Genomic DNA, 144,179 nt, shown 5'->3' with positions numbered 1-144,179 from the left:
TGAACAAAGGAACTTCTGTCCTCATGGAGCTTGGGACTGTCTCCGTGATACCTGGGAGCACTCTGGTTCCCTAAGAACAGATGCTTAACAAAAACGACCAAAAAGCTGTCTTCTTGGTCTTTTTACAGAGGCTTTTTACATAGTCACATTTGACTAAGTCATTGGCCATTGGATGATTCAACTCTAACCTCCCCCTCTCCTCTCCCAAGAGGTCAGGGGCAAGACTCAAAGTTCCAACCCTTTAATCACATGGTTGGTCTTCCTGGCAACCAGGCCTTGCCCTTGGGTGGGGTCCCAAAAGTCACCTCCATGTGTAATAAGACACCTCTTGCACTTTGTGGCTCTGAAGCATCTCCAGGAACTGAGGATGAAGAGGAAACGTATCTGAATGACCAAATGCATGTTTCGTATACATTATATCACAGGGTTTGTTGTTGCGAATCGAGATTCCAAAACCTGCTCTATCAGCCAGTACAGTTGGTATAAAACCTCAAAATGATTGCGTGTGCCTCAGGGCTACACAAAGCAGTTCACTAATGCAAGGCTGCTGTATCTCCTAGCCTCCTTCCCTCCCACTGCCCCCTGCCCACACATTTGGCTTTGATTAATCAGCCCAGATGCTGAGACAAGGAGGGTGCTTGCCAGCCTGACACTCTTCTCTTCAGCCTGAGCCACTTATTGCTGAAGAGGAGACGATGCCCCACGTGACATGAGGAAGAGAAGGTGTCTGCACTCGCCTGCTACCTGCTTCTGCCGGGGCTGCTGCCAAATGCCCGTGGGGAGCTGCAATCAATTGTCGTACAACATGCCAACGTAACAGCTGGTGACCAGTCATTAGGGTAATCCACCAAGCAAGGGAATTTCAAGAACCCCCTCAGCACACACAGAAAATGAGAGTTATTGCAAAACCAGGTGTTCCAGTCTAATTGCACGAACCAGTTTGAAATGTTAATCTGCTCCCTCAAACTACATTCTGTATGTGAGGAGTGGGGAAGAGAGACTCCCAGCCAAGCTTAATAGGGGGGAGCATATACTTTGTTCCCTCATTTATTTATTCCTGCAAGGTTGTTCTCAAGTCTTGGAGCAACAGAAGCACAGAGGAACGCGGCGGAGACCGACCTTGAGGGCACTGGCTCGGTGTCCTGCAATTGCACAGCAGCCGTCAACTGTGCCAGCCTGGCCCTTAGCAAAACAAGCGTGCACTTCCAACAAGCCTCCCCAGTCCTGCCTCTGGAAGATCCAGCAGCCAGGCCTGCCTCCAGCTCAGCCAGGGACTCCCACTCTCACAGCACCAAGCCAGATGCACCTGTTCCGGGAGGCAATAAAACCTGGCTGTTGAGAGAACCTCAGGGGCAGACATGCCTTGATTCAATCCCCTGCCCAGCTGTGTGATCTGGGCCAAGTTTCTAAACCTCTCTGTTTCTTGGAGCCTCTATTGCCTCCTCTCTAGAAAAAGGGATAATGATGTCTACCTCACAAACTTGGAGATTAGCCCAGTTGATGTATGTAAAGGTCTTGGCAAAATCTATGACTCATGATGAGGACTCTATAAAATAACTATTATTATCAATTCATTAAATTAGATGATTTTATATCTGAGAATCAGAAATCAAAGTATCTCCATCACAGCTCATTTCAAAGACAAAACAACTCCCACTTCCACGGATTCCTTCATCCTTTTCTCCCGGGTCTCTCTGATGTTGAGGGCTTGCCCTAACATGGCCTTTGCTGCTTCCTCAAGTTGACCTGCTCCCATTTTCAACACTCATTCCTTACTCCCACCTTCATGATACGGTCTATCCTGTCTCTCGTGACCCAGACAGCACTTTCTGCCTCCCCCCTCCCACATCTATTGTTTTTCAAAGCGTGGATCAAATCCTGCCTTTCCCAAGAAATTCCTCTAACTGCTCTAGCTCACACCGTCAACAGCATCAGCACTAGGATGGGCCCTGGACCTCCCTAAGGCTGGGGTGGAGTGTGGACAAGGCAGACTCATCCCTGCCCTCCCATCACTCCTTCCCTGGACCACAACTGCACTTGAAGTGTGCATTACCACCAGTGTTCACGGCTGAGCTGCGCGTCATTCTTGCCCTTTGACGCTAACTTTTTAAGGAAATGATACAAGACTATGTTGTGGAAGAAAGACTGTGTTGTGAGGTCAAAGAGTCCCGGGTTCAAATCCCAGCCCTGCCTCTTGCTGGCTTTGGGATCCTGAGCATGTATTTAACCTCACTCTAAGGCAAGATGTGGTCCCCAGGAAGAGCCAATGCTCTGTCACAGTGTGAGGACTACTGGCTTCTGCTGGAACAAGATACTGATGCTATGTGATGTCTTAGGATCACTGTCCCCTAGCTTGTCAGGATGGAGTGTGAGGGATAGTCTAGGCAGGTGTCACGTAGCCATTCTCTGAATGCCACGTAATGATTTCTACTCTCTCCTCAAAATTTGTGCACAACACAAGAGCCAGCTTTTTTACAGTGTTCTTTCTTCTCATTCTCCGTAAAGTTGTTTATGAGTGTATTTTTGAATTGTCCTGGGAAACATATATATCTTGTTAATCTAGAGCTAGGTTACCATAACTCTGACTTCTACCATAATTCTGATTCTTCTGGGAAGAATCTAGGAGAGAGTGAAATAGATTCTGGATGCCCTTTCAAACGAATTCTGCCAGTTCTACACAATATTATTTGACCATCCTTACAGCAGTGAGGATGTGACAGAGCCCAGCAAATCTCCTGGGGGGCCACAGGTGTGCTCTCACGGGGTCTGCTGTTTAGCCCTGCTAAACGGTAAAGAGCAATGCCTCTTTATCTTGGGTCCTCTGTCTCTTTGTGGCTTATAGTGTGCTTTGGGGTGATGGCAGTAAAGCGTAAAATTGAGCTGATTTGCTTTTGGTCACAGACCCTTTGTTCTAACTACCTCAGTCCTAAGCCTAACAAAAAAGCACTGGAGTCCATTAAAACGTGGTCGAAAAAGCAGATCACTCCAAGATCCAACCAAAATGACAATTTATAAAAGTACAAAAGGCAATCAATTCATAAAATTACTCAGACCAAAAGACAGGGTGGGAAAAGATCAAAGAAGTCACAAGGTGAAATAATTCCCACTGGTTGCAAACAACAGTGATAGAGGGCTACCACGAGACAAGAACCACTCTTCAAGGCAGGGGACCCTCCTCACCATCCCCCACCCAATAATCAGCAGTGGGAGGGGGAACGTGAGAAGTCCCCGGCTAAAGTGAGGGCCTCGGGGATCGGTCTCCCCAGCACTTTGCCCCCACCCAGACTGAAACTGAAAAGTCAGAAGAAATTGGGAATTATTCCTGGAAATAGGTAGGATATCACCGTGGAACTGGCATTTCAAAACAGGGCCATCCCAATTTTGCTCACTGCTCCCCACTCAGACACCCTAACATGCAGCGTGCTGGTGGAGATGGTGCACCCGCCACCTGTAGCCCTCTCCTTCAGCAGAAGGGAAATGGCCAGGAAATCTACAGACAGCTACCTACCTTAATCAACCTGGTTTTGTCCTCATAAATATGCAAGGACAGTCAAGGATCAGCAGACCCTTAAGGAGAACGCAAAGGAACAAACAGCTTGAAGGCGCAAACAGGCCCCTGGAGAAACAAAATAGAGGAAATACCACGAACTCAAAAAACTCAACTCAGTAACTCCAAAGAGATTCTGAGAAGAAACTGCATCCACAAAGAACAGGGTGCTGTGAAAATAAAACTGTTAAAGTGGAAACACAAGCAAATACACTAACACGGAAAGCAAAAAGACAAAAAGACAGATGGAATATGAGAGAAAAATTGAAAGATGTAGAAGATTAATAGTAACAGCCAATATCCATCTCATGGAAATCCAGAGAGAGAACAAAAAGAGGAAAAAAGAAAAAAGAAAGGGAGGAAAGAAGGAAATAAATATTTCTGAGGTCTTTACTGCTGAAAAGCCCACCAAGTACTAAGAAAGGTGATTGTTAAATAAAGACCAATTCCTAGGTTTATCTCCATGTGTTTTCAGAACATGGATTAAGTAAAATTTCTAAAACCACTTGGGAAAGAGTTTAGCTACAAAGGATTAATAATCCTCTCAACAATGTGTCTGGATAATAGAAGACAGTGGGGTAACTCCTCTGAAATTTTGAGTAGAGTTATTTTGATCCCAGAAGCCAGCCAAGAAAAAGGACAAAATAAAGATATTTTCAGACCTGCAAAGAGCCAGACATTTTACTTAAAAAAAAATTACCTGGGGATATACTCCAGAAAAGCAAACAAACAAAAAAGGAATCTGTAGAAATAAACAAAGACCAGCCAAATGGGAACAGGCAAAGGTTATTTATGCAGAGCTCACAAGGGAGTCAGCCACCATCGCTTGGTCCTGGTGGAGACTCAAAGGCAGGTAGAGGAGTGAGAATGCTCTATTATGGAAAAAGGGAAGGCGTCAGGTGCCCTGCTTGGAGGCTGTCAGTGTGGGGAAGACGTGAGCAGGCTAACTAGAAGTGGGGCGTCCCGTGTGACTGCTTAGGGGTACATGTTTGGCTTTTTCTGGTAGATCTTAAATTAGAAGAAGGGCAAACATTAGGGAAATTGTCAGCTATCCATCAAGTCCTGCCCATTTGGGACCTGCTATTACAGAGGTTACCATTTGGCTTCCTGGGCTGGTTGCTAGAGATAGTGGCTTGACTTCCTACAAGTCTGACTCAGAGACAGCAGGCTGGCTCCCTGGGCTGGTTGCTGTAGAGAGTGGGTTGGTGTCTTACACTGATTGCTGCAGATTACGGGTCAGAGTTCTACTTCTTTTGGTATCATCTGGCCATTGTATATTTTGCAGTCTCTCAAACGTAAAAGACTGCATGAGATCCAACAAATGGTGAAACTAAGTCAGGAGTGCTCAGGGTGACACAGAAAAAAGTCTGTTCCAGAATTAGCCATTCTACAAATAGAATGATTAAGAATTTGGACATTCTTAATAGTATGGTGAAGATGGTATGTGTTACCTCAGCCAACAAGAAACACATGCAATTAGAAATTCCAGGATGAGAGCCATGTTCAGGATACGAAATAAATTTTAAAATGGGTTATTACTTTGGAGAACTGAGAGAATACAGAAAGAATCCATTTGACCTTGAGGCTTGCAACAACCTCCTCTGAGCAGCCAAAATTGAGTGAAACAGGATTAAATCTCCTCTCTAGATCCAAGCACTCCACGGATTCTACGGTAAATAATAATTGCAAAATCAGCGTTATTAAAGCTGTATGTTGATTTTCATTGGTCAACATCAACTGGTATGTAAACAAAGTGTGAAAGGACTAATCATGGTTACTGTGTCAAATATAAATGTTCCAAACTTTGATGAAGTAAAAGTACAGTTAGTATTGACGGATACTGGGTGGAGGAGGAGGAAGGAAATGGGGAACTAATTTCCTCATGCTACACGGCAGAGACACAAGAGATACAGAGTTAATGAATTAAGGAATAAAGTTGAAGTACGTTATTTTAAATCATAGAGGAAATAAATAGAAGAATAAAATTAAACAAAAATTGGCAGGAAGACATTAGGGAAAGATGTGTGCCTCATTTATCATAGTGGGGAGTCAATAGTCATCATATTGATGCCTGCAGGAATAGAAATGTAAGCACATTATTTGAGTTATGGACAAAACCATCACGACCACCAAAACCACCCCGAAAAGTAAAGTGAAGAACGGGATCAGCAGTGGAGGGGCAGGGAAAGACTGACTTTTCGTGTCATACCCTTCTGCACTATTTTACTTGTTATTTCCCTGGACATGTGTGGTTAATATTCCTTTCTTTCTTTTCAATTTAAAAGAAATCAGGATTCAGAGACAACATTGGAGCACTCCCACAGAGCTAACTTCTTTTTCTCTGTCCCCCAAAACAACCCTGGTCTTTCTATTAGGCCTGGCCTTACCAAGGTCGTACTTCAGCTACACTTTCTCAAACTTACCTTCCTGGAAGCCTAGAAGGGACATTTAATCCTAGTTTAAATGTCTTCTTATCTTTATAAGATAAGAAGGTTCAGGAGTGAACAAAAGGAAATCCCCACCCTCAGGGAAATTATTTAAATTCTCAGGGGCAAGACAGATACCAAACAAGGAAAACCTGCCTCTCCTTCACCTGAAAGAAAAGAACACCCCCTTCAGAGCTAGAGAAACCTGTCAGCATCTCTGTTCAAAACTGTGAGACCTGAGCTAATGACTAAACCTTTGAGCCTCAGCCACCTGGTCTATAAAATAGGGATGCTACCTTTCACAGTTGTTGGAAGAGTAAGAATGTATCCAGACTCCCACACAGATGCAAAGTGGCATTTTTTTTATCTTTTTTTTTTTTCTAAATAGAATACAAAATCAATTAAAGTCTCCAAAACCCTTTGGGACGAACTGATAACAATATAAATGTTACTTCTGCTTTAATATGAGCCAAATAAGTGTGTGGGGGGGTGGGGGGAATCCAGAATGAAATAACCACAGCATATTATAGCCCTCTCTTGGGAAGTCATAAGGCATGATAGTGCAACAGATGCCCTGAGAAGTCCTGCAGCAAACAGACCTAGTCAACCCACCATTTCCCAACTTACGTCATCATGGAAATCTTCCACCCACTCCTGGCCCTGGCCTGCCTGAGCATCCCCCAACTACCACGATTCTACTGAGCTAGTGCTTAGCAGAACACACTTGAGAAAACAATGAAGTAGGGGCGCCTTGGTGGCTCAGTCTGCCTTTGACTCAGGTCATGATCCCGGGAGTCCTGGGATGGAGCCTAGCAGGGAGCCTGCTTCCCTTCCTCTCTCTCTCTGCCTGCTTCTCTGCCTACTTATGATCTCTGTCAAATAAACAAACAAAATCTTAAAAAAACAACAACAACAAGAAAAAAACAAAAACGACGTGGAGGGCTTGTTAATTCTGTTGCTCAAGTTAATAGTCTTCATGACCTCCCTCACACTAAAAATAGCTTCGACATGAGCAAGGCCATGTGGCCAACTGTATACCTCACTGTGAACAACCAGATTCTCTCCTAAGAGCCCTGACCATTGGGTTGGTGGCACACAAGTGGCCTCTGCATCTGAGCCCATTTCTGCAGCCTTTGCAACCCTACCGAGGGAGCAGCACAGGCAGGGTCCCTCTTGGCCCCTGCTATCATGTGGGGCTCAACAATGCATCTGAACCACCAGGTGTCGGGTCTAACCAGAGCTAGAAAATTCACCCCAAGGACACGTGCTCCCACGTAGCTGACCAGCTAATGCTACAAGCGTCCTAGAGCCCCCCCCCCCAGGGAGGTGCACGGCAGCAGCTTCTAAAGGTGACAGCAGATTCGCTCAGCGTCACGTGCCCTCAGCCACTTCACTCCGCTCCCTATCCGCCCACATCACACACACCACGCACACGCTGAGCTACCTGTTGGCTCCTCACACATGCCAGGAAAGCTGTTCTTGGGACATACTGGCTTGCCAAAATAGACTTTTGGAGACAAAACCGCTGCTGCTAGAGAAAACTAGCAAATCAAAGGGCACGACTAACATCTCCTCCTGTCTCTATGCCATCTCCATTCTGAGCAGAAAGTAGAACCAGGATAACACTGACAGCTGTTGGTCTTCCTGCAGGAGGCCCGAGGCCCACAGTCCTTCCAAATGGCAGGTTCTGCTGCTCCCTCCTCCCCCCTGGCAGCGTGCAGGCTGTCACCTGAAGCCCTGCCTGGCTTTGTTCCCCAGGACAGCCACTCACTAGCAGACAGGCTGGTGTTCTGCCTGACATTCACTCCCCACACTGTTCAAACCACATCCAGCATTTGGAAAAGCAATACAAAGCGGGACTTAGAGAAATCAGCAACTGCCCACTGGGGGTGACCGGCGTGTGAGAAGTTCTGTTCCTTCCAGAACATTCTCTCCCACCAGCTGTAAATGCCTAAAATATTAGAGTTAGGGTGTCACTCCTTTGGCTGAAGGCAGGGACATCAAGGGGGAGGTACATGGCACGTCCTCCTGCTCCCTCCTCTGCATTGCCGCAGGCCTCCTCCGCAGCCCGTGCAAACGCTCCTTCACAACCCAGGCAGCCGCAGCCCCAGTGAATCTCCCGTGGGGTTTTCATCCCATTCAGCATACCTTCCCTTCCCGTACTTGTGGGTTCCATGAAAAGATTTGAAATAATTAAGAGTCATGCGGAACAGAAAGTATGCTAAGGGAAAACAGACAATGTAGTTGGAAACAAAAGTAACCGATTGCCAAAAAATGCTGAAGCAGGTCGGTATGTGTGGGTTCCTTAAACTTCCCTCTCTACTTTTGTGTGGTTGAAAATATAATAAAATTTTGGGTGCCTGCATGGCTCAGTGGGTTAAGCCTCTGCCTTGCCTGCCCATGCTCAGGTCATGACCCCAGGGTCCTAGGATAGAGCCCTGTGTTGGGTGCTCTGCTCAGCAGGGAGCCTGCTTCCCTCCCTCTCTCTCTCTCTGCCTGCCTCTCTGCCTACTTGTGATCTCTGCCTGTCAAATAAATAAATAAATAATCTTTAAAAAGAAAATTTTAATGAAAATATGTGTGTACACACACACACTCACACACAAACACCCCTTCTCACTGTCCCTCCCTACATGGTATCACTTCCATTATCAACAATTTAAATTATAATATGAATGATTTTTGGTTCCGGTAATTTTTTTTTTTTTTGAGAGCAGATTTTGATAGTAAAAGAATAGGAAGGCAGCTGAATTCTCAGTGGGCAGAAGGCTTAGAGCTGTGGAGGTAGACAGGGAAGAGGGGCAAACATACTTGGGAGGCTGGGTTCCCCAAACACAGGGAAGGGTGCCCACTTTGCAGACTGCAGGAGCTCCTCCTGTCTAGCAACAGTCACGTGGGGATGGCGGTTCAGTGGAGGTCCTGATCGGCCACTTGCTCTCTGCACTGGGGACTTCTGAAGCGGTCTCACCTTTGCTGTCACCAACCTCTGCTTTTTCCACAAACCTACTTGAGAGTTAGAGGCCCAGGTTTGGCTTTGAGATATGAACTTGAGAAGTTTGTGGGCTAGCCCACTTGCTGTTTCGGTGGCCCCAGTCTTTAAGTCAATGACTCTGTTCTATTCTCTGACCCCAAGGATCTGCTCTCAGCCTCCTATAGATTTAGGAGACTTCAATTCTTGTCCATAATTTACTGAACCATCAAGCTTCTCAAATGAGGCCATCCTTCAAAATACTGTAAAAAGGGAGAAGTTGGTCTTTTCAACCCCTAGCCCAATAGTTCCTTTTCCTATCAAGTCCCCCTCTAAACTCGGGCTGTTTCCTGGCCCAAAAACTATCAATAAAAAAGCAATTCTGGTGCAAAAGCATCAATTCTTAAGGTACTCAACAATAAGAATACGGTTAACTAACTACCATTACCCCAACTGTGGATGGAGTATCTAGGCAATTGTTGAAAAGGATGAACTAGATCCACAGGGGCTGATAAGAAAGATCTCTAGGGCGCCTGGGTGGCTCAGTGGGTTGGGCCGCTGCCTTCGGCTCGGGTCATGATCTCAGGGTCTTGGGATCGAGCCCCGCATCGGGCTCTCTGCTTGACAGGGAGCCTGCTTCCTCCTCTCTCTCTCTGCCTGCCTCTCTGCCTATTTGTGATCTCTCTCTGTCAAATAAATAAAAATTATTTAAAAAAAAAAAAAAGAAAGAAAGATCTCTAGAAGATATGTGAGGTCAGGTGTGCTGAAAGTCTGGTCCAATGGTCCTAAAGGGACAAATTCGTTCCCTGCATAGACAGGAAGAATCTTACCTGGTAGTTACTAGAAGTGACCACTGACAAAGCCTGCCTCTCAGCAGAAAGCCAGACCTAAATGGTTGAACATGGGGGATGGTGGAGCTTGGAAATGGTCTTGTGCCTTATTCCAGGAAAAAGTAAAGCTATTCTCCTCTGTGTGGAGACCTGACAGCAACTGAAAGGAACAAAGTCAGGCACAATTTTGGCTTATTTATGTCTGCCTTTTGGGGATGGAAAGAAGTTAACTTAAGCTCCAAACTTCTAAGTTTCTAAGCAAAGCATCCAGCATTCTTTATTTTCTTCATTCACATATGAGCACTTCAAAGATCTTTGCAATTGCTGAGAGACCCCCTTCACGCCAGGGACAAAAGAACGAAAGGAGGTCTGGTGTATCCCGGGTCTAAATTCCAAAGAGGAAGATCTGTGCTCTCGGGTGGGGCAAATGACTAAGTATGACAGCATGGAATGGGAGACGAACCTCCAAGGGTCAAGTTCTGCCCTTTGCACTCCCGTCTAGATATCCTTTTTGTAGCTTTTCTCTACCAGAAGTTTGAGGTTGCCTTCGCAGGATGTGGCAGAGATTACCACATCTCCCCTCATACCAGACATACTCTCCGATCTTCTGCTGGGCAAATGGCCATGTAGGATAAAGACTACACTCCCCAAACTCTCTTGCCAACTGTGGCCACTCACCTAAGTCCTGGCCAAATAAAAAGTAAGAGGATATGGTCAGTACAATGGCAAGTGGGATTTCTGGGCAGAGCTCTTAAAGAGAAAAATTCTGATTCCTCCTTCCTTTTTTCTGCTGCCTGGAATGAAACATAATGTCTGGAGCGAGAACAACAATTTTGGACTTTCCACTAGGTGCAAACTTCATGTTGAAGATGGGAAAACAGACAAGGATCCTGACTGTAGATCTACTATACCAGTTCAGGACAGCCTATATGCACTGGAGGAATAAACTTCAATTATGTTTAAGCCACTGTTATACTGGATTTTCTATCACCCACAGTCAAGCTTAAATGTGGTTAATAGAGATAGAAAATATTCTGAGACCTACTGCCTTAAAAGAATTCAAGACCTTTATCAGAGATATGAGGGTATAAATCTTGCCAGAGTCCTAATAGAGCTCTGCAGTCATTTCATGCTGCATGGAACTGAGAATAAGGTTACCAAAGAGGGTTCCAGAAATGGGTCATGTGCCTCTTCCTCTATTTCCCTGGAAAAACCTCATTCCGATAGCTGTCCTAGAGACTCCATTCCCTCCATTCCTTTCTTCTCCAGCCCATCCTGGGATCACCTGCCAGGCTGCAGAATCTGCGGGCAGTAGGTAAGAAGAGGGCTTTCTCAGAGTCTCTGCTTTATTTTAGAGCAACTTCAGCCAATTCCTTCAACAATGCAAGTGGCTAGGTCAGAATATCCAATGACAGTGACCAGTGATCAGGGCTCCTGTGAGTCTTCAGATAGGAACTAATTGTGATACTGGACTCCTTCTACTTCTTTCCTCCTGTAACCCAGGTTTAACCCAGCATAAGTCAAATTGAAGCAAAATTTAATTAGAACTGATTCTTCCTTTCCAATTCAACTATCTTACATAGAACCACTGCCAGGACACAGATTTTCATGAAAAGCCCCAACAGGAAAGACCATCATTCTCAAGGTTGAACCCATGGGTACAATTAAAAAATGTGAAAGCCAAGATTCCTCCCAGTCAGGAGGGACTCATTTTGCTGAGAGAGCAATGGGAAGATGGATACACCAATGTCTGATTGCAACATTCAAAAAGAGACCACTTCTGCTGTTGAGACTTCTTGGTGCTATTAAGAAAATAAGTCATCCCACATACTCCCAAGAAGGATAAGCATTCAGAAAAAGATGTTTGCTCTGAAATACTGTGAGGTTGATGAGATTGGCAAAGTTGGTCGCCCTCCAGAATCATATTTCTGGTGGCTTCTTTGTGGCGAGCCCCCTTGACCCGCATGACTAGCAAGGGTTGTCCACACCTTGCTTCGACCAACCAGAAGACAAGCAAACATGTGTGTGTAAATACAAGACCAGAACGACTTTGAATACTCAACTGAATTTCAATGTTTTAAATACAAAGATCTTATTTTCAAAAAGATAAAACTATAGCCATGGAGAACAGATCAGTGGTCGTCAGGGGTTACGAGTGGGAAGAGCATGTGATTGCTAAGAGGCAGCAGGAGGGAGCTGGCTAAGGTGATGACAGTTTTGTATCTTGGTTTGTGTTGGTGGTGGGTCTACAAATTTATATGTGTCTTAAAACTCATAGAACTACACACATCAAAAAAAATTCAAATTCACTGAATGATAGCCTTTAAATTAAATTAAAATTTAAAAAGTATTTTCTAAGTAGTTAAAAAAAATATAAACAGACCCACAGGCTAGTTCATTAAGAAACTAACAGTGCATGTGTCTAGACTGCCAGCATCCAGGTCCCAGTCTTGCGCTGTACTTCACACCCAGAGGTCATGTGTCACATGGAAATGGCTGCAGGGATGAGCTCTGAGGCCACAAGGAACAAGCCACTGGTGGAAAGACAGTCGGACAATAACGATGCACAAAAGCTATTACATCTTCTTACAGAGAGGCATTTTCAGGGCACGGTGATTCACAGGAAACCTCCAAAGTGTGCAAAATAAAGCAGCTTGCAAAAGAGATAAAGAAAATACTCAGCTAGCTCTGCCTAACTAGTTAACCAGAAAAGTTATAACCACAAAAAAAGAAAAAACAATCATAAAAACCCTATGCATGATGTAATCGTCACAATCTATTCTCAGTGGGTGCCTGCACAAGCACACAGCTTCCTGCCTGGAGGCTTCCAGTGGCTCAGGGAAACTTGGAACCAACCACGGAGCTGGTAAGGAGGCTGGCACATGGGGGAGGCGAGTTCCGGAATGAGATTGAGTTTCCCACCAGCAGAGTATAATGAGAACACAGAGTCAAGAGTAGGTTAATTTATGGACAAGTACGGAATCTGAGATTTCTTACCTCTCTGAGCTTGGAGCTAAGATAGGTGCCTGCCACGCAAATGAAACTCACACACTGGTCAGTGTCAATGACTAAGTAGTATTCCTTCCTCCCTTCCCCACTCCCTTTCTGTACACGGGAGGGGGACGCTGTCTGTGGCCGGCACGGTTTCCTTCAGCCCACCTGGGAGAGCAGGGACAGAGGGTTCCCATGCATAGTCCAGGGAACAAACTCAAGCACGTTCCTTGACTCTCCGCTTGTCTGCCTCAGGGCCTTTTCCCTCTAAATCCCAGCCCCTTAAGAGCAGCCTGAAGGTTAAGGGATTAACACCCCCAAGGGCATCCTTCAATCAGTGGGTTTGGACGTCTAAATAAATACATCCCAGGGACAATTCCAGCAGGTCGTGGTCAGGATTGAGCCCAGCTGCTGATTGTGGCCACTGGCTCACTACTGGTTTTCTCTCCTTGTGTGTCTTCCTCGCCCCTTTTCCTTGGATCACTGACAAATAAACCAACTCCTTCCCAGTCTCTGTTTCAAGCTCATCTTTTAGGAATGCCCAAATTGCCTAGATTATCTCTCTCTGCTCCATCTCACTCTTTCTGTGATGTCCTCCTAAAGCCAGCTCCCAGAACATAACTGTACTTTTCCATCAAATATCAATGGTTGGGACAACCCAAATCTTTTAATGTCAGTAAATGGACTATGAAGTCTGGCTGTTGCTAAGGAGGACACTGCAGCCACCTCCCCCGTCCCTCTGTTGCCTTTAACCATTTCGGGAAGCTGCCTGTGCCTGGTGCCCCCAGTCCAGGTTCCCTGCGGCCCCCAGGCTGTAAGCAACAGACCCTGGTCAGTTTGGTCTTCTGCCTCCGTTTGTGTAATGAGCCCCAGGAGGCTGGTGTTCTGGGCATTTAGGTGCCTGCCAGAGGGCTTGCAATTTCTTTAACTAATTAGGGAGGTGAAAGGGCCATTCAGGGAAGACTTTACTCCGGCACCAGAGTCACACCAGGTGGCATATCCTTCTCCCCCTTCCCACATCTGTCTCTTCAAGCCCACTGTCTTCCAGACACAACTGCTCAGGTTAAGACGCATCAAGATGGAAAGTTGCCACTTGATTAAGATAAAAATACAATAATCAAAATACGTAACACATTCCTCTTTTGAACAGATGGCCGGGGAGCTTGCCTCATAACACTGAACATCAAAAATGAATCAGAGGCTCATCTTGCTGCATAATCAAGAATTTGCTCACTGTTAGTACTACAGCCAGGAGGGAGTTGGAGATGCCATCGACAGCGGTGGAGAAACAAAAAGAAACCATCGATTCCATCTGAGCCGCTCCCAAGCCTTGTTCTCCGCACGTCAGGTAACGCGGGTCTCCATTAGACACCGTGTCACGGCGCGCATGGCAGGGGGGTGGGGATAAGAGGGTATAAAACAAATGGAAAATGTGTCAGTTTACCCTTTCAGGAAGGCCTACAGCTACCTTTTATCAGACTGCAACTGCTGACATTTTTTCCTAAAGAAAAAAGCATTCCAGCCACCTCGTGTTTTTTATCTCATGGAGCCATCCCAGTCCAGACATTTGTCACTTTACTCCAGTTACAACATTGTAGCATATTGCGTTATGATTTATTTGTTTACTCAACTCCCTTGGGCTCTTTGAAGGCAAGGATAATTTCAAGGATAATGTGACTTAATATCACAGAGCCCAGCAAAGACTTCAAATAAACGTTTGATGAATGAATGAACAAAAATAATCGGAATTATTGGAGGAGCCTCTCAGTTGATCTAGCTTCTTCCATTCTCTTTTCTCCCTTCCACATGACCACCAGTTTCAATCCCTCTAAAACTTTCAATGAGACAGACCTATAGGTGCTATGAAATTATCTCCATGGTGAAGTGAAAAAAGACAGACTCAAAACAATGCATGTGTAATACATGCATAACTGATTTAAAAGGAGAGGAGGAATATGTACATATATGGTTTATATATTCCTAAATATTCCCACCAGAGACAAGAATATTAAAAAACAGTTGACTCTAGGGAGGAACAACTAGAAGCTGGGGAAAAAATGGGTTTCATACGCAAACACTGATTCATGGAATACTACATCAAAAACTGATGATGTAGTATGATGACTAACATAATAAAAATAAATAAATAAATAAAAATAAATAAAAAACATCTGGTTTTAAAAAAAACTTTTTTTTCTTACATATTCCTCTGAATTTTTACTGACTCTGAATTCTGACTCTGAATTTTTACCCTTGTGCATGTATTTCTACTTTTGTCAGTTTAAGAAGTCAGCAAATAATCATTTTAAGCATCACTGGTTAAATTACTCTCCTACTCAAAAACACTGACTACCTGTTTCCTACAAGTCAGGTAATCTCATACCCCAGCCTGACTTTCTAACCTGTCCCTGACCAAAGCCCTCTGCAGAACCTCTCACTAGTGACCTAGTCTCTACATGATGGGATCGTTTCTGTTAGTTGTCAGAGCTGTTCACAAACATGCTAGTTCTCCTTCCAGGCACATGGTAAGACTGTATTTCCCTGCCCTCCCCTAAATTAGGGGTTGTCATGTGTCATGCCCCTAATGGGCAGGGAGGAAAGATGGAAGTGTTAGGAACTCATGGGAGTCATGTTCTAAAATGGCTCCCAATGACCCTCGCTTCCTGGGATTTACCCACTTGTATTGTCCCCTCCCCTTGAGCGTAGGCTGGACCCAAAGACTTGCTTCTGATAAACAGAATATAGCTAAAATAATGGGATATCACCTCTAAGATTAGGTAATAAAGGTTGTGGCTTGGGTGATGAGCATTAAGGAGGGCACGTGATAGAATGAGCACGGGGTGTTATATGCAACTGATGAATCACTGAATTCTATCTCTGAAACTAATAATATACTCTATGTTAATTAATAAAATAAATGCAATACAATACAATGGACTGTGGCTTCTGTCTTGCTGGCAGGCTCCCTCTCCCTGGCTCGTTTCATGTGCTTGCCCTGATAGAGTAGGATATCTAGCAAGAAACTAAAGATGACCTCTGGCTCTCAGTCCAATGGTCCTCAAGGAAACCACATCCTGAGAACAACCATGTGAGCGAGGCTGGAAGTGGATCCTGGCCCTGATAAACCCTGAGATGACTGCAGCCCCAGCTGACACCTTGGCTGCAGTGTTAGGAGAGACTGAGCCAAAAAAACAGCTAAAACCTACAGAAACAGTAACATAAAAAATGCATATTGTTTTACATTGCTAAGTTTTAGGATAATTTGTCATGCAGCAATGGATAACCAATATAGAGCCACGGACCATTCCTTTCCCCTGCGGGGGTGGATCCTGAAAGCACAGGTTGAGATGGACCTTAATCCATAAGTGGCTATGATGAGCAGAGCCTCCAACCAACCCCCGCTGGAGAAGGAGGGTGAACAAGATATAAACATTGCCTATTTGGGTCGTTTGTTACTGCAGCAAAACTTAGTCCATCCTGACAAATGCGTGACATCTGTGAAAGCACTGTGGAATTTTAAAGTATAATCCAAATGTAAAGTATTACCATTACTACCTGAAGGTTCATTGTTCCTACATCCTGACCTGTGACCCCCATCTCTCTTCTCCAGCTACTCACATCAGCTCTTCTTCATTCCAACCCCTGCCACACACTACTAACAACCCCAGCCCTATAGCAGTCAGTCCCCATTCCCTGAGCTCTAATGCCCCCATATTCTCTTTCACATCACTTACTACAACTTTAACTCATTATGTGTGTATCTATTTGTTCATCGTCTATCATCCTCATTAGAATACAAACTCCATGAGAAGAGGGTCCTTTTGATTTCATTCATCATTGAGCTCCCAGCTCCTGGCACGCTACCTACAACAAACATTTAATATTCAAATGAAGGAATAAATGAATGGTAAACACTCTTATCCTCTGAAGAAGACTGATTTTGACACAGTCATAGAATGTTTTTGGTTACTTCCCTATCTGACACGTTTCTGGATTGCGTCTCCCAAGGACAGTATGAGTCCCTTGGGCATAAATTATACCCTTCACGTGGCCAGCACCCTGGCAGCCATAACACAATACACCTTCCAATGCTTAGTACAATGCCTTGTTCGTGGTTGGAACACAGCTGCTAAATTAATAATATAACAAGTGCTCAACAAATTATTGAAGAATAAACTAATAAAAACCAAGTATATACATATGGTATGTATACACTGTATATACATACAATGGTATGAATAAAATTCTTAAGGAGATAATAGAGCAAATGAATGAGGAGTAAAAGTTTAGAGCAGACAAACAAAGGCTTTCTGCAGAAGAGCTTGGGCATGAATTGGCAAGGAGGCAGAGAAATGACCTTGCATTTAAGGGTACTATGCCAGGCACCAGGCTAAATGCTGTGCATGAGTTATTTTGTTTAATTCAAATCAGCCCTACATGGCAGGTGCTGTTATCCCCACTTTACACATGAGTAAACGGGCTCAGAGAGGTTAAGTGACTTGCTCAAGTTCACACAGCTAACAAATGATAGGGCCAAAAACAAACCCAGATCTGCCCCTCTCAAAATCCCACCTCTTTCCACCATGCCAGAACATAAACGTGGATTTATTCTCAGCTGCACCATTTATTGACTATATGGCTTAGACAATTTGCTTACCCTCTCTTGCCTCAGTTTCCAAGTTGAGATTAATCATAGCACCTACATCACAGGGTTGTATGTAGGATAACATGTAAAGTGCTTAGAATAGTTCCTGGGCCATGGTAGGTACACAATAGCCATTGTTAAAATTTTTTAAATGGATTTAAGGGGAAAAAATATATTTTTCCCCTCCAAAAAAAAAAATTCTAGTAATATCTCTTTCACTGACACCTACTTTTATCTGGTATTCCTACAGCCTGAGCTTTAGGACTGCAAGAAGGGAGTTTCAGTGACATGAAAAGCCATGTGGGAAACCCAAGGGCATCTCACATGTACCCCCATACTCCATTCTTGACCACTCCACACAGTGCCCTTCTCAGCCTAGAGTCTGAAGCACTAACTCAAGAAGAGGCTAATTTGACAGATCCTTAAACAGGACTGGCTACACAATTTGCAGGGCTCAGTGCAAAATGAAAACGTGGGGGGCCCCTTTTACAAAAAATTAAGATTTTCAAGACCGTGCTGGCATTACATTAAACCAAGCACAGGGATCTTCTGAGCGTGGGGTGTACCTCATACATCATATACCCGTGACACTGTCCCAGTTCTCCAACCTCTTCAGAGGGAGCCAAAAACAATTGGGAGAGTCAGACGGAAATGAGTCAAGCCCACGCTGGCTTCCCCATCCAGGCAAACTGTGATGTCCAAAACTCGCTCCTGCAAATTAACTCAGTATTTTGATTAAAAATCATGATAAACTTGTGAGTGCAACAAAAGAAGAATTTGATGTTTTAATACAACTCATTAGAGCACCTTTATTAGCTCCAGAAATAGAAAGAGGATATAAAATAGAAAGATTAGTTTAAAATCAACAGTGCAATGGTAAGGGCGGCTGTGATTCGAGGAACATTAATTGCTGGGTCGTCTCATTACTGATTAAATAAGAAATCTCAAATACCATTAGACAATTGTGATTAAATCTATGTCATTCTAATTGAATGTGTGGTTTATTGCCTTCCACCGAATCGGCAGGTCACCTTCCTGTTTTGAATATTTGGAAAGGGCACATCTATGCGGTGTGACAGCACACGGAGCCATTATTTCTCAGACAGCCCTGAAACCCTCAGAGTTGTATCCTAAAATATGGCTGTGTTTGCAGGTGGGGAAGGAGCGTGCCATACAATAGGGAACCCGAGATGAGGAAAATAAATCCCACTTAATGTCACAGCTAGGCACTTTTTCCTCGCACCTCATTACTGGGCTCTGGCTTGTCTGACGCTGGTGTCCTTCGCCGTGCCTCCAGTTTGGGAGTCATTTGAGGACCGGGGGGACTGGGGTATCTTCTTGGCTCAGAGAGGAAGCTCTGAGTCCTTGAAACTGGATCTGGTGAGGATCACAGGGAAATGAGAAACCTAGTCAAACCCAGTCTTTCCCGCACTTCTGCTAATGAGCCTGGTCAGAAGAGTCTTCTATGGCCTGTTCTTTTTTATTTCCCAAGGACAGGATACAAAATTAATTCTGTCACTGCTTTGACTGGTTTTTGCTCCCACCTATCCCTTGGGACATGGGCTATAATCTCCCCACCCGGCTCTTACTTTGCCTGGATTAAGAGCCAAGGTGAAGTGGGAAAGCATCTGGCTGTGTGCCTGTGAGGGATATGGCCCCACACGACCCATCAATCAGTGAGGGGACAGGACAGCACTGGCCCCAGGCCACCCTGGGGGGCTTATGCAGTAGGTTAGGTTATTCTTAGTAGCCATTTACTGCACACAGACCCACACAGATTCCCCCCCACACACACACATACACAGACCCACACAGATGTCCCCCCCACCGGCCCTCACACACACACAGAGACACCCCCCTCCCCGTGCTCCCACACACACATGTATGTATACACAGATCTTTCTAAACTCCAGAGCTGGTAACATCACTACTCTGCTTCTGGTGAAAGCTGGTTTTTTCCCCTACTTGCGGGGCCTTCAAGGCCCCTCACCACCTAGCCCTAACTCTATCCCCCACCCCCGCTCTCCTACTGACATCCCAAGCCATGGTGCACACCCTCAGTAGACTCAACACAACAGCCCCTCTGTGTCTTCGCTCACGGCGCCTGCTCTGCCTGGAGTGCTCTGTAACTGTTATCAGGATACTCGATGGTCATGCTACTCCCGAGTCCCTGGAGAGGAAGAATTTCTCCCCCTCTGACAGGTAAGCCATCATTCCTAAATTTTAGGGCTGCCCTACCACCAGGGGGCAGTCAAAACAGTTTTAAGGCGACAGGAGGGTTTGGCTCAGTGGCAGTCTGTTGCTGAGGACTGAGATTTGGCCGCTGGTTGGGGGTCGTGTGGTGCCAGGGGGAAATTCAGGCACCAAGCTGCCGCCATGGGAGCCACAGTGTGTGACAAGACTGTTGCCACCTGCAACACTGCTTGTCCTCCAAAGGACCAGACTGGCCTTCCCAGGAAGCTGGGCCAGTGTCCCACTGATGGTGGAAGGCAGGCTGTGAGAGCAGCCTCCGGTCCCTGCAGACCAGAAACCACAGACTGACACCCAAATCAGTTCCGAGGGTCCTGAAAGGCCATCAGCTAGGGAGTGTTGTCTCAAATGATGACTGGCTTTTAGATATCTGGTCAACCCTGGCTGCAAGGTACTCAGAAGTAGAAGTGACATGATTAGACACTTGTACTCGGTGCCATTGAGCAGCTCACACCAGATCTGCCTGTCCCCCTGACCCACACAACGTGCTCCCCGTCCCTCCACAAAGTCTTCTCCCATTGCTCCTGCCGAAGCCTCATGTCTGTCCCCTTCAGGAAGGGCACCGGCCAAGCTGTGTGCTAGCATAGCCCCAGCTAGACTAGGCCATCGTCGTACCCCCAGTACCTAGCACAATGCCTGGCACACAGTACTTGCTACTGAATGTGGAAGGCAGAAAAAAAGGAGGCAGGGAAGGAACCAAAGGCTGCCCAGATCCCTAAACTACCTCCTCCACATCACCACACCAAGTCCTATCCCAGCCCTCCTCTCCTGCCACCTCCACTGGCCTGGCCATTGTGCCTACAACACTCAGAGATGCCACTACCACACTTGACTCACAGAGAAGCAATGAAATACAGTAGTCACAACCCTACCTCTGAAGCCAGTGCCTCTGAATTCAAACCCTGGCTCTGCCACTCAGTAACTGTGTGACCTTAGGTAAGTTATTTAACCTCTCTGTGCTTCATCTACCATAAAAGGGATATAAACCGCACTTACTCTACAGGGTTGTTACAAGGGTTCAATGAGTGGAACGTGTAAAGTATTGAGAAGGATACATGTGTAAAGTATTGAGAAGGATACATGGCAGGTAGTAAATTGTAACCTACTTAAAAAACTTCTCTCCCCACCAAACCAGGAGCTCCCTGAGGTTAAGAACTATGTTTAATTTATTGTTATATACCCAGTACTTAGCACAACTCCTGGCCTGGCTTAGCAGAGACATCAATAAATAACTGAGGGACGGATGCATGAGTGCTACAGATTGTAAGTCGGAGTGCGTGTTCTGGAAGCTTGTGGAAGAGAGGGCCCCGAGGGCTTGGGGCGGGGTGGGGGGGGTGGCAGCTTTAACACTGCTTGGTAAGGGACAACAGAGTGAGCAGTGGGCTGGGAGAGGTGGGGTGCCCAGGCTTCGCTGGAGGCATTATAGGCCAAAAGGTCTCAGGATGAAGACGACAGGCCACTGGGAGCGGGTAGAGACGGGAAGAGCTGCCTTCCCCTTCCCTCCTGCTCTGCAGTCATGTCCCTCTCCTCTCCTTCCCCTTTCTCCAGCTACTTGCCTCCCCCTCCCCTCCCTTCCTCAGGAAGAGCAAGACAGAGGGAGGCTAACGGGGAAAGCAGGCTGGGTCCCCACTACTGCGTGGCTCGATCACAGACAGAAAGGGCGCACGCTAAGCCATTTCTGCGCCTGCGCTCCGCCGCCCCTCCCGACAGCCAGCCGGCATTTCCGTGCGCAGAAAAGGCATCAGCACTTCTGTGCAGCCTGAAATAAATGATGAGGGAAGTACAATCACCCGATTGACAGCCTGCCTGCGAGGTGCGCATACAGGAAGGCTTTCTTTTCTATTTCATCAGTCTCTCTCTGGTACAAAACAAAAATCAATAACTCACTTCAAATTTACAACTTTCCCAATTTAGAAGTTCAACTATTAAGCCTCCTTTAAATATGCCATCCTAACTCAGGCCTCAGGTCTGGAACACAGAACCCTTCCACATGGTCTGTCAGCGCAGCCGAGAGAGGCTGTGTCGGAAGCCAGAGCCACAGCCACCGGAGAGGAGTCTGTCTGCACGACAATTTGTAGTCCGAGGCCCCAGCCCATTCCGGTTCTGGAATCTCATTTCATTTCTGCTGTGCACTTGGTAGGCCGGTAGGTATGACAAATGGTCTTATCTTTGTCTAACCTTTCTTGGACCCATGGCTGGCTTCGGGGTTTAACTTTAATATATGGCGTCAGTTTAATAGCAAAGAGTTTCTCTTAAAATGTCAGATTGTAAAATGCTGAGTCATTCACCAGGAAAAGGCTGGTCCTGAGTAGAAATTAAAATCACTGGGGCACACAGAATAATACCACATATCTTCAGTCTAAATAGAGGGAGACAGAGCTTAAGTTCGGATCAAATTTAGAAGGCAGCGCTGAGCTCCAAAGGACTGTTTGCTCTGAAACACAAGAATGAATCAGATAGGAGGAAGGAAGCCTCCGCTGAAATACCATGACTCTTAAAAGCAAACAGGGTGGTGCAGATGTGACATTCGACATTTTATGTACCTAACATATGCTAAATGAGACAAAACTATGGAGACAAGCAAGCAAACAGAGATGTGGAAGAAGTGATCGAGTCCTCCCCGTGTGCCTAGAAGGATCTTTTATTTTTGCTTTGTAATTGTACTGTCTTGACATTTGTAAGTGAATTAAACTCCCCAGCAATAATTGTTTCAGGCGGGATCATGACCGAATCCCAAAATCAGTGGGCCAAGACACTATGAGAAACAGGATGATTTAAAGAATCTCTCCCACAAAATACTTATTCATTGCAAAGGTAAAAATTCATTCAGAGGTAACTTCACAGCCGAGAAACCTGGCCGTCGCCACCCAGCATGAGAGATCGCAGTTCACACCACGGGTTGGAGCAGGAGGTGTCCCGACCACAGAGAGGTCGCACCCCTCCTGGGCTGAGAAGGACACAACATCACATCCATGGTATTTCTGCCAGAAAATTCAAAGCTTGGATTCAAATCACAAGGAAACATCATATAAGCCCAAATTAAGAACATTCTAGAAGATAACTAGCAAGTACTTTTCAACAGGGAAAAGGTCATGAGAGACAAATTAAAACTGAAGAGCTGTCCCAGATGAAAGGAGATTAAGGAGACAGGACAGTAAATGCAGCGTGTGGCTCTGGATTGGAGCTTGGGCCCAACGAAGGGCATGACTGGGAAAACTGGCAAAATTTGAATTAAGTTTGTAGATTACAGTATTGTATCAATGTTAATTTCCTACTTTTGATCATTGTACTCCAAGTTATATATATTAATATTTGGGGAAATCTGGGTGAGGGGGTGTATGGGAGTTTTCTACTGCTATTGCAACTTTTTTCTTAAGTCTGAAATCAGTTAAAAATGAAATTATAAGCAATGATAAAGATGGACAAAGGGAACCTTGTTCTGCAAAGCCCCCTCCCCCAGTCTCAAAGAAAAAGAGCAAAAAGAATGTTGGTACCTGTTGAAAACTTGATAGTACTACACAAAATCCACAAAACCAGCTGTATAAACAATGCAGCATATGTCGCACATGTCATGGGTTTCTTTTTCCCTGTAACTATGTAAAATCTGCAAATTTCCCATCAGGATGGACAACGTGAGGCTGAAGCTAGAACAGCCCATGCGAAGTGAGGTGGGGTCGCTCTGCGTGTTCCCACAGAGCAAAATAAAGCTGGCCAACACCGCCGCATGGAGACCAGGGACTTTGGCAGACTTTTCTTGGCTCCATCTCCTCCACCAGAAAAAGGATCTATCTTAGTGCCCGTGCTGAGAGATACGGAAGGGTACAAACTGAGCGTCACTGTCTCCTGCAGAGCATGGCGGTGCCACTACCCTGGGAACATCCTGACTGGAAGCAACCGTGGCCTAAGCAGCTAGTCCCATGCTAGAACAGCTGTATTTAAAGTTTCCAGCCTTGGGGGGCCTGGGTGGCTCAGTCGGTTCAACATCTGACTCTTGAGTTCAGCTCAGATCGTGATCAGGGTCATGGATTGGAGCCCCGCGTCAGGCTCCTTGCTCAGCAGGGAGTCTGCTAGAGGTTCTCTCTCCCTCTGCCCCTCCCACATCCCCCTCCCCCATGCAAATCAATCAATCAATCAATCAATCAATCAATCTTTTAAATAGATAAATAAAATCTATGGCCTCAGTCTACACACCTCCTGTAGGGTTTCCTCACCCTGCTAAGCAAGGCCTGGCATGGCGAAGGTCCTCAGCAAGGGAGGGGACAAGCCCCACACTCATGTCAACACCACAGCAGTGTCATTTGGCACTTCGAGCTAGCTCCTTGCAGCACCCAGTCCAACCCCCCTTTCTCATCAGCATGCTCCCCATTGCCAGGCTGCTGTATTAAAGGCAAGATTTACATTTTACCTTAATGACCTGGAGCCACATGGGGCAAAGGCAGAGAGATGTGTGGCAGGTGGCTGCCTGGGTCTGGCAGGAGACAAGGAGCCTGGTGGGCTTGGGTCTTACCAAGTATTTTTTCATGGAGACTGGGGAGGGACCTCCCATTCCACCCCCACCCGTGAAGAGATCTCACTCATTCCCCAACCCCTGTATTCATACCTGCCTCGGCCAGCTCATTCTCAACCCCTAGAGCACACACAAAAAACTGCTTTTCACTCTTGAGGGGGGCATAGAAGCCTACACTTCTCTAGACCCTGCATTGCCTGCTTCTCAAGGCAGAGGATAGGCAAGCAGCACTTGGTAGTGTCTGCGCATCAAAGTCAACTTTGTGACTTGGCCATTCTATCTCTTAACCCCTGCTCCCACCCCTGCCTGTTCTCCGAGGGCAAATGGAGAGTTGGAGCACTCTCCCCCAAATAGATACATCAAAAGGGTCTGTGGAGCCCCTCCTCTCCCTCTTCTGTCAGAAGCATCTACATGAGACTTCAATGTGAGACAAATCAGGATGCAAGTTCTGACCTCAGAACTGTCAGCTGTGCATCCTTGGCTGAGTCACGACCCTTTCTGATTTCAATTACCTCACCTGTACAATAGAGAACATGGTATGTACCTTACAGGGTTGTTCTGAGGTTCAAACAAGAGAATGTCTACAAAACACCTCGTGTAAGGTATGGCACACGCCAAACAATAAATGTTTAGTTCCGGGGTGCCTGGGTGGCTCAGTGGGTTAAAGCTTCTGCCTTCAGCTCAGGTCATGATCCCAGGGTCCTGGGATCGAGCCCCGAATCAGGCTCTCTGCTCAGCAGGGAGCCTGCTTCCCCCTCTCTCTCTGCCTGCCTCTCTGCCTACTTGTGATCTCTGTCAAATAAATAAATAAAATCTTTAAAGAAAAATGTTTAGTTCCAGCCTCTTTAATAATATAATCATTGTTAATCAGACTGACAGAGTTTCATACCAGCTTAGTTGGGGGGCAGAGGGGGCCGACAGGGGCAGCACATCCGTCAGCTGACTGAGCACTGCTAGGGAACCTGAGTCAGAGGCGCTTGCAGCACTGCGTCATCGGGATGAGGGAGTTACGCTGCTCCGCTACCTGGCTATTCAAAGTGAGGTCTGGGACCAGCAGACCACTGGGAGCTTGTTAGAAATGCAGAACCTCAGGCTCTCCTAAACCTCCCAAATCAGATGTTGAACAATATTCACAAGTGTTTCTTATGCACATTAAAAGTCTGAGAAGCATGGGGTCAGAAGGAGTCTGGTCCTTAGCCACTAAATTGGGGAAAACATACAGCAGTGGTTCTCAACCTTGGCTGGACATAGATTCTAAAAATCCCAATGCCAGGGCCAATTCCACTTCCCTTACATCAGGTTCTGTTAGGACAGGATGTAGGTATCAGTGTTCTAAAACTCCCCGGGGAAGGCATGAGAATGTGCTTGTTTTGTTTTGTTTTGTTTTTTTTAGAGAAAGAGAGAACACAGGCAGGGAGGGGCAGAGGGCGGAGAGAGAGAATGTCAAGCAGCCTCCACACTCGGCATGGAGCCCAGTTCAGGGCTTAATCTCATGACCCTGAGATCAGGACCTGAGCCAAAATCAAAAGTCAGACACTTAACCGAATGAGCTACCCAGGCTCCCTGAGAATGTGCTTGTTAAGAGGAAGAAATCTGGAGTCAGTTTCAAATTCTGACTCTGTTTACTAACCATGTCACCATGTCACCTCAGGCTCATGTCGCTGAGCTCTGGACCCCTCAACTGTATAGCGGTGACAATAACAACATCCAGCCTACAGGGTTGCTTGTAAGGATCCGTGACCCAGGAACCACGAATGCTCTTGCTAACTGTAAAGTGCTATAATGTTGGTACCTACACTTTTGCTTTTCATGTCACAATCCCTCTGCAGCACAAAACCAAAGAAAGGAAGAAAGGCCTTGTTTCCTTTGGTTTTGTCATTTAATTTAACCATAATTCATCCTCACAAAGTCCCTGGAAGGCACAGAGAGAGAAAATCACCCACTGGATTTGCCTTGCTTAACGTTTACTGAGTCCCCTCCCTACCCTGGTCCCCATGTTCTTTGCAACGCCCCATGGTATATGCACCTGAAGGAAGAGAAAGAGCAGCTGGGCCTGACCTCTGGGCCGTCTGACAAACCCACTAGCCCTTCTAGCTCCGAAGTCTTATCCAGGATGTGCACAGACATGTGTCCTGTAGGCTGGGGTCCGGAGGCCTAATACAGTCTCCCATCAGGGCGGGTCAACTGCAAGCTAGGACAGGAGGGTCTGCTAGGAAGAATAGGGACATGGAGAACATCTGCATTCGTGTGTGGGCCTTCAGGTGGGGGAGGGCCAGGTCTAGAACATTATGCTGAACTCCGGTGCTACCTCCAATTTACCTGTGCCATCAGATGAATTGTTCAACTGCTCTTTCTAACAGCCCACCTCTCCTCCTGAGGTTGTGCTACAAATCTCTATTAACCACCGGAATATTGTTGGAAAGTTATGAATAGTCCACACAATGTTAATTCATAAAGAATGCCTTATGATTAGAGATAGTTGATCATATTTAAAGCACTTGCTAGATGGTAAACAAAGTATTATTATCCCCATTTTAAAAACTTTAAAAAGTGAGATTTGGGTCCATTGATAAGACTGCCCAAAGTCTTGAAGTTTTATGTACAAGGTGGTGTTCAGAAATAAAACCCAGGACTTCTGACTCTCACTTAGCCCAGCGCTCTCCTGCACTGCTCACTGTGGCTGGATTCCACTGAGTGCATCTCTGAGAAACCAATTTCCACTTATACCGCCACAGAAAAAGCAATGGTGGCAGGTGTGGCCGTGCCCAGTTGTGACTGGTCCTGCCTTCTCACTAAAGAGAGAATCTAGTTTCCAAATAAAGTCACTGCTAGAAAAAAAGTTGGCAAAATGTGGGTTTCATAGGAAAGAGTCTTTCTGATTGGTGGGGAGTGGGAACAATGCCAGGGAAAATGTAATGGGAGACAGCTGGAGATGCAGGTGTGCAGCCTTATAAATGACTCAACCCTTCACAGGAACCCCAAGACCCACAGCTCAATGGGAAGACTAGTGCTCCATTCCACCCAAGTAACTGAGAGGAGGCCTGAGAGGAGGTTCATGGCTGGGCATTCCAGCTCCCCGCAGGACAGGATCTAACGGGCTTTATTCCCAACACCAAGAGTGGTAGGCACCTTCAGAGAATCTGCCCAGATATCAAAGAGCCTCTTTCTCTAGGAACTGCCTCCCATCCTTGGGTGGAGCCAGCAGTTGCACCTGTAACTTCACATACATACGCACTTGCATTCACATACCCGACCACTGTTGATTGGACCATTGTGGTCACCTGACCCAGGCCACACCCATGAAATTCTCTCTGTCCCTGGAGTCTGGAATTAGGGCAGGCTCCAGGGAGAGGCACCCACCCATCTGAGCTGGGTTACGTGAATGGAGAAGAGGAAAACTCAAGAGCTATAAGGCATCCACTTCATTCCAAGCATGCGGAGAAGCAAAGACACAGGTACATCCTGAACGGGACTTTATTTACAATTAATGTTTCTTTTGGAGGGAAGCAGAGGAAAAGAGTGATGGCTCTAGGTTCCTAACAGTTTCAAGCGCTCCTGATCCTAAATCTTAAAAGGCCCAACTGTGCTGAGATTCTGTAAGATCCTGCTGCAACCCAATATACTCAATTTTTCTTTTCTTTTCTTTCTGCCTTCTCCCCCATCATCTCACAATTGGCTGTAACTGGCTTTTGTTCTTAACAGCCAAAAGAACTTTGAATAAGACCCCAGGTCAGAGAAATAACCCGCCCTTTGATGACCACTGGACATGGGTACATGCTGCCAAAGAAGTGCACCCCTGCCTCCTCCAAAGGCCCATGGGACAGAATTTAGAAAAATATCTGAAGACAACTTTGGACCCATGAAGGGATTTAAGGCAATTGGAACATTATGTATTTTTTTAAAGATTTTATTTATTTGACAGATACAGATCACAAGTAGGCAGAGAGAGAGAGAGACAGGAGGAAGCAGGCTCCCCGCCGGGCAGAGAGCCTGGTGTGGGTATCGATCCCAGGACCCTGGAATCATGGCCCAAGCCGAAGGCAGAGGCTTTAACCCACTGAGCCACCCAGGAGCCCCCAAATGGAACATTATAAATAAGTGAACTGGACTAATCTCTAGACCTAATTTTTAAAAATAAAATAAATTCAGGTCCACTTAAGACTTTAAAATGGCATCTGGCTAGACACTCCTGTTGAAGTGTCTCTAAACTTCTCTGTAATTACTTACGACACAGAAAAAAGACAAAATTCACAACATTGAAAATAAAGACAAATCAACGATCTGTTACCAGCATCCAGAAGGAAATTCTATTAACTAAATAAAGGTAATGAAGCTGAGCTGCACTGAGACATACAATCTATTTTTCACCTTGTAAACAGAGTAGCCTCATCCATCTGAAAAATGATGGAAGATTTCACCTTTCTCATACTTTCCACCCCAGCTTGGAGACTCAGGACCAGAGCAAACAAAAATCTGACTCTTTACTGTGGGTGCTACTTTGGGGATGGACCAGAGAACAACTGCCTCTTCCCCAACATACCCCCATCCTTTCACAGAATACAATTCCTTGGAAGGCATGGAGCAGGAAGTAGAAGACTGGTAAAGGCACTTCACATTTTGGAAGGTACTTTTTCCACATATGATGCTTTGTAGGCAGGATGAAGGCAGTATGTGCTGGCAAGTAAGACTTTTCATACTCCACCAGTTCCGAATGTTATAGGCAGAAGTTGGAGGGAGAGCCCACATCAGGTCAGCGGGGCTATTCAAGCTGAATCCTATCATCTCTGGGAACTACAAAGGAGCCATGCACCACAACTGGCCCTCCAGCTACAGACCTAAAAATTAGGGTTGTAAGCAAAGCTAAGAACAACCTACATCTCTCTCTGTTAGCAACCACCGAGTCTTAATAGAGCTCTGCTTGCTTAAAGATAAGTAAAGTGAAGAGGGGAAGGGCGGAAGGGGGACCCTCATGGGGCCTATAGAGAAACAATGCCACATTCGGGAACGAGAGCATCACCCAGAAGACTAAGAAAAAGAACACAACTCAGAAGATGATTTGCTATAGAAACCAGACAAAAATTTTAGGAAATTGGCATCTATAATATGAGAAACATAACATGGCCCTGTGAAGTTGAAACCAAAGAATCATATGGAAAACAAGCTGAAATAAACAGGTAAGTTTTAAAGACTGCCACCAAAGATGACATTTTAGTTCTTACAAAAATGTAGTGGCAGGGGAATTCTCCTTTGGTTGTGCTAAGCCTAGTAGTCATTCTTTTAAAATAAACAATGGGGGCGCCTGGGTGGCTCAGTGGGTTAAGCCTCTGCCTTCGGCTCAGGTCATGATCCCGGGATCCTGGGATCAAGCCCCGCATTGGGCTCTCTGCTCAGCGGGGAGCCTGCTTCCCCTCTCTCTCTGCCTGTCTCTCTGCCTACTTGTGATCTATCTCTCTCTGTCAAATAAATAAATAAAATCTTTTTAAAAAATAAAATAAAACAAAATAAACAATGAGACAGAACTTTTAGAACACAAGAAACAGCCAACTGCTGTTAAAATTTTAAGAGTGGAGTTTTTAAAATAGTTCATCCAAAACAATATTAAGCAACATTCCATTATTATCCACCTAAGTTTCAGGCCCTTGCTTGTGAGAGTTCTTCCTTTTTATCAAAAAGTCAAATCAGAACACCATACACCCATGGGAAAGACTGTGCTCTGAAACGTCTTTTTGGCAGAATTGATGGGAGTGTTAAAATCCGATAATAACTTCATTACCTCGTTTGAGATAGTTTCATTGTCTAAGTTACTCTTCTTCCTGCAGCAGCAGTAAATAATTAAGAAAGCACAATTCAGAGCAGTTCTTATAGAAATCTTTGAGAAAAGATACCTGATGGTTTCAGAATATGTCTTATCACAGTAACTTCAGCTGCTGTATAAACACATTCAATATTTGTATACTGGATAAAATATAATAAAAGTAGTTCAGTCACTTACAGAACAGCCCAAGGCAAATGTTTCCAGTTTTCAAGAGCAGCTCTCCACCCCTGGGCACCCAGGCTAACAAAAGTTCTGCTGTCTTCATCATGTGGCCTCCAAGGTTGTCCTTCCAATTTCCTGGCACTCAGCTGGAATGGGGGGAGTGGGGGGAAGCATGGAAGAAAGCTCACTGAACATTCTTATGGGGAAGTCCTATAAATCATACACATCCCTTGGGTTCACATTCTATTGTCTAGAACTCAGTTGCATGGTAAATATCAAGGAGCTTCAAGCCTATAAAGACGAATTTGACCAATGGTCTCCCAAGAACAGATAGAAAAGAAGCTGTTTTTGACTTTAAAAACTTCCAAGAAAATAGAATATTAAATAACAATTAAACACCATATATAAAGCAGTAAATGAGTGAAATTCACATGGCAGAAAGTCAAATAAGTAATATGGATGGCAAACTCGAGAAACACTTTCAAAATGCAGAGAAGGGAACAAAAAATTGAACTACCCTGTTTCACTGATTCTAAGACATCCATTTTTCCACACTTTGGAAATCAGGTGAAGTCTTACAGTCAGTGGCGTCTTACATTCATTTGGACTAGAGAGCTGTCATGGTGAGGTTGGCAACTCCTGGCCATGGGCAAACTTGGTCTCAGCTGTTCATGGTGTAAGCACTTTAATTGAGTTATGTACATCCTTGTGATTACATGTGAGTTTAATTGCTATTTGAAATGTCTTTAAAAGATTACACTATGATTTGGCATTGAAACAAGAAGTTATTGTGTATGCAGAAAGGCATGGGATTAGAGCAGCAGGAGGTAATTTGATATTACTGAAGCAAATACTGGAGCAATGACTACAATTGCTCTTTTTTCTTTCTTTCTTATTTTAAAGAAAAACCAAATACTTTGCAGGACCTAAGGAAAAGAAACGTTCTCTTGAAGTGATGTGAACTCTGTGATGTTTTGTAAGAGAGATGCATGCAAAATGGACAACCTGCCACATGCCAGCAATGCAGTTGAAGGGAGGAGAAACTGCCAAATTCCCCAAAATAGATGAAATAGATGGAACATTTCAAAACCGAAAAGGGCCTGGTGCAATCAATTTACCAATTTCGGGGCGCCTGGGTGGCTCAGTGGGTTAAGCCGCTGCCTTCGGCTCGGGTTGTGATCCCAGGGTCCTGGGATCGAGTCCCGCATCGGGCTCTCTGCTCAGCGGGGAGCCTGCTTCCTCCTCTCTCTCTCTGCCTGCCTCTCTGCCTACTTGTAATCTCTCTCTGTCAAATAAATAAATAAATAATCTTTAAAAAAAAATTTACCAATTTCACAGGGTGGTAATTACAGCACTATGTCATATTTTTAATTGGCCGTATTTTTTTCTTCCTCAGTTGCACATAAAATATTAGTGCTTCTTGCAATCAGTACTATCTTAGATTCAAAAAAATACAGATATTTAAAAGGAAAGTGATAGCTATGGAAGACCACGAATAGAGATTCAGCCTAAGAATTACATTGCCAAAGAAAAACCCAAAGCAGTCAAAAAAGAAGCAATCATCGAAGATATAATTAAAGAAAACTTTTCAAACAAGGATGGGAACAGGGGAACCTGGGAAGAATAAATGGGTTCACGAGGTTCCAGGTAAAAGTAACCAAGAGAGACTCTACCCAGAAATATCCTGACAAGCTTTTAAATTAGAAACAAACAATGTTTTTCCATATACATCCAAACTCCCCTCCCCCAAAAAAGGAGATATCTATAAAAGAATAAAAATCATGCTGGTCTTCGTTCTCTCTTCCACAATGACAGAGCAATGTCTACAGTTCTGACAAGAAGAATATTTAGACTCAAGAGTTTTACTCACAGATAAATTTTAGTTTTTGAGAGGAGACAACAAAAAGATGTTAATAAGAGCTCAAAATGGCTGTCACTCACATATTCTTCTTTAAATCACTGGAAAATATATTCTACCTGCACAAGCGATGAATTAATATTAGAAATCCAAAAATGGGAAAATCAGAATATAAAAGGACTAGCAGTGAGTGGTGAAACCAACTAAACACAGAGATGGGTCTAAAATAATTGTTTAAATACAGTTACAAGAAAGACTATGTGTCAAAAATACTCTGGAACTAGGGTGCCTGGGTGCCTCAGTTGGTTAAGCATTTATCTTTGGCTCGGGTCATGATCCCAGGGTCCTAGGATCAAGTCCCACATCAGGTTCCCTGCTCTGCAGAGAGTCAGCTTCTCCTCCTATTCCTCCCCCAAATCTTTCTCTTAATCTCTCAAATAAATATTTAAATTCTTAAAAAAATATATTCTTAAAAAATAAATATTTAAATTCTTAAAAAAAAATACTCTGGAACCAGGGGACATAAAACAAAAAATATTCAATAATAACCCAGATTTTCCAAACCCATATTTAATAAACTTTCAGGAATCTGAAAGGTAAATCTTCAGATAAAATTTATTTATCTGAAATAAATTTTCAGAAGGAAATAAAAATATGCAAAAGTCTATATCCTTCACAGTTGTGAGCCTAAAAATACCATTTTATTCTTGACTAAACAATCAGAGAAATTTTGGTTGGTGTTCACATACATTTTTAGAAACACATTACATAGGAGAGTAGGAGACTTTCCTTAAAAAGACAAAACTTCACCCCCGCCTCAAGATATCTGGTCTGAAGACCTCTAGATCACAGGCAGGACGCATTTTAATTTGTTATGAAAGTAAACAAATATTAAATTATTTGAAAAAGCCTATGGAGAACCAGTCTTCGAATGATGTTCGTACCTTACTGCCTACCGATATTTTCTATTTCTTCTGGTAAAAGATTCCTAAAGTCTGGCATGAAAGGATGCAGAATTCTGCATCAAGGTGGTACCCTCTTTACTGGAGGTCAGTGTAGCAGCACGCTGTCTTGTGTCATTGTAAGATGGGACGGTCCTCAGTCTGGACCACCCTGTTCAACAGTGGCTCACACCCAGAAATACCTAAACATTCCACCGGGGGAAGCTCTCCAAGGTCCCCAAGGAGCTGCTACACACACAGAACCCAGGCCTGGAGTCAATGCTGCACCAAGTGTTTCCCATCCACTGTCTAAATGGAGGCTTACAACATCGATCCATAGGCACAATTTTGCCATTGTTACAGATAAGAACACTGAGGCTTGTTTTTCCAGAATTCAGACTGTTTCCCAGAATTACACAGCCCAGGTAAGCGGGTGGTAGAGAGGGATCTCAAGCCAGGAATTTCTGGCTTAAAGTTCATCATGCCATACCACACTGTTTCAATTCAAAGAGAAAAGGAGGAAAGGGAGTGGAGAGATTGAGTTCCTAATGTATCAAAGTATTAGTACAAATGTTTTTCCCTTTTACAAAATAATAATAATGATAGTAATGCAATGCATTGGATCAATCACACTGTGTTAGTCCCTCATTAATCCACTCTAAAACATCTACAAAATGGATATGGGGAGGGCTGCTTTTCCTCCAACATCAATGGTTCTGAGATACTCCCAGAGCCTGCCCTGGCCTCCGAGGCTTGATTAGCAAGTACCACCGGGTCCTCTTTGTTTCTGCAGTGCTCTGAGCTAACCCTTCTCTTGCCGGGGAAGATGGGATATCAAGTCACTGATGTAGCCTCAAGACTTCAAGGTCTAATGCACTGCTCCTTCCCAGAGCTTTGAAGAGAACAATACTTAAGAGAATGCACCTGTAATAGTGAAATCTTAGATACCAGCAAGGGAGTTATTTTTAAAACACCCTCCCCCACCACCGCTGCCACCAAAAAAAAAAAAAAAAAAAATTTCTTCACATCACACCATATTGCGCCCGGGGTTCATCCTCATTTGTGTACCGAGGGCCTTGGCTCATCTCGGTGCTACCTAACTCCACCTCTTGCTCCCCCACAAATCGTGTGTAGAGACCAAGCCAGGGAAAACATAACACCAAGCCTCCGCCTGGAGCACCCCGGGTCTGTCTCCGCTCTCCGTGGCTCCTCCTCTCCCGGGTCCCCGGAGCCGCCCGCTCGCCCGAGCCACCGCGTTCCCGAACCGCCCGCGCGTCCCCGAGCCACTCCCGCATCCCCCAAGCCTCCGGCACGTCCCAGAACCGCCCGCGCGTCCCCCAACCACCCACGTCTCCCCCGAGCCGTCCGCGCAACCCCGAACCACCCGCAAGTCCCCGAGCCAGCCGCGCGTTCCCGAACCACCCCTGCATCCCCCGAGCCGCCCGCACGTCCCCGAACCACCCCCTCACCCCGTGAGCCGCCCGCGCGTCCCCAAACCACCCGCACGTTCCCGAGGCGCCCGCGCGTCCCCGATCCACCGGCGCGTCCGCGCCCGCGCCCGCGCCCGCGCCCGGGTGGGAGGCTCCGCGTGGCGGCAGCGGCGGGCGGACAACTGCTGCCACCTCTTGGCCGCCGCTTTCCCAGCCGCGCCCAACCGTCCCCCACCCTGCCCTCCTACCCCGCCCCAAAACCCTCCCCTGGCGTCCCGGGTCTAGTGGGCGCTCGGCCAGGGGAGGTGTGTCATCAGTGGGCCTGAGAGGTCGAAGACATTCCCCACAGGGACTTTCTATGGATGCAGTGTCTTCCTTTCGGGTCACTGCCGCTGTGCACCCAGGAGGGATGTGGGGATTGGTGCCGCCAGCAACCCGCCCCCCTCGCCTAGGGTTCGGGGAGGCACATGCACGCACCCCTTCCCAGCCAGGAGATCTGGAAAGGCCACACAGTTGCCCCAGGCCACAGCCTGGCCCCCAGGTACACCGGATAACAACCAAGACCCCTAAATCTGAGCTATCCTGGCTGCCTAAAGGAATGCCGATTAGACACAGGTTTTTAAACTCAGACTCCTCTGTGAGACACAATAAATTATAATATGGAGAGCTGAGGACAGTGAACGCTTATTTTACAAATTTCCCCAGGTGATCCTAATGGTCCCATAGGCCCAGAACGCACTGAGTGAGAAAACCTACAGGACCTTTTCCAGTTACCTGCGCACACACACACACACACACACACATTCCTGACTCTGTGCAAAGACAAACACCTAATATCAGGCCCCAGGCTTAAAATGAGAAAGATTTCCCTGAGCGTGCTTCCCTAGCCTAGTTTCCAACCTTCTCTGTTCGTAGTGTCCTTTTTGGCTCAGTAATTATTTTCACAGTCCCCTTGGGTGAGAAGAAACACCTAAGGGTCTGTTCATTAAATAGGCCCAAACAATGTAATAAGTATTTGTATTCTAATAACCGAATAGCCATTAGAAAGAATAATAGATAACAATTGGGGGAGAAGGAAATGATGTTTTTATTGCCTTCTTAAATAACCAACTACTTAAGAATGGGAGTGTGTGCTAGTTGAGTACTACACAGCACCTCAAACAGAATCAGATTAGACACAGCCACCCTTATTTCCTGTCCTATACTGATTTTTCCCATGGTTCTTGCTTTTTATCACAACAACCACTAAAAAGCCAGCTTCATGAAGAAATGCTCTCACAAAAAGCATACAAAGCAATCTAACAGTGAAACCATGAACCGTCCTGACTAGTTGGTAGTTACACGGAGTCCAGCAGATGTCAGGTGTCGACTTAACCATTCAGGCTACCCTGTGGAGCCCCTGCGAACTGACTGCAGGGCCCTGGGACACCCCGGCACAGTGTCGGGGGCGCGCACGGACCTCCCTCCAGCTCACTGGCTCATCTCGTGCTGCACTCCTCAGGGTTCACAACGTTTGGCAACAAGAACTTCTCTCTTCCCTGCCTGTCCCAGGCACGCTCCCTCCTCAACACATGTCTTTCTTGCTGTTTCTCTGCCTGGAATGCTCTTCCCCAGGTCCTGGCAAAAGGCAGACTCTTTCTCAGCCCTCATATCTCGCTTTAAATATCAGCCATTCCCTGAAGCCTGCTGAGGCCTCCCACCAAATCCCTCTCTGCTATGCCAGCCTGTTTCCTTGTCTTTGCAGCTCTTATCATTAACTGAAATTACCCTATTTATTTATTGGTTTACTTACTTATTTCGTAGCTTCCTTATCAGAATAAAGTGAGCTTTATGAAAGCAGGGTATGCTTTTTACTGTTTCCCCAGAACCCAGAACAATGCTTAGCAGAATGCGGACCATCAATGAATTTAATGAATGAATACAGCCACTACACCCAGCCCGGAGAGATAAAGGTTTGAAGAATGTGCTTTAGATTTGCTATCCTGTGATCTTCACAACAACCATTAAAAAAAACCGATGTGATTAACCCCACTTTATGGATGAAAAAAATCAAGATTCAGAGACGTGACATGTACAAGGATGCACAGCTTCAGTGGCAAGTTAAAATGCAAATTCAGGTCCAGCTGTCTCCAGGGCTGCTTTTCGTAAAGTCACACTGCCTCCCATGGACTTCCCATGATCTGCCCCAAAAGCTGGGACCAGCCCCGCACAGGAAGGAAATGGACCCTCGGGGCTAGTCCCTAGAGTGCTGGGAAACAGAATCTGGCCCAGGTGGGAATTCTCCCTGTAGAGGCTCCAGCTCCCCCATCCCCAGTAGAGACCAGCAGAGATGTCCCTTCCCAGGAAGGGCTTGCCTCTGGCTCCTCCGCGGGCAGCTGGCCCAGGGAGGCCTCTTGCAGCCTTATCTCTTGGCCTGGCCCATGTTCTGCTGGAAACGTAATGACACGTGTAAGGTGGCTGCCGCTGACTGCCGAGTTCCCGACCACCCTGACAGGTAGGGGCTAACACACGGCCGTAGGAAAGAATTTGATGAGCACACCCCGTGCTCTCTGAGCTGCGCTGGGTACCAAGGGACCCATATTTTAGACAGTCCCTGAGTGAGGTGAGGACTAGTGGGACACATTCATCTACGGTCTCAGGAATTTCAGGTTCCCATGACTGCTGGGAGAAGCTATGAAGCAGACGCACAGGTAGACAGACACACACTGGGCAGCTGAACACTGAGTATGAGACCCTTGTACAAAGGAGAGGAGATTAAGCTTGGGTCTGTAAAGCTGAAAGGCCTGAACTTTTTCATTTTCCGTTCTTCATATGACTTGCTTGTACTGCATTATTTTTAAATGGAGTGGTGCAGGCAGGAAAACAATTCACCTTTCCTCTCCTCACCTTTATACTCCCCTGTACCTGGCCAAGCCAACACCTGCTTGTTCTTTTAGACTCAGTTCTCTTGGTTCCTCCTCCAGGAAGACCGCCCTGGCTCTCATGGAGCTAAGTACCTCTCCTCTGTGCTCAGACTGCCCCTTGTGTATCTGGGGCTTACCACATGTGTGTGGGTCTAATTGCATGCATGTGAGTCCGTCGCCCCAGCCACACTGGGGGTTGTTGTGAGGTGGGAGCTGTGACAGGCTCATGGTTGTGTCCCCAGCCCTTAGCACCATGCCGGGAGGTTAGTGAGTATTTGTGATGACTGAATTACTGAATCCCCCTCCCATGTGTTCTGACATGTGGTTGGGAAGATGTGACAGGTCTGTGCTAGTCTCTGGGCTGCCAGTATCCAAAGGGTCTTGGGAAAGACCTAGGGGTCAGCTGGTCCAACACACGGTGCCTGCCTCCTGGGGCCCCTCCCTGGAAAGGCGATTTGCTTAAAACACACACACCAAGAGGATGCCCCCAGGAAAGGCTTGGCCACAGGCTGCTGTCATTTCTTAAGCCTGACTGCTTAAAACAGACCCTTGTGACTCAACGTCATTATCTGCTAGCCTGCATACAGCCTCCCAGGCTCTGCATTGGGTCGCCCTGATTGCACCCTCTGGGGCTCGTGAGAGCACCTTCACAGGCCTCAGCAACCCCAGGCTCCTGTACAGCAAAAATAGCTTGCCAGAAAGACTGTCTGAAAAGCAATGAACACAGACTGGCTAACAAGAGAGCAGCAATATGTAGGAACAAAGGAGATGGCTCTGAATATGGAGGTTTCCAATTGCTGGCCCAGGGGCACCAGCGCTGGAGACCCTGGGCTTCAGGCCTTAGTCATCAGGCTCTGCCCCGATGCATTAGCTCAGAAGAGCAGAGCACCCCCTTTTCATCATGAGCCAGAAGCTTGTCTGGTGGGGGGCCTGCAGAGACCTCCTGAAGCCAGCGACAAGAGGAAAAGGCAGACAGACAGTCTCCCGGCTGCCTGAGGAGAAATAATGCCTGGTTCGTAGCAGAGCCCCGAGAGGCCAGAGAGAGGGTAGAAGCATGAGGCGGCTGACCGTCTGCCCACGGGCAAGGTGATGAGGAGAAATGAGATAGAAACAGAGACACGGAGAGAACAAGCAGGGAGGAAGAGACAAAGAGACACAGACTGAGAAACACAAATGGAGGATTTTTTACAGTCCACGAGAGGCATGAGGGCGTGAGGGGGAGCAGGCTGTGAAAGTACAACCAGCATGTTCTAGACCTCGTCACCAGTAACTGCAAAGCCAGATCACATTTATTTTCAATTCCCAAACTGTGACCACCTGAGGCTTAGGTTCTAAGCCCCCACCGATCAACCCGTCTGCACGCCCTGCAGGGGTCACTGAGCAGGACTGAGGATGGGCAGTTCCTTTAGAAGGGTTCAGCTGTACCACACCATAGGGCTGTCCCAGTTGGAAACTCCCCCATGGCTGCTGTGAGTGGAGCCCTGGTCTGGGCACTGAGTGATCTGGTCTGCTTGCAGGGCGGTGAAAGCTCCCACGGGATGGAAGTTTCAGGATCTCTCTTGGAGGGATTCATCTCCCCATTTGTCCGGCTCCGTTTCCCACCCTCATTGTGTGGTCAGTGTCACGGAGGAGCTCAGAGAATGGCTTGTGTGTCCCTGAGACAGTCATCATCATGACACACCTTGTGGGCAGGTGGTGGGGTTGGCCGCTGAGGGGCCATGTGCCATGGGGGCAGAGGAGGCAGGGAATGGGGATGGCCCCCTGCTGAAGGTTGATAGGGTAGAGTTGTTCAGATGGAGAAGAGGATATGTTTCCTCAGGACACTTCCCTGACACCTTCCAGAAACCTGCTGCAGTAACCAGTCAATGCCATGAGGAGGAGCCCAGGGTGCAAGGGGTCCTCTGGAGTTGTGCAGTGCAAAACTCGGTCCACTGTTCATGGCTGCCTTGCTGTGGCCACACGTAGCATCACCTGCATCTCGGCCTGCCTTGCATCTACAGGTACCCTGGCATGGATTTCGTGTGACTGTGGAATAAGGGTCCCTAAAGAGGAAGGCCTTCCACTCTGGCCTCTACACCAGGCCTCCACATCAGGCCCCTGAGCTCACTGCTCTGCAAAGCACAGTGGCCCCCCAACCAGGGCCACCACCACAACTACCACTGCAGCTGCGAGGGAAAGGGCCCTGCTCAAACACGTCCTCCTCTGTCCTTACTATGGGATCCACCCTTCTCCAATATCTCCAATATCTCCAATATCACACAGCACACCTGAGACCAGCTACATTTATCATGAATTTCCCAGAAGACTGGAGGAACAGAAGGGAACTATGCAGACCCCAGTACAACCAAAGGCTCCTTACCCACCTGCCTCCCACATCATGCCTACCCACCTTCATGACCAGGTGCCTCTCAACTCCCATCACCAGAAATATGCCATTCACCTCCATGCCCTGAGCTGAGTCAGCAATGGTACCTCCCATAGGAGGTCTAAGGCTACCTCCCACACCCCTTCCCTTCCAGGGGACACTGCTTCCCCTGTGCTCTCGTCCAGATGGGCTCAAACAAAACCACCTCGTAATATCATACAATGGCATGTTTCCCAAGGCCTGGCTGATTCCGTTCTTAAACCCAGACCAGGTTAGTCTAGGGAACCATCAGAAGCTCAGCTCAAGTGAGCTAAAAAGCCCAGCCCAGATTCTTTTTTTTTTTTTTAAGATTTTATTTATTTATTTGACAGAGAGAGATCACAAGTAGGCAGAGGCAGGCAGAGAGAGAGAGAGGAGGAAGCAGGCTCCCTGCTGAGCAGAGAGCCCGACGTGGGGCTCGATCCCAGGACCCTGAGATCATGACCTGAGCCAAAGGCAGAGGCTTAACCCACTGAGCCACCCAGGCGCCCCACCCAGCCCAGATTCTTCTTACTCTCTTTCAATATAGGTTAGAATCTGGGGGCCAAATCCTGCCAAAGTTCCTGTTCACATGGAGATGCCTCTTTTGCACAGGACCTCAGGACCCCCTGAGGGTCTGCACAGTCTGGCTTTCTCTTCTCACTAGCCCATCTCCACCATTTGTCACACCACCATCAAGCCTTTGCACGGCTGTGTCTTCTGCCTGGTGTGTCCTACTCATCTTTAAAACTCAGTCCAGACATTGCTGCCCATGGGGAGTGTTCCCTGATGGAAAACATCTAACCTAGACTCCCCAAACTCCTTTCCTCTTCTCCCTCTCCCATACCTGCCTGACTCATTCAAAAATGTTTCTTGACTGGAAGAGTTGTTGCAAAGGGCTCCAGGAATAAACTCCCTTGAGGGCTGCCATGGAGACATGTCTTAGTCACCCAAATCTGCCTTCTCCTTTCATAGAAATAGATTTATAGTTGGGCACTGGATACCAAGAAGGGACTACATTTCCCCATGCCCCCTGCTTCTATGAGACTAAGTTCTTAGCCCTGGAAAATGAACAAAAGTGACACGTGTCCCTTAAAAGTCCCTGCAGGTGCTCCTCTGTGTTCTTTTTGGAACCCAGAAGAGCCTGCACCCAGCATCAGTCAGCAGAGCGAATGCCCCGGGGCGATGGGTGGTCCGCAGCGCCCTGGTGGGATAAAGGAACCCATCTACTCACCAAGACTGTTGAATGTGAGAGCAATAAATCTTTATATTCTTCCAGCCACCATATTCCTGGGCGTTTTTCTTACAATGGCTTTGTCTTTCAGCCTCACGACTACCAAGAGCAGGCCCTTTCCTGGCAAGGGTCACATGTGGTTTCAGCTCACAACAGTGACAAAGCCCCGGGGGCTCAGCCTCATCATCCAAGGTGGCGGTCAGGAGGGGGAACGGAGGTTCCTGGTGAGCAACTGAGTGCCTCCCAGCACCACCCCCGCTAAGAGACAAGTACGGCCTCTCCTTTCTTCCAACAGGCCAGCTGCCACTTTCCTGCTCCCTTGTGCCCACCCCCTTCCCGGCCTCTGTGGGGCACACAGCAGAGGATCCCACAGGAACAGCCACACACTCACCGCCTGAGCAGACCAAGCAAGTACCTGGCTTCTCGGGCACCTGTCCTCTCCTTCTCTGTGACAGAGGGCTGGACTCGACAGGTGCTTCTCAACCCTGGCCACTCATTGGAACCCACCCGGGAGCCTTTCAAGACTGAGGTGCTCAGTTCCATGCCAGGCCAATTAAAACCACAGTTCTATGAGACAGAGAACCTCTAACTCGGAACTCAACCCAGTTTTCAGATCGGCGTCATCACACCCTAGAGCCGTGTTGTTCTGGGCCCGATCGAGCCCAGCGCGGGCTCCGGTGGACTCCGTGTCTTGATGAGGACCCCGCACCAAGGCGTCCCGCATAGATGCTCGCTGTTCTTTCTGAGGTTGCTGTTGTTCTGGATAAAATTCCACATTTCCAGCATTTGATTTCAGAATATATGAGTAGAACTTTTCCCAAGGAGGGAGAGAAAACTAAATTCAGTTGCTTTTTACTCCTATGGGATCTCTGGACAGAAAGACTAGAGGTTTTGTGGTCATTCGGACCTGGGTTGGAATCTGGCTCTGCCCCTCCCTCACTGTGCGGCTTGGGCAAATGATTTATGAGACCTGCCTCTACCCCGCGATGTGACTCTAATGGCAGAGTGAAGAGCATCCCGGGAAGCACAAACACAGAACTCGCAGCAGCCCTGGCTGAGCCTGACCCCCAGCTTCCTTCACTGTGAGACAGGAGCCATGACGGTCACAACACGGGTCTGATGCAAATGAACAATGATGTAACACAGCATCGCACCTAACACGAGAAGTGCTCAATCGATGTTCATTTTCTCCTGCTTTCCCCCCAAAAGTTTTCTATATCACAAAACCTGAGAATCTGTGTTCTCTGCATGTTGGGGGCCCCTATTCCATAGCCACGTGAAATCGTCACCAGGGTACCTCTAGTCACAAGGCAGGCCGAGATGCAGGTGATGCTACGTGTGGCCACAGCAAGGCAGCCATGAACAGTGGACCGAGTTTTGCACTGCACAACTCCAGAGGACCCCTTGCACCCTGGGCTCCTCCTCATGGCATTGACTGGTTACTGCAGCAGGTTTCTGGAAGGTGTCAGGGAAGTGTCCTGAGGAAACATATCCTCTTCTCCATCTGAACAACTCTACCCTATCAACCTTCAGCAGGGGGCCATCCCCATTCCCAGACTCCTCTGCCCCCATGGCACATGGCCCCTCAGCGGCCAACCCCACCACCTGCCCACAAGGTGTGTCACGATGATGACTGTCTCAGGGACACACAAGCCATTCTCTGAGCTCCTCCGCGACACTGACCACACAATGAGGATGGGAAACGGAGCCGGACAAATGGGGAGATGAATCCCCCCAAGAGAGATCCTGAAACTTCCATCCCGTGGGAGCTCTCACCCCCCTGCAGACCAGATCACTCAGTGCCCAGACCAGGGCTCCACTCACAGCAGCCATGGAGGAATTTCCGACTGGGACAGCCCTATGGTGTGGCACAGCCAACCCCTTCCAAAGGAGATGCCTGTGCTCAGCCCCTGCTACAAAGGTGTCCCCCAGCCAGTTCTGTTCTGTACCATGTGCTCCCTTGCCCAGCTGATTGCAAAGGAAACGGACTCCCAAGGGCCAATTTGCGAGCTGGCCAGAGACCTTTGATGTGCCCGAGCACCAAAAAGCGGGGTGGTAACATCAGTTAGATTTCTGTCTCAGGAAACAGAACTGGGAAATGCCCAGAAGGTAAGTCAGCTGGTGGCACATGCTAAGACTGAAATGCCATGAGATAGAGTGAGTGGAGAGGTGCCAGGGGGATCACGATGAGCTCGGGATAAACCACAGCTCCGAATAAGCAGAAATTAGGATACTTATTATTATAAGCAGAGAAAGGCAAGGGGGGACCGCAGGGCAGGGCAGCACCAAAGAGAAAGTGAGAGAACACAGGCCACCTGCCTAGGGAGAACCAGGATGAGGCCTAGCCTCCTGCTCCAGCGTGACCTTACAAGTCAGATCACAGGCTCTAAGGACAACTACCCCCTCCCTCGCTCCACCGACCTTTCAACCTCATCCCCAGCTTCCCATCAGATGGTGGGAACTTACAGCAACTGAAAGAACTCAGCTAAACCACTTAGCAAGTAGAGATGGATGGAGAAAACCATGAAATGGGCCACTGAATAAGGAAAAACAACTGTTCTGGAGTTTCTGGGAAAAATACTAATCAACACGTAGAACCATTTGCAGATTTGGGCTGGGAAAAATTTTGAGAAACTTGGAAACTGAAGGGGAGCTCGCACTCATCAGTCACTACCGAATCCATTCGTTTTAGTCACCAGGCAGATGGAGGGCTTTGTAATCTATGCTCTCCCACCCACAAGTTGATGGATCTTCTAGAGCTGTAAGGAACACGCCCCCTTCCACCCTTCCGCACCCCCGACCAAGAGCAAAGAACTACGGGAGGAAAGTGTCTTGTAATACACGCGTGCGGCCACTAGAGGGAGACGCTTCCTTATGAAACCCGTCCTAGCCAGTCACCTATGGGAGATTGGGGGTTGGGGGGAGTCTTAACAACCTTGAAGATGAAAGAGAACCAGGTCCCCTTCTTCCTCTTTTAGGCAGCATCCTCTCAGGGGCCAAATGGGTCCTTTTCCTGCCTTGGTCAACAACACCAAAAGAAGAACTAAAGGTGCTCCTCTGCTTCAAGTCAACTTTGGGTGGGGTCCGTTCCCCCCCCCCCCGTCGAGAAAGAAGGCTGGAGACTGCCAAGTGCAGTCTGGGGTGCCAGCGTGCTCAGAGCAGTGGGCCTGGGCAGCTAAAGGACATAACATTCCTTCCAAGACTCGGGCGGGGCTGCCCACTGTGCTATCCCTACTATTTCCATTCACCTGCCACCAGAAGGAGGACTGTTTTGGGACCAGAGTTTCAGGAGGCCAAGAGGAAGCTATAATACCTCTAGACCTGGAGGTGAACACATAGAAAGAGGAAAAAATCCGAAAGCTTCCCCTTCCAAATGAGCATGCAAATCCAAAATTACAAAACACACGCAGGAATCAAACGCTAAGCTTAACAGCCATACAAACATAAACCAGTCCACGTGAAATCAGTCTTAGGAAACAGAATAAAAGGCACACATCAGTATGCGGGGGAGGTTGGGACACAAATGAAGACATAATGTCAGCCACTGAAAAGGGCAAATGGCCAAACAGCACACACAGGGGGCCCTCTGGGGCCGCGCTCACTGGGGGCGACTCCAAGAGGAGCAGCAGTGCATGTGCAGGTCCCTGTAGCCTTTTTCTCCTCTGGCAGCACACAGAGGTCTAACATGGCCAGACACCAGACTCTAGGAGAGGGAGCCCGACTCTTAGACCAAGGGACTTTGAAGATGTTGATAGCATCAGCCCCTTCTTGGAGCAATCAGAGCCTGGGCTGTGTTCTCAGTGGGGACTCACACCAGCAGTCCCCCAGATGATTGACATGGAGGTCCAAGCCCAGTGCTTGTAGCTCTATGACCTAGCCACCTGTGGCAGGACTCACAGATGGGGAAGTGCCAGTCCCCCCTCTTTTGGCACATTGAGGAATGAGGGTACAGGGCTGGTCCCCAGTCCTTGCAGTGGTCAGAATTGGCTGATGTATCCACTGGGCCAGTTCCTGTGGCTCCCCACAGAGAACCTACAGGGAGCAGACCCAGACACACCTACCTTTACCTCTCAAGATCTACTGATGGGAACTTCCCTTTCTCCCTAAATACCCCACTCTGTCCCCATCGTTGGCATTACAGATTCGTAGAGATAGAATGGCCTCTTCAGTACATGGTGTTGGTGTATTCGGTTACCCATATGCAAAAAAGGGGGGATTTTTTAGTTCCCACAGTCACAAAAATTAATTAGCAATAAATTCAAACCCCAAATTTGACATGCAAAACTTCCAAATATCAAGAAAATACAGGGGGGTATCTTTTTAAAAATCTCATGAAAGGAAAGGATTTTTTAAAAAAAACAAAAAAACCACACTGCCTTCGTGATGCCCACTGCTCAGTCAGTTATGTGTCTAACTCTTGATCTCAGTTCAGGTCTTGATCTCAGGGTTGTGAGCTCCAGCCCCGTGTTCCGTGTTGTGCTCCATGCTAGGTATGGGGCCTGCTTAAAAACAAAACAAAAACCCAGGTGCCTAGGTGGTTCAGTGAGTTAAGCATCTGCCTTCAGATCAGGTCATGATCCCAAGGTCCTGGGATCGAGCACCACACCAGGCTCTCTGCTCAGCAGGGGAGTCTGCATCTCTGTCTCTCTCTGCCTGCATCTCTGGCTACTTGTGCTCTCTCTATCTCTCTGTCAAATAAATGAATAAAATCTTTAAAACAAAACACTGCCTATAAAAGACTGTAAATGTGACTATTTTCAAATTAAAAACGTGTGTTCAGTAAAAGACACCACAAAGAAAGATAAAGGACAGGCCATATTTTGAAGGAAGATATAACACATAGAACCAACAAATGTTTAGTATCTACTATTATTAAAAAAAAAGAAGTCCTACAAATCAATAAGAAAATGACAACCAAACAGAGAACTGAGCAGAGAATATGAAGAGGCACTTCAGGCAATGGACAACCAAAATGGCTGAACTGTAAACGTGAGAAAGAACACATTAAAAGCTTATATTCACCAACATAAAGGAAATACACCTGAAGCAATGAGATACTGATTCACACCAGATTTGCAAAAATCAAATCTTGACAATTTGAACAGTTGACCCTTGAACAATGTGGCGGGGACCAGGTAGGGGAGCCAACCCCCTGTGCAGTCAAAAATCCAAATAACTTTGACTCCCCAAAAACGTAACTACTAATAGCCTACTGTTGACAAGTCTTACCAATAATACAAAGTTGATTAACACCCATTTTGTAGGTTATACATATCGTCTACTGTATTCTCACAAAAAAGTAAACAAGAGAAAATTAAGTGTTATTAAGAAAATCATGAGGAAGACATTTACAGAACTGTGTTGGTCAGGAAAAATGCATGCATAAGTAGAGCCACACAGCTGAAACCCATGTTCCTCAAGGGTCCACCGTGTGGCACCACCAGCCCTGGGGAGTGAAAAGGATGTCTCGGGAGGCTGCTCTGCGGGCTGCTCTGACTCTGATCCCTCTGGGCTCTACATGTGGAAGTCAAGTCCTTCCAGGCCCACAGCAGCCTCCCTTCCTCTTGTGTCCACCGTCATCCTTCCCTCTTCCGAGAGGGCTCAACCCCCCCTGCACATCTGCTGGGCCTTTACCCAGAAATTTCCGCCAGAATATCCAAGAGGAAATACTCTTCCTCTTTTCCACGTGTCCAAATCTTAACACTGCCCCCAAGGTCCAGATAAAATGCCTCCTGCTCTCTCCCACCAAGCTCCCACTAGAAATACCTTCTCCTTTATCTCAAAGCCCAGTATCTCTTCTTCGCTTATGGTGAAGTAAGGGGTTAGCTCCTTGAGGACAGGCCTGATTCATGGCCACATTTCCTCCCTCCCACGTGCTATCTGGATGGAGAGCACTCAGCCCAGTGCTGACCGAGTGAGGTAGGCTGCCATCTGTGAGACTTAATAGCTAGTCAATGAGGGGTCTAGAAGGAGGAGGTGTGGAGAAAGTCATCCTGGATTCGGGGTCTGCCGTTTCCTAAGGCACAGTACAGGAGCAGAAGCGGATTTGGGAAGGAAGACAGTAATTCCATTTTAGGCACAAGGTGCTGGATATGCCCGCGGGTCAGGCACGTGAGGATGACTAGATGGGCGTCGCACCCGGGGGAGAGGTCTAGGCTGGAAACCACACCAAGCTTCCCAGAGGCATCACGGTCTCCACTTAATGAAGAAAAGAATGACACTTGGAGAAGGGGCTTGTTCAAACTTGTCAGGGAGAAATAAAACAGATTGCAGTAGGACAGGTTGGCCGACACTCTGCTGCCCAGGAAGAGGCAAGGACATAAAAGGCTTTCCCCGGAGATTCAGTAAGAGGACTCAGGATTCCACCGCGGACACCAATGGTTTGCAGATAACCAGGCCTAAACCAGCGCCTCTCTTGAGCCCCATGTCCTCACAGACAGACTAGTGTAGTTTAAAAAGGTCTAGCTCAGGAAATGCAAAACCCGCTATGAAGCCATGTACTTGCTCGAGAGAATCCCTTCCCCTCTCCGTGTTTCCTCCACTCTCAAATGCAGGGAAACAAACGTTCCCAGGTCTCTTGTAATCCTAACACAGACGGAGCAGTAATGCATCTCTTTAACTCTTTAATTTGTTTTTAATACAAGCCCAGGACCATTTCTTTTCTGAGTCCTTCGCTTCTAATTACAATGTTAATGTAATTCCTATAGTGCTCACTGTAGAGAATTTGGCAAAGAGGAAAAGCCTAAAGAAAAAAGGAAAAATCAGTACAATGTTGCCAGTTGGAGACAGCACTGCTACCACTTCACTGGAAGTCACTTCGGCTGGCCTTTCTTCTGTGGAAAGACACAATTTCTTTTCTTTTTTTCTTTTTTACAAAAATTGGGTAATAAGATCCACTCCTAATTGACCATCTGACTGATACACGGACTCAGAAACAACACACACGCACCAGCAAGTCTTACAGCAACCTTACGGGGCAGATAGCAATGTCCCCATTTTACAGAAAAGAAGACTGAGCACAAAAAGGTCAAGTGACCTGCCTAAAGCCATATAACTTGAAAAAAAAACCCCAGTATTCCCGAAATCCTACTATACTAGCTTTCCGAGCTGTTTGGGTGTGTGTGTGATTTTTTTCTTTTTTCTTAATTCTGCTTTAACATGCTCTCATCTCATTTTTCAAGTACTTCCGTGACACATTGTTAGAAGTTCCTTCCAGGCACAAATCGCACAGTCCCTCACCAGTTAGCCTCTCAGATGTTTTCAGTGTTCACCCTCACGAACAAGGCTATGATTATCTTCTTTCCACTCAGTGGTAATTAATCTCCTTAGGGTTAATCCGTAGAGGCTGAACATCTACATCGAGGGATATCTGCCTTAAAGCTATTGACAAGTAGTGTCAATTTGTCTCCCCGCAAAACTGAACAACTGTTCTCCCTGTAACAATTTATAAAAGTGCCGTCTGCCTGTGACCTCATTAATGTGGAAAATTATCTTATTTTTATCAATCTCTACTGGTGCAATAAATGAAATTTCTTACCAGTGAAGGTGAACTTCTAATGTCATTGACAATTTCGTGATTCATTTTAATAAGCATTTATTACATAAACTCTTGGGAGATGGGAGAGAAGTGAAGGACTATGAGGAAAGACAGGGAAAATTAATTTCAGTCATTAAACAAAAACCACGTACCTAACCAATCCAGAGCAAGTTGTAAACTCTGCAGGTGTTACAATGAGTAAGAGTGAGCAGGTATTGAGCACCAAGGCATACAGAGTGTGGTGGCAAACACAAAAGATGATACAGTATTTATCCTCCCAAAATTTGCAACCTAGTTGGGGAGGGAGAAAACCAACACAAGCTGTTTGGGCTTAATGCCTCCCTGCGCTGTTCCTCCAGGGGCTGCCTCCCCACATCCAGTATGGCTTTGGGGGTCAGTCTTAAACGATTGTTACTTGTCCAGAAGCCTTATATCCTGATCACATGAGAGCCCCGGAGGGCAGGGATGGTGTCTTACTCATACACCTGTCACATCACGTCAGTGAAGGGATTGCTTAATTCCTTCACAATTACTCAGTGTTATAAAATAGCAGCAGGCAGCCAAGCGCTCTACCCACTGCCCACAGTGGCACATTAGTCCACTGCCCACCGGAGAGCATCAGAAACACAGGCAGGCCCTCATGTACCAGGCTCTAGCACTAGACGTTAAATTAACATTCATAGTATTAACTTACGGGTTTGATTAAATAAACCCCCAGACCACCTCCAGCTGTCAGAAGCCTAGGCTGGTCACCTGCCAGTTCATCGACATGGCCCAGCACGTAGGGAGGTTCAAGGGTTGGGGGTTTGTTTTTCACTTTCTCATACCTTACTGATGCTCACAACCCCTTCCTGCCCTTCCAGGGCCCCGCAAACCTCATGATCCTCTCCAGCCACCCCCACCGATGGCGCAGGGTCTGGCTCAGGAGCCCACGGAAGCTGAACGAGACTCAGATCCCCTCCCACTGGCTAAGCCTTTCCTGGCTCCCCCGGGCTCTCCTTCCCAGCGCTCCCCTCTCTGCAGGGGACATCTCTCTCTAAGGCACATCTCACCACACCATGACCATAGCCCAAGTTTCCCCTTTACTGTGCACTCGTGACTTTTATCTGTGTTGCCCAAATCACCTAAGTCCAGCTCAGCTATATAAACATTTGCTTCCCTGAATTAACTCCAGTTGTAATTCAGGAGTGTTCCAGATTAACGAGGGCTGGAGGGGTGGAAAGGGGTGGCTGCCGTACTGGGGCTGGGACCAGCCTAAATGTAAGCTTCAGGTGACAAGGTGGCCAGGGGTCTTGGTCCCCTTGCACCTTTCTTTCCTCTTCCCTTCTACCCACTTCCTTTTTCTTTTTCTTTCTTTCTTTCTTTCTTTCTTTTTTTTTTTTTTTTTAAGATTTTGTTTGTTTGTTTGACACAGAGAGAGAGCACAACCTGGGGGAGTGGCAGACAGAGGGAGAAGCAGGCTCCCCGCTGAGCGATGAGCCGGATTCAGGACTTGATCCCAGCACCTCTGGATCATGACCTGAGCTGACGGCAGATCTGAACCGACTGGGCGACCAGGAACTGCTCCTCCATCCGCTTGTCAGGAGGCTTCGGCCGTGCGGACAGGAGACGTAGACTGTTGGCAAAACAGACTTGGAGAAAGTGAGGGGAGGCCGTCAGCATGGCCTTTCTGTCCATCGTCCACACACCAGACTGCAGGCCAGTGCTGGTCCTCGGACACAGGACAGGGCCCGGAGGGAGGGGCTGACAGGAAAGAATAAGACGTCCGTGGACGAGGAAAGGAGGAGACCAGGACAAGAAGGGGTGAGTTCCCTGAAGTGTGACTGAGAGCTACTAGAAGGGAAAAGTGAAGCCACATTTACCTCCCACCCCATGCTTCCTGGCATGTGTATCAGCCGATAATAAAACTCTCGGTGCCCACACACTCTGCCAGAGGTCACCAAGAGAATCAAGGGGTCACAGCGTATGTAAGATCATTGACCAGACAGGTCCTGTGTTTGATGCCCGAATCTCTAAGACCTCATTGAGTGCCACCAGGCAGGCATTCTGCACCTAAGACCACCAAAACTCCCCACCAGGGGTCTTCTAACTGGAGGGAGCTGCAGAGAAACCATGAGCTGAGTACAACGGCAGGAACATGCATTTTTATAAGCATCCTGTGACAGTTACACTGATGTCCAAGGACCACAGGAGCATATCCAGATAGGATCACTGTGGAGCTCCAGTCTGGCCCCGGGAGGCTAGTGGCTTCCCTTTGAACGCTTGGAATCACCATCCGTCAATGCCTCAGAGCCAGCCACCCAGTCACTGTCCGCCGTGAAAGCCCTTCCAGTCATGCCCTCTCCTCAGGACCCCTCTGCACTCCTCTACCGTCTCTCTCCCTGCTGTCTCCCTCTCTCAGCAACACCTCCTCTGTGCCACTCAAAGCCCCCAAGGACTTTCCCTGTGCTCTTACCCTGTGATCCCAGAAGAAACCTAGTTCTGTTGGGGACACCATCTCCCAGGGCCACCAGTAGCCTCTATGGTGCCTTAGGTTAATCAGAAAGAGGAAGTCCTTCTGGGGGTGGCAGGGCCACTGGTTAAAAGAGCTTCCCTCTCTCTCCAGGACCTAAAGTATACTGAAAGCTCAGATTTCATCCCCACCCCTCCTATACAGCACAGATTATGTCAACTCCAGCCTGACCACTTCCCTATAACCTTCCATGGAGATGGCTCAACCTCCCACTCCCCACAGACACCAAGATCAAGAAGGGATTGCTGTCTTCACTCCCCAGTGCCATTTCCAAACCTTTACTCTTCCTCTTCCTGTAGAATCTCTGCCATTTGAGACTCGGCCCCATGGTCACATCAGCCTCCAACCTCACCACTGAAGGCTGATAGCTTCCTTCTGTCCCTTACACATGCCACCTTACTATGCAACTTGGATGTCCATGACTTGTCCCACACTAGAGTCACAGCTCACAAACCTCCTCATTTCTATTGCCCTTGGATTCCCCATACCCAGGAACCTTGTCAGAACTGCCCCTCATCAGAAATCTCAAAATCTAATTGTCCAGCCCCAAACAGCCATCCATTTCCTATGTGGCTCTTGCCTGTTCTCACTCCCACTCCATCTGTTCCTTAGCATCAGGACACCCTGGTCCCCTGAGTCCTTCATTTGCTGCCTGCCCAGCTGAGACCTCATAGTTGACACTTGAACCATACTCTCACAAACATCGACCTTCAATTTCATTTTTCTAGAAAAACCCACCCCTAATGAATCCCACAATCTACTTTCTGTCCTCCTCTGCCCAAGCCAAGGGCTGCTGAAGAAAAGCACACAATTCTACCACAGCACCATGATCTCCAAACTCAGCTGGGTTCTGAGCGCTGCGGATTGAGGACACTTGAACTCATGCTTTGTAGGCCATCTGTCCCTCTCTCCTCGGGAACTATTCTGATCTCTAGAGCCCTCTTCAAGTCCCTCCCATCCAACCCCAAAGTCCCTCTGCCTGCCAAGACACCATCTCTTCTTATCTTGATGAGAAACTTGAGGTCATAAAATGAGAGCTGCCTTAACTCTCCTGTCCCCACTACATCCTTAACAGCCTCTGCACTCCTCTTCCTCCTCTCCAGTCTCCCAGGATGAAAGATCTTCCTCCTGCCCCAGGCCAGGCCCTCCATCCGTGTTCCCCACCCTTGGCACCTGTCCCCCTCAGCTTTTACCCCTTAGCTTCCAAACCCTCCTTCTCTTGTGTTTCCTTCCCCTTAGCCTATAAATATGTTCCAGTTTTGCAACATTGAAAAACAAACAGAAACCTTCCTCCCCCTGGATCTCCCAGCCCCATCTATCTCCTTCTTGTCTTCTCTACCGAAACCTGGACTTGCTCTCCCTACCACCTCTCCTCCTCGCCCTAACTCATTCCATTACTGCTTCTGATCTCCTATCTACAACCCTTCAGGAAAAAATCAATACCTTCCCATTGCCAAATCCTGGGGATAATTTCTATATTTTCTCACTGTTGCACTTGACCCTAGTGCTTACTCTTTCTTCAAACTGTCTACTCCCTTGTGACTGCAATACTGCTCTCCGTCAGCATGGGTCTCCACCTTGGCTTCCTCTTCCACCCACCACTTACTCACTGGGATTCCCTGTCACTCAATCCTTAAACAACTGCTTTTCGCACTCCACACAGCGCTCCTGGACAAAAGCTTCCCTTGCTGGCGTTTTGCTATCATCGATATTCCGGTAAGTCGCAAGTCTCTACCATATGTAGGTTTTCTTCCTGAACGTCAGGAATAGAAAGATGCTAGACATCTTCGTTGAGCTACTCCGCAGGCATCTCAAACGAGACATAACTCACCATCTCTACCCTTGCCCCAAAACTGCTCCTCCCGTGATCCCCATCTTAGTCAACGGGACCATCATCCTGCCATCCCATAAAGCCAGACATCTGGAGTCATCCTAACTCCACTCTCTCCTCAGCAACTATCTCTAAATCTGCCTTCTGTACTGCCTTAATATTTAAATTCTGTCCCTTCTACATCCTACACCCCATGACTCTTTTGTGACAGCTCATCACCACTCACCGGGACGATTACAACAGCCTCCTACCTGGACTGATTCCAGATTGTTTGCCTCACATGTACTCCCCACATATTCACTGAAGTGACGGAACCAAACTCCCATCTGGCCCTGTCACTCTCCTGCGTTAAAACCCTGTTGCCTGTAGGACAGAGTCTTAAATTCTTGACACGACCTATGAGGCCGTGGTGACTCAGCTCGTGTTCACTCCCCAGCAGCAGCTGCATCACCCCGGTCCTGAACACTATGTTGTAGTAACGCCCTGCTCCCACCATGCTGTTTCCTACCTCCACACGCCTCTCATCCAGAAACAGCCGCTCCCAACCAACCCTCATCCTTTAAAACAGTTCATCCCCCATTTACTCCAAATGGCACTCTTGCCTTTCTTTGGTATTCCTAAGGCATACCTGAGCTTACCTCTGTCTTAGCATTTGCGCACTGTTTTGAAATCATCTGTTTACGGGCCTACCTGTCAACACGAAACCAAATTCAGAAACAGGGATCACGTACTGGGTAGTGGTCTTTGCGCCCCCAGCCCCCAGGACTGAGCACATGGCCTGATACTTAGTAAGTTCTCAGAAAATAATCACTGAATTGATTGCCACCACAGGGCAATGAGGCAGGCATTACAAGTTATAAGTTATACAGTAGGAGATGGGGGAGCACCAATTTCAAATCAATTCTAAGCACTGTGCTCTTTGAAACACAACCTGGAAAACAGAAGCTAAGCACAGAAACAGAAAGGAGAGTGACATGTCAGCACATCACCCACGGGTGAGGGTGTATGTGAACAACCTCAGGAAATGAAGGCAGGCAGGATTTTGCGGGGCTGAAGAGTATGGACTTAGAGCCTAGCCTTGCTGGTTCTAAGTGGAGTCCTGATACTATAAACTGCAGGCAGGGCCGGGCCTGAGCAGCCCACTAGCTACCTACATGCTGGGCCTGAGGCAGCTGATGTCTCCACAAATATTCCCAATGATGCTTTGTGACCATTTTCTCAGTCCTCTCTCAGAAATAAGCTCCATTCTTGGAAACAGCCTCCAGGAAGTTCTAGTATAGATTAAGACATGGGATATCCAAAGGATATTACAAGACCAATAAATATGGATCTGTGTAACAAAGAGCCGTCATGTCCCTCCAGCCTCTACTGTGAGGTCCCTAGTCTCACCCACCTACTTTCCAGCAGCCTTCTCCTTCAACCTGAAACATAGAAGGCAGCCAACAAAGGGAGTCAAGAGAGACATGAGACAAACCAAGAAAAGCTCAAGCCCAGGCACCCACAGAATCACTCAACAGCAAAAGAGGGGTCATTAGATGCAACTAATGACCCCACACCTGCACACATCAAACAGGTTCGTCCCCGCACACCTCCCTCTGGAACTCCTCATCTAGAAGATGATTGCTGTGGACCAGGAAGGCACGAGGACACAGGGTTGCAATGATAGCAACAAAAGAAAACTAAAAATACCATCCTATGTTGACAAAACACAGGAAAAGGCAGCAAGGGTGTGGATAACAACGGATAAAGATAGGGTGCCCTTCTCTGGTAAATCCCACGTCAAACAAAGGGGAAGAGCCAGGATGACCTCACTAGTAGAGAATCTGACAGGTGTCTGGGGCAAGAATTCTCCCACTCTCCGTCTTCACCCTAATCTCTGGGGGCCAAGCCAAGGCCTCAGCTCTAAATCATAGTTTTCATTCACAAATGGAGACATTCACACACCTGCTCCCTACTCTGCTGCTCCTCTGCGGACTGAGAGATAAAGGCCTTCAGTTTGCAAAGTTTCACCAAAAAAAAAAAAAAGGATCTGTTGTCCTCCTTTCTTGCTTCCCCTTAGCCAACCAAGTCCAGCTCCATCTCAGCTCAGAGGTGACGGACAGCTCACTACCAGCTGCACAGGCTTTGTCCAGGAGCCGGAGTGAAGCACTTGCAGCCCTGACTCACCTTTCATTGCTCAAGGAGCAGGTGAAGTCCGGAGCCTTGGAATTCCCCTCTGGAGGAGGCGTGGGCCGCTTCAGGCACCACCTCAGTGGAGTTTCTCTAATAGAGAACGAGGACAATAGCAATTTCATGAGGGCTTCCTCTCTGCCAGACATTGTGCTTTACATGTGCCATCTCATTAAAAGCTCCCAACAACCTTATGAATAAGTACTACCATTATCCCTATTTTAGAAACCAAATAATAGAGCAGTTCAACATATTAGTTTGAGGTCACATGGATAGCCCATGGAGAAGCAGGTACACAACATAGATATTTCCTCCTGACTTCAGAGATCCTGCTCTTACCCACCCCACAGAAGGGGCCATCTTCCCTGCCACAGTGCATATCTCCTTCACATCATATGGACTATGATTTTTCCCTTAAAAAAAATTTTTTTTAAAGTAGCCTCCATGCCCAGCATGGGCTCAAACCCACAACCTTGAGATCAAAACCTAAGCTGAGATCAAGAGTTGGACGCCCAACTGACTGAGCCACCTGGGTGCCCCTGATTTTTCCCTTTAGTTAGAAGCTCAGATTCTCAGAACTCTCTTGGTTTCCCATTGGTGTGAAAGTTTCCTGGGGTTAGAAATCATTTTTAATGTTCTTTTGGAAGTGATACCAAAAACATACATTGAAGGGTTCAGAACACCATGGATATTTTAATAAATAGCATTTATTTGTTATAATTAAAACCATTAATATTCCACATCATCAGGTAATTCCTTTCCTCTAGAGGAGAGTTCCATGACCTCAGCACTACTGATATCTGGGGCTGGATGATTCTTTGTTGTGGGGGCTGTCTTGGGAATCACAGCACCCCTGGCTTCTACTCACTAGAAGTGAGTAGCAATCCCACCACTACCAATCCTGAGAACAAAAATGCCTCCAGACATGACCAAATGCCCCAGGGCAGCAAAATCGCCCCCCGTTGAGAACTACTGTTCTGGAGTAATCAAATAAAAATAATAGTACTTAGTCTCTCAGAGTAAAACAGCAGAAAAACTTATTTCTACCTATAATAAAACAGCTCCCTTACTACTCATAGATAATAAATAAAAGAGTTCCTGAGAATTACTTATAAAAGAAAAGCACCAGAGCCTCAATTTTAGCAGATCAAGGTAATGGTCCTGTAATGCCTGAACCAAATCACTTTCTGCTTATAGAATCTTTCATAGTGGGACATCATAGCCTGGAGGGAACCCGTAGCCACGAAAAGGCCTGGAGGTTCAAATCCCAGCTTATAGCCCCAAATCATTTTTTTGTAACAAGGTAGAGTAGATAAAAATATTTTTATATCTCAGCTCCTTTACTTATTACTAGCTTCTGGTCAATTCACTTAATATTGCCAAATCTTGGTTCCTATAAAATGGAGGTGAAGTTTCCTCACTCAGGATTGTTGTAAGGATTCAATGCATCAGCTAGAAAGCAACCATATCACAAAGTTTGGCTCAAGAAGGTTCAATAATAGTCACTTCTGGGGTGCCCGGCTGGCTCCATTGATTAAGTGTCCAACTCCTGATTTCCGCTCAGGTCATGATCTCAGGGTCTTGGGATCGAACTCCCAGTGGGGCTCCACACTCAGCAGGAGTCTGAGTGTGTGTCTCTCTTTGCCCTTCCCCCTACATATATGTGTTTGTGTGGCTTGCATGTGTGCTCACTCTCTAAAAATTAATAAATAAATCTTCTTTTTTAAAAAAAAAGTCACTTCTTCTCTTGCCCTACTTATCACCAGACCCTGAAGTCTGATTTAATTTTTCTCCACACCCTCCAGCAGAGCACTCTTCAACCCTACAGAGCTTTCAAATTCAGATGTCGGAACCTGCTGTACACCAAGTAGATCAAAATCTCTGGCTTGAGAATATATGTTGTGGGTATCCAAAAATGTATTCTTAAAAAGGGTAATGTATTACCTTTTATAAAGTTTTATTGATGACAGTAATAATATTTGTATCAGTTCTTAAAATATGATTCTACTCATTAATTAATCAACACATTATAAATAATTTAAATAAATAAGTGTATCTCTGAATCGCATCTATTGTATTCTCAGGATCTACAAGTTCATTGGAATTTTTAGATTTTATGTGTCAATTTCAATGATCACTTAAAAATATTCTTTACGTGTTGTTTAGAAAATCTTTGAAGTGTTAATTCTCAACTGAAAGACACATTTACTGAATAAGACTTAAATTTCTTAAGTTAGTGTTTCTCAAAGTTTCAGGAACAGAGCTACAAAGACCTCTGAAATTAATACAAGTGACAAAATTGAGTGTGTGCCCAAGCCTAGAAATAGAGCCTATTTTTTATTAGGAGAGTCATCTGTTTGGTTTTTAGAAAAGGTAAGGTACCACAGTATACAGTAGTGATATTTAAATGCTAGTACAGAGTATCAAATACATACAAAAAAAAATCACTGTTCATGGTTAATGGTAGAAGTCAGTAGCACCGATGGGAATTAAATGAATTAAGGATGTTTCTATGACTCAACTAATGGGATGGTATTGAAAAGGGGAAGTTGCGGGCTGGATTCAGGGCTGGTTAGTAGCCTTGCTGTATGCTACATCAGGACATCATAAACTCCACAGGAGCAGGAGTTTCTTGTAGTCTCCTCTGCCTACAACAGTACCAAGTCTACAGAGACACCGGCAAACATTTCTGAAATAATGAACCCCACTTCCCTCTTATTATCTTGTTCTCTCTACCCTTATTTTCCCTATATCCTTCATTTCTTACTTTTTAAACCTTGTATTTCTGTATGTTACCTTAAATCCTACATGAACAAGGTAGGATATTAGAAAATCAATGCACTTTAAAAGAATTGGATGTAAGGGGATTCCCATAAGTACCACGTCTCCTTGACTTTGCCCCTGGAGAGCTACCTGTGCTGCATTCTGTCAGCTCACCCACCACACTGGTCCACCGCCCATCCTGGGAGCTCAGTTCATGTCCCACCAATTAAACTGTCCTGTATGTTTTTACTATTGAATTGTCCCGTTAAACAGTTGGGAAAATGCATTTGAATTTCTTGGTAAAATGTCACACCCTCCAAAGACGTGCCAAAGTGTAGCTAAGAGGAACTAAGGAGCACCATTTTTCTCCAGAGGTAACTGACGGGGGCACCCTGCAGGGCACTTCCTCTCAGGCAACTAGCTCCTGTCTTTCCAGGCAGGAACTCCCACCAGCTGGCCAGTGAAGGGGGTGTCCAAACCCACCTCCTCCCTCTGCTGGGGATGCTTTTTCTACTTCCTCTTCTGTGTGGAGACTGGAAAGCTCTGAGCCCTGACTTCTCTTGTCTCATTTCACTTCCTCACCCACTAACCCACTCTGACCAGATGCTGGGTGCCCTCAGCCCTCGTCTTTCTGCCTAAAAATGATTGAAACTAATTTCTGATTTGGGGGATGACTACAAATGCTAATGTGAGAAGGAGGAGCTTAAAAGATTCAACTTCCCTATGAGCACTCAGTAATATATAGAATTGCTGAATCATTATATTGTACACCTGAAATTAATATAACACTATGTTAATGACACTTCAATGCAAGAAAGAAAGAAAAAAGAAAATACCTCCCAGCAACATTTAAAAGTGAATGGTGGGACGCCATGGTGGTTCAGCCAGTTAAGTGTCCGACGCTTTTTTTTTTTTTAAAGATTTGTATTTATTTATTTGACAGACATAGATCACAAGTAGGCAGAGAGGCAGGCAGAGAGAGAGGAAAGCAGGTTCCCTGCTGAAAGAGAGCCCGATATGGGACTCGATATGGGGCTCGATATGGGGCTCGATATGGGGCTCGATATGGGGCTCGATCCCAGGACCCTGGGATCATGACCTGAGCTGAAGGCAGAGGCTTTAACCCACTGAGCCACCCAGGCGCCCCAATTGTCTGGCTCTTAATTTCAGTTCAGGTCATGACCTCAGGTTCCTGGGACCAAGCCCCATTCAGTCTCTGTGCTCAGTACAGAGTCTGCTTGTCCCTCTCCTTCTGCTCCTCCCTTCCCCTGCTCAAATAAATAAATAAAATCTTTAAAAAATAAATAAATAAAAGTTAATGGTAAATTGACACAGCCATTAAGAGAAACAATATGGAGATTTGTCAAAAACATTAAAAAAATATAGCTGTCATATGATCCAGCAATTCCACTTCTGGGTATATATCCAAAGGAAATAAAACCACTTTCTCACAGAGATATCTGCACTCCCATGTTCATTAGTCAGAGTCACCCAGACATGGAAACAAGAAAAATGTCTGTTGACATATAAATGGATAAAGAAATTGTGATATACATATGTACATACCTATGAATATATGGATTATATCTGTACACAAACATTGAGATATTATTCAACCTTTAAAAAGGAAGGAAATCCTGCCATTTGTGACATGAATAAAACTGGAGGACATTATGCTAAAAAAAACAAGTCTCCCACAGTAAAACAAATACTGCATGATCTCACTTATATGTATAAAATAAAAGTTGAAATAACAGTAGCAGGTATTAGAATGGTGTTTCTCAGGGTCTCAGAGATAGAGTGAAAAAGAAGATGGTGGTCAAAGGGTACAAACATTAAGGTATAAGTAAGTTCTGGAAACCTAATTAGAGAATAGGGAAAAAAAAAGATTCAATCTCACACTTATTGAGAAAGAGGTCTTTGAATATTTGAATATTCAAATATTCATTTGAATACCAGCTATTCCTGCTTCCTGCCACAATAACGCACGGCATTTCTGGATGTTACCACACAAAGTAAATCTTTGTAGATCCCCGGGCTCCAGATTTTGGATTTCAGGGACCTAGATAAGGTACTAATATTTCATTTTGCCAAATAAGGACATTAAAAAACAAACAGATGAAAGGGGAGGATTTACTACCTACTATCTACAGTGACCATAATTTCACAACAGAAAGGACATTTTAATAAAATGCCAAAAAGCTATAATGTTTGAATAAAAAGCAAGCCTTATATTGACTACATTTTTACATGCTCCTTCAAAATCTCACCATTTTGTTCTCATTCCTCTTATTCCACAAAACCAGATGAACTGTCACAGCCAGGAGCCTCACAACAATGGCCTATAAGGCAGGGGTATTTCCCCCTAAAGCTGTGTGACCACGAGCATCTTACGCGATACAGCTCAACCCTAGCGCCTGACCAAAGACACAAATGAGGCAACGTGGCTAAAGCACTGTGTCAACCCAAATGTGCCACTGACACACAATTTAGGATTAAATGAAGCCAGGAATGTGACCGACAAAAGGTCTCAAGCAAAGATAACAATCTACTATTGCAATAGTACATTTTTTTCCAAGTTCTACAAAACGCAAATAGACTAGCAAGAGTCCCAAATGTACCACAAAGTATACACCCATATAAAATAAAATTAATTTAATATTAAATTAGAATTTTAAAATTAAAATTATGTAGTGCATTGAATTACTATAATGTATTGAATATTAAAATTAAAATGTATTATACCTTGACTTTGGCCCATCTGAATCTCAGATGCTGATGAAGAGTAGACACTTATTAACTGGGTAGCAGAAGTGTACAGTGGAGAAAACATCTGGCCGGATGGAAGGAGGTGGGCAGTGTGGTCCAAGCCCTGACATTACTACTAAGTACGGCTATAGCCGTAGGAAAGTTTCGACTTTCTGTGTTCAGTATTCTCAGACATGAATGAGGAAGTTTGATTAAATAATCTCTAAGAGCCAGTTCAGCCTGAAAATTCTTAATGTCATCTACGGTAGTGTGTTATCTCTCTGTGAATTTGTGAGCCTCAGAGAATGAGAAGGATGAGCTCTATCTTCTGAACTGCTGACCACTAGATTATCCTCTAACGCTTAAGGCTCCACACTACAGGATCTTCAAAAACACAACACTTACTCTCCTGATCCAAAAAGCCAAAGGGTACAACCCAAGTAGTCCCCAAGTCAACATGTAGATGTAAGCATACCCTGTGGGCAAACGAGAGAGAGGGCTGTAAACATTCTCCAGGCCCCTCGCTCTCCCTGGTGGCCCTTCCTCTTAGATTTGCACCCTGCCCTGCCCTGGGTGGCTAAAAACCCCCATTTACTGAAGGAAGACTAAGAAAGTGACGTTCCCTGCATTCTCTCTTAAAACTTGACACAATCCTGCAAGGATTGTGTTATTAACTCCATAATATAAAGAATTCAGGATTCAGACTGGGGCCTCTATGACCCTAAGGCTTGTGCTCTGTTCCTGTTGGTGGCAATGCTGCAACCCCCACACCTCTGACAGACCCAGAAGACAAGATCAAAAACCAGCCAAGTGCCTCAGGTTCATGATCCTGGGAGTATCAGAGAACCTCTCTTTAGACTCTGACCTTAGGAAGACCAGCTGCTCTCTGCTGTCTGGAAGCTTTCCTTCCTAGAGAGACGAGGAGGTATGGAATTGCCCACCATTCCTGCAGGATGAAGTCTCAGCATATAAGCTCTAGGCCAACTGGAAACTTTGACATACCCAGTACAGTCACAGAGCCCAGCTCTTCTGACTTTAACAACTAGTCTGACATTCAGTTACAACCTGGTTTACTCAGATCAGCTTCTAAACGTTTGCTGCACAAGGTGAGCTCCAGAGATCAGCAACATCTTAGCACCCTCTGGGAGCCTGTTATAAACAAGGAGTCTCGGGCCCCACACCAGTCCTACGGAATCAGAAACTGCATGTCAGCAAGATGTTCCATGTGACTCGAATGTACATTCGAGATTTAAAAGTACTGTTCAAGAATACCTATGGAGTTTTTAAAAAGTGTGAATTTCTAGAATTAGAGTCCAAAATTACAGAGAAACGGGTAGAAGAATAGTGGGAAGCCCAAATACATGTATTTATTTTTCTAACTAGTTTTCTTTTTTCTTTTTTTTTTTAAGATTTTATTTATTTATTTGACAGAGAGAGAGATCACAAGTAGGCAGAGAGGCAGGCAGAGAGAGGAGGAAGCAGGCTCCCTGCTGAGCAGAGAGCCCGATGCGGGGCTCGATCCCAGGACCGAGATCACGACCTGAGCTGAAGGCAGAGGCTTAACCCACTGAGCCACCCAGGCACCCCTCTAACTAGTTTTCTTGTGGTCTCTTATTCCCAAGAAAACTCAAGTCCTTTCTGGAAGGAATCAAAGATCAACTTTGTTTTGCCAATAGCTGTACCGGCAACCAATAGACGCTCCCTCCTCCCAGAAGCAGTGTGGATGATTTCATACTGGCCCTCTCTAGGGTGGAGCTCCACAATGCAGTAAATGAATGGAATCATTCTGCTTATCATTTTTCCCCTCTGCCCCAATCTTCTGCCCCCAATTCACGGGGAGGTCTAGACTACTGTCTCCATACCAACAGCAGAACTCCAATATATTTTATTTTCTTCTGATCCACTGCCTTAACCTAGTATGAAAAAAACAAAGGAGGGAAAGATGGGAGGGAACAAAGCAACATGTGTTATACACCTACTGTATACCAGACCCATCTCATCCCCCAAAACAGTTAACATATATTTCTCATTTAACTTACATAAAAATATGTAAGTTTGGTATTAAAGTCCCAACTTTCAGAAGTGGAAACTAAACTTCAGATAAGTTAAAATTCTCCCAAAGTCAGGTTTCTAAACAGGATCTAATATTAGGGTTTTGCTGCATTGTTTCTACTACCCCCAATTTGCTTACACATAATAGTATGTAAATAAACATTTTTACTGAGATACATTCCCATACCACAAAATTCAATTTGGTGGGTTTTAGTATATTCACACAATTACAAAACTGTCACAACCATCTAATTCCCAGGGCACTTCCATCACCCCCAAAAGAAACCCCAAACCAATAAGCAGTCACTTCACATTCTTCCTGTCTCCCCCCATCCCCGTACCCTTTTGCTGCCCCCCAACCCCTGTCCTCAGAAAATACTTGGGTCTCTATTAGTTTGTCTCTTCTAGATATTTCATAAAAGGGCTTTCACACATTATGTGGTCTTTTGAGTCTGGCATCTTTCACTTAGCATAACGTTTTCAAGACTCATCCATGTTGTAGCACCTATCAGTACCTCGGTCCTTTTTTATAGCTGAATAGAATTCCATTGTTGGATATACCATACTTGGGTATCCATCCAAGAGTTAGTGGACACTTAGGTTGTCTCCATCCTTTGGCTTTAGGAATAATGCTCCTATAAACATTCATGTACAAGATTTTGTGTGGTCAAATGTTTTCAATTCTCTTGAGTATATACCTAAGAATGGAGGTTTTGGGTCATAAAATAGTTTGTGTTTAATTTTTTGAAGAACTGCCAAACTGTTTTCCAAATTGATTACCTATCCCCTAGCAATACATGAGGGTTACAATTTTTCCAAATCCTTGCCAACACTTGTTATCTGTCATTTAGCCATCCTCCTGGCTATAAAGTGATATCTCTTTGTAGTTTTATTTGCATTTTCCTAATAATAATGATGAACATCTTTTCATGTTCTCTTTGGCCTTTGTACATCTTCTTTGGAGAAAGTACTCATTACCCATTTTTAAATTAGGATACTTGTCTTTTTATTGTTGAGTTTTAAGTGTTCTTTATATATTTTGGGTACTAGGCCCTTATTAGATAATTTGCAAATATTTTCTCCCATTATTGGGATAGTCTTTTTTACTTTCTTGATTTGAATGCTAATTTGAAGTTAATTTTCTTGACAGTATGAGTTAGGGGTTCAATTTCATTCTTCTGCATGAGAATATCCAGTGTTCCAGCATCATTTGAAATTCTTTCCCCATCAAACTGTCTTGGCATCCCTGTCAAAAATCAGTTGATTATCAACTGATTTATTTCTGGACTCTCAACTCTATTCCATTGATCTATACATGTCTATCCTTATGCCAGTACAGTGCTGTCTTACTATATAGCTTAGTAGCAAGTTCTGAAATTGTAGTCAGCAAGAATCTTCCAACTTTGTTGTTATTGTTTTTTCAAGACCATTTTGGCTATTCTGGGTCTTGTGTTATAGTTTTCAATATATAAGTCTTACATTTCATTTGTTAAATTTATTTGATATTTTTATTGAATATCTTCAAGTTTACTGATACTTTCTCTTGCTAGTTAAAATCTGTTGGTAAGGCCTTCTACCAAAATTTTCATTTCAGTTATCATATTTTCCCACAGCAAAATTACTTTTCTTTCAATCATTTTTATCTCCTTATTAATATTCTTTATTGGGTAAGACATTATTCTCATACTTTAATTTCACTCTTTAGACATGGTTTACTTTATTTCTTTGACTATATTTATAATACTTGAGACAACATCTCTAAGTCTAATATCTAGGCCTCCTCAAGGACAGTTTCTATTGGCTGGGAAGTGTGTTCCTGTGTACTGACCATACTTTCTTGTTCCTTTGCATGTCTTGTAATTTTTTGTTGAAAACTGGATTTTAAAAAATACAATGTGATCATTCTGGGTATGTGATACCCCTCCCTCTTAGGGTTTGTTGTATTTTCCATGGATTATTGTTGTTTGTTGTTGCTGTGGCTGGTGTCTGTTTAGTGACTTTTATAAATTAATTCTGTGAAGTCTATTTTCTTTATCATGCGGCCGCTGATGTCCCTGCTCAGTTCATTTGGTGGGCAACTAATAAAATCTGAGAATTCAGATCCATAGGCAATTTCTAGACAAGTCACACAGTGACAGTTCTCTGGAAATGAGGCTTTTGGAAAGCTCCAAGCCTACTCTGTCCCCTTGCATTGGCTACTCATTTGCCAGTCTACATGGCTCCCATAGTGGCAAGGCTGTTGATTTCTTTTTTTTTTTCTTCAATGTTTATTGAGCAATAGTAAATTGATAGTACAAAGCTCCCAAAGAGGGAGGAGACCCAAGGGGGTTGCCCAAGGCTGTTGGTTTCTAAGGCTAGTACAGAGGTGTGTTGAAAGGGGTGTAAATAAGCCAAGTTAAAATGCCACAGTGCTCTTTGTGCTCAAGGAGATCCAGCCATTTTTCTTTCTTTTTTTTTTTTTAAAGATTTTATTTGTTTATTTGACAGAGAGAAATCACAAGTAGACAGAGAGGCAGGCACAGAGAGAGAGGGAAGCAGGCTCCCTGCCGAGCAGAGAGCCCGATGTGGGACTCGATCCCAGGACCCTGAGATCATGACCTGAGCCGAAGGCAGCAGCTTAACCCACTGAGCCACCCAGGCGCCCCCAGCCATTTTTCTTAAACAAATGCTCCTCGTATTTTTGTAAGCCTTTGGTTAATTTCAAGAGTTAAGAAAAAGTTGATTTTGACTGTTTTTTGCTAGTGTTCTCACTGCTTTTCTGGAGGATATTTTTCAGAGGTCCTAGCTCTACCAGTCTGTGAGTACTTCTCTTGAAAAAACATATATAGGGGCACCTGGGTGGCTCAGTAGCTTAAAGCCTCTGCTTTCAGCTCAGGTCATGATCCCATGGTCCTGGGATCGAACCCCGTGTCGCGTCGGGCTCTCTGCTCAGCAGGGAGCCTGCTTCCCTTCCTCTCTCTCTGCCTGCCTCTCTGCCTATTTGTGATCTCTGTCTGTCAAATAAATAAATTAAATATTTTTTTAAAAAAAGAAAAAACATATATAAATATCATCTTGATTTGATCCTACTTTTTTCTGGTTCCTTTCTACTTACACAGTACTCCTTCAGTGAATAAATCCTAAAGATCATTAGAGAGATATAAGAAAACATATTTTCTGATTTTTTAGTAGTTTCCTTGTGCTTTAGCACTATGTAGGAATGTGTCAGGAATAAGGTGGACCAAAGCTGTTTCTTTCCAGAAAATAAATATAAATCCAAAACCACAGTCTTCCTAGTTTTATGCTAATCACAAAAGTAACTGGGATTGGAAACATGTTCAATAAAGGGGAGCAAGAAAATGATATGTACTATTCCAAGAAAACATAGTTTTTATGCCTGAATTCCCTACAGAGAAGTGTGGAGCTTCTAAATGGGGCAGGTACGTGATGATTACTCAACTCTGAATTTTCCTTTGCCAGTGCTAAGACTTTTCTCAACATCTTTCTTCAAATAGCAGAGGCTGAGATGAATGAGATGCAAAATAGAACCATGATCAATACCTTCCCCTTCTTGAGCAAAACTAGACTTGGTAAAGGGTCATGCTGACGAGTACTGGGTGAGTCACCCCTACTGATATCCTGGGCCGAATTTCCAACACCAGTTCATGTTAGGGAGGAGTGGGAAGGAGATTTGCATGTGTGACATCACATGCAGCCCTGGCATAAAAACAGTTGAGGTGTAGGTATTACCCAGCACCGGGACCAGCAGTTTCCAAACAAGTCAAGACCATGGCAGTCCTCAGCTCCATGTTGCTGCCACTCTGGCTGTTTCTATGCTTCGGACTACTGTGTTCTTCTGCCAGCTCTGCAGGTGACATTGACAACTGCGTCCTCTTCAATGAGGTCATCACCACTAGCCAAGGCATCATGGCCAATTCAGATGTCTATGAAAGCAACACAAACTACACAGGTGAGGAGAAGCCATTCTTTTTGTTGTCCTTTGTCTTCTGAGGGGAATTAACTGAATTTCAGAGCACACCCCTCCACTCCTGCTCTCAATCACACAAAACATATGTTTTTGACCCAGATGGGAAGTGGGAGCAGAGACAGAAAGAGACCATGTGTGAGAGAGTTGGTCGGGTGGGACTGTTTCCTCCCTGTCCTTTGTGCAAACCGGAGCCAGGAGTCATGAAGTCCTGGCACCCAGGTTAACAGCCCCAGCAAGAGCACACCTGTGGAAAGTTCTCAGAATTCAATAGAGTGGGTGTTTTTATTGTTTTCAGGGGTAATAAGTGCATCACAATGTGTGGTCTGTTCACATTCATTGGATAAAACAATGGCACCGTGGATGATAGTATATTGCACAACACCGGGAGGCACTGTTTGCCTTTGGTGTGTGGGTGGAAATCCTAGTGAGCTAGGCAGGGAGAGTGCTACTCTCCCACCTTGTTTATGATAAGCAGCCTGCAGCTGAGAAAAGTTACGTTACAGGTCAGGGCTCCCCTGCTTATTAAGGGGCAGAACTGGCTCCTGAATCTTGGTCTTTCCTTCCCAGTCCAATGCTTTTCTTCAAGGTACATAGGAACATTTAACAAATATTCTGTTTTGGATCAGCCAAACCTATAAGTCAAGAAAGGCACTTTCTGATTACTTTCATAAAAAAAAACATTTAATATGGTGGTTTACATGTATTCATGCATTTAGATCTCACAACAATATGTTAGGCAGATAACATACAATGACCATTCCCGTTTCACAGATGAGAAAACAGGGGTAGAGTGTTAGTCACTTCCTCAGGTCACAGCTACTTACGGGATGGAGCTGGAATATGAACCTGAGCAGTCTAGCTTCAGACACCCAGTCCTTAACCACTGCACTCTACGACCCTCACTTACAGTAAGGAGAGCTAGGACTTCTTACTACATGCTGGGTGCTGTCCTAAGGGTAAATGCTATTATCTTCCCAGATGAGAACCGCAGCACTGGGAAGTTCAAGTTTTACCCAAGGCCATAGTGGATAGCATTGCTAGTATCTGAACCTAAGTAACAGCCAAGATTTGTCCAGCTCTGTTCAGCCAGGATGTCCAGCTTCAGAGCCCGCTGTCTCATTACTATGCCGTCCTGCTCTCCTAGAACTCTAACCAAATTCTGCAGAGAGTACCGATGTGATGTCCACAGCCATGAACCACAGATTCCAAACTTCAGCAGGAGAATGACAATGGTCTGCCTTCACACGCTTGTCCCAGCTTGTCCTTTTCCCTTTTTCCATGGGGACTGTCACTAAGGGCCTCAGCTGTGACTCAGATCATTGTATCCCACTCCCTCAGTCCTTGTCCTCCCAAAACAGGGAGGATAATCTTACAATTCGAGATGAGGACAGGAAGGCATATGTGTGACCCTGCACATGGGGAAGGACCTGGGGGGTCGAGGGACAGCTACAAAAGAGATCAAGACCCCACACTTAAGATAACATATCACAAGGTGAGGGATTTTGCTGTTGACATGGAAGAAAAAGAAAACTATCTCGTGAAAATGCTGGGTGGAGATATGTCGACTGGGGTTCTTCTGAGAGTAGCAAGGCAGGAGAACAAACAGTCAAGAGAGGATCCATAAGACCCCTTGAAAGGGAGTATGCTGGGTGAGGGGGAAATCAAACATTTGCCAAGGTGTTGGGTAGAACAGAGAGAAAGGGGAAGGAGAAAAGGAACTCTGGTTCATTGAACACCTATTTCGTGCCAGGCATTTCTCCAAACTTTACCCCACTTCATCTCAGAGCAGAAATGTGCTAAAACTCTGTGATAAACCAAATCACTATGTGAATTATTTAATCTGAGAGTCAAAATCCTACGCTCACGGAGATGTGAAGTGCCAGACTCCACACACAGGATTACACAACAGGCTCCATGTTTTCCTCATGAGAGTGTCATTGCAGGATTGCACTGGGACTCAGGACTTTTGAGGAGACTTGGTAAAGACCAACAAAGGCCAACCACTTCTCCTTATTTTGATTTTAAAGTTTTTAAATTTCAGGGTTTGTGTCAACATTGGTAAGTCATGTATAAGTGGGTTGGAATGTCCTATGCACACATGCAGCTCAGGCAGGTTAACATTAGAAGAGGTTCTCTGGGTCTGTCTTGGTATCAATGAAAGAAACCCATGACGCAGTGACATTTACATTAAGATTGTGCTGGATATGTATCTGCCTCCATGGGCAAGAGGGATAAAAGATGCTTGCCTGTTTGCCTGAACCTTCATCTTTAAGGGCACTGTCCAGCACTGGGTGTACAACTATTTTTTAATTAACATATAATGTATTATTTGCTTCAGGGGTACAGGTCGGTGAATCCTCAGGCTTACACAATTTACAGCACTCACCATAGCACATGCCCTCTCCAATGTCCATAACCCAGACACCCTATTCTTACCCCCACCCCAAGTCCCAGCAACCCTCAGTTTGTTTCCTAAGTTTAAGAGTCTCTTATGTTTTGTATCCCTCCTCAGTCCCACCTTATTTTATTTTTTCCCTCCCAACCCCCCAACGGCCCCCTGCCCTGCCTCTCAAATTCCTCATATCAGAGATATCATATGATAATGGTCTTTCTCTGATTGACTTATTTCACTTAGCATAATACCCTCTAGTTCCATCCACTTTGTTACAAATGGCAGGATTTGGGGGTTTTGATGGCTGTATAATATTCCATTGTGTGTGTGTGTGTGTGTGTGTGTGTGTATGTATGTATGTCTGTGTGTGTATATATATATATATATCTCACATCTTCTTTATTCATTCATCAGTTGATGGACATCTAGGTTCTTCTGATAATTTGGCTATTGTGGACATTGCTGCTATAAACATTGGGGTACATATGCCCCTTCAGATCACTACATTTGTATCTTTAAGGCAAATATCCAGTAGTGCGATTGAAGGGTCATAGGGTAGCTCTATTTTCAACTTTTTGAGGAACCTCCATGCTGTTTTCCAGAGTGGCTACACCAGCTTGCATTCCCACCAATAGTGTAGGTGGGTTCCCCTTTCTCCACATCCTCATGAACATCTGTCATTTCCTGACGTTAATTTTAGTCGTTCTAACTGGTGTGAGGTGGTATCTCACTGTGGTTTTGATTTGTATTTCCCTGATACTAAGTGATGTGGAGCACTTTTTCATGTGTCTGTTGGTCATCTGGATGTCTTTTTTTTTTTTTTTTTTTTTTGGTAGAAATGTCTGTTCATGTCCTCTGCCCATTTCTTGATTGGATTATTTCTTCTTTGGATGTTGAGTTTGATAAGTTCTTTATAGATTTTGGATACTAGCCCTTCATCCAATATGTCATTTGCAAATATCTTCTCCCATTCTGTCCGTTGTCTTTTGGTTTTGTTGACTGTTTCCTTTGCTGTGCAAAAGCTTTTGATCTTGATGAAGTCCCAATAGTTCATTTTTGAGTGCACAACTTTTTAAATCAATAAGTAGTTATTTAGAGCCCTCCAAGTCCCCAGAATTGGGCTGGCCAGATACTGACATGGAAGAAACCACAGTACAGAGAACAAGCCAGAATGTAATTAACTACTCAACTCTATAGGAACAAATGTAAATGTTTCAGGAATGAGAGGAAGAGAGGGTTGGACTGGGCCAGAGGTGGAACATAGGTAAGGTCCTGGAGAGTAAGCAGGGATGGGATGTGTGATAGAAGGCAGAGTTCCAGACATGAACAAAGGTCAAGGGTAGGTATAGCCAGTTGCACCTGCAGAACCAAGGAGGGTTGGCTGCACCTAGAGCAGGAGTGCAAAAAGCACAGCGAGCCAGGTTAGGAGGGTCATAAAAGCCATGTGTTGGGTACTGTAATCAACAGAAGTAAAAATGTAAAAGCAGAAATCTTTAGGTCGTCTAGAAAGATGGGCGCTTGAAAGGTTTGGGAGAGTACTTTGTCCTCACAGAAAAGCTGTATGTGGAATGTGATCTGGCTGCAGCCTGAAGAGGGAAGGTGGAGGCCAGAAACCCAGGTTACAGATGCCTAGGAGGGAAGGAAGGAGGCAGGAAGCCAGTGTGAGAGAGGGAGAGCAGAAGTAACAGCAGAGTCAAGAGTTTGCCCATGGGAGAACTGACAGACTTGGTACGATCTCCGGATACCATCGCTGAGCACCACCCTCCTCACTATCGTGCACACATCTACAAGGGTCAGGTTCTCAGTGGGCAAGTCAGGCCAGTGGGGTTTGGCTCAGCCTACCCTAATTGGCCAAAACAACAGAACAGAAATGTTTTGTGCTAAAAAAGATAAATAAATAACAATCACAATTCATTCAACACCCATCACATGTTGAAAGCCTTACACTCTCTGTGCTTTTCCCAGGAACCTTGTAGATAAGATACTATGATCTCTGTATCATAAGGGCTAATGTCCTCATCCTCAGACCCAGGACCAGACCTGGTATAGAGTGGGCATTCCATAATTATTTGCAGAGCAAGTGACGGACAGTAAGGAAACCGAGGCTGAGAGAGGAAATGACTCGCTCCTAAATGTGAGAGCTAGAATTCTTATCCAGTAGTACTGTCTGATCCTATTGTGCCACATGCTTGACTTTCTTTGCTTTGTACGGAAAAAACTCTCAAAGGATTTGGGGTGGCTGACAGGGCCCTGGAGAATAACACTTTAGCACTGAGAAATTCTCCCAGAAGGGATCTTTTAAGAGAGGGAATGGACAGGCTGAAATGTCCTCTTGAAGTACGCTCCCTGTTACATATCAGAATGCTAGAATTGGCAAGTGTCAGTGCTGTCCCTGTGAGTATATCCTATGCTAGGTCAACAGGGAAGTATTACCTGACTGGGGAAGGCCAGGAAACCCTAGCATTATTGGACAGGGGCTCAGAGACCATACCCCTTCCCTCACACTCAACAACAGAGACCAAGGGAATCAGTGATTCTGGGACCAAGAATGGGCTCTGCTTTAACTTGGCACTAAGGGTGCCTAATGTCATGACACACTGCCCAGTGGGCCCACTTGACCCCTTCCCAGGCAACAACCCCGCCTCTCCCCACCCTGCTCTCCCCCTGCGAGAAGGGCAGAACAACCCATCTCCTTTATCTGGTGCACAGGAACTGGCTCTGGAGGTTAAGAGCCAACCAGGATCTCACCTCTGTTCTACAGCAAAACCAAGGCCAGAGCACAGGTCTTCTTTTGTTTACCATTTACTGGAGAAAATGAGGAAAACAAAAACGCACAAGGAAGAAAATAAAACTAATTGATAATCCCACTACCAAGAAATCACCATAGTTAATATCTTATATTTCCTTCCAGACCTTTGTCTGCAACCGCATTTAAGATGGGATCGTACCGTATGTACCACACTGTTTGTAACTTCCTTTTTCCTGCTGAAGTTTGATTTCATGACCCTCATCCCCCTTCTGACTGCACAAATGGCTGACTGGTTCCCTACCCTTCCCTCCTAGTATGGGTTCCCGTGAATGCCAGCGTTAGCTCTGTGGTCCTGCGAGCTGTGGACGCGAACAACAACTCACTGGGCCTCTGGGAGAAAGCAGACAAGGTTTGCCGCAACAGCGCCCTGTATCGCCTGGATAACCAGAGGGATCACATCTTCATGGCAAACTGGGTATCTCCTAACTCGACGAACATAACCACAGTCGCGCTACAGTAAGAAACTACCCCTGTGTGATCTGCTCTGGGCTTGTACAAGCGCAGATGGGGTTTACACAGTTTCACACTGACCTTGGACAACTCAAAACGCACTCCAGACATGATGTGGGGAATTTAGTAGCTGCACTCCTTTCTGCCTCACTACTCTGTCCTTTTACCTGCAGGAGTTCCCACGCACGCGCAGACACACACATACTCCTCCCCCCTCCCCTCACTCCCAGGCAGGTGCAACAGAGACAAAGATCGCTCTAGTGTTAAAGAAAACCATAGCTGTACAGTGGTTAAAACCAAACAAGCAAACACATGAAAACACTTTATTTGGGACTGTTGCAACAGGAGAAAAGAGACCTCAGGATAGAACCAAGTTCAGTTCTGAATACATCACGGGCAAGTGGGAATTTAGAGCCACGGAACAGGGTCGGGATCACTGAGAGGAAACAATAGAGCCTGTGAGGGGGGCTTCTGGCTAAACTGACCTAACAGGGTTCTTTTTTTTTTTTTTTAATTTTATTTATTTATTTGAGAGAGACAGTGAGAGAGAGCATGAGCGAGGAGAAGGTCAGAGAGCGAAGCAGACTCCCCATGGAGCTGGGAGCCTGATGTGGGACTCGATCCCGGGACTCCAGGATCACGCCCTGAGCCGAAGGCAGTCGTCCAACCAACTGCGCCACCCAGGCGTCCCCTAACAGGGTTCTTGCAGAAGGCAGGCCAGGGCTGTCAGATATTCCCCGGGGATGGGAGAAGACGAAGAACTAGGTATTAGGGGTACATTGTGGGAGGTACTTGCTGAACTGATTTAGCAGGGTTCTCACTAAAACTGGATTTTACAAGGAAGTGCACAGACAGGCCTAGAAGAATGTTCTGGAGCCTGACTAAAGTTGGTGAAGCAAAGAATCATTGTCACTGGGCATACTGTTTGCTTCAAATTCCAGAGAATAATTTTTTAAAACACACATTCATTTTGGAAATGCCACATGTGATGACTGTGTCATGAAACTGGCTTTCTAATGTCACACAAAATGGACACCCTCAGACTGTGAGGTGAGGCCACATGGGGGCTCGCATTACACTTTAACAGAAAGGCGTTCCTCTCAGCTAATGACGTTATCCAAGTTACCTCAGGAGCCCATGTTGAGAGGCCCTTGCACTTTCAGACTGCCACTTGCATTGAAAGGGCAGGTCTGACCATCAGGCTGTGGCCCCTGGTGGTGTCCCCTTGGTAGTGAACTGCCACCAAGTCTCTGTGGACATCGGTGGTTCTGATGCCATCAAGCCATCCTGCCTTCTCCTGCCATCTTGGGGCCTGGTCAGACTCAGTTGGTTCTGGAGAGGTGACTGTGCCCACCGCGATTTCCCAGAGTAAAAATCCGAGGGAGCTGCTGCATTCCAGCCTCCCGAAGACAGCAGTGTCTTAGAAGTCGGCCAAAGCTAATCAGGGCAACGACTTTGCTTTCCTTGCACCTCATTAAAGCCTCCACACTCCATGCAACAACAGATAAAAGGCCCAATGGTAACAACCTGCCACAGAAACAGCACATTCCCACCAACAGTGTGGTCTGCAGACCCCTCCTACCCTGCACTGACCTCTCTGCTTGTTCAGCTTTGGTACCCACTCCTGACACGGGGAGGGGAGTAGCACATACGACGGGGGTACGGAGAGCAGCCGGGTGGGGCACAGTGAGATGTGAAGAGGCCCCTGTCCACGGGGCTCCACAATGAGTTTTGGGGAGGCAGGTCCCCTATAGAAATAACTGCAGAAGTTGAGTATCAGTTCCTCAAGAAAGCATTCCCTAAACCCCCGGGTCAGGCTCCAGCTCCCTGTTTGCACTCTCATAACTTCCACTGCTTTGTCACAACACATCACAACTGCGATCAATTATTTAACAATTGTTTTGTTGCAAGCCTGTTTCTCTGAAGAGACTGTAAAGTGCCAGAAGAGTAAGAACCATGCCTGTCTCGTTCACCACTGTCCCCTCAGCACCAAGCATGAGGACTGGCAAGTGGCGCACACTCATTAGTTAACTGTTGAATGTATGAACGGGAGACGGGGTTAATAACGCGACCACTGACAGAACAACACACCAAGCTGTACAGACCACTTAATAAGCATTAAGCACTTACTACGTGTCAGGCATTGCTGACGACAGAACCTGCCCTCAAGGAGCCCTCTCATGGCGGGACTGGTTCCCAGCAAGGCCATGCAGTCACGGCGCATGTCTCTCTAACGGGGCTCTGTCTGGGAATGACAACGTGGAGAAATGACTTCACTGAAGTTACTGTGCAGTATCTGGGCAGATGGGACCAGGATGGAGATCACAGGCAGGACTGGCTTGAACAATGACCAGAAGTGCATTCCAGCTTGTGGGGAGTTCAGGGTGCTGAAGTCGGTGGGGTGGGGGATGGACAAGAGCTTCACTGGAGCAAGATCGTGGAGAATCTTAGTCAAGACAATATACGCCAGATCAGTAATGATCGGCTGACAGTGCTGTAGACAACACCAAGGTCAGGATCTCCCAGGAAGGCAGAAAAGGGAGCTAGACTTGTGAATTCCACAGCGGAGGGCCTCACCATTATCTCTCATTGATTTGCCCTCCACAGAGCCTTCAGTATTAATTTCTACAATGCTGCTACATTTTCTTCTCTGCAACTAGGAAGAAAAGGTAAGTTCCTCTGTGGCCTATTTACACATCTGACAGTGACTCGGTCAGCGTGGAAAATTAGATGGTGGGTGCCTTAGAAGAGTCTTCTAATCATGTGGTATCCAGATGTCAGTTGAGTTCCCCAACACCTGAGACCTACAGAAGACAGTGTGACCCCTTATCCTATGCCTCTGGGAAACAAAAGCCATTCCCAAGATTCTGGCCAACTCCCAGGGGCCTTTAATTCACAGAGCCACCTGTGGCTCCAGATTCCTGCTTCCTTGGAAGCCATTATGTCCAATGCCATACCGATGGATAGGAAAATCAGCTCTTTGTTTAATTTCCACAATGCATTCCCACTTGCACAATGCCTTCCTAGGTATAGCAGACTCTAACCAAGGGACTCAAGGAAAGGGGTAAAGATTTGCACAAAGAAGGCTTGAAGAAGAGTATAGAAATGCTCATACTTTCCTTAGTTCTTAGAGTGGCCTCTGGCCACCACCAAGGATTTCCACTGACATTTAATAGGCTGTTGTCCCCAACTTCCAGCCATCCTGAAGCTCCTGGTCCTTCTCTTGCCTTCTCTGTCCTCTTCCTTCTCTCTTACCTCCTTCTAGGGAGCTAAAACAAATTCAAGAAATTGAGGTGCAGGAAAGATAGGTAACTTTCCCGAAGACACACAGAAAGTAAATGGAGAAATTAGGACTCATGGTCCATATCTTACACTTTTTTTCCACTTTTCTTAGACTTACCTCAAAACTATAAAGACAATCTTTCATTCTTAATGAAATTTTTATTTTTTTAAAGATTTTATTTATTTGACAGTCAGAGATCACAGGTATGCAGAGAGGAAGCACAGGTATGCAGAGAGGCAGGCAGAGAGAGAGGGGGAAGCAGGCTCCCCGCTGAGCAGAGAGCCCGATGCGGGGCTCGATCCCAGGACCCTGGGATCATGACCAGAGCTAAGGACAGAGGCTTTAACCCCCTGAGCCACCCAGGTGCCCCTCTTAATGAAATTTTTAAATACAAAGTTCAACCAAGAACAAGAAGCTTTAGTCCTTCTCAGTGTTTAGATAACAGGTCTTCCTTGGGGGTCCCCCAACACTGAAATACATGTAGTACGCTGCCCATCTTCCTTTTGGCCATACATTGCAAATGTATGGATACAAGGGATATCTATCTACAAGGGACACAAGGGATATCTATCTACAACAACAAATTTCAAAGTGATTCTGTCTAAAGAATCTATTACATGAGTGCCTTCATGGCTTCCTTGGTTGTTCCCCTCTATGAAAAGACTGGGGTGTTATTTTCCTCCTGAAGGACATTTTTTTTTTTTAAAGATTTTATTTATTTATTTGAGAGAGACAGTGAGAGAGAGCATGAGCGAGGAGAAGGTCAGAGAGCGAAGCAGACTCCCCATGGAGCTGGGAGCCTGATGGGACTCGATCCCGGGACTCCAGGATCACGCCCTGAGCCGAAGGCAGTCGTCCAACCAACTGCGCCACCCAGGCGTCCCCTGAAGGACATTTTCAAGATGAACACTCATGTAAATGCTAGGAAAGAAAGAAAAAAGTGTTTGCTTCTAATCAGGATTCCTTGGCTCCACATTAATAAAATCCAGCTTAGAAGGAAAGAAGAAAAGAAAAAAGAAAAGAGGGGAGGGAGGGAGGGAGGAAGAGAGGAAGGAAGCAAGCAAGCAAGCAAGCCGTTGTGTTCAGATCTTGTGGTTCAGTGGGATACTGGAGAAACATCTACCCTGGGAAACACTAAGAGATAAAACACAGTGCCTTGTAATTGGAAGGCACCCTCCCACCAGGGGAGAGTGCCTGAGCCTGAGCAAATCACTGGACTTCTCCCTTTTTTTTCTTCTTCCATATAATCCTCTTTGATCCACAGACCCTTGGAGGCATCATTAAAAAGGCTCTAGTTTTTCCAAGATCAGACTACCCACAGGGCCTGGTTATCTCTGCTTCTCTGGAAGGCAACCTCAGAGAACCAAAGGGTGGTCAGATCCCTGCACAGAGGAATGAGAAGTGCCTCTGAAATCACAGAAAGAGGTTCCAGGGTTTGAATGGGGCTTCTGGGTACTTGCTTTAGAGCAGGGGTAGCCATCCACAGGTCTCGATGATACTAGTTGGTTTTTTTTGTTGTTTTTTTTTTTAAGATTTTATTTATTCATTTGACAGAGAGAGAGCACAAGCAGGGGGAGTAGCACATAGAGGGAGAAGGAGAAGCAGGTACCCCACTGAGCAGGGAGCCCGACACAGGGCTCAATCCCAGGACCCTGGGAGCATGACCTGAGTCAAAGGCAGACTCTTAACTAACTGAGCCACCCAGGCCAGGCACCCTGATATCTAATTCTCATAAGCATTACATGCAACCTTTGAAATTAGCAAGAAAAAAATATATAATTTTGCCACTGTGGATCATATTTGCACTGCCTAATATAACATTAAGCACATGAAGACATTTGAGGACACAGTACCCACCCAACAACAAATTCAGTGGTTGTATAAACTCCTTCCCCTGTAGGATTGTGTAGACCTTAAGGGTGGAGAATATTTCTTACTTATTTTTTCTTCCTTGACGTTCTATACTCCCTGGTTTTCCTACTCCTCTACATACACTTAGCCACTAAAAAGTGTTGACGGAAGTTTGCTCATGAACTCTGGCTCTAGTGTTCCATCAGACTGGCCTCCTTTCTCCAGTGCCCCCCCAAAGCAGGTTCTGATGCCTTTGTTTTGTTTTGTTTTCCAGACACAGCCACTTCCCAGACCTCTACAACCAGGACAAACCCACACCCTACCTCAACAACAGGACACATCTACACAACAAGAATAACTCCACACTCAACTGCAACAAGAAAATATATCTCCACAACCACAACAACCCCACACCCAACCCCAATGACAAGACACTTCTTCACAGCCAAGACAACCCCATACCCAGTCCCAAGGACAACCAGCTTGGCCAACAGAACCTTCCTCTGCCCAATCACAAGTGCCATTCAGATCCTGCTGGTGTTTCTCACCAGCAAACTCCTCTCCTAGAAGGAAGCTGAAAAACAGTTGCTCCTGCCTCTACCAATCCTCCTACGTTCAGTTCCAAGCCAGTGCTCTTACAGACATGTGAATGAAGAATTTACATTCTCAAATGGGCAACTCTACTACCATTGCTTTGGACCAAAACAGAGACCTGGGTGTCACTTGGTGGAGGGTAGCTAGTCCATTCACTGGTGGACTTGGGGCACACAGATGTTCAACTGGTGAACATCAACGGATGCTCAGTTGTGTCTCTCAAGACACAAATTAGGCTTTTTGTTGACTACTTAGACCTAGTCCAGGTGTAACCTGAATTCTGGCTCTCGGTTTCACATGCTGACAGTCAATTCCGCAGCCAATGTAAACTTCTGTTCACTGCCAAATGATTCCTCCATACCTGAGTCTCTGTGGGAACAACCTTTCTTCACTTTCAAGGTGACCTCAGAGTTCTGACCAAACCCACTCAGCTTACACAGAGCTTCTGTGCCTCATGTCACCCAACAAGGAAAGGAAAAAGGAATAGCCCTGATATTATTGGCCACACCAGTAGCACGTGAAGGGCTAGAAAACAGGAATGTACCATGTCTGAGCAAACAACCATAGGTAAATATGATGGTATAAAGATATTATTTCCTTTGTCATACCAAATAAGCTACACTTCGAACAAAAATAATATGTTAAATTCAAATATAAGTCTTTAATAGAGTGGTTAAAGTACAACATGCTGTCTAATTTTATTCATGTATATGAACATTAAAAAATTAATAGAATGGTGAGAGTGTGTATGCTTTCAAAGCCAGATCTAAGTGTAAAGTTTCCCCAATTTTACTTCTCTTCAAGTACAAACTGGTCATTTTTTCCTTAATGGTAATTTCCATTAAGAAATGGGAAAAATATTTATAATATTCATAATTCAATGTAAAACCAAAAGAAAGCATGGGATTTCCAACAATATCCTGGTAATAAGCAGCAAAGTTCTAATAATTACCTAAATTCCAAGATGCCAATATCTAGAAACTAGCCTTCCTCTGGGATAGTTTCTGTCAATTTCTTCTTCCCTGTGAATAGGACACACTTTTCCTACTTATAGGTCTTGGATTTTTGTTGAACCCTAGACATGTTGAAGGCGAAAACATGGTGACACTGGAAATCAGGCTCTGCCTCCCCTCCAGGGCAGGCTGCTGCTTGCTGAGGGCCACCGTCCACTTGCTTAGGGACTTTTCCCAACTATCGTGTGCAGACCGCACTCCTTACTGAGCGTGGTCACTGACGGCTCTCTCCTGTTATCTCAGAGCTCAGCCAGCGACCTGAGAGATTTTCTTAAATGTCAAAATTTAGCAGCCTCTTTCCTCATTAAGCATTCCTCTAATAGCTGGAAGGGTTGTTTTGTTTTGTTTTTTGTTTTTTTAGACCCTAGAGTATTGAGAAAGTTCACTCCGACAGTCTTTGCCAGCTTCATGGTTGCTGCAGTGAACAGACCGATTCCTGGAGCTCTTCATCCTGCCATGTTCTGTGACATGACTCAGTAGCCACCACAAGTAACTGCCAGGTGCTGTGCTAAGCGCCTTAAGTGTATCTTCCCATTTAATCGTCACAACTCTAGAGATACAGATATCTTATAGACACGGACACCAAGGCAGAGAGAGAGAAATCATTTGCCCAGAGTCGTTCAGTGAGTAAGTCATGAGGCTGGGTTTCGACTACTATAGAGTCTGCACCATTAACCAGAACACCCTAAGGGCCCCCTGTGTGGCTCCTGCACCCCTTGGAACCCCTCAGGACAGCGGGCTCCCCAGGGCCCTATGACAAGAAGGTATGGGGCTCTCTCAGGGGCACAAGCAGGCTGTGTGCTCCGGCAGCCCTCCTCCATGCCCCACTAGGCTGCCACCTCTGAGAAAAACTGCAGTGAGCCCTGACCCAAAAGCTAGGAACAGGCTCATATCTATCCGTCATGGCCCAGCCTGGCCGCATCTCAGGCTCCGTACAGAAGGCGTGACAATTGTTGGAGCCTCAGCAAAAACACTCTCTCAAGCTGGAAAACTTTTAGACTCGGAGAAATCTGGGGGGCTGAATTCAGACACGCAGCCCAGAGGCAGCTAGACAAGGGCACTGAATTTGGAGGCAGGGAGCCTGTTAAATTCCAGTTCTGCTCCAAAGGAAGGAGGTGAGCTTCTGCCTTGATTTCTCATCTGTTCCATTCAAGGTTGGCCCAGGTGGCATCTGAGCGCTCTTGCCGGTGGGTCTCCATTTTGACTTCCTGTCACATCCACACCTTAGTTCTCAGGGTCTAGTCAGAAGTGGGAGGTCAGCGTTGCTCTGTGCCCTGTGTGATTGGCTGCCAGGAGCACTGCGGAGGATTCAGAAGCAAAAGCCAGGTTCAGACACAGAGTGTCGTATTCGACAAGGGTTATCTTCCCTGGGCTTGGGAGGCTGCACTTCCTCAGGAGGCTTCTGGGTTATCTGCCATCCATGGTGTCTCCAGCGAGTCCAATGAGCCCCCAGTAGAGCAAGAGTAAAGAGATAAACAAGTATGCCTGTTCACAGTCTAGGAAAAAACTAATCCTGATGGGAGGGTGACCCACCATGAAGAAAACAAAGGCATTCAGGAACTTCAGGGAAGCCCCACGCTCCACCTCCTGCACAGAAAAGAGGTGAACAAAAGATGGACTGTTTCCACTCCCACGCTCCCTTGCCCAACCTCATTCTCCCACTTCTGGGTTTTCTTCTTTGCGGCTTCCTGTTTTGTGAATTCAATGCATGCTTACCTTCTGTTAGAAACAGCAACTGCCCACCCCTTTATGGGAAGGGAGTGCTGAGGGAGTAGGAGGGAAAGCTGCAGGCTTCCAAATCCCATCACCTCAAAGATCCTCACACCAGAAAGATTACCGAGCCGGGTCAGTAGTCACTATCCCCCTGACTGTGCAGAGCAGCAAAACATTCAGAACAAGCAGAACACGCAGACATTACCTCATGATCTCTCAACCTCCACATTACTTTTGAAAATAAACATTGAAAAATACTAATAATTAAGTAAAAAAACTTTATTATTTCACCCAAGAGGTAGTTCAGCAATTGTCTTAAGGCATAAACTTTGAGGTCAGACTGCATGCGTTCAATCTTGCTTGATTTTGCCCCCTTGATAGTTGTGGGACCCTGTACGAGTTACTTAGCATCTGTGTGACTCAATTTCTTCATCTGTAGAATAGGGAGAAATATAGTAGCTACCCATAGGCCGTTGTAGAGATTAAACCAGTTAATATATAAAGCACGTGGAATAGTAACTGGCACAAAGTAAGTACTATATAATTATTTAATAGTTAAAAAAGGCATCACAACTGATATATTGATGTACAAGAAAGCCAAGTATTGTACCCATATAAATATGTGCAGATAAAATGGTACCCATAACAAGGACTTAAAGTACTAACTTGGAACTCTTTTTTTTTTTAAGATTATTTATTTGATAGACTGAGATCACAAGTAGGCAGAGAGACAGGTGGCGGGGGTGAGGGGGGTAGGAAGCAGGCTCCCTGCTAAGCAGAGATCCTGGTGCAGAGCTTGATCAAAGGACCCTGGGATCACGAACTGAGCTGAAGGCAGAGGCTTAGCCCACTGAGCCACCTAGACGCCCCCTAACTTGTAACTCTTATGAGAAATTGTCAATGTCTGACATTTCACAGCCTTTCTCCCCCTCAGCCCCACCTTCATCACCCTTCAAGCCTCTAAGTAAAACGTCTCCTTGCATGCTGGGTCAGCTCCTCTTACAGAGAAGCTAAACTGTGGGTGAGAGGTTGACAGTCCACATAATAAAGAGTTACTGGGGAAGGTGGAGAAGAAAGAGCAAGCGAAGTCTGGGATTGGTACTGTGGGGCCTGAGAAGAGACGAGCCTCTGTGGAGTGCGTGGAGAGGCAAAGAAATTTCCTAAGAGCAGCCCTCAGTTACCAACTGGCTGTCTCTTAATGTCCTTCGAGACATACAAGTGAAAAAAAGAATTATTTTCCTTCTGATCACTGGACTGTATTTCTTTGACCATGGTTCAGCACTGAAACCGTGACATATGGACCCCCCCCACCCTGCCTTTATGTAAGTTATGTCCATGCATATAGATAGAACCAAGTTAAATATATATACCTGATAGAAGTGGGAAACAATTTAACATACGCAAAAAACTACACATTCATCTATGCATATGCATATAACCTGTATGTAAAAATAACTTTAGACTCAGACACTTGAGTCTAACAAACTCAAAAAGCCTTTGGGTAAACGAACAAAATATGTAGACAGCACATTCAAAGAGTTTGGGGAAATTGTTGAACAGTTATTTTAATTGAGTCTGTTTTCCTTCCTTCCTTCCTCTCTTTCCTTCCTCTCACCCTTCCACCATCCCTCCCTTTCTTTTAAAGCCAAACAAACTTAGGTTCAAATCCCAGCTCTGCCACATAATGAATGACTTTGATTAAGACCCTTCATCTCCTTCGACCCCAGATTTCCTACAGTGAACTGGAGCTGACTGACTCCACCTGCAGGAGCCACAGTGACTGAGATGCTGGACACACAGTGGACAGCGTAATGTTAATTCACAACAAGCCAACCAATGCCAACAACGTTGCTCAGTTAACTACACAATCTCAAATAAGAGTGGAAAACTTACCCCACAGTCTGGTTAGGCTGCACTTTTTTCCCCCTTTTCTAAATAGTTTTTTCCTTCAAGAATGGAGCTTAACATTCCCCCCTAATACTTTGGGAGTTATTGAAAGTTATTATGGCAACAAAACTAGGCATGTTTGCTGAAAAACATGTTATTGCCTCAGTGTTGCCACAGATCTATTCAGTTCATGCTCTATGAAAAATCCTGCTCTTAGGGGCCAAACAGATGGAATGATAAAAGGTATTCTTTGCAATACCAGCTGAGGCTCTCTCTGCCTTCGGCATACCTCCTCTCCACAAGCTGGTGGTGGGTATCAAGGAGGACACATATTGCATGGAGCACTGGGTGTGGTACATAAACAATGAATCTTGAAACACTGAAAACACACACACACACACAAAAACCAACAACAACAAAAAAAACTACCCACCAATCTTGACTGTTTATCCTGTTATTAAGGGAGTACCTTGTTGGTGAACACGTGTAAGGGTGGCTACCAATGACAGTGTGGCCATGAGGACAGCAATTTCCCAAAAGATCCTTGATTCAGATCCTTGATACTCACTTATTTTTCGATAAAGTAGTAAAAATTTTAAAAAATTTTGTTCTCAAGCAGGAATGGAAAATTTCCAGGAAGATAAAATTAGCCATATAACTAGGTTAGGAGATGTACTTAGGGGATTTTATTTTACTTTGTGGTGGTTGTTCATAAAGAATAACACCTACGTGAAGCATACTTGAAAAATTGGTATTAAATCTCAAATTTTTTACCAAACCAGGATCAGCCAGTTCTTTAGAGATGGCAGGCACTTTTATTCAATCAATAACTAATTATTCAGCATCCTAGGTGAGGTCCTGGTGAAAGAAAAGTAAAAAGACAACAGGGCTCTGGCCCTTACATGATTGGGAAAGACAGTCAACTAGTAAGCAAATAAATAAGACAAAAGGAAATGTAGATAAAAGTTCTGAGACTTCGAGAAAGTGGAGTGTATGGGTATTATAATAGAAAATAATGGGATTTCTACCTATACGAGTGAGCAAGGAGGGCTTCTGCCAGAGGGGGACCTTTAGGCTGGGATATAAAGAATGATCGGTTTTACAAGAGGTGAGAGGTGGGGGGTAGAGGGCATAAACGCAGAAAATACAAAGATCTTGAAGCAGGAATGAAAGTAGTGTGCTTTAGCACCTGAGAAAGGCCAATGTGACCAGCTCCCCAGCTGGACACTAGGAAAAGGCAGTGACTGGGTCATATGGGTCATAAAGTTTGGTTTCTATTTTAAAATCAAGAGGAAGCTTTCAAGGAGTAACAGTGGAGAAGAACTAAACAAGTATGGAAGAGAACCAAACTGCAAGCAGAAGACCAGCAAGAAGGCCATGTCAATAATCCAGGCAAGAAATGGTGGCAGTTTGGCCTGGGGCAGTGGCCTTGGAAATGCAGAGAGAGAGAAAAATCACTGCATAGTTTAGAGGTAGAACTGGTAAAACTTTCTGATAGATTATCCAGGACAAGTCCCAGATCTCTGGCTTGGAAAAATGAATGGATGGCGGCAGCATTCTGGGGGAGCTGGTGGAAGAATGAAGTCTGAAGGAGGACTTGGAAATTCACTTTAGGGGATGTTAACTTTGATGCCCGTGCGACACCTCGCTACCCATCTATGGTCCTTTCTGCAAATTAAACCTTTAAAAGGTGAAAGACAACTCTAGCCCTTCTATTTCTTCAGGTTGTCATCAGCCATCAGTGCTCGTATTTATTAAGATATTTGTGAAAAGTGAAAAAGGTCTTTAAACTGAGTTCACACTTTTACTAATACTGGGAATTTCCACTGATAAACTGGCTGCCTGAAGGTGAACTTGGGTTGATGTACTGAGGACTTGTTTCTTGGGCATCTTGGAGAATATAACCTTGGGATATTGTTTCTTTAACCAAGAAGGAAGGTATGTAGGCAGGTATGGAGGAAGGAAGGAAGGGAGGGAGGGAGGGAAGGAGGGAAGGAAGGCAAGGGAAGGAGAGGGGAGGAGAAGGGAGGGGACAGAAGGGGAGGGTAAAGAGGGAGGGGAGGAAGGTAGGAATAGAGAGAGAGAGAGAGAAGAGGGAGAGGAGGAAGAGAGGGAGAAAGAGAGAAGAAAGAAAGGAAAGGGAAGGGAAGGGAGAGGAGGAAGGAAGGAGAGAGAGTAAGGAAGAGAGAGCAGGAGAGGAAAGGGAAGGGAAGGAAATGGAAGGAAACGGAAGGAGGGAGGGAGTGCAGGAGGGACTAAAGAAGGAAGGAAGGACGGAGGGTGGGAGGGAGGGAGGAAGGAAAGGCCAGTGCTTTAATTCTTCTTTTTAATGATTAATACTCTTGTCTCGATGGTGACAAAATCCCAAGGGATTGGGTGGTTGGATTCTGAAGGAAGCAAACCAGCTGATGAGCTACTTGAAAGCCTAACTGCAGCTTTGAAAATCCTTCCAGCGCACAAACCGCCCTCCCTGACTTTTCTCTGGTGGTGATAGCAGTTCTCTCTGCAGCTATGCGAAGAGGGTGTTTATCTGGGACAGTTTCCAAACGTGTCTTGCAACAGAATCTTGCTATAAAGTTAAATTGTGTGAAACTAACAATGATTTTTCTACATGCAAGGGAGGCTAGAAATATCCCAGACAAAACAAAAGTGAAATGAGCACAATCTGTTTCCCATCTTTAAAATAATTCTATTTCCAAGAGGAATGTAAAAGTTTAGAGTTTAAAAAAAAAAAAAAAAGGGACACTTACCATAGATCTAGGCTATGAGTGGCTGTATATACTCAACTGATCGTATTCTGGCCGTTTTTATAACCCACTGGTAATACCTCATCAATTCAGGCTATATAATGACCACTGTGTTCTGGTCATTCTGTTCATAGTGATACAGTCAGTATAATTTTTCTCAACTTCTTACCTTAGAGTTGGTGTGGATTTCAAGAATCATGCTTTAAAGATCTGTGTACGTCTACCCACAAAACCCACCATGCCCACTGGAAACCACCACCGCTGCTTAAATATTTCACTCCTGCAAAAGGAAACGTGTTTTATTCCAGGCATCAAAAAGGGGATGACAGGCCTCCCTTACCCCCACTGACCTCCCCAGCCTCCTTTCCTGCTGTTCACCTCGTCACACTTTGCACACTAGAATATATGTGCAATCCCCTCCCTCGAGTGTGGGTGGTTTTAGTGACTTGCTTCTAAGGAACAAAATCTAGAAATGTGATCAGGTCACAAGAGTGTGACCTCCACCATGCTGGGGAGTGTGCTCACTTGCTGGCGCTCCCTCCCCCTGCCCTCTCACCTGCCCATGCAGAGGAAGCAAGCTCCCCTGTCTAAAGCTGCTCTACACAGGGGACCCCATGGCAAGAAGGGGAGAGACAAACTGAGGACTCCAACCAACAACCCCATGAGTGAGCCGGAAGCTGACCCTTCCCAATCTAGCCTTGAGAGGACTGCAACCCATTAGTGACCCTGAACCAAGGGTCCCAGCAAAGATACATCCAGACTTCTCGCACATTCAAGCTGTGACACTAATGATAAACGTGCAGTTCTGAGCCACTATTTTGGGGTAATTTGTTATGAAGCGGTAGATAACCAGCCCACCCCCCTTCCAGGGTGGTCGCAGGGATTACATGAGGTAACATAAAAAGTCCTGAGCAAAGCGCCCGAGGCCACAGCAGGCACCACACCATGTCAGCTCTGCCCTCCTCCCCTGTTGCTTCACCGCCCTGCTCCACCAGTTCCTGGCCACGGTCACCTCATGTCTGGATCCCCACAATGGCTTTGCAAGCCGTCTCCCTCCTTCCCTGCGTCTGGCTGGTGATCCTCCTTAAGAAGCAAACATAAAAACTTCAACAGCTCCCTATTTCTCAAAGGATAAAAACCAAAATCATATTCTAGGCCCCCAGGCTGTGCCCATCCTATTTCCAAGCTAACTCCCCACTCCACACTCACATCTCAGCCCCCTTCTATTAAGATTAATCTCTTCGCTCTATCCCAAATACACCTGGTCCATTCCCACCAGCTTCCTCACTAAAGGAAGCGGACCTGCTTAGCACATCCTCCCTCCTTTCTCCTGAATTCCAAATGCCACCTACCCTATCAGGTCACTTCATGGACCATTCAGGACCAATCTCCTCTACTGAGCTTTTCCAAACCCTACCACCCCATGATAATCTTCTCCCTTGCCTAATTTAATATGTAAAATATATTTTGGTATTTAAAATCAGACATGGGGGCCCTGTGTGGCTCAGTTGGTTAAGTGTCTGCCTTCGGCCCTGGTCACGATCCCAGGTCCTGGGATGGAGCTCCGCATTGCATCGGGCTCCCTGCTCAGCGGGGAGCCTGCTTCTCCCTCTGCCTGCCACTCCCCCTGCTCATGCATGTGTTCTGTCAAATAAATAAACATCTTTTTTAAAATAATAAAATAAAATCAGAGATATAAAATCTGAAAATAGGCAGAAGCAACTTCAGAAAGCATTCATTTTATGGGTAAAGAAACTCGGGCTCTGAGAGGAGAGGGACACCTGAATAAGAACAGGATGAGGACCAGAATTCAAGCTTTGAAATTCTCACCATTATTTGATTCTAGAAACATTTACCAAGTGACCATTATGCATAGGGCACTACAAAACTTCAAGTTTCTACCAATGTGTCATTCGTACATTTAATCAATTAAAAAAATGACTGAATGCTATTTACCAGATACTCTGCTTAGAATGAAGACATGGCCCACAAGGAATTCAGGGTAGTAAGAACACAAAAGGGTAAAGCAACAATTACAATACAGCTCAACAGGGTCTCTGACCGCAGGCTCTAAGAAAATCACCTACATACTCTCTTTGGTCCTGCCCTCCTTTACTTACCCATTCAGTTTTATAAAGAGACAGACTTACCACTTTTCTAAGGAGAGCAAGTTAAAAAAAAAAAAATGTTCTCTCAAAGTAACTCACAAACAGCAAACACCTAGAGTACCCACACTACTATGAAAAACATTTTTCTAATGTGATATCAGATCTGCAAGATTAGATCTATTAAAAAAAATCCTCAAATATACATAATCTCATTACCCTTTTTTTAGAGTTGGTGTTTAGAAGTCAGACAGACCCTGAGTGTCAAACCCTCAGTCTGCTGTTTATTTGCTGAGAGCTCGAATTTTAATTTTCTCATCTGCAAAATGGGAGTAATACCCACCTTGCATGGTTCTGTGGGAATTAAAAATCCTGTCTTTCCTCTTAATGTCACAAAACAAACTGAAGGTGACCGGGGGGAGGAGGGTAGAGAGAGGGTGGTGGGGTTATGGACATTGGGGAGGGTATGTGCTATGGTGAATGCTGTGAAGTGTGTAAACCTGGCGATTCACAGACCTGTACCCCTGGGGCTAATAATACATTATATGTTTTTTTTTTAATTAAAAAAAATTATTTTAAAAAATCCTGTCTTTCACTTCTCCAGTGAAGACATACAAATGGCTAACAGACACATGAAAAAATGTTCATCATCACTAGCCATCAGGAAGATTCAAATTAAAACCACATTGAGATACCGCCTGACACCAGTTAGGAGGGCTAAAATTAGCAAGACAGAAAACAACGTGTGTTGGAGAGGATGTGGAGAAAGGGGAACCCTCTTACACTGTTGGTGGGAATGCGAGTTGGTACAGCCAATTTGGAGAACAGTGTGGAGATTCCTTAAGAAATTAAAAATAAAGCTTCCCTATGACCCTGCAATTGCACTACTGGGTATTTCTTTTACCCCAAAGATATAGATGTAGTGAAAAGAAGGGCCATCTGTACCCCAATGTTCATAGCAGCAATGACCACAGTCACCAAACTGTGGAAAGAACCAAGATGCCCTTCAACAGACGAATGAATAAAGATGATGTGGTCCATATACACTATGGAGTGTTATGCCTCCATCAGAAAGGATGAATACCCAACCTTTGTAGCAACATGGACGGGACTGGAAGAGATTATGCTGAGTGAAGTAAGTCAAGCAGAGAGAGTCAATTATCATATGGTTTCACTTATTTGTGGAGCATAAGAAATAATATGGAGGACATGGGGAGATGGAGAGAAGGGAGTTGAGGGAAGTTGGAGAAGGAGATGAACCATGAGAGACTATGGACTCTGAAAAATAATCTAAGGGTTTTGAAGGGATGGGTGTAGGAGGTTGAGTGAGCCTGGTGGTGGGTATTATGGATGGCACATATTGCATGGAGCAATGGGTGTGGTGCATAAACAATGAATTGTTATAATGAAAAGAAATTTTTTTTAAAAATCCTGTCTTTCAAGTAATCAATACAGAATACACCTGCATACATAACAAAAATTGTTTCTGATAACTAAAACACATTCAAATTTAATTAAGTGGGCACTGATTAATGAAATTTATCATAAAATCCCTGTAGTTACTAACTCTCCAGAATAAAAGTGTACTCCTTCAAAAATTTTTCTAGTATTGTAATCATTGCACAATCTTTTTACTATTTTCGGCATCAACATTCTGAGAATTCATTGTGTACTAGCTGCTACGTGGAGAGAAAAATGAAAAATAAAACCCTACATTTAAGAAGTTTAGGATACAAATGAGAACACAAGAGAGAACAGTTCTTTGTTCAAAGCAAGTAAATACCTTCTTGCAGATTTAGTCATGAAGATACCAGATGCCAAGAATATAGCTCAACTTAAGGAGGTGTAAGTTTAATGATCAGAACAAAATGGGATAAATTAGGAAAAACTGTATATAAGAGACACATTACAGTATAATATATTCCTTTTCAGGTTAATTTAATAGGACTTCATATATGTGATTATTCTTCAGTTTTCTGAATTAAAACTGTTCAGGTGGCCATAAGGTCTGGAAACACAGACAAACATACATAATAAATAGTTTAATGATACTCCAACGAATGCTCAAAGAATGTGCTATTTCTCACTAGCAATTCCTGGTTCAACAAGACGTGCCAAACTGCACTGAACAACATGCACTAAAGCGGTATTTTCACCGATCCTACTACATCCACCAACAACGCATCATGAAGGTGATTTGTTGTCTGATTTTCACTAAATAAATTTGTGTCCCTACATACCCAAGAAGCAATCAAGGAAGAAGTATATGTTCTTGCTTTCTGGACTCTGTGGTCACCTGTATTTTTTTTTTTAAGTTTCACCTCCTATAAGTCTTGCAAACATTTTTGCCATTCATATTATACCAAGAAAAAAATGAATACTAAAAATGAGATAATGGAAAAACAAAAATTGATTTATTTTGCTTTTAAACTTCGCAAAACATTTTACTGAAAATGAAGTGATTTTTAATCTATGAATAAAAGACTCTCTAAATGACACTCAGGATGTTTTATGAGTTTGGTTTTAAGATAGATTTGAATTCACAACAGGTCTTACACACAATGATTTCAGTCAGTCAGGCACTCGAAACACAATGTGGAGGTATAACAAGTATGTGATGAGTTCGTAATAGTCCAAAGGTATATAAAGACCTTTTTCATATATGGAAAGAAATTAGTCTTTCTACAGCATTAACCCCTAAAAGCTATTCTCCTTTATAGACAACGGTATTATTGTCAGTTTCATACACTTTTACTTTATAAAGAACTCCCAGAGGAAGAAATTTCTGGAGGTTTTCCCAGATATATTTAGCCACATTTTCTGTCGTGCTGTAGAAAAAAAAAGGAAAGAAGATCAAAGGCAAATAAATAAAATTTCATTTTTTATATTTATAGAGAACAGAAATTCTAGAATTAAAACATAATGTTAAACAAAACTTCAGAAATCACACAGCAATTGACAGCAATTATTCTTTCTTACTATCTACTAAGGAAAGCTGGTCACACTCACCTTACAACATCTGCAAAGTATGGCACATCCAGATCCAGATTCTTATGATCGAGGGGCTTCATAATTGCCTCCTACATATAAGACGAAGGGAAAACACCATTCGTTCCATTTAGGGCTCAAATTCTGTAGTGTTCTATCTTTGCCCCTAAACCCTACCTCATCAGTGAGCCACTAACTCGGTACTTCTAAGTATTCTGTCTGTGTCTCACTAAGCAACACTTAAAGTTGAAAAATAAAGCAAGGCCCGGATCTCCACGATGACTGGTTCTCCTCATAACTAAACGCAAAGACGTAAGAAATCAAAAAGTACAGGAGAATTCATTGGAGCTTTGTTGTAACCAGCCATTTTGGTTCAGAATTGAGTTTAGCGCTTCTTGAATTCTGTCCAAAAACTTACCAAAATACTAATTACTAAAAATACTTCTCCATACAGTCTTCTCTTCAGCCCAATGCCACAACGTCATTAGGACAAGGATCCTGTGAGTACCATTTTACAAAGCAGACTAAGAGTTACACTCCATAAGTAGTTCTAAATTTCTGCTATGAGGAGTAATTTAAGAAAGATCTTGGACTCTTAGGAGAAAAAAATATAAAAGTATGTGAAGACCATTGCTTCCTAATACGTGTACATATTAATATAACGTTTTCCTTTGTCAGTGGCAAGAACAGTAATTGCCTTATTTTTCTCACTTTTTACTTTCAGCTATTGTACAAAATCTAAGCATTTGTGAAACATTCTAATTTCCCAATGGTATGTTTCTCAGAAGGGCACATTAATAATAATAGTAATCATTTTTTGAGTAAAACCAGAACCATATGAAAACAGTTAAGCTTTTTCTTTTTTCTTTTTTTTTTTAAGATTTTATTTATTTATTTGACAGACAGAGATCACAAGTAGGCAGAGAGGCAGGCAGAGAGAGAGGTGGAGGCAGGCTCCGGGCTGAGCAGAGAGCCCGATGTGAGGCTAAATCCCAGGCCCCTGGGATCATGACCTGAGCTGAAGGCAGAGGCTTAACCCACTGAGCCACCCAGGCGCCCCTAAAAAAAACAGTTAAGCCTTAAACCGAATAGCCTTTAAAACAGATCAGATGAAAGATAGTTCCAACATGGCTATCAAGAAAATACCTATTTTCTCTTCGATCCCAATTCAGGTCCCAACTTTTCTTTTGAAGCTTCTTCCTTCAAGGTTCTTTATGAGCCACTCTTACTGTTGGGATTACACGGTATCCCTCAGGTACAAAAAGTGGGGAAGAGTTCTCTACAAAGAACCTCTCCTCCAGCACGTGGACATATGTCTGCATGGGACGCTTCACATTTCCTACACTATTGTCTTGTATTGTACAGCACTCTGTGCATATATATTTTATGTCCCCAGTAAATGCAAAAACTCTGTCTTTATAGCTTTCCTAAGGTACCTGAAACATACTGCTGCCTGTTCATTCACTGATTATTCTTTTTTTTTTTCTGAAGACTTATTTATTTATGAGAGACAGAGAGCATGCACGCACGCGAGTGGAAGGAGAGGCAGAGGGAGAAAGAGATTTCTGAAGCAGACTCCCCACTAGGCGCAGAGTCTGATTCGGGGCTGATCCCAGGACCCCAAGACCATGAACTGAGCTGAAATCAAAAGTTGGTTGCCCAACTGACTGAGTGACCCAGGCACCCCTGATTTACTTATTCAACTGAAACTTACTGAGCACTTACTATTGTTTGCCTCCTAAAAAGTTACAATGAGCACTCTGTGGATAAGGGCTACATCACAGTCACCTCTGTACTTGGTACTCAGCTCAAAGACACGCAGAGCGGGCAAAGTTGCTGAATATATGGATGATAAGTACCATAGAAGCAGTAATGATCATTAACAGCATTTTTATGAGACAAATGTCAGATTTTAGAACAAGAGTAAGGAGCAAAGTGGGCACCTGGGTGGCTCAGTCAGTTAAGCATCTGCCTTTGGCTAAGGTCATGATCCTAGGGTTCTGGGATCAAGCCCTGTGTCAGACTCCCTACTCAGCAGGGAGCCTGCTTCTTCCTCTCTCTCTGCCTGCCTCACCCCCTGCTTGTGCTCTCTCTCTCTGTTAAATAAAGTTAAATCTTAAAAAAAAAAAAAAGAGTAAGGAGCAGAGTTTAAGAGAAGAACCAAACAAAGAGGTAAAATCATGGAACAATAAGAATAAAGCTGGATAGAAGGAAGTCCATTCCCAACTTTGTAAAAGACTAACCCCACAACCTAAGGCACATCAGTGAACTGTTTGTCTCTCTCAATCTTAATCTATGGAATGAAAAGTTGGTCTGGATAATCTCTAAAGTCTCTGACAATGCAGGATTTCTAAAATGATATGGTCAACAAGTCACTAATTGAACTCCTTCTTCTGTGTTATCCCTATGGTAAACTGCCTCAGTGAGTTTATGATAAAACTAGAGTGAGTAACACAGGGTAGTGTTAAATCTATGATCAACGGCATAAGGAAAATCCAGAGAAGGAAAGAAAAGCTTCAAGGAAAAAGCTGTATCTTGAAGGAAAGGCAGAATTTGTTAAACGGAGGGAATGAGGATACACCAGCAAGACATACAAGATGAGCCTGTCACTGCTATTCCCATCACTGCAATGTAACTGTGACTTATTTCCTTTAAATCACCCAAGCAACTTTAGAAAAACATGAGAGTAATTCTTCCAACGACTTCCCTACTCCCACACCCAAATCCATTCACAAGGTCATGGAACCTCTGGAGATACTTGGTTGGGGAGGTAATGGGGGGGTATCAAATACACCTAGAGGACAGTACCTAATAAGCAACCAATATGACATTACCTCCATATACTCTTTGAGGTCGGTCAAATTCATAACCATTCCTGTAACAGGATCAATCTAAAGAGTAAACAAAGGTGAATGTTAGCATCATATACTCTTCATATTTAAACCTCTGTTAAATTATGAAAGGCTGTACAATGTGCAAAAATTGTGCCCACATCTGCCTTCATCCCCAGGACATTCATCGATCTCAGTAAGGAAACACCAGGTGCTCCAGGAACCCCTTTCATGGTCCTGCTCTTCTACCTGTCCACATAGAGCAGATTAAAGATAACCCTTTGCGAGAGGCAAGGCCTAGAACAGTAGCAGCTCACCATACACAAAGGACAACAATGAAGCAATATTGATTTGAACAGAATTTTTCAATACAGAATCCATCGCGTTGGCTGAGAGGGCCCACAATCTGCACAAATCACACAGATCTTTTCAGCACGTACCTCTCCATGCACTGTCACCACAACTATGGGAAAGAAAACAGAACACCAAAAAACCACATGACTTTCAACACGTAACACCCAAGCGCACCTTAACAATATAACTTAAGTGTTAGATCTCTGCCCTGCAAAGCCCTATTTATATTTTCCCTCAAACTGCTGTTTTGTTAGTTAAGATCTTTTTATCAACCAAAGCAAGATCAGCTAAGACAGAGAAGCTCAGCAGAGCTTTGGCTAAGCAGAACAGCCCAGCCAAGGCCAGAAAGGGTGTATATTCAGCTTACGATGTCAATGCACTAGGTAGGAATGTCCACTAGGTAGAATTGAAATGCTGAACGATCACTGTCTGCAAAAGTAAAAAATGTACAGAAAGACATCCAGCTACACACCAAGCTGGACCAACACTGGGCAGGACCTTTCTCAGCAAGCAAAACCATTACAGGGCCTAAAATTCTTATCCCTTCACTCACACAAACATATATAGTTTATGGTAATGTTCTGTAAGTTAACAAAGTGCTTGTATGAACCATTTGAAAAGTGATGATCAGAGTGTTTTACAAACTAGTGATTAGTAGTGATCACTAAGTGATCAGTGATCAGAGATAATCACTAAGTGATTAGTGATTACAAACTAGTTTTACAAATTAGTGTTATTTTTCAGCTCCATATAGACACCATTAGGTATTACGTGGTAAGTGAGCAAACTAAAAATGATAAATATCATAGATCAACTATGATACTTATATCATAGTTGTATAGCGGTAACTAAACTAGAAATTCTGATCTTCTGACATCTTTTGAATCTTTTTACTCTACCAAACTACATGCTGTTGATACTCCATTGCTTACAGAACTGTTTTTTGAGATACCAGCCTTATCTCAAAGAATTAAGTCTTATATACTCACATAAATTATTTTCTTGGAACACTGCAGGCAGTTTTAGACTCAACATATTTTTCTGCCATACAGCGTATTCCTAGCCAACATCTCCCTTTTGTCAATCATTATTTACTCAAAGAATACAATCTAATGTTTTTAATACAATCTAATTTTAACATTAGTCTGAGCAATACCTAATGAGAAGTAAGTAGGTGCCAAAAGAATCTCATTATGCACACAAACACCAAGGGTGGGGGGGTGGGTTGTTTAAACCATTCATTATCTCTAACAGAGCAGATACTTGCAAGGTGAAACTTAAGACACATCCAACCAAGGCAACAGATTTTTTTTCATTCTGAGCTTCCATGTAACTTCTAATTTAAGGCTCAAAGATGCTTTGTCCATAAAGTTTCTTACTCATTAAGACTCTATTTGCTGATCACACTTTCATCCTTATTGAAAGAGCTAAAATTTTATCAGTTTCTCTCACCTTTATAATTGTGCCCATGGCCATTTGGATTGTTGCATTTCCCAAACAGCTTCAAATTTTCTTCATTACTCAGAGATTTGCTGACCAAAAAAAAAAAAAAAAAAATTAACATGACACAAGTTCAGACACTTTCCCTGTTCCCTACATTTATTATTTGCTCTAGCCTTCGAAAAGCTTCACAATTTATTACTTTAGCTCACCAAATGGAGAGTCATAAATCAACTTGATTTCCTTATTCCACTTTCTGTCAGGAACCAGTGTATGTCCCCTCATTAGGCTACCGTAATGTACAAATGAGTGTAAACGAAGTCCACACCCTTGTTCCACAGCAAGATTCCAACTGATCTGCTCAAGGCCTTCGATTTTTCAACTCAACATACATTTATTGGGTACCCATTACGTAGTAGACATGGACTGAACGAAGCAAGGAAACACAATGATAAAAGATGCTTGTCTTCAAGTGGCTTAGGGTGAAGGAGAGAAGTGAGTTGGGGGAAATCGGAGACAGAGACGAACCATGAGACTGTGGACTCTGAGAAACAAACTGAGAGTGTTGGAGGGGAGGGGGTGGGGGATTGGGTGAGCCTGGTGGTGGGTACTAAGGAGGGCATGTATTGCATGGAGCACTGGGGATACTGCATAAACAATGAATCTTGGGACACTGAAAAAATAAAATAACTTTTTAAAAATCTCATTTCTTCTTAAAAATAATTACATGATCTACTACATCTCCTCTTTAACAATCTTGCACGATTATGCCTGTACTACTGCCCACTGACTTCACCAATCCATAGAGCAGTATCCAAATTAGGTAAAAATTTAAATTACAATACTCAACTGTAGTTCTGGGCAGAAAAAAATTTTAATTTTTATGTCTATAACTGTCCAATCAACCCTGCATCTTCAAGGAGTCCTTCTATGTATGAACGTACTATTACCCCACCCTTTCCTTTCTGAGTCTCTCTTCTCTCCTCCCCTTTCTCCTGCCCATCCACTTACACTTAGAATGCTAGGGTTCACAAAGCCATAGCACAAAATTCTCTCACTGTGCCCTCAACAAAACTGGCCAGATGGTGCACTCCGCACAGAAGGCGGGGTCAGGTGCGTGTTGATCGCTGCTGCATCCATGCCACCTAGCACAAGACCTGACACGCTCGCCACAAAAACCTGCCCAGTGAATGAACGGATGGCCCTTGTTAGAAATTACTGTCCTCGTTCTACAAACAGGGAGACGTATGCTGAGAGCGGAGCTTGCTCATGAGAGGCACAACTCCCCACATCGACTCCACAGTGCAGTCAAGCAGTCCATGCTCCGGATCCAAATCCTGGCAGCGCTCCTTGCTCTCAGGGCTGCTTTAGGAAAGCGAACGCCTGGGTTCATGACCCCTGTGGTAAGAAGGGTATACACCTGGGTTGCTGTAGTGGTACTGGTGACGATGACTAGCACTCTTGGCACCTCACGGCAGCTCACACTTGCCGAATGTTCCCTGACACTGTGTCACCCGGGCTAGGCGAACTGCTCTGGGAGCTACTGCAACCCTTCGCGATCTCTAAGGAACGTGAGCGACCCCGGAGCTGCTCCAAGGCAGAAAGCCAGCGGGGGAGCCTTCGGGTTCCGCACGCAGGGCCGTGCCCTCGGTGGTCGGCTCTGTTTGCCACGGTGACAGCTGGAGTCGTCGACTCCAGCTGTCACCGTCACCGTGGCGCCAGGGCGGCCGGAGGCGCGCGTCGGTTCTCACACCTGCGCTCCCGCACCCGGGCCCCGCTCCCCACCGTAGGCATCGTGGGTGCACCCCCACCTGTGGAGTCGGTGGGTCGCGCTGAAGGAGACGAGGCGGGACACTCGCGCCCGTGGGTGCCTGCCCTCGCCGGCGCCCGCCATGCTCATCGCCTCGCCTCCTTCTTCGGCGGGCGGCGGGGCTGGGCGGCAGCGCGTCCCGCGGCTGCGCAGTGCGGCCGGCGTCCTGGGACGCACTCTCGGCTCCGCGCTGCGACTGGCCCCCTCTGCTGGTCTGGAGGCAGTAAGGCGCCCCATACTGTGAGCCTCTTGGATAGGCGGAGTTGGGATAAGGAGGCAAACCTCCCAGCGGCCAGTCGGAAAAGGTGGGTGGAGCCTTAGTGTCTTTCATTATACTGACTGCTGGGCACGTAGGCCTGGGCACACTTTGGGTACTTGGAGGGAGCTCTTGGAGTTGCTCCTGCCACTCCCTTCCAGAAAGCCCTAGTTACAATAACCTCCACTGGCTGAGCCCAACCTAAAGGGAGCAGGAATTTGAGAGCACGTGTGGGAGCAGTTGGCTTCCGGAAACACTACTACTTTCAGACTGTTGTAAAGATTCTTCTGACTGAGGAAAGTTCTCAAGCTTTATCATCCGCGTACATGAAGCCATATATCACAGTGTGAACACAAGCAGTCGTGAACACACACACATTAGTGATTCTCTGTCCTACGTTGTCACCTCTGGAGTGAACCAATTCTTTCCTTACACCTACTTACAAGGAATATCCAAACCACTTGTAGTTCCAGTATTGTGCACCTCTTTTCTCCGTTTATTAGCTCACTAAATAATTAATAGCTAACCGTGAGGCTGGCAGTGTTCCAGATACTGGGAAAGATAGATTAAATCATGAGAGTGGCAGGCATACGGTCCCCAAATGGTGATTTCTCTCAAATGTCTCCTGTCTCCAGCTACATACTCTGTTCTGCATGAAATTATGGTCATGGAGAAAACATTCTTAACACATTTTCAAATATTTTTATTCTCTCCCCCGTTGGGCTGTGAAGAACGTCAAAGAAGATAAACTTGGGAGATACCTGAGATAGACACTATCTAGTTCAGTCCTCTCATAGACAGGAAAACATGGGCCCAGATAAGTGAATTATTCATCCAAGATAACTTACAATAAAACAGTATTTCCGGGGCACTGACCACATCAGGGATAAAATACTTGACTCATTCCAAATGAAGTCTTAAGAATCAAAATACAAACCAAAGGAATTTCTGAGAAATTACTGTAGTTACTTCAGTAAAATATGGCATTACATTTGCAGAGCTCTCTAAATGTTTTTATTAAGGATACTTAACTCATTTACCCTCAGTGATCCTTTATGTCCCCCAAATTAATGTGTTGAGCCCCCTTGTACCTCAAAATGTGACTCTATTTAGAATAGGGTTTTTGCAGATGACATTAGTTAAGAGAAAGTCACAAGAAGCCCTAGTCCCTTTCTCCTTTCCTTATGCACCACATACTCCCTTTCCTTAAGTCTCTGGACACTGATGAGTTATGAGCTGGGCTTAGGGACAGGAAGAGGCCCTGCCCAGGCTTTGAAACTTAGTCATATGCTCAATTTTACCAGAACTCTCTGCACTGGATTACCAGGCATAGGCATACTACAAAATACCATTGATTCTTTTTTGTCTTTTCCTTCAAGAACCTCAGCAGAATCTGGTCATCCATGGGCCAAAATCTTTTAATTATACCACTTACCTTTATATGTTTGAACTTCACTCCCCGTGATTAGGATGGAATTTATAGAGGAAAGACGTTATCAGCTCTACATACTTGACAGAAGTCAGCTAGAATCTCCTCCACCCTTTAGATCCAGATAAGATCTAAATCAATCTTCCATGTCTGGTCTGGGGGAGTACAATGTCTTTTTTAGGATTTCTGTGAGATATATTTACGTTCTCTTACAATGACTTCAGCCTCGAAGCTCCCACATCTGGTATATTAGCTGTATTTAGGCATCTTCCCGTCATTCTGGTACCTGCTGCTTTTGTTCTGTGTTTCATCAAGCCAGGCACAAAACTTAGAACTTTCACTTTATTGCCACAATATAAGCCATTACCTGTGGCATTTTTGTACCTGCGGGAACACTTCACTGAAAAGGACAGGGTTTATGATGTCTGTAATAACTCCTGAAGATACTGGGAAGAAACTGGCTAAGCTGGTCTGGGGCTGTGCCTGAGCCTAACCGTGAGTTCACAGATGCCCCGAACTAGGCATCTAGGAGGCTTAACTGGCCCGAGGCTGGAGTTAAGCAGAGGGAGGAAGTATAACTGAAGGAAAAGGGAACATGAGATCTTGAAGTTGTTGGCAAGAGTGTGGTTTAAGTGACAGAAGTAGGGGGATTTGGGCGGCTGGTAAAACTGGGTATGGGGTGGTTAGAAATGGGGAGATTATATGGCCTCTAGTGCCACCTGTTGCCCAACTGAATGAAGAACTTACCAGTTTCTGGAGAACTATACACATGAAGATTAGAAGAAATGCCTGATTTTAGTGACATTCGACAAAACAACACCTTCCTAAGGCTTAGCTAGGGGCAGGACAAAAGGTGGCAGTTGGTGGTTGAACTGCTGTGGTGTCTGTGCACAGCGGAAAACCAGTATGGAAGAAAGCCTCTAAGCCTGACACAGCTGGCTTCCCCTCTTCTGTGAGCCCTAGAACCTGTGCTAATAGGCGGGCTGTGACAGAAAAAACAAGGTGCTTTTTAGAGCTCATATTTTACTATCTACGATTATTTGTATTTTTTCCTCTCAAGTGTGAGGACCTCTGTCACCCACGCTATCTGGTGGTAATAATGACAAAGCTCTACGTTTCCTTTCGTGTATTCTTATTATCTATTGGAAGATCTATCTAGTAAATATAAATTTAAAACTCTCTTCAAAAGGTTGTATCAGGGGCACATGGGTGGCTCAGTGGGTTAAAGCCTCTGCTTTCGGCTCAGGTCATGGTCCCAGGGTCCTGGAATCGAGCCCCGCATCGGGTTCTCTGCTCAGCAGGGAGCCTGCTTCCCTTCCTCTCTCTGCCTGCCTCTCTGCCTACTTGTGATCTATCTGTCAAATAAATAAATAAAATCTTTTTAAAAAAAAGGTTTTATCAACACTTGCTTAATGTTTTTAAGAAAGAGCTCTAAGAAATTATAAAACCATTATTATCTCAAGAATTCTGTTTTTGTTTTGTCTTTTACAGATTTTTATTTATTTGACATAGAGAGAGAGAGATCACATGTAGGCAGAGAGGCAGGCAGAGAGAGAGGGGGAAGCAGGCTCCCCGCTGAGCAGGAGCCCGACTCGGGGCTCAATCCCAGGACCCTGAGATCATGACCCGAGCCAAAAGCAGAAGGTCAACCCACTGAGCCACCCAGGTGCCCCACAAGAATTCTGTTTTTAATAGAAATTTTAAAACCAGGTGTCTATGGTTTGGAAGGGAAGGTGCCATTTAAAGCTAGTTTCCAGGTGTTCCGAGTTGTTCCATCAGACTGTTACAAAGGTACCATGGAACCCATAAGGCATTCGCACAGGCACTTCTGCTCGGCCCAGTTCTTCAAAGTTCTTGGCATCCAAGACTAGGAGAAAATTGTTTTCATTCTAGAACAGAAAGACAATAATGAAAATTCTTTTGATCGTGTCTTATGCCTCTTCCTCTGTATCCTCAGCACCTAACACTGTGACTTGACTATCCATTCATTCACTAAATGTTTGCTGAATGGCCAGACAAGCCTCAGAAGGACATTATGGCGAAGAAGTTCATACTTAGAGTGAAGAAATTAAGTTGTTTATATTAGTTACCTTCCTAGAATCTCTTGGAGTTTAAGGATCTTCTTACTTGCCCCTTTTCAATCTCCTAAGAGACACAGAAATTTTTCTTCCAAATTAGAAATGCTTCCATTTTGTGTTACTTTGGAGCTGTACAAAGGGTAGCATTACAAGGCAGACTGATATTTGCCCTGGGGTAATTATAGGAGTGGCAAGTACATGGGATGGGGACAAAGTCCTCCTAAGCCCATGACAGATATTAGTAATCGATTGTGGCACTTTTCTCATCAAACCCTTAAAAAGCCTCAGAATCCTACACCCAGGCAGCCGCTAATAACTGGTACTCAACCAGCCACAAAGCTGGTACTCAACCTATTTGCCACAAGACTGCCTTCAACAAGAAGTTAAGACATCAATGACTGAGATACCAGGGCTCACCATATAAGACTTTTGGCAGCACAGACGGTGGCATGAACATCAGACTAGATGTCAGAAGACTGAGATTTAAACACAGGCTTTACCATTGTGAGATCTGACACCAGCTCTCCCAACTTCTCTAAGTTGCAAATTCCACATCCATAAAATTGTATCAAACAAAACTGTTCTGATGAGTAAATAAGGTGACATGTGTGAAAGTCGTCTGTAAATGAATTTCTGTGCAAATGTATATTATGAGGATGATTCTATAAATAGAACCTTAAATAATACGGCACAGATTATAATAAAAGAGTATGTACATATGAGGAGAGGAAGAAAAGGGAAAACATGCTGCATTGGAATAAAAAACTGACAGCATCACTGAATAAAATCCTCAGAAGGCTCCTTGCTACCTCTTTGACTAGTGATGGGGAAACACATCTACCTGGTCAGGGGTGATCACCACAGAGAGAATAACTCCACCATCTTCTTCACTGGTTCCTGGTGCGGGGACAAACACAGGTTCCGACGGGTAAAAGCCATCTTCTCTCCAAATCTAGAAGTCCCCCCAAAAAAAGTATTTGATAGAAAGTTGATTATGAGCAAGAAGGTTCCTTGGCTTTTGTCACTTCTAGCATGAATATGGGTCAGTACAGTATTCTAACAGAGAATCAGGCTCACTGAACTGGGGGGTGGGGAGTGTTTTTGCAGCTGCAGACTATCACCACCAAACACAATTTGTGCAATTACGATTTCACATAGACCTGAAATATAAGTGTCCCAATAACCTGAACCCCACGATTTCTCTAAAAATAACACCAAGCAGAGACTTGTTTTTCTGGGCTTGTGATTCATTTAAGATTCCCAAGACAAAAAAAAAAAGATTCCCAAGACAGCATATACCCCTTGCCTAGGTGATTCCATGGTTCTCAAACTTAATAAAAGTAAATGGCTGAGCTGCCTAAATATTAAAGAATCCCAAGAGCTACTTTAACAAAACAGAAACTAATTCAAAGTGCAGAACAGGTCTTTTAAAAATTCAGAGAGGAAGGGGCACCTGTGGGTCTCAATCGGTTAAGCATCTACCTTTAGCTCAGGTAATGATCTCGGGGTCCTGGGTAGGGCTCTCTGCTCAGCAAGAGTCTGCTTCTCCCTCTCCCTCTCCTCCTCCCCAGCCCACTCATGCTCTCTCAGTCTCTCTCAAATAAATATATATTTTTTAAGAGTTCAGAAAGGGAAAAAGATTTTCATTACCGTCAGTGTCTTATTCACCACATCAAGCTTGATCAGAGAATCCCCCACTAAATGCCGAAAGCCGCAGCCATAGAAGAAACGATACTTTTTGCCACTGAATTGGCCATAGTTGATCTGGGGAAATTCAACACCTCCTTCCTCCTCCAGATCCTCAGGATGTAGATTTTCATAAGAGCACCAAATCTAAAAGGGGTCCCAAAAAGATTTGAAGTAATTGCTCACTTATTTTATGCAAGGTAGGTCAGTGAAGGTGCTGAGAGTTTGTGACAGGGCTTGGGAACTCAGACTCTAAGTCACTTTTTTCCCACTGTTTCTCTTTCCATCATATGTATGAATGCATGAAAGATTATCAGGTTTTGGAGCACCTGGGTGGCTCAGTCAGTTAAGCATCCGACTCTTGATTTTGTCTCAGGTCATGATCTCAGGGTTGTGAGATCGAGCACTACGTCAGGCGCTGCAATGAGTGTGGAGCCTGCTTAAGATTCTCCCCAAGGGGAACCTCTTACACTGTTGGTGGAATGCAAATTGGTGCAACCACTCTAAGAAACAGTATGGCAGTTCCTCAAAAAGTTAAAAATAGAGCTTACACTATAACCCAGCAACTGTACTACTAGGTATTTATCCAAAGGATACAAACATAGTATGTACCCCTTCAAAGGGGTACATGCACTGCAATGTTTATAGCAACAATGTCCACAACAGCCAAACTATGGAAAGAGCCAAGATGTCCATCAACAGGTGAATGGATGAAGAAGAAAGTGGTAAATGTGTGTGTGTGTGTGTGTGTGTGTGTGTATACAATGGAATATTACTTAGCCATCAAAAGAATGAAATCCTGCCATTACAATGATGCAGATGGAACTAGAGGGTATTAGGCTAAATGAAATAAGTCAGTCAGGGCAAGACAAATACTATATGATTTCACTCATACGTGGAATTTAAGAAACAAAACAGAGTCATAAGGGAAGGGAAGGAAAAATAAAATAAGACGAAATCAGAGAGGTAGACCAGCCATATGAGTCTCTTAATTATAGGGAACAAACTGAGGGTTGCTGGTGGGGAGGTGAGTTGGGGGGATGGAGTAACTGGGTGATGGACATGAAGGAGGGCACATGATATAATGAGCACTGGGTGTTATATGCAATTGATAAATCCCTTATCTCTGAAACTAATATATGTTAACTTAAAAAAAAGAAGAAAGAAAGAAAGATTTCTATCCCTCTGCACCCCCCATTTGCCCACATGCACTCTCTTTCTCAAAAAAAAAAAAAAAGATCATCAGGTTTTGTGACTAAGCTGTCAGATGGCATACAAGGTGGGGGGGAAGTGGACTTTTTATTCTATTAAAGCTGAAACACTGAGAGCTACACAGTAACATGTGTATGGTAAGTGCAAATTACCTAAAAGGTGAAGATAATCAATACCAATCTCAAATACTTAGACATGCCACAACATTAGAAAACTGCACCTATCTGTTTGAAAACATAAAAAAGGAAAGGTAAACACAGTGCTCCCTCCCACTGTGACCTTACCCCGTTCTTACTCTGCAGTTCTTGTGACCCTGCTCAGCTGAATGGTTTCAGATTTACTGGGCACCAAACATTGTGGAGAACAGCCAAGGAATAAAGTAACAATTCAAAGTCCATCTAATGTCTTTCAAAGCATACCTTTCCATCAGCTTGTTTCACAGCACTAGCTGAAGAATAGGACAATGGGCTGAGGTTCTCTCCTTCAGGGTCATTCAAACTGACACATAAGGGCAAAACAAACCGCCGAGGGAAAGATCTGCCTACTGAATTATAGACCTGTTTAGGAGAGACAAAGAAATAGAGGAGAAAATGTCATTCATAGGATAACAGCACATCCCAATAATTTATACCCAGTCAACTTTATTGGCATTCCTAAGTAATTGCATAAGTGATAAACTTTCATTTATTCATTTTTCCACAAATATCTGTTGAGTACCTACAATAGGCAAAGCACCATTTTAGACTCTGGGAATGCAACAGTGAACAGTCTTTGGCTTCATGGAACGGATAATAATAAATAAAAATTAAAATATATATTATTGAATTAGTGTCAAATAAACAAATGATTACATAGCCTAAGGTCTGATAGTAATAAGTACCGGTAAGAAACATACTGAAGGGTGAGAGCCTACAGAGTAACAGAGTACTTCCCTTTTCATGTTTAGTCATAATATATCTCTGCATGGAAAAGCATCAACTTAGTAGGACTGGGTTGCTAAAATGTGGCACATTCTCAAGAAAGGTCTGCTTTCACGATTGGTCCTTGGCTGACACCTGAGAACTGAGCCCTTGGAATGTTCTGTCTCCCAAGAGTGGTTTTGCATGCCTGAGGTCTTGAGTCACACTGTACTAGTTTGTCCAGACAGTTTATAATAATAGTGTGATTTATAAGGAACACTGCTGGCCTGTGGGCGTATGGAGCTTTGCTAACTGAGGGTGTGTAGGGGCTCTGTGCCCATATGCTGATCCCCAACAAAACCCTGGACAATCAGCTTCCCTGGCACGCAACATTTCACACAGGTTATCACACGTAGTAGAGAAATCGGGCGTGTCCTGTGTGACTCCAATGGGAAGGACTTGGAAGGGCGTACTGGGCGGTTTTCTCTAGACTTCATCCCATGCACCTTTTCATTTGCTGATTTTTCTAAGCCTGTGAACCATCCTAGTGAATCATCAAACCAAAGGTGGCTCTGAGGACCCCCAACACAACCTCCCTGCAGAGTTCATGTTTAAGCAGGAGACTCCAGCAAAATAAGGGTTTGTTTTTTTTTCTGACATTGAGAATGCTTTACACATGTTTTCCTCTCCTGAAATACTGTAAGATGAGGGCAAACTGTGCCATTTCCCCTCACACACCTGGTCCATATCATCTCCATCTCACACAGAAGTATTTCTACCAAGTAAAGATTTAGTGCTATTTTTTTTTTTAAGATTTTACTTATTTATTTGACAGACAGAGATCACAAGTAGGCAGGGAAGCAGGCAGAGGCAGTGAAGGGGGAGGAAGCTGGCTCTCTGCTGAGGGGAGAGCCTGATGCGGGGTTTGATCCCAGGACCCTGAGATCATGACCTGAGTTGAAGGCAGAGGCTTAATCCACTGAGCCACCCAGGTGCCCCAGATTTAGTGCTATTTTTAAGCTTCACAAAGAGTTAGAGTTTTTAAAATTAATTTTAAATTTATTTAAATTTTTTTTTCCTTTTGTAAAACCATAGCTGAACAAAAAGAGACTGCCAATAATGGTGAATTAGGTAATGTGGATCAATTAGGTAATGTGGATCAACTATCCCACTAAGAATAGCTAAAGAAGCTGAACAAATGTTTAGAACAGCTGTGCAAAGGCACTGGTGAGCTAAAAAGGCAGTGAAGATTATCAGTAGGGCAGAGATTTGGAGGGAGAAGGAAAACCACAGGTAAACAAGATACTGGGGGAAATTTGTTCCCTCAGGATATCAGCTGCTTCCAGGAAAAGGCAGCTGAAAGGTTGAGAAAATGAAAGAATTTTTTAATTAAACTTTTTAATATTCAGATCAGTGCAGATTGGCATGAAATAATACAGAAAAATAAACAATTGATTTAAAAATGGGCAAGAAACTAGAAGAAACATTTCGCCAAAAATATACAAATGGCCAATAGGTACATGAAAAGATGCTAAACATCATTAGTCCTTAGAGAAATACAAATCAAAACCACAACGAGGGCATCTGGGTGGCTCAGTTGGTTAAACAACTGCCTTCGACTCAGGTCATGATCCTGGAGTCCAGGGATCAAGTCCCGCATCGGGCTCCCTGCTCAGCGGGGAGTCTGCTTCTCCCACTGACCTTTCTCCACTCATGCTCTCTTTCTCTCTCAAATAAATAATCTTAAATAAATAAATAGCCATGAGATACTACTTCACCCTCACTAGGGTGGCTATTGTCAAAAACAAAACAAAACAAAAACAGAAACAAAAATGACAAGTGCCAGTAAGACTGTGAAGAAACTGGACCGCTGTGCAAGGTATAGCTGCTGTGGACAATAGTCTGGAGTTCCACAAAACAGTTAGATATAGAATTATCATAGGATCAAGCAACTCCACTTCAGGTATACAAAAAGAATTCAAAACAGGGACTCGAATAGATATTTCTATGCCAACGTTCACAACAACACTACTCACAATAGTCAAAAGGTGAAAAACCACCCAAATGTCAACTAATAGATGAATTGATAAAGAAAATGTAATACAGATCTACAAGGAAATACTTAACTTTTAACAGGAATGAGATTCTGATACATATTACAACATGGATGACCCTCAAAAGGATTACATTAAATAAAATAAGCCAATCACAAAAAATAAATCTTGTCTGATTCCATTCATATTCGGTACCCAGAATAGGCAAATGTATAGAAACAGAAAGTAGAATAGAGGTTTCCAAAAGTCTGGAGAGAGGAGGGAATAGGGACTTATTATTTAATGGGTAGAGTTTCTGTTAGGGATTATGAAAAAGTCTGGAAATGGACAGTGGGTACGGCTGCACAATACTGTTCATGTACAAATGCCACTGAACACCTAAAAATGGTTGAAATGGTAATTTTTATGTTATGTATATTCTGTCACATAAAAAAGAAATAATGAGGAGCTTGGGTGGCTCGGGGGTTAAAGCCTCTGCCTTCGGCTCAGGTCATGATCTCAGGGTCCTGGGATCGAGGCTCCGCATCGGGCTCTCTGCTCAGTGGGGAGCCTGCTTCCCCCTCTCTCTCTGCCTGCCTCTCTGACTACTTGTGATCTCTGTCTGTCAAATAAATAAATAAATAAAATCTTAAAAAAAAAGAAGAAATAATGCAGACAAATCACATGTATCCTTCACCCAGATTCACCAATGATAATATCTTGCATAACTACAGTACAATATCACAACTGGAAAATTTACATTGATATAATCCACCAATTTTATTCAGATTTCACCAGTTCAACACACACTTGTGTGTGTATGTGTGTGTGTGTATTTAGTTCCGTGCAATTTTATCATGTAAATGCACGTGATCGCCACCATACTCAAGATACAAAATCACCACCAAGATCCTTCATGCTACCTATTTTTAAAGATAATTTTTAAAGATAACTCCCCCACCACTTGACCCCCAGTGGGTAGAGATTTTGACACTTTTGGCGAACTAGAGGGACAAAAGGAGGAGTTCAATGACAGCCAAAAAGGAGAATCCCTGATAAACCCCTAGTTTTTTGGGTCAGGATCCCTTAAGTCAGCACCTAAGAGTAAGAATAAACAAGGAATAGTCCATCTCTTTCAGGGACTATACCTGCTTCACAATATTTCAATCCCTGTAACTACACTGAAGGCTATCTGGAACTGATCATGAACTCTAGCAATCTGCCAGAAGCAAGTAAAATTTTCTCTAGAGGAACATAATACCATCCTGGATCTCAAAATATCTCTACAATTTTTCAAACACAATATTCTGTATGCTATAAAAATAAGCGAGCACATGAAAAGATGAGAGAGCATGATAAAAAAAACAAAACAAAACAAGATAACAAACAACAGAAACAAAGCCACAAGGGATCCAGATAATAGAAGCTATCAGACTTTAAGTATTCTGAATATGTTGGAGGAAATCGTCTTAAACTGAGCATGTAGCAGAGAACTAGAAATTATAACAGAGAACCAAATTAAAATTCTAGAACTGAAAAAATGTAAAGTGTTTATTTAAGAACTTAATAGCAGGGTTTAATAGCAGAAAAGACAAAGCTGAAGAAAGAATGAACTGTAAGATAAATAAGAAAATATCCAAAACGAGATGCCTAGAGAGACACAAGGATGGTAAATACTAAACAGAACATAAGCAACAGATGGACAGAGTGAAAAGGAGTGACATATGTATACTGCAGTCCCAGGCAGAAGAGAAAGGATTTCCCAAATGTAATATTTGAAGAAATAATAGGTGACATTTTAAAAAACGAATGAAAGACATCAAACCATAGATTCAAGTATTCCTAAAAACATCCACATAAAATAAACAAAAAGAAAGCCATATTGAGAGATACCATAGGACTAACTACAGAAAATCAAAGAAAAGATTTTAAAATCAGAGGAGGAAAAGTGATCAACTTCAAAGGAGCAAAGCTTAGACTGACTACTAATTTCTCAATAGAAATCAGAATACAAATATCTTTAAGTGTCAAAAGAAAATAACTAACAACTTAAAATTCTTTATCCAGTGAAAACATCCTTCAAGAAAGAAGGTAAAATAAAGACTTTTTTTACAGGCAAAAATATAGATTTCATCAGCATTGTATCTGAACTAAAGGAAATACTAAAAAAATATCTTCTGTCAGGAAAATGATTCCACATGGAAGCTCACAAGACAGGGAGGAATTAAGAGCAACTGAAAGATACAGATGTGGGTAAATGGGTAGTATGGGGAACCATGATCACATAAAGCAATACTGCCTTACAGGGTTTAGTAGAGAGAAAAATAAAATATACAGCGACAGTAGTGTATAAATTGGGAATATGGCAAAGGTACAGGTCAGAGTTCTTGGATTGTCTGCAATTCATCTCTTGGTTTTCTTTACTATACTTTTTATTTATTAGGTATTAAGTAAGTACTTCAAATTATTTTTAAGTATTAAATAAGTAAACGATAAAGCTGTATCTTCAATGCTTCAAAAACCATTCTCCTTATCTGCCAAAGAAGCAAGAGAAACAGCTAATTCCAAAGTCAACCAGAACCTGACAAATCAGAGATGTTTACCTGATCAAGCCCTGCCCCAGCTTTCCTAAGATTCTGTAGTTGGTAAGCTTCCAGGCTTCTTCCATCATCTTGACAGCACAAATCAAGTACAACACAGCCCTGGTCCTCAAAGGCATTGATTTGATGAAAAGTAACAAAAGGTTTACTGTAGTACATTCCTGGAAGCAGCTGCAGGGGAAAATACAAACAGTGAAAAAGATAGATAGATAGACAGATATATAGATAGATCTGTAGATATCTAGATAGATAGATATATCTAGATATAGATATAGATAGATATAGATATCTATATATCTATATATATATATATACAGATCCACAAAGTTTAAATTAAAAAGATTCCCTCCCCTTTAAATGAAAGGCCTAGTAAGTATAAAAAGTAGAATTTGGAATGTAGAAAGACATCTTGATTTAAGCATCCTTGTTTAGCTGTCACGTCGCATATTAAACAATGAACTGGGCTATCTGATACAAATCAATCAACGGTTACAACAAACTTAAAAGTCCTGATGAAGTATGGCCCAATGTTTTGAGGGATAAATAAATCCTAGAGTCTATCTTGTATGATTAAATAGAAAATACTGCTACTAATTAGCTTATGAGGAACACTTTGAAAAAATGCACTCATTACCAAAAATAAGAATGTTGTAATGAAATTAGGGTACAATAAATTTAGGATATTATCTCTTTAAAAAGACTAAAAGAAGACAAATATAATAGAACTACTAACCAGAAGTATAGAAAGGCATTTAACCAACACGTCTTGGACTTTGGTAGGATTATCACATTTACATATCAAGAAGCCACAGAAGTAAGCAATTAAAGTAACAGTGCAAAAGTTACAGGACCTCTGCATGAACAACATTCTCCTTAGCAAATACTACGATATGGAAAAATCCATGCTAAAACGCGAAGGTTTCCTACATGCCACTTTAGTTAAGGCAGATAATTAAAAGTGTAAAACCATTTCTTACAACTTTCTAATATGCAGAACTCACTGTAGTAACTAATAAGTGAGCTAGCCATACCTACTCTACGGAAGAAGGTAATATCCTTGATTAAGAGAGTCTTGCACAAGCAATGCCCAGGGAAGGTAAAAATCAACCACAGGAAAATGTGTCTTTATGTCTAATCATTTTCATGATGAATATACTCAAAATACTCCACCTGTCCAGTGTTCTTATCCACCACATGAAACCGTGTATTATACTGGGGTTCCCAGCTTATTCCATCTGAAAAGGCCTTTCCCCGAATTCTAGAAGTGATCATTTTCCACAGATTCATCTTTAGAGGCTGTTCAATGAAGATTATATAGTTCCTTGTCATTCCTAAAAGGTTCCAGCAAATAATAAAATGTTATCTGGCAATTAAGAGTTCTCTGAAATGTGACAGTTACGGGGACTTATCTGATGTCTGGACATAGTACTGCTGACCTAAGCAAAAGCCAGCCAGAAATAATCCTTCACTATTTCCCACCTTTGCTTTACATATTTCCTGTTCCTACATAAAAAGAGGAACTATTTAGAGCAGCTTGGGGTGAATGCCCTCAGCTTGCTTTTTATCTTTCCTGTTTTTCTTTTCAAATTATTTTGGAACAAAGTAAAGAAGCATAATATTAAAGCGTCATTTGCGATCGAGGTGTTTATTCTGTATTCCATTTGCTATTTATACTGAAGGTAAGGATTCAGGAGGAGACTGGCTATAAAAGTTTAGAATGTAGAAAATAAATATTCCAAGAAAGAGCTAAAGCAATGGAACTGAATAAAAATTTCTCCCAAGAAATATAATCAAGACTTTTTCATGGATGATTATTACCTGTGGCTTAAAGTTACCTAAATTTTGAATTCTGTCAATTGTTTACGGTCAAGTGATTTTTTTTTAATTAAGACTTTACCTTTTTTAGAGTAGTTTTAGTTTTGTAACAAAATTAAAGGGAAGGTACAGAGGCTTGTCATATACCCTCTGTCCCCAGACATACAGAACCTCCCTATTATCGACACCCCCAACAGAATGGTTGGTACATTTGTTACACCTGATGAACCCATAAGGACACATCAGAAGCACTCAAAGTCCATAGTTTACATTATGGTTCACTCTTGATGTTGTCAACTTTTAAATAATTGCTGTATTAAAATAAATATGTCTTTTTAAGCAGTCATTTGCCCAGGATAAGAAGTATGCGACTAAACAGAATAAACTTCATTGGCATTAAAATGCAGCCTTGGTCTCATTATCAGCATACTTTGAGAAGCCGTATAGACATAGTATTTGCCCAAAACAGTTCTTCTGCTACACCAACATTAAGGCAGATGCCACTGTAATTTACCTTATCTCTGGCCTTACCAAAGCTATGGTAGTAAGAAGGTTTCATCCTCTCTGCGGAGGCAATAGAGCATATCACCTGGGCTCCGTGGAGTGTCTCCCCAAGATCCACCTTCTCTGGAGGAACCCGAATAACATTATAGCAAGAACCTGGAAAACAGAGTCCTGTCTTGTTTTACACATATTCTAGAATAAAAGACAACCCTCGAGCTCATGGACTACACAAAAGCAGTTAAGAGATTTATACAACATATGCCTGATATCCATATTTCATAAAATGTTATTTCAAACAAAGTCTTGGATTAAAAAAAAATACTAATTTTATGAAAGTCACATCAGGGAATGTTTTAAAGCAATACACACAAAGTATCAACCAACAGTTTATTGCATTTTTTTTTCAAGATTAGTAGCTATGTTTATTGCATTTTAATGCTCTCAAAAGGTTACCCTCTCACTCCCTGAAGATGAACTCATTCTCTACAGCAAAAGATTAGGTACCAGACAGGAATCCTCAAATTTTACTTGTCCCCACCCCACTCCCCCATCGCTACAACCACAGTCTCCATGTGCCCCTACACCCCCTTCTTCTCTCCAGTCCTCTGGATCCCTGGGGTCTCTCCAAGTCCTGTCTCATGCTTTCTCATCAATGCATTCATGCAATCACCTTCATTCATGTAATCGTTCATCTTACTGCTTCATCAAGAATCAGCTCAGGCAACCACTCCTCAAGCAGCACTCCAAGTCTTCCCTACCCCAAAGGTATTTGGTGCCCCTCCTCTAAGCCCTGGTTATATCCTATACACTTACAGTACTTATCTTACTGAACTATAATTTTGTGCTTGTTTATCTCCTTTCTAGTACACTGGTGAGTTCTTCAAGGGCAGAAATGGATTCCTCTTTGCAACCTCAGTACCAAGCAAGGACTTAGCATTCAATAGGCACAGTACAAATAGCTATTGACAGGTTAATTAACAACATTTTTTAAAGTAATTCAATGAATAAACAAATACTGAGATCATCTCAAATTATATTTCTGGTATTAAAATTGCCAAAGCTGGTCCTGAAAAACTGGATCGATAGCCTACAGAATTTTGCAATCACTGAGCTTCTTTTGGAACAAAATAACCATACAGTTCTCTATTCATTTGTTCAGCAACAACCTACTGAGTGCCAGCTACATTCCAGGCACTCTTATGAGTGTCCTAAGTTTATCTTCCAGACAGTTCTATACAGCAGTGTGCAAATATACAAAAGGCTCTTCTCTGATGAAGCCCAAATAAAGCATTCATAAGTAAAAATATAAAGTATGAGATGATGATAAGAACTACAAAGAAAAATAAAACAAGGAACTGGGATCAGGAGTAAGATGGAGGCCACTCTTTGCAATTTTCGATATGGTGATCTGAGAAGGCTTCGCCAAGAAGGTGACATTTGAGGAAAGACCAGGAGGAGGTGAGAAAGAGAGCCTTGAGGACACCTAGAGAATCACATTCCAGGCAGAGAGAAGAGTAAATGCAAAGATTCTCAGCCAAGAGTAAGTCTGGAGTGTTCAAGTAACAGTAGGGAGGCCAGTGTGGCCCTGTTACAGTAAACACGGAGAAGAATCTAAGGAGACAAGGTGGGTGGGTTAAAAGGATAACTAGCTGATGTGCTGAGCGTGAGCTGACGCAGGACAGAAGCACGGAGACCCGTTAAGAAACTGTTGGGGTCGATTCCACGTTAAAACATGTTAACCCCTTGGGGCCTGCCTGGGCCTACTTAGCTCTAGTGACTCCATGTTGCCTAGGTAGACATTTTGTTGTTTAATAAATGCCTCAACAGTTATTGATATTAGTTCCAGGTACCTGTTACTAAAACACACACCTAAGACAAAACCATTTTGTTTATATTGGTTCCAGGTAACTATTACTAAAACACATACCTAAAACAAGGCCATTTTGTAGTTTAATAAACGCCTGAACAGTTACTAGTATCGGTTCCAGGTAACTGTTACTAAAACACACAGGTAGGAGACATCCAATCAGCCAATCCCACATATGTAGAGGTCTGCAATTGTGCCCTATAAAAACTAGCCTGTAAGACCAAGGGGCATCGCTCTCTTCGGAGGCGGCCCTGGCTGCCTAGAAGTCTAACTTCTAATGCTTGGCATAGAATAAGGCTTTGTATAACTTTGTCTCAGTCTCGTTCCTTTGATAACGGACCCAACAAAGCTATTACAAAATTCACATGAGAGAGGATGGTGGGCTCACACCAGAGTGCCAACAGCAGAGGTCATATGAAGTGGCTGGATTTTTTATTTATTTTGAAGGCACTGCTGCAATTGCTTTTTGACCAACTAGATACGGATGTGAGAGAGACAGGTGGGAAGGATGATTCCAAAATTATCCTGAGCAACTGGAAGGATGAAGAATCAACTGAGATGGGGAATACTTTAAGCAGAAAAAAATCTAGGGAAGAAGTTCAGAAGTTTGGTTTTTAGATAAATTAATTTTGTAATGCCTATTAGACATCTTGTTAAAAACACCAAGTAAGCAACTGGATATAAAATACTGGAGAGGTGTGTCGGGGATATAGGTATGTTCTGAGCACTCATGATATATAAACAGTGATGAGTTATAAAAGTGATAAAAGACAAGCTCTACAGTTCAAGAGTATCATAATACCATCTAACTGATTACATATATTTAATTAGGACTAAAAACTAGCTGGATTGATTAATGTTTAGAGGATTCTTGTTCATTTTTAAAAGCCCTTTAAAAATATATGGAAAGGCTAAAACAATTAAAAGCTTTTTACTTAACCATAGAAATTACTGGCAAGCACTTTACTATGAGAATAACCACATTTCCTCCAAATACAACTTAGGTATTGAAGTTCCCTGCAGGTACATGTACATTTGAGTTCCAGTTTAAAAACTCCTCACTGGACTAAATCATCAAGTAAAAAGGAGGAGGAGGAGAGGGAAGAGGAAAGAAAATTCAGTTTCAGTTGAGGTTAGGAGATGGTAAAGAGAAGAACTTCCCATCTCAGAAGCTGGATTAAGTGACAAGACTCAATTCACTAAATTTAACCACTCTTAGTTAATGAACTGTTCTAACCACAAGTTGTGAAGCCCTAAGCAAGGCAGACAGATACCCAGGAAACATCCTCCGCAAAGAAAAGCCCAGAAAAATTACCTCCCCAATACCGTGAGTCTAACTCTGGAAGACTCTTCAGGACTTTGTGTAATAGCAAATTGAGGCAAAGTAACAAGACAGCCTCTGATGACTGGGGGCAGGTTTTCTCAAAGATCCAGGAGTCACTTACACCAAAATCACCTGAGACCTTGTTCGCAGGCGCCAAGATTAGGCATAAGGGGGTGGTTAAAATGCAGATTCTTGGCCCTATTTCAGGTCTACTGAACCAAAATCTCTGAATATAAAGCCCAGTAATCTATATTGCTAGAAGTGTTCCAGAACATTCTTAGCCACACTAAAGGCTAAGAACCACTGGTCTCATGACTACTTATTTTAGAATATGTAATTCAGAATGGTCAGTTTTTAATCATATTATGAACTAGTTACAAAGTTATCTACTTGATTAATAGAGTCAATTTATTATGAAATATATTTTTTGTCAACCATATTAACAAGTAAGTAGTTTTTAAAAAGATAGGTACACCTACTTAGGAGAATTCTATGCAGCCGGTTCGGCAAAATGTTTCTTGACACAAGAAATAATTAACAATAGTATCTTAATACGTTGCTAAGGGAAGAAAAAACAGACCAAAAAAGTATAGAGAGCAGACACAATTTTAAATAGGAATCTTTTTTTAATGATCAAAATAGATGGATGGACAAAAAAAAACTGCTGAGTCAGTTTACCCATTTGCTGAAACATTTTACCTAAAAGGGTGTTTGCTGTGTACTATAACAGCTTTGAAGGATAAAACCCTATCCTAGATCAGGTAAGAAAGATGAGAGAGAAACCTGAGTGACGAAGTTTCAGGGTACCTTGAGCCAGTAAAAAACAAACCTGCAGTATTCATTATAACAGTCATCACATGTGTAAATACGAGAGGTAGAGACCAACAACCTGAAGGAAGCCAACACTCACTCACCAAAACTATAAATGAACCTACACAAAAGTTAAACTCTACAGAGGTTTCACAGGTTATAGATGATAGATTGACAGCTAAGATAGACAGAAATATCTAACACCTACCCATTTCTCTTTTGTTTTTTCGAGATTTTATTTATTTATTTGAGAGAGAGAGAGCATGGGAGGGAAGAGGGTCAGAGGAGAAGAAGACTCCTCACTGAGCAGGGAGCTTGATGCAGGACTTGATCCTAAGACTCCGGGATCATGACCTCTGAGCCAAAGGCAGTTGCTCAGCCAACTGAGCACCCAGGCACCTGACCCATTTCTTTTCAAACAGAGAGACACGTACTCAGGTTACAGGAACATGAATTTGCATGCTCTGAGAGTCTAACATACTCATTAACGAATAATTACTAAGATAGTCTATCAAAGTGACTTTGGGTGCGATTCATGCTCAAGACTCATCTTACACACTTAGAAGCTTGCCTAAGCAAGTATCCTAAAACTTCTCAAGGTTTACTGCCATTGTCTATATAATGGGGGCGATAATAGTACCTTTCTCGGAGAGTTGTTATAAGGATTAAATGACAAGATATATGGAAAAATGCTTAACACCAACGTACACTAGATATTGACACTCAATAAATGTTAGCTATCATTATTAGCTATTAGAACTTTCTGGGGCAGATGGGTAGGCAACTGGAAAATATGTGGATGATGAGTAAAGAGATGTGATATAAACAGTTGGAAATGCAACCCCACTATAACCTTAACCCACTCCATAGTGTGTTACTCTCATAATAAAAATAAATTCCTTCCCATGTAATAAACAATGTACCTTCCCCATATCTCTTTGCTGCAGCATTCTATATTTTTTTGTACTTACAATATGATTCTTTTTAGAAATTCAAGTTTGAGAAATACATACTGGAAATCCCTACAATGCCTGTGAGATGAAAAGCACAATAGAACATACAAACATAAGTCGTGCTGAAAAGGTCAAACAGCACATCAGTTGCTAAGCTTATGTGTACAAGGACCACAGAACACAGTAAATTGTAGACTTTAAGCTCAGTTATACCAATTTGGAGATTTCTTTCTGAACTTTCAAACTAAGTTCCTATAGGCTCACAGATTTAACCATAATGAAACCCTGGGAAGATAGTTGACTTCTAATTATTTTTAAAAAGGCCTCTGTTCCAACTTTACCATGCAGCCCATATGAGTTCCCCATGTTGTATGCTGTTCCATCTGGGTCGTAATGAGGATGTGCAGTTGCTCCATTCACAGCAATAAATTTGCTCCAGTCTACCTGCAAATTTAAGACCATCAGGACTTTTAAATGTTACATAAGCAGATCTCTACTTAGACCCATAGGCAATAAGAATGTGCCAAATATTTTAAAAATGGAATAGGAAAACTATAATTTAATCCCTAATATCTCACCTCTAAGAAATCAAAATTATTTTTCCTATTAAAGAAACTAAGTAATAAACAAAAAAACTCCACTACCAACAACAAATGGACAAATAAGATTATCCAATATGTATTTTTTCATCAAGATCATAGAAAAGTATAAAAAATAAGAATTAGGGGCGCCTGGGTGGCTCAGTGGGTTAACGTCTCTGCTTTCGGCTCAGGTCATGATCCCAGACTCCTGGGATTGAGCCCCCGTATAGAGCTCTCTGCTCAGTGGGGTGCCTGCCTCCCCTTCTTTGTCTGCCTCTCTGCCTACTTGTGATTTCTCTGTCAAATAAATAAATAAAATCTTTTTAAAAAATAAGAATTAACACATACCTGGACCCCTGGGACTAATAATACATTATATGATTATAAAAAATTAAAAAATATATATAAAATGAAAAAAATTGACGATCTCTATGAACCAGGAAAAAAAAGGAATTAAAATTAAAATTCTGGTCCAAATTTTATTTACCTTTTTTTTTTTTTTTAAAGATTTTATTTATTTATTTGTCAGAGAGCAAGAGAGTGAGAGCACAAGCAGAGTGGCAGGCAGAGGCAGAGAGAGAATCAGGCTTCCACTGAGCAAGGAACTTGATTCGGGACTTGATCCCAGGACCCTGGGATCATGATCTGAGCCGAAAGCAACGGCTTAATCAACTGCACCCAGGTGTCCCCAAAATTTCATTTACTTTTAATTAAAGTGTTAAGTGAATGCAGCATGGGTCCAATGGACTAGACAATCTCTAGTCCAACTCTACCTATAGCTAGGAAGAACATGAAATGGCCAGAGTAAATATGTACTATTCTATCTCTCCTTTACCATAGCCTTCAGATATTAGGATTAAGGAAGTAGTAGTCTAGAATTGTCTCTCTTTTTTAAAGAGTTTATTTATTTTTGAAGGGGAGGCAGAGGGAGAAAAAGAGAATCCTGAAGCAGACTCCCTACTGAGCACGAAGACGGACACGGGGCAGGAAGAGCCAGCTGCTTAACTGCCTGAGCCACCCAGGCGCCCCTTCAATTTCTTCTTCAGATATATACTACTCTAAAAAGCATTCTGAAAGAAAAGAAATTTTAGGGTCTATTTTATTCATTTTTTAGCCTTTATTTTACCTTTTCTGTTTTTTCCAGAGTTTTAATGTCCACTTTATTCATAAAGTTGGTCTCAGTGCTAACATAGTAGTCACCCTTGTACCGCACATAGTTGACACTGGTATTGTCAGTTAGTGCTGAAACCAAACCCCAGAGTTAAACACCACAAGGCACTGTAACACACAGAGCAACAGCACAGTTTAAATATGCTCTCATACCCCCCCAAAAAAAAATCTATTTCAATGTATGTATTTATATAGATTGAAGCAAATCATAACTAAATAATCATCATTATCACCCACAAATTCTGGGTATGGTAAAGGCTGCTTACCAAGTGGCTCAAACTTTGACATGAAACGTTCAAAAACATTCTTGCACGGATCAGGGAGAGCCAGCGTGCCAAATTCTGAGATCACAATTCGGTCATGAACACTATTGGTCTTATATGTATCACTCTGCAGGAATTTGCTTCTGTAGGTCACCATGCCCTTCTCCATCTTGAATTGGTGAAGCAAAGCCATTCCATCAAACCAGTGATTGTACCTTCAAACAGCAGGAGCAAAAGAAGAAAAACAAATATCAGTAAGAAAAACACAGGGAGGGGTGCCTGGGTGGTTCAGTGGGTTTTGTCTCTGCCCTCGGCCCAGGTCATGATCTCAGGATCCTGGGATGGAGTCCTGCATCGGGCTCAGGTCATGATCTCAGGATCCTGGGATGGAGTCCTGCATCGGGCTCTCTGCTCAGCGGGGAGCCTGCCTCCCTCTCTCTCTGCCTGCCTCTCTTCCTACTTGTGATCTCTCTCTCTCTGTCAAATAAATAAATAAAATATTTAAAAAAAATTCACACTTAGAAGGTTAAAAAAACCCTCCAAATTGGTGATTCCTAAGATAATTCTGATTTTTACCCTATAGCCAAGAGAATAATGTGCAAGGATATGGAATATTTGACATTTTCTCAATTCAAATGGGTCCTAAGCTTTTAGAAATAGTTATCTTCATATCTTATATTTTCCCTTTAAAATTCTTCAATTTATCAGAATTATGCTAAAGTACTCAAGATGACTGTCCTTACGGGATAATCATTTTGTACATATGATTACAGTAGAAATGATCTACTGAAATGCCAGAATATCAAAAAACTACAGGGAAAAGTTGGCGGCTTTGCTTTTTAAAGGGTTTCACATCATACAGTCTTTTCACTCATGCGCCTGACAGACTTCAGCACAGATAAGCAAGGCTAACAACACTGCATTAAGGCAATGGTCCCAAAAGCAGGGAATCAGAGATATTCATATACACCCCTGTTTATAGCACCATTATTTACAATAACCAAAAAATAAGCATTCTAGTGTCCATAAAAAAGGAAGGAAATTCTGTCACGTGTTACAAGAGAAGAATTTTGAGGACATTTTTATAAATGAAATAATCCAGTCTCTCTCTCTCTCTCTCACACACACACACAAAGGTATAGTTTTGGTTTTGCAGGAGAAAAAGTTCTAAAGATCTTTTTCACTATGTGAATAAACTTAACACTAATCTTTACCCCTAAAAATGGCCAAGATGGAAAATTTTATGTTATATGGTTTTTTAAAAAGATTTTATTTATATATGGGGGGGGGGACAGCATGAGTGGTGTGAGGAGCAGAGGGAGAGAAAGAAGCACAAGACCTATCCACACTTAGACTTAAAGCTCAAAGACCTTCAATGGCAATGTGTGACATTTTGAAACAGGAGGGTACAACAGTGAGACCTGCATCCTAGATAGGTCACTCTGGACACACAGTAGAACACGGGATAGAATGAGGAACATTCAGATTCAGAGAACCAATGAGGAGACCAAGCAATAATTCAAGTGAGAGATTATAAGGACCTGAACTGAAGCAGTATAATTAGAGAAGGACAAATTCCAGAAACAAGGCAGGTGGATGATGGGATAAAAGCAGTGACAGAAAGAGAAGAAACAAAAAGTTGTATCTGAGGGAAAGACTTGCTTTCACTGAGATGGAGAATATGTGAGAAGCACATAGTTCAGTTTTGAACAAGAGTCTTAGCTACCAGACTCTTTACACCAGAGTGAAGATGTTCTACAGCCATTTGGCAAAATACAGGGGCTAGAGCACAAGAGATGGGGGCTGGGTGGGAGATGCCTGTTTGAGCGTATCTGTGGGTGACAGGCGTAGGCCAGGTGCAAATAAGACAGTAACTACCATCTACTGAGTGCTTACTTCCTGCCAGGACAGTGCTAAGCACTTCACCATATCCTTTCATAGGTATATAAAAATAAATATAATGCATATTTTAATTTATATATATGCAATATATTTTTAATATTTATTATTTAAACCCCCCTAATGCGTGTGCGCACACACACACACACACACACACAAACACACACACACACACTGATCTTGTGAGGATCTACTATTCCCATTTTATAGACGTGGAAACCAAATTTTGAGAGCAAAAACATGCCCAGGGTCACAGGGCTGGTTAAGAGGTAGGAAAGGGATTTGAATTCAGTGCTGAGCCCCAAATCCTGGGATCTTACAACACCCCAAAAAGTAAGGTGAACTAAAAAAGTAATTTGGCAGAAAAGGGAGTTGGGAGAGAGGTCACTGAAGGAAAAGAAGAAAATGAAAATGTCCTGACTGCCAATTCTTTTTTTTTTTTTAAGATTTTATTTATTTATTTGACAGACAGAGAGAGATCACAAGCAGGCAGAGAGGCAGGCAGAGAGAGGGGGAAGCAGGCTCCCCGCTGAGCAGAGACACCTGCCGATTCGGGGCTTGATCCCAGGACCCTGAGATCATGACCTGAGGTGAAGGCAGAGGCTCTAACCCACTGAGCCACCCAGGTGCCCCTTGACTGCCAATTCTTGCCAGACATCGAATGAGGCAGTTTTTATGCATTATCTCCTTTAATTCTCATACCCAATCATTAAATCTGTATTATTAGCCGCATTTCTTATGGAAAAACTTGCTGAAGACCACAGCATTGATAAATGGCCAAAAAAAAAGGGGGGGGGATTTGAAAACCACTCCATCTTAGTCTAAATATAATGAGATAAATAAAATTATTGGGGCACCTGGCCAGCTCAGTCAGGAGAGCATGCAACTCTTGATCTCAGGGATGTGAGCTTAAGCCCCACATTGGGCACAGAAATTCCTTAAAAAGTAAATAAATAAATTTAAAAATAATTAGAATAGGCAATCGGATGGATAGAAAAAGAATCAGGAGAAAGTTTGGGAATCCGAGGATGACAGAATTTTAAGATGAGTGGTCGGTAAAGTCAAACACTGTGAAAAAGTCAGGCTAAGGACTGGAAAGCCCATTTCATTTAATAATTAACAGGTTTTGGTGACCTTTTTGAGAACAGAGACTGTAGAGTGATGGATTAAAAGTCAGAGGGCAGCTAACCCAGAAGACACCAGGAAGCAGGTAAACAGAGGCAGTGAGAGGAGAATGGATATTAGCTGGAGGGGAAGGTGAAACAGGGAGCCAGGGTTTTCTAGGAAGAGAGGACATCTGGAGGCCAAGATGAGGGGCAGGTGAAGGAGAAACAGACACAAGGGGAGGGTGTGAATGATGTGGCAAGTTTCAGAGGAGAAGAGGAGGGCCACTTCCTCCTCTGCTCATGAGGAGGCAGGAGAAGGCACTTTTTTTTTTTTTTAAAGATTTGATTTATTTATTTGACAGAGAGATGGCGAGAGAGGGAGCACAAGCAGGCAGAGCAGGAGAGGGAAAAGCAGGCTTCCTGCTGAGCAGGGAGCCCAACCAGGCGCCACTGAAGGTCCTTTTGTGGAGAAGTTTGGAGGTGGGGAAAAGGTGCAAGTGAACTAATGTCATTTGATCCTCGGTGAGTCACATACAGAAATTACACCAGGTGGAACTGTCATACAAAGAAAACTTCATTTGTATCAGTCAAGGAGATCCCAGAGAGCAATTTCCAAAGCTGCAACTCCCTGAGCAAGGGAGGATGTGTTCTTTTTATTTAGGGTTAGGATGAATATTTAGAAAGAGGAGCCCGGGGAACCTGGGTGGCTCAGTCGTTAAGGGTCTGCCTTGCACTCAGGTCATGATCCCGGGGTCCTCAGGTGGAGCCCTGCATCAGGCTCCCTGCACAATGGGAAACCTACTTCTCCCTCTCCCACTCCCCCTGCTTGTGTTCCCTCTCTCCCTGTCAAATAAATAAAAATCTTAAAAAAAAAAAATAATAAGAAAAGAAAGAAAGAAAAGAGGAGCCCTGCCATGGTGGGGGGGGCGGGGCATAAGTTCACACATGCACCTTAAGGTGATGTGCCTATACATGTGTTGTGCTCTTCCCTGGGCAGAGATTTTAGCGCTATAATGAGGTGAAGGTAACTGTCAGTCGTTCCCTGGGTCACTCCATGCATGGTCCATCTGTGCAGGCAGGAGTCAGGGGTTAAACTCAAACTGGTCTGGGCAGTCTAGGCGGTTATTGCTCCAGGGGTGGAGTTTCAGTTTATACCCACAGGGTCTTGTCTGAGTTAAGAGATAAACTGGAAGAAGGGCTCCAGGAACAATGGGGGATAAAGACCAGAGGGTATAAGCAGAACAGTAAAGGTCAAGTCCTGGGATCTAACTGCTAACCAGGGCAGTGGCACGGAGCCCACATCCAATTGCCCCTCTTCACTACTGAAGTCGTCCGGCATGCCCGTTAACAATGAGAGGGATAAACGAAATGATGGAGACTTTGGGAAAGGACACTCTAGGGACACTGCGGGATGCTGGAAGTACAGGGAAAGCTAGATAAATAAATAGGCCCTGGCGACACCAAGGACTCAGCCAGGGCTGCAAACCATATTTTTTCACTTGATCCACGAGCAAGGTTGCAGGTCTTCTCTGGAACTGCGGGGCAGGGAAGCAGGGATGGACTCATGCAGGACCAGCAGCGGTCAGAGGGGGCCAGTGATCCACAGGGCGCAGGAGGCGGGGAAGGCTGTGAGAGTGTATTTGAAGTGACTGACGGTGGAATTCGCACCCGCGACAAGAAGTCAAAGGAGCGCTGATAAACTGAGAGCACAGAGAAGACACAGGAGGGGAGAGCCCGAAGAGGCTGGAAGGAAGTTTGATGGACTGGAGGAGTGAGGACGTGGGGGTTTTGAGCAGAGAGCAGAGCCTCAGAGTTCAGGATGTCAAGGGCTGGATGACTCTGTGGCACAAGTTCCAGAAGGTGGCCTTGCTGTAGTGGCACAGAGGGGACAGTCACCACAGAGAGGATGGGAGGCTAGACCACCTTCTTTACGGATCCTGAAGTCAGTCTGGGAGAGCTGTAAGTTTTAAAATGGTGAGGACAGGGGTGCCTGGGTAGTTCAGTCATTAACTGTCTGCCTTCGGCTCAGGTCATGATCTCAGGGTCCTGGGACTGAGCCACGCATCAGGCTCCCTGCTCAGCAAGAGCCCTGCTTCCTCTCGCACTCGCCCTGCTTGTGTTCCCTCTCTCGTTATGTCTCTCTGTCAAATAAATAAAATCTTTAAAATAAAGTAAAATAAAACAAAACAAAATAAAATAAAATAAAATGCTGAGGAAAGTTCCTATTCTACCCAGATTCATGTCATTTAAAAAACCGGTAAACACGCAATCATTGATATCATGGATGAAATCACTGATAAAATATTTTTGATTGAAGAAGGGCCTTTGTCATGTCGCTGCTCTGTCTGCAGGAGACAGAGACTCCTGAATTTCATCACAGTAGGGACCAGAGACTCAGGACGGAGTGGGGCTACTCTCATTCGCAGGTTGAGGTGCCCTGGCTTTAGGACCCCACCCACCCAAGAAGTCTGATCTTGGGAGCCCAGTACTAAACCAGACCCCCTCTTTGACCTGAAGACACCTGTACCTCACACCCAAGGGAATGGCCAGACCCTGTTGCTGCTGTAAATGCCTACTGCTGGCTCAGAAGAAATGGATTTAAAGTACAAAGCAGATATTCACGGGGACCAGCCACACCACCACTTCCCCCACAAAGATGTTTATCTTTAAAGAGGCCTGTAGGGCAAGCCGAGGCCCTCAGTAGCTCTGCTGCTTGGTTTTAAAATTTACTAGGGCTACTTCAGCAGCAGATGAAAGACCTTATGCTTTTGCAAGAGGCTGTTACTCTCTGGGCTGGATGGGTAGTTTCATTTTTCTCTTCCTCCTCCCCCTTCTTTTTGCCTTACAATCTTTTTTCAAATTACAACTTGCATCGAATACAGATACCTAAGTAGAAAAAAGCACAACTATGCTGATTAGGGCCAGGGGGATCTATAGGCCACCTTATTCACCTTCTTTTTCTCTGCCTCCAAACCACCCTCCCATTCAGCCATTAAAAATTAAAAATGATGGTCATTCAGATTTCATAGCAACATGGATTAAAAGGCTTATGATAGTGTGAAATTTTTAAAAATCAGAGCAAAAAGAAAATCAGTTAATATCCAAAACATAAAGAAAGTGTACAACTCAACAGAAAAAAAAAAAAAAAAAAAACACCAGTCTGGGGCATCTGGGTGGCTGCGTCAGTTAAGCTTCTGCCTTTGGCTCAGGTCATGATCGCAGGGTCCTGGGATCAAATCCCACACCTGGCTCCTTGCTCAGCGGGGAGCCTACTCTCCCTCTGCATGCCATTCCCTCCGCTGTGCTCTCATTCCCTATCTCCCTATCAAATAAATAAATAAAATATTTTAAAAATAAAATAAACTCTAATTGAAAAATGGGCAGAAGCTCTGAATAGACATTTTCCCAAAGAAGACCTCCAGATGTCTAAGAGGCACATGAAAAGGTGTTCAAAGTCACTAATCACGATGGAAATGCAAATCCAAACCACAATGAGATAGCACCTCACAGTTAGATAGGATGGGTGGTATCAAAGAAATGAAAAATAGCAAAAGGTGGTGAGGATGTTGAGAAAAGGGAACTCTCATGAACTGTCAGTGGGAATGCAAATTGGTGCAGCCACGTGGAAAACAGTATTGGAGGTTCCTCAAAAAATTAAAAGCAGAATTATCACATGATCATTAATTCTACTTCTGGGTATTTATCTGAAGAAAAGAGAAACACTAACTCCAAAAGCATGTAATCTCATTTATATACAGAATCTTCAAAAAACAAAACAAAACCAAACAAAAAACAAAAAAGCCCAAGTTCATAGATACACAGAACAGACTGGTGGTTGCAAAATATGGGAGGAGGGGAGGGTAGCTGAAATGTGTGAAAGACATCAAAAGGTACAAATATAAATAAAAGTAATGGGGATGTAATATACAGCATGGTGATTATAGTCAATAATACTATATTGCATATTGGAAAGTTATTAAGAGAATAAATCTTAAAAGTCCTCATCACAAGAAAAAAATTTTTGTTAACTACCTGTGGTGACAGGTGTTAACTAGACTTACTATGGTAACCATTTCACAACACATAAAAACATCAAATCATTATGTTGTAGACCTGAAACTAATATAATGTTATGTCAATTATACTTAAATTTAAAAACTCTACATACAATATGATGTATTTAAAACCAATTATTTAATTGTAATTAATTGTAAATTAATTGTAATTGTAATTATTTAAAACCAATCTATAAAATGGGGCAAAGACTAGCAGGAAATACACCAAAGTGCTAACAGAGGATGTGGTCCACATTTCCCTCTGCTCTGTTCTGTATTTCAGAAAGTTTTATACAAGAAAAAACTTCTAAAATCAGAAAAAGTTTTAATATTCAAAAGTGTTTAAAACAAAGATGATTCCTTTCCTACCATAGGGGTTTCTTTACATCACTTCATGTCCCTAACTAAATGTACAGAGAAATAATATACTTAAGAATTATTGTATTTACATGTTAAATAAATAAATAAATAAATAAGAATTATTTATTTACATGTATTTATTGAGAGCTATTTAAGAGCAGGTCACCCCCTGGATGTTAGGGATTTAGGGTGAACAGGAAAAATTCTCTGCTTACATGGAACTTATATTCTACTGGAGGAACATGGTCAATAAACAAACAAACAAATACTCGGCATTTGATAGTGCTATGCAGAGAATTAAAAGAGATAATTCCATTTTTTTAAAAGATTTTATTTATTTATTTGACAGACAGAGATCACAAGTAGGCAGAGAGGCAGGCAGAGAGAGAGGAGGAAGCAAGCTCCCCGCGGAGCAGAGCCCGATGCGGGGCTCGATCCCAGGACCCTGGGATCACAACCTGAGCTGAAGGCAGAGGCCTAACCCACTGAGCCACCCAGGCTCCCGAGGTAATACCATTTTTAAAAAATATTTTATTTATTTATTTGAGAGAGAGAGCACACAAGCAAAGGGAGGAGTAGAGGGAGGGGGACAAACAGACTCTGAGCTGAGTGCCGAGCCCATCAGTGGGCTCGGTCTCAGGATCCTGAAATCATGGCCTGAGCCGACACCAGGAAACCAGGACTCAGATGCTCAAATGACTGAGCCATGCAGGTGCCCCAATATGTACTATAACTAATAATAGCATTTTTAGATTTGGGGATCAGGGGCGGCTCAAAGGACGTGAGACTCAAGCTGATATCTGAATGACAAGAATCAGACTTGGGAAGATAGACGAGAGCCGATGCCAAGACCCTGAGCGAAAACAAATGTGTCCAGTTTGAGGAACCGCAAGAGCCATCGTGTCTGGGGAGCACTGGGTAGGGGAGGTGTGTGAGGGGAAGACATTGCTTCTTCCTTCAGGAACTTGTGGTGAAACAGGGCTCGGTAGCCATACGCCTGACACTTCCCTTTCGGCACAAGCCCTCAGAGGATGACAAATCCAGAAAAGTCAGGACTTTTTTTTCCCCCAGAATTAAGTCTCTCTCTCTCTCTTTTTTTTTTTTCCCTGTAAACTACATTTTTTTCACCTGTAATCAAAGGCACTGCGTAACAATGTTAGCCTTAGAGAGAAAACAGATTTAATGCCTATTCCACAGAACCAGCCATGCTAAAAAATCGAAATCGTTCTCCAAAATCAAGACTTACTTGTCCTTCCCAAACTCGAATTTCCCAGGCCCAATTCGAAGTAGACTGCCACTGAGCCACTTGGGAAAATGTCCTCGGACTTGAGCAGAGACCACCTGTGGCGTCTCCTCCACTGTGGTTAGCAGCGGTGCAATACACGGAAGCCCCTCTCGCTTACTGACCGCTGCCTTCTTCTGATCGGTACCCTCCATGTACCTTTTCAAAACTGTGAAGAGGAAATCAAGAGCACAGAAAAAATTGTATAAGATATCTGTTTCTCCATAGACAATACTCTTACCTACTGGTAATGGAAAAGTAAACCCAACACCAAATATAGTCTCCGAATTCCTCTCCTTCCTCATTCTCAAACTGTCACCTCTCTGGTTCTCCATTTTTGAACTACAACAATCCCCTTTTTTTGTATTCTTGCTGTATAAATCTGCCTAAGAATTAACTCAGGAATGTATTATTATCATTTCTCCTGGTTGAACAATGCTCCTCTTTTCAAAAGACTGAATCTATGTATTAACCTTAGATGTGCTAAAAGCGACCTCATTGTAATGATAAAAAATGACCACTGTTCATCACTATCCTAATTATGTTAACCAGAATGGGATGCCAAAGATTTCACAGCAACTTATATGAGAATTTAGTAGGATGTAATTCAATTTCTTCCATTTTAATGACATATGCATGAACTTGCATGGCATTTTCAGAAGGGTGTCATGAACTGAATTATGCAGTAATACCTGGTCTGAAATTACCTGAAGTTCAAAAAGCCACAGGAAGAAAAAAATTATTATTATATAAGAAGCTGAAAATTATCCTTTTTATTTCATATTTATTTGGTGTTCACAAGGCAGTGTTGCCTAACACAGAGGGGTGGTCAGATATGAAGTTAATTAGTGCTTTATTTTATTTCATAAAATCTTAACAGTAATATTGAGTCTAAACTAGAAAAACTAACACAGAGAGAGACACTATTCCTCTGAAGAAGTGAGATTTGCATTACTTTAGCAAAATATTTTACAATGTTATATTTATTATCTCATTTCCTTCAAATCTTTATAAAACTCAGTTTAGAGTACATGATTCCTTCTCCTTTCTATATATAACAATTCAGTCAAACCCAAATATTTCCTGCTTTTCCAAATAAAATTGACTAATCTATCCCTAAGGAATGCTACTATTGTTCAAATTCTATCTTAAATGCTACCTTCTTTATGAGGAAATGTAGTGTAATATTTAATAAGAGTACTGTCCCCGATTCTGCCGGGGGCCAAACTGCTTGGTTTCAAATCCTGATCTGCCATTTTTCAAATAAATAGCCTTGAGCAAGGCAACCTCTCTGGACTCTGTTTCCTCCTTTCTAAGGTGAGGATAAAAATAATTCTTATTACTTCTAAGGTTATAAATAACAAATAGGTTATGTAAGGTTTTTAGAACATAGTAAATGCTCAAAAATGTTAGCTATCATTATTTACATAGCTTTTAATGATCAACAAGATGTAGTATCATCTTCCTTCAAATTATTTATTCAGGGATAAAAAGTATTCAAACCTGATGTAAATGACCATATAGAACAGACCGTTTATTCTGTAATCAGTGTCTAGTTTGAGCACCGTTTCTCTAAGTACGGTCTGAGAACTACTTGGAACAAAAATACGTGGTATTACTGTTAAAATGCAGATTTATGGACTCCACCTTGGACCTAACCAGAATTTTTGGGATAAAGCAAGCAAGCATTCTTAGGCATATGAAAATTTGAGAACCACAATATTAGGGGTATAAAGAGGATGCTTCAAAACCCTTATCTTATTACTTTTATTTATATTATGCATATTCATCTCACTCTCCTTTTACATTAAAATAAATACCCTGAGGTCAGTTATTTTAGTCTTCTCACTTTAGTAGAATTAAATTGAATACCCTGATTGGACATTTGTCTGAATAGAGATTCATGAATTTAAAACACATTTTAGAAAAAACTTACATGTCTATATGTACCGTACTTCATAGCATGTTATTAGCAGTTTTTTATATATTCTTCAAAATTTCCGCGGTACTTGATATTGTGATCTATACCTCCTTAAACCCCTTTCTATTCTTGGTTCCTGAAAACACTGCACTTGTCTAACTTCCTTGCTCCCTCTTTGTTTGCTTCACTTATTAGCTGACAACCTTGCTAAGTTACTAATCACTCTGATCCTCGAGTTTTTCAATGATAATGGTGGTAATGGTCATGAAAGAAGGATAATACTTCCCATTTATGTTTGTTGTCATAACTAAATATGTTAGTAGATAATTTCTAAATGTTAACTCCCTTAATTGGCTCCTCTTCCCCTTATCACCTCCTGAGCCTGACCTTGAACCCGGACTCTTTATAATCTCAGCACACCCTCCTTGGTAGTCTCATCTAGTCCCCTAATTTCATCAAGTACTTCTTGCAAGTGACTCTCAACATGTCAAATGAGAACTGTTCATTTTCACCTTTCCAAATCCACTTTTCCCACCTGCTAAATCACCTAGCTTCAAAATCTCTGTGGGCCTTGAGTTCCTCTTCTTCACTGTCCCCTCACATTCACTAAGTGGTTAAATTCTGACTATATCTAGACAGGGCCAGGAAGAGAATGCTACAGGGATGATATAGGGGGGCCAGTATAAATTACTAAGGCTCAGAAGTTTACAAGGGTGCCTTGGGCAAATTCTTTGCAAAGATTTGTGCTAGTCCACACCACCTGGGCAGCTCCCCCAATTTTTCTTCCGTCCTCCTCAGCATCAGTGCTTCAACTTCTCCTACCCATCAGCCATGCCCTTACTACTGACCTAATTAAGGCCCACACAACCTCTTAGATGATATTATCAAAATCTCTTAATTGGAAGGAGATAACAGGGAAGTTATTTACTATGGGAGCCTCCAAATGGTTAGGCCTCTTGATTCCTTTATCCCTTGAGATGGCTAGAGGCCACAAGCCAATTGCTTCCAGCCCTAAATAGCACACGGGGCTCCAGATCCCATCGAGGTAAAAATATTATCATTTTCTATGTGTGCTATCATGTGAAAAAAGTTGGGAAGCACTGCTACTAAATTAATCTTCCTAAGTACAGATCTGATTGTTATCAAATAATCCTCCAAAAGCTTTCATAAATGACTCCTCACTGTCTACCAGATAAAGTCTAAACTGCTTGGCCAGGCACTGAAGACACTGTACAATCTCACACCAGCTTACCTGTCCAGGTTCCCCCTCACTAATGCCTTCCATTCCAGCCAAACTAAACTACTCCCCATTCTCTCCTCTTCATCATAATTATATCCTTCTCTTCATCTAAGATATTTCCCATCTCTCCCGGTGAAATTCACTTACCCTACTCATCCTTCAAGATCACTCACAATCCAGTGTCCACATCACCCACTTCTTAAACACAACATTCCCATTTCCTATAGCAAGAACTGATTCTCCTTAGTCTGAACTCACACAGCACCTATTTCAGCTCTGTTATGGCACTCCTCTTAATATCTCTTGTGCAATAAGGATGAATACAATTTATAACCTCTACTACTGGTACTCCTTGAGTAAAGGGTCACTTATTTCTACTCCCACTCCAGTACCTAAAACACCGCCTTGCATACTGCAAGCACTAAATTATTGAATTATAGAATTTTAAAGTTTATAGTGCATATTAGTAGGATTTTTGATAGCTCAACATCAGCCAATTTCAAGAAATAAAGCCATGTAATAATAGTAGCTATAATAGAAAGCTATAAAACCAAAAAACCCAGAATTTAAGAATTTAAGGCAGTCCCCCAGAATGCAAACAGAGGAACCAAACATTTACATTAGGACATGTAGCAGTGATTTTCAATTGAGAAGGTTCTAAATAGTGACTATTCTTCCTATTGCAGATCCAAGAGAATCCCTACACCCTGAATCCTGCCCCAGATGTTATACAAAATATATAAATACAAGACTGCTTCCCTGACAGGTGAACAAATCTTGACTCATTCTTCCTTAACTCTCAGCTCTGTGGTGTTGCTGCCTGTATCTGCTATGGTGAAAATCTTAGAAGCCCCCAGTACTCTTCAGAAAGAGGCACAGAATTAAAATCCTGAGCTGCTAAGAAGAGGAAGGGGAGGAGGAGGAGGCAAATCCCCTACCTGGGATCCAGTGTACTACCACAGAAAGAAAGCCCACTGCAATGGTAGAAAGATTGCTGACAAAACGGAGAAAGGTCTGAAAAAACATTCTGGTATTGAATTACGCAGCACCAGATCCTGTGATTTCCAAAACCTCCCAGTTAACTTCCTGGGCTGTCCTTGGCTCACTGACAGAATAGGAGGGAACAGGGGAGGAAGCCAGGGAGGGCAGACAAGGGACAGGGCTTCCAGAACCTGCGATCTCTCCTGATTGGCCGCATTTCCAGAAGTATCCCAATTACCTACCTATGATAAGTAGCCGTTTGAAATTCTGAAACTGGACCACCAATAGTGGTCTCCCTTCCTAAACTTTCTTCTTTCAAATCTCTTCTCACAGTACAATTAAGTGCCTTGATCCATGGCTCAGTTTCATTATGCCACCTCTCACCCTCTGAAAGAGTCACATCTCTTTTCTTACAGAATAAAGTCCAATTGTAGTCTATCAACAAAGGACTCTATGATGTGGCCACACCTACCTTTCCATCTTTGCCCCTCTGCTTTCTAGCATTTCATCCCTCCTTTTCTTTTCCATTTATATAATTTACAAAACAGTTTCTGACAATATAGTACGAATAAGGCTCTGTGAAGGTATGCCCTTAATAAACATATAATCATGTATATTTTTTTTCATTTGACAAACGCTTCTGAGCACCAATACATCAAATACTGTGCTACAAATAGATTCAGTCCCTGCTCTCCAGCAGTTTAGATGATGCACTATTGCCCTTTGTGAATTCTCAGCTCAGGAAAAATCTTATCTAACATAGCATGTATTTTTGTTCTTCAGTGCCATTTTAACAAACTTTCTCCTGTCTGAAATATCCTCCCTCTTTCCTTATCAAAAACCCATTTCAAAAAAAAAAAAAAACCCATTTCACTACCTCTCTGACCCCTTTGCAAACTCTTCTAGTAACTTCCACCAAAAGGAGTTAACTGGCACTGCACAGACACACTTTTAACGTTTACCTATCATGTCTTCCTAGCAAAGACATGTAAGTATATTTCGAGAAAGGAGTGTTGACAACTGTCAGAAGGGAGAATAAAGAGTACCATAAACTATTCTGTATTCCCCATAGTGCCATGTACAAAGACATTCAATATCTATTTTTTTGGTTAACAGTGAGAAATAATTTATAAACTTGTGAAATTTTATTGAAATGAGTATTAGAGGGGCGCCTGGGTGGCTCAGTGGGTTAAGCCGCTGCCTTCAGCTCAGGTCATGATCTCGGGGTCCTGGGATCGAGCCCCGCATCGGGCTCCTTGCTCAGCGGGGAGCCTGCTTCTCTTTCTCTCTGACTCTGCCTGCTTGTGATCTCTGTCTCTCTCTCTCTCACTCTCTCTCTGTCAAATAAATAAATAAATAAATAAAACCTTTAAAAAAAAAAAGAAATGAGTATTAGAAGTGTAAATTAAAGGGCAATAGCATATCTGCAGTTGTTAATTATTCAGAGATAATTATTGTTGGTGTGGATGGTACCAAAGACATCAAAATTTGATAAAATGTGTAGCTGTTCTGACCAGTAAACACACTGTGACTAAAAATCAGTTCCCTAGTCTTAATCATACCAAATGAAATGATCAAAGCAATTCTCTGAACCAGCATAGTAAAGAACATATTGAACAATGGTGACACCATCAAGATAGAACAAGCACATTATGAAAAGCACTCTGAAATAATGTAGCCTTGTCTTTCTCATTAGTTAGTAAGTGTTTAGAAAAAAATAACTCAGGAACATTGAATTATGATATGGCAGTAGAGACATCTTTGTATTTAGAACACTAAAAAATTCTGTCAGTTAACAGAATAACTCAAACTCCAGGAGACATGTCATATAAACTCAAATGTAGTCTTCTGTTTACATTTAGTATTTTAAAACTCCAATACTAATAGTTACTTCATTAACCTCCAACCTACCCTGCACCATTAGCATATCTCTCTGCAAACCTAATTTTTTCCACTTAACCAGTATTTTTAGTTAATATTTTATTTTAATGTTTTCAATCTTTTCTTGAGTATTTATGTTATGTGGTATATATGCTTTAAAATAGTAATCTGATTGCTGTTTTATTTATCAAATGGGATTTTAACATTTAGAAGGTAGCAAGGCAAATATGCTACACACCAAAGGAATACCAAATTCCCTGTGGTACCATTTGTAAATATGTACAAATCTGTGATTGCTTATATTGGTAAAATATACATAAAATAGATTGGATCATCTATATGATTGAAAAATGTGTGCTGTGATTTTTAAAAACCTGATTAATATAGTTATTTATCACATCTAATAGTTATCATATAGAATTATACAACATATTAAAATTCTTCAATAAAATCATAGCAGTACCTTCCAACTTTTTTTTAGAGGATTTTTTTTTAAGCTAGATGAGTTTTAGAGATCCTCTAATTGAAATTCAATTTATTCAATTTATAATGGGTTTGAAATGACTCACCAAGGTTACCTTGCTGTTAAGGCAATCTTTTTACTTCTGGATCACTAATTTTTGTCCCATGCCACACAAATGCTAAGGCTCTAAATATAATTTATTAACTTCATCACTGATAACGGTTGATATGTAAAAAAGCCAACTCATGTAAGGTTCTGGTTAGTAATTTCTCATTTTTATTTTATCACTTTTACCACAAGAAAATAATTTTAAACCAAGAATTTTTATTAGTCATATAGAATAACTAATAGTGAAAATAATCAAATGGTAACATTAAATAGCAATACCTTAGTCATATTTTATTACATATTGTGAAACTGGACAAATTACCTTAAGGTTTTAGTTTTTTTATAATACTGACATGAAAAACATTTTAAAACTATCTCCATAGGTATCTGATATTTAGACAGAGTATTCTAAAAGAAAAAGTGCAATATTGTTAAATATTATCAAATTAACTCACTGAGTCTTCTTTTGGGATTTTAAGAAAGGCTAGTAAGTTTAAGGAAAAAAAATAATCTATATGTAATTAAAATACTTTACACTTTTATGAAATGTGCCAATATTTAACCCTCAAAAAAAAGCTACTTATTTCATATTAATATCCAGTCTAAAGCCCCTTTTAAATCTAGAAAAGAAATTCAAGGCCTCTCCCCTTCTATGTTTAAGGCACACATTTTCTTTAACAACTAGAGAGCTTTCAGAGCATAAATGTCATTCTTTTAATACAACAACAATGGGCTTAAATTCTCGGCTTATTTTAAGTACACAATTTTATCTGTGCAGTGTGTTTGCAATCACTGTAAACCTCTGTCTCAGGAGCTCTCTTTTTTGTATTAGAAAGTTTTCAATAGTATTGGCTTCTTTGAAGAGTCCATCTAGCTCGTCAATATAAGATGCATCTACTGCTGCTCTCTCACTAATGAGGAAAAAAAAGTTTTACATTAAACTAGTTAGAATGTCTAGTGACACTATCACAGTGATGTTCTTTATTATGTTATACTTGTCAGCTACTTCATTTAAATAGCTTTGCACATCAAAAAGCTTCATTAATTTAGAAAGTCTTCAGTAAAAGTTAAATTAGTCATGTAAATATTTTTGACTATTCAGTCTCCTGACACTGCAGACTATGTATCTTATAATACATTGTAATTCTAATATTAAACTATATACATTATTTAAGCAACCACATAAGCCATCATCCAAACACAATGATTGTCCAGTAGTTTAAAAAAAAAAAAACTTTAAAAAACAAAACAAAAAGAACATCTTATAAACATGATAATCTCAGGCCAATAAAATATTAAACTCAGTCTTCAAATATAGACATAATATTTAAATATTTCATAAATATATTTATCTTTAATATCACTCTTATTAGCATTAACTTCAATAAATGGCATTTTTCTCAAATAAGCTTCTTCATCAAATGTTAAATGTTAGATCATCTAATTAGAGACCAAAATACATCCAGCTTAGTCTTTAGCTCTGGTAATAACAAAACAAAGGTTGGGGTGTAAAAGTGTAAAAGTTGGGGTTATTCTTTGAAAATAACCAACTAATTTATTATAAAAAACTAAGGTAGAATAAAAAACTCTGAAATTACAATTACTGGATAGGTTTGCAGCCACTGAACTAAACTTCTCATTATGGAGTTTCCAGAAAAACATTATTTCTAAGAGAAAGACTCAAGAGTATATGCTATAAGTACTTGCCTTAAGATCTTTGCATATGTAGACAACATTAGATTAATTTCCTTGCTCATATCTGTTCAAAAAAAATTACTAAGTTATGAACTATAAACTTTCTGTATTATAAATCAGTATTTAGAAATATATGCATTTTATATATCACCATTCAAATCCTTCTCCAGGGATTCATCTTTATAAAACAGTCCAGAGCTTTCCAAGAAAGAGGAATCTGACTTTCCGAGAGAGGACAGTTGCGGACTATCTGGCATTTGAGGCTAATAGAAGAAAGTAAAGAAAACAGATAAATAGTCAACAAGATCCTTAGGAAATATGTATTCTGTCCCCCAAAAAGGCAAATAAAACATCTTTCAGGAAAAAAGCAAACATGCTAGAAATTATATGCATTCATGTCTTAATGAGTCATTTGAAATTTTATTATCAAGAAAACTTTTAGGCCTAACAAGCACCTTGTCGAACATACTAAATTTTGCTCCGGTTTTACATTAGACTTTGAATATATTAATTCCTTGATGAAAAAGTTTCCTGTATCTTGAGCCAGCAGAAGTTTCCATAGCAACACAGTAAAACCTTCATTTAGACAATAGCCAAATGCTTGCAAAACTTTGCAAGATAACATAATCTTTAAAAGGAAGCAAATAATGTCCCAAATGCAAACAGATGCAAACAGTAGTGAAGAAGGGCAGAATGCAGCACTCTAAATTTTAAAATATCAGCAACTATAGTACCTAGTATCCTACTACTAAACTAAAAGTAGTATCCTACTTTTTAGAGCAAAACAATTACTTAAAATCCTATGTTTCATATAAGCATGAAGTCATTTCTGTTTCTCCCTCATGAATTAAAACAAAGAAATTCCATCTCCCAATAGTTTCTTGAAGGCCTATACTATTTAGTGAAAAAACAGATGGAGTCAACATAGTTCCCGCTGGGACAATCCCACTTCAGGAATATGAAAACATTAAATTTCATTCATCAACAGTATTTTCTTAAGTAGAAAAAAAATTGAGAAGTATAAAAAATAAAACCGAAGATTAAGGCTCCAGGAGCATATGGATTACCTCCAGTTCTCTTGGTCTCTTGCAATTTCGAGTATCGGGTTTTAAAATGTGACTTGTCATCATATTCTGGAGGCAAGAGCTGCAAGGTTTAGAGGAATGCCAAATATAAGTATAAACTCCATGCTACAGCTTTTTTGAGTCTTTGCGGTTCTTTCCAGTCCCACCAATTTATTTCAGGCTCTCATTGTTCTTTTAGGCTCTCATTATCTCTCACATATCTGAACTACTCACTTTCTCCCTGCCTTATTCCATCCTATCAACTGCTGTTTGGGCAATCTTTCAAAATTGATTACCCTATTCCCTTAAATCAAAAACCTTCCCACTATTTACTGCTCCAGAACGAGTTCAATTTCCATGGTATGGCCACCCAAAGTCCTACATCACCTGGGGCCAACCTACTGTTCCTATGATTTTCATCTACTCCCTCAGCCAAACTAGTCTCTTGGGCACTTGTGCCTGTTCCAGAATTTAAGATTCCTCTACTTTCAAAAAATATTAATGTTAAAATATATCGTATAGTTTATCTAATTCAATGTCATTTTTCACAGATGTGAAAACAGAGGCAGAGATCATTGATCAGGTTCAAACAAGTAAAACTGAGCCAGACTAGAACCAAGATTTCATGTCTGAGTTTCCACTGCCCTATCTTACCTTAATATAGCATCATATTTTACTCTTAAATTACTCTCCCATCAACTTTGAAAATCATCTCACTAGGAATCTGAAAGATTACGTTTAAACAAAGAAAAAACGTAGAAACCTACAAGGGGACAGCCCTCATGTCTTAAACGATGAGGAGCCCAATCTACACTCAATTATTAATTTACTTTGTTTTTTGGTTTGGTTTTGTTTTTTGTTTTTGTTTTTTGTTTTTTGTTTTTTTCAGAAACTATGATGACCTGGAAAACTGTAGTGAAACTGATTAGTCATACATTCATATAAATAAGACAGAATGATAGCAACAACAAATTGCAAATAAGAAATTCCCCGCAGTGCTCCTATATCGCTGTCAGTGCATTTCCAGCATGTAAGTGCTGTAATAGCAGCACGCAGAAAAATGCTATACGCACACCGTCTGCTCACTTTGCCTTGGGAAGTTCCAAAAGAGAAGCAAGCCAACGTTGAGAGCTGTTCTCTTCTCCCTTCCCCTTTTTCTCTTCCGTTTTCCTTCTACACCTCTTCTCTCCTCTCTCAGAGTAACAGAATGTGCATGTATAGCAAATGAAAACTTCTATAGTTAGGGAACTCTGTTTCTGCAAAAATAAACTCATTTTTTTCTGTCATAAAATAAGCCCCTCCCCCCCAGCTGAACCCAGACTCGGTCAAGAGGCAGCGGCTCCTCCTGGGACACCCCATTCGCAGACGCTAACCTCGGCCATGCAATCCAATGCCCTGGTGACCTAGACTTTACAAAGCAATGACCCTGCACCTTACGCAACTTCTTTCGCCTAGTCTTCTCTTTCTTCTCAACGCCTAGTGGGCCCCCGGGGCCATTTCACCTACCTTTCTTCTCACTTCCCTCCCCGCTGTCTTTTCCTCCCTACTTGTATTTAATCCCCCACTAACATCCCTGAGAGGAAGCGTCTATCCTCTCATTGCCCGGTTTCTCACTCCAAAGTGCACGCATCCCTCCAGCCCCACCCCAAGCCCAGTCTACTACATGGCGTCGTGACCTTCCTCCTCAGCGAAAGCGCGGGAATGAAGATATCGGGTTCCCGCACTCGAGTGCGCAGTCTCCACGGACTCCCAGCAGTCAGCGCGTGAGTCACGTGAATCACGTGAGGTGCTGCGCAGGCTCCCGGCGCCCAGCCAAGAGCCCTCTGGCCTTTCGCAGAGGGGTGGCTTTCTTCCTTTCGTCTCCCGCTGTTCCCCTGGACTTGTTACCTCTGACACAAACATCTCTCCTTGCCTCCAAGTCTGTGGAGAAGATAGGGAAAATCTGAGACTAGTCCCTCAGGAAAAAAAAAAAAAAAAGAATTGCCTAAACGAGGCTGGGTGGGGTGTGTCCCACCCAATGGCAGTGTCAGTAAAGGAACACAAAATGCGACACCCGACACTACTACTCAAATAAAACTATAAATATTCCAGACGGCTTGTTTGAAGGAAGCCAGAGTTCTGGCTCGCAACTTCCAGACCCAGACATCCATTCCTTCGCCTCTTTCTTCTCTGATGCAACTACACTTTAAGAATCACACCCTTCTGGAAGATTCCTTTCCTGATGTCAATAGGTTTACTCACCTTAATTGGCAGCTTTAAAAAAATACTTTCTAACATACATGGCTCACATACTTCGCAGTGCTTTCATGTGGCGACTTTGACCTGCAATTTCAGACATTCTAAGGTTATGCACAGTTAGTTGATGTGGAAGGAAAAAAATATCACCTCATAAAACAAAGGTCAGTAACATCGTCCATAAATTTCAGGTGCACACTCTTGCACCTTAGCAAACTATAGTCAACAAGGTTTTTTCCCTTTGGTTTATCTCAATGTTAGTTGACATAAAGACTTCGGTGTGTATGTTTATTTTTTTGCTCCTTGTGAGACAGTCATTCGTTTTAAGTAAGTTCCCAGAAAATAGATACTCAGTTTAACTTGATTTGCTAATATTGTGATATATAAATCACTTAATAAGACTAGACTAAATAATTAGGGAATTATTATTGACAGTCTTTATAGGATCCCAGTCACTGTTTAAGGACTGATAACAATGTGTTGAAATTTTTACCATGTGTATAAAATGAGGGGGAAAAGTAATAAGTTTTTCATAAAGCCATACCATCTGCTTGAAAGAATTGTCCTTTACTCTGGTATTATGTACTTCTTGATTTTTTTTTTTTTTTTGGTGTTTAAGTGGTCATTCATGAAATAAAAATATAAAGACTTTAAAGATATTTAAGGCTCTTACTTGGCAAAATATAAAGTTGCCCACTCAGTGTTTATCTCTTCTGCATTATTATCATTATCATTACTCTTTATAGTCCATTAAACCCAAAAGTGTGGGAAATACTCATCTATTCCCCTTCTATTCACATTGTATGATATCTAACTATATAGTTATCTAGTTCGTAAAATATTTCAAGGAAAAGTGATTCCAGCGGATACATAAAACGTTTACACCAGATTAAGAGAACACCAGAGACATTTTATTTTATTTTTAAAATGTTATCTCCACTGCATAAGCTAAATGAGTAAGAACAAATGAGAGTGTGTGGAGAGTTATAATTGTCTAGTGCTTTAAAACATTCAAAGGGTTATCTTCATCTCATTTAATCTTCACAAATAATCCTGTGAAGTAGGTAGGACATGAAGACATCTGAGTTGCTCTGTATCAAAAAAAAAAAAAAAATGTTTATCCCCAAACTAAGAAATGGGTAAATTGTGCATTCTACATCTTTACAGTTGGAGAGAAATCATCGGGAATGGGCCATTTAAAATTCTTTTGTCTGGTGCTCTGTTTCTGATCACTACTAGACTCCATTTCATGCTTTCATACACTATAGTTGGAGGATGGAAATCTGTTAGTTCAATTTCAATCATGTGTGTATTCTTATCATATACGTCTTTTAAATGTGTGATTTTTCTTCTTCCAGTAGTCTCTGCACCAAGCACCTGTGACCATCCCACCATAGGCTTCCTTTGTAATCACTGCTGTGGATGTGATATATTTATGACCTTATAAAATGAAAACCCTATTTTGTTAAAAAACAAAACACCCAACTAGATACTTATGGAAGCATTTTGCTTCCTAATTCTAGAACCCCTCTGTTTCTATACAGGCTTTATACTGGCCAAAAAAAAAAGCAAAAACAGAAAGTCACTTTGCTAATTCCCTTGCTAGCAAGGTCATACAATTCAGCACATGTTCAAGAAAAAAATTTTCCAAGGAACTTTGTTTCTGCTAATTATTTTCAAGGCTGTAATATTTTCCTCTCCCTTTTAAAAGTCACATTTTAGGTGCTATTATTACATTATAAGAGTTATTCTAATAGGGCTGATTATTCAGCACTACAAGATAAGGAAGAACTTTTGTGCTTTAGTCTGAATAGAAAGTCTCAAAAAAGGGTGCCTGGCAGCTCAGTCGGTTAAGCAACTGCCTTCAGCTTGGGTCAAGATCCTGGAGTCCTGGGATCAAGTCCCACATTGGGCTCCCTCCTAGGCAGGGAGTCTGCTTCTCCTGCTGACCTCTCCCCTCTCATTCTCATTCATTCTCTTTCTCTCTCTCTCTCAGATAAATAAATAAAATCTTAAAAGAAAGAAAGAAAGAAAGTCTCAAAACAGAGATTAATGTGAGAAAAGATGCTTCTAACTGACCAAGCAGGTGCTTTTTTAAAAGGGCTTGGAGGGCACCTGGGTGGCTCAGTCAGTTAAGCATCTGATTCTTGGTTTCAGCTCTGGTCATGATCTCACAGGTCGTGAGACGGAGCCCCCCACCTCCACCGCTGTTGGGCTCCTGCTTAGTGGGGGGTTTGCTTGAGATTCTCTCCCTCTAGCCCACCCGTGCTCTGTCTCTCTAAAATAAGTAATTCTAAACAACAACAACAGCAATACACACAAAACTTTAAAGAAGGGGGAAGTTTGGAAGTAGAGTACTTCTGAAAGAGGCACAAGCGTTGGGAGGGCCAGAACTCCAACTTCTACAGAAAAAATTATTTCATTAAAATAGTGATTTTTACATTAAAAGAAGTACCCATATTCTCTGACATTACTGCACGTTCTATTGCCCTAGGCAAGAGCCCACATTTGCAGGCGGGTTCAAGGCGTGCCAGAACAGTCTCCTCCCTCCACCTTCTTCCTCCTTTCTCTGAGTCGCTTGGTCTCCGCCCCCAGAGGCTTGGTCTCCTGGTAGATGGCAATTAGAACTGACAACCAGCTCGGTCTGCTTTCCAAAGCAGATTTCTGCATTCTCAGCTGCCGGCTTCAGCTGCTGAAGGAACTGCCACCTTTTCCCATCTCCACAGCCTCAAGAAAAGAAAGAGACCTCAAACTTTCCAGATCCCTTCCTCTCGTAGGAAACTGTCAAGCACAGGTAAGAAATATCACTCCTCTTTATTTGGAAATGAGGCATGGTTTAGAAGTAAGTAAGCTTAGAAAAGCGTTCGAGAGCAATTTCAGTCTTCTGACACCACTATGATGGGCAGGGAGTAACAATGCAGGAAACATAGCCAAGTCAGTGTGGAAACTTTTTTGTCTTTTAACTAACATTGGAGTGTATTACTTTTGAGCAAATGTTCTCAAACTGTTTGGTCTTGTGACCTCTTTCCACTCCTAAAAATTACTGAAGACCCTGAAAAAGTTTTGTTTCTCTAGGTTATTTACTGCATTGCAGTCATTTACTGTATTAGAAATGAAAACAGAAAATTTTAAAATAGCAACCTTTTCATTTATTTTAAAATAACAGTAAGCACATCATGGGTTAGCATAAATAGCATTTTAAATTATAGATTAACTATATATTTTTAAAAATCTACTTTGAAGAGTGACATTGTTTTTCATTTTCATGAATCTCTTTATTATCTAGCTTAATAGAAGACAGCTGCATTTCTATCTGCGCTTGCATTCAATCTATGCGATATCACACAGAATGTAGCCTCTGGTAAACTGTCCTGTACACTCCTGAGACAATGAGGTGAAAAAGAAAAATTATATCTTGGAATTATTATGAAAATAGCTTTGACCTCATAAGCCCCTTAAGGATCACTGCTTTAAAAAAGTAGGGGTGCCTGGGTGGCTCGAGCAAGCATCTGCCTTCAGCTCAGGTCATGATTTCAGGGTTCTAGGATCCAGTCCTGCATCGGGCTCCCTGCCCAGTAGAGGGGGGCTCCCTTCCCCTTGCTCTAGCTCACTCTCTCTCAAATAAATAAGTAAAATCATAAAATAAAATAAAATAAAACAAAACAATAAAATAAGCAAGTTCCTCTTCAAAGGGAGTCTTCACTCTGAATCCATGATTCTAAAAGCAAACAAAAAATTTTGCCAGAGATTGATAATCTTTTTTTTTTTTTTTAAGATTTTGTTTATTTATCAGAGAGAGGGAGGGAGAGAGTGAGCACAGGCAGACAGAATGGCAGGCAGAGGCAGAGGCAGAGGGAGAAGCAGGCTCCCTGCCGAGCAAGGAGCCCGATGTGGGACTCGATCCCAGGACGCTGGGATCGTGACCTGAGCCGAAGGCAGCTGCTTAACCAACTGAGCCACCCAGGCGTCCCGAGATTGATAATCTTAATGGAATCTGCATCAAGACCCTAAGCTGGGCTATGTTGAACAAAATTATAGCATTCCCCAGGAGAATTTTATTTCATAAGAAGGAAAGGTTTGAATAAATATCTCTATTTTGAAGTACGAATAACAAAAATTAGGACTTCCTTAAACTCCTCTTTTCTTTTTGCCTACATCCCGCTTTTTCAAGTTCTATTAAATCTTCCTCCACAATATCTTTTTTAACCTAGCTTGTTCATAATATCCCTACCTGAATATTAGGAATTCTTATGTGAATTCCTACATGAATTCTTACAGTCGTGTCATAGCCTGTCTCTATCTTTTTCATAATGCACTTGCCCACTCAGTAATCTGCGTTCCTATTGTCTGCAAGATTAAATTCACATTCTTCAGGGATGCCTGGCTGGCTCAGTCAGAAAAACATGCAACTCTTGATCTGGGGGTCCTGAGTTTGAGCCCCATATTGGATGTAGAGATTTCTAAGAAAAATAAATGTGCTTTAAATAGATAGATAGATAGATAGATAGATAAATTCACATTCTTCTAGTGCCTTCCAAAGCCCTCTCTAACCCCACCCTACACTGAGTTCACTGCAGTCCAGAAAATGGCCGCTCAGTCCATCCTTCACCACAACATTGTTTTAATGGTCACATAAATGTTCTTCCATCTCCTTTTCCATCCATTCAAATCTTAAACATTCTTTAAGGTTAAATTCAATTCTCATTTTCACACAAGGCCATTCCATCTACATCCGTTCCTTTTTGGCTGTTGGCTCTGAGTCTGTATTTAGCCGCTGATTACATATACACCTTTTATCATTAACTGCCTAAATTTTTGCCTAGGTCTTCTTCCATCCTACCTCTGCCACACGCATATGCGTATATTCATAAAATGGCAACATTTTCTCTCTCTCTTTTTTAAAAAGGACAACATTTTCAAGAATAAAATGATTTCTAGAACTGAATAGTTAGGTTTTGATCTTACTGCTATCAAGATGACTATGGGAGTGCCTGGGTGGTTCAGTTGGGGAAGCATCTGCCTTCAGCTCAGGTCATGATGCGGGAGTCCTGGACTCTGTCATCCAGCCAGTGCTGTGCGCAGGCTCCTTGCTCAGCAGGGAGTCTGCTTCTCCTCTGCCTCTCACCCCGCTCATGCTCCGTCTCTCTCTCAAAATAAATAAAACCTTTAAAAAAAAAAAAAAGATGACTACATACCTGATTTTAGGGAATTAGATAATATGCTTTCTCATTACATCCCATGCCTATGCCACAAAATTGTAATTCCACAGCAAGGAGAAACATGATTGCTTTTCAAATTTAAGACAGTTTTACTTTCAATCTAATTGTATGTTTTTTAACTCCTACAACTTAACAACAAGGGCTATATAATAAATATTCAATCAATACATGTTGTGTTAGAACTAGGAGGAAGTGGTTATGAGGATATTTGCCACATATAAATGGTTCTATCCTTGCAGCCTTATCTAGAATCAAGAATTACAGAATGCTGGAGCTGGTTAAGACCTGAAAAATTAACCATTCACTTCTTCTGTTGAAATGAGGAAACTGAGACCCTCAAAATTAAGTGACTTGCCCCAGGCAAGATTGCAAACCTGTGGCCTAATTTCCATCGTGATTTTCTATCATTCACTAGTCTTTGACTAGTTTTCCAGGTCTTGTATAACTAAAATGG

General features: G+C 43.2%; 4 protein-coding genes across 7 annotated transcripts in view; 2 read left to right on the top strand and 2 right to left on the bottom strand.

The window, feature by feature from the left end:
- The first annotated feature begins 66,215 nt into the window (after nt 1-66,215).
- On the top strand, nt 66,216-78,582 carry PLET1 (placenta expressed transcript 1). The gene is made up of 4 exons (XM_044257833.1): nt 66,216-66,451; nt 71,925-72,126; nt 74,728-74,789; nt 77,529-78,582. Exons 1-4 carry the CDS (start codon nt 66,271-66,273, stop codon nt 77,819-77,821), a joined length of 738 nt encoding a protein of 245 aa, XP_044113768.1. The 5' UTR covers nt 66,216-66,270; the 3' UTR covers nt 77,822-78,582.
- An 11,118-nt stretch (nt 78,583-89,700) lies between these two features.
- On the bottom strand, nt 89,701-96,861 carry PTS (6-pyruvoyltetrahydropterin synthase). Its single transcript, XM_044257832.1, has 6 exons — nt 96,738-96,861; nt 94,939-95,018; nt 93,573-93,595; nt 93,136-93,192; nt 90,323-90,393; nt 89,701-90,141 (listed from the first exon to the last, which is right to left on the bottom strand). The coding sequence occupies exons 1-6, from the start codon at nt 96,824-96,826 to the stop codon at nt 90,018-90,020; spliced, it is 444 nt and encodes a 147-aa protein (XP_044113767.1). The 5' UTR covers nt 96,827-96,861; the 3' UTR covers nt 89,701-90,017.
- A 3,194-nt stretch (nt 96,862-100,055) lies between these two features.
- BCO2 (beta-carotene oxygenase 2) lies at nt 100,056-138,593 on the bottom strand. Of its 4 annotated transcripts, XM_044257827.1 has the most exons (15): nt 138,513-138,593; nt 137,948-138,191; nt 136,275-136,353; nt 135,359-135,470; nt 126,883-127,087; nt 118,220-118,431; nt 117,910-118,025; nt 116,544-116,646; nt 111,276-111,404; nt 110,100-110,260; nt 108,933-109,100; nt 103,817-103,954; nt 102,150-102,332; nt 101,341-101,451; nt 100,056-100,310 (listed from the first exon to the last, which is right to left on the bottom strand). In XM_044257827.1, the coding sequence occupies exons 3-15, from the start codon at nt 136,335-136,337 to the stop codon at nt 100,197-100,199; spliced, it is 1,815 nt and encodes a 604-aa protein (XP_044113762.1). In that variant the 5' UTR covers nt 136,338-136,353; nt 137,948-138,191; nt 138,513-138,593; the 3' UTR covers nt 100,056-100,196. The 4 variants fall into 4 exon arrangements, with proteins under 4 accessions (XP_044113762.1, XP_044113761.1, XP_044113763.1 ...); XM_044257826.1 differs by lacking the exons at nt 137,948-138,191; nt 138,513-138,593 and adding an exon at nt 137,358-137,554; XM_044257828.1 differs by lacking the exons at nt 137,948-138,191; nt 138,513-138,593 and adding an exon at nt 137,347-137,357.
- A 2,504-nt stretch (nt 138,594-141,097) lies between these two features.
- IL18 (interleukin 18) overlaps nt 141,098-144,179 on the top strand; it is a 20,192-nt gene continuing 17,110 nt past the window's right edge. Inside the window, exon 1 of the mRNA XM_044257831.1 lies at nt 141,098-141,300. The gene's annotated coding sequence lies outside the window, so the exon portion shown is untranslated. The remainder of the gene's footprint in view (nt 141,301-144,179) is intronic.

This window comes from Neovison vison, chromosome 7 (assembly GCF_020171115.1).
Source record: "Neovison vison isolate M4711 chromosome 7, ASM_NN_V1, whole genome shotgun sequence".
NCBI lineage: Eukaryota > Metazoa > Chordata > Mammalia > Carnivora > Mustelidae > Neogale > Neogale vison.
The sequence above is the reverse complement of the archived record's forward strand: the minus strand, read 5'-3'. Positions and strand labels throughout refer to the sequence as shown.

Coding starts and splice junctions, on each gene's coding strand:
- BCO2 (XM_044257826.1), bottom strand. CDS start 137,545: ATGAGTTTATTTTTGCAGAAACAGAGTTCCCTAACTATAGAAGTTTTC. Junction 103,955..108,932: donor CTGGGGCAGGGCTTGATCAG/GTAAACATCTCT, acceptor TCTCCTAAACAG/GTCTATAATTCAGTAGGCAG. Junction 100,311..101,340: donor TGGTGATCACCCCTGACCAG/GTAGATGTGTTT, acceptor TTTCTGTTCTAG/AATGAAAACAATTTTCTCCT.
- PTS (XM_044257832.1), bottom strand. CDS start 96,826: ATGAGCATGGCGGGCGCCGGCGAGGGCAGGCACCCACGGGCGCGAGTG. Junction 95,019..96,737: donor GCGACCCACCGACTCCACAG/GTGGGGGTGCAC, acceptor TTTTTTGGTCAG/CAAATCTCTGAGTAATGAAG. Junction 93,193..93,572: donor TGGTGACAGTGCATGGAGAG/GTACGTGCTGAA, acceptor TTTACTCTTTAG/ATTGATCCTGTTACAGGAAT.
- PLET1 (XM_044257833.1), top strand. CDS start 66,271: ATGGCAGTCCTCAGCTCCATGTTGCTGCCACTCTGGCTGTTTCTATGC. Junction 66,452..71,924: donor AAGCAACACAAACTACACAG/GTGAGGAGAAGC, acceptor CTTCCCTCCTAG/TATGGGTTCCCGTGAATGCC. Junction 72,127..74,727: donor ATAACCACAGTCGCGCTACA/GTAAGAAACTAC, acceptor TGCCCTCCACAG/AGCCTTCAGTATTAATTTCT.